The sequence below is a fragment of the Pantherophis guttatus genome, chromosome 6 (genome assembly GCF_059756535.1).
Source record: "Pantherophis guttatus breed Tessera chromosome 6, ASM5975653v1, whole genome shotgun sequence".
In the NCBI taxonomy this organism is placed as follows: domain Eukaryota; kingdom Metazoa; phylum Chordata; class Lepidosauria; order Squamata; family Colubridae; genus Pantherophis; species Pantherophis guttatus.
The window spans coordinates 59,566,164-59,710,342 of record NC_142068.1 but is presented as its reverse complement, the minus strand read 5'-3'; the positions used below and the strand labels follow the sequence as shown (position 1 = coordinate 59,710,342).

General features: G+C 37.2%; 1 protein-coding gene across 1 annotated transcript; it reads left to right on the top strand.

Annotated features, from left to right (window-relative positions):
- The first annotated feature begins 24,839 nt into the window (after positions 1-24,839).
- On the top strand, positions 24,840-97,863 carry CHST15 (carbohydrate sulfotransferase 15). The gene is made up of 8 exons (XM_034436402.3): positions 24,840-26,356; positions 79,285-80,323; positions 81,271-81,610; positions 87,002-87,148; positions 91,019-91,175; positions 94,907-95,063; positions 95,735-95,882; positions 97,193-97,863. Exons 2-8 carry the CDS (start codon positions 79,784-79,786, stop codon positions 97,381-97,383), a joined length of 1,680 nt encoding a protein of 559 aa, XP_034292293.1. The 5' UTR covers positions 24,840-26,356; positions 79,285-79,783; the 3' UTR covers positions 97,384-97,863.
- Positions 97,864-144,179: the final 46,316 nt, after the last annotated feature.

The following is a 144,179-nucleotide window of genomic DNA, read 5'->3' as shown; positions in this document are numbered from 1 at the left end:
CCTTACTATAAGTAAAAAACAAAACAAAACAAAACTGGGGACTTTGGTTTTATGGAATCATGTTTACTGCTTATGCATATCTGTGGGGGATGGGAGTTATGTGAGAAAGCAGAAACCTTAGTGCTTCCATACCTCCTTAGAAATAATCTTAATAATTTAATCTAGGGCTGCAGTGGCTCACATGGTTAGAATGCTCAATTAGAAGACCATTGAGAGGTCAACCGCTTGGCAGTTTAAAACCTGAGAGCATGAGCTGCATGATGGAATGAGTTCCTATCAATTTGCCCTGGCTTTGCCCATTCACCAGTTCGAAAGCATGCAAATGCAAGTAGATAAATAGGTACCACTTCAGAGAGAAAATACCAAGAACATGAAAGAAGCCCCCTTGGGCATCTCCTGGGCAATGGTGATGTCTCCAGCTAAAAATTTCAACCCAGAAGGACCTTGAGGTACTTCTGACACAAATGTGATATGTGAATCTAAATAAATAAGCCTGAAATCCCTGCCATCTTTCTCCAACCAAGGTCAACTTTTTGGTATAATTTTCATCTTCAAGAACTTCAGCAATAGTAGACGCATCACAGAAATGTTGCATCATAAAAATGGGTGGAACGTGATCTGTCCTTACTTCTACTTCTTGTTGGGAGTGATTTATGTAACAAGTTAGCATCATAAGCATATTTTAAGGCTTACAAATTTGAGATAATCTTGAAATGGCAGAAAATTATATCACTGTTATTCAGCATTTTGCTACCAATTTTGGCAATATGATTGGGGAAGGATGATTGGCAATGAATGATTGGAGAACTAGTGAAATGATTGGAGATCTAGTGAAATTTGAGAACCTGGTTTGAAATGACAGAATGCAGATTGCTCTCCGTTATACAAACTTACGTGGGACAAGCTCCATAGCTTTTAATAAGTTTATAGTATTTATTTTTGTGCAGGCATGGATAGAATTGCACGATAACAGCCAAATAAAATAGGTCATCAGTTGGCTCATTGTATGAACTGGTTCATTGCATGAATGGAACCCCCCCCCCCCAAACCTCCTACATTACTTTCATTGAAGGGGGCATATATTGTTTCTTCTTAATACTCTACATTTCATATATATTTCTGCTGAAGTGAATGAATTAATCAATAGAAGAACAAACCTGAATGGATATGGCTCAAAAAGCCTGAGACCAATTTCAGTGAGATTTAGCATGCTTTGTCATCACACTCTAGTCTAGTTCCTCCATAAAAGTTAGAAAATACTATCAGTTACCTTTCTGTGTTTCTGCTCCCGGTCCCCACCATTTAGTCAATGGACAAATGAGTCCATTTTAAGGAATCTCTCTATCCAGGCCACAGATTTAATTCTAACTGTCTTAGAGGAAACAGCTGAATGTCTAATTTTCAGTTGAAACTTCAGTTGAAGTTCCATTTTAGATTCTTGAAATCTACTGGTGGGTTTTTACATTCCTAATATTTTGGGAAAGTTGCAAATAAGATGTACAAAAGATATTAGATCCCCAGCCACCACTAAATAGAATATGGCAACATTTCAAGTAATGACTAAATATATATGTGTTATTTATTGGCTACTGAGCTACTTGTACATTTATTTGGGGCAAGTGTCAAATAAAAGAAACTTAATTAAGTCCTTTTGGGTATCCTATCAATATCATAAATTGCATTAATTGACACATCCCCAAATACAGTTCTTGGAACATGAAGATTGCAACAAAAGCATCTTTTAATTTAGAATATATGACAGAAAATTTGTTCTCCAAAGGTACACATTATTTTTTAGGTTTTGTATTTCTGCCATCAGGTATATAAAAATAACTGATATGTTTTGAAAAAGATCTGCTGAATGCTTTTGTACCAGTAATGGAGAAGTTTCCCTCAATTTATTGTTAAACCATGCAGGTTTTGCAGTACAGGAGAACAGACTGAGCCATTACTGTTGGTTGTTTGTTCTTTCTCACTTCTCTTTAAAGTAAGACTGGAGTTTTGACAAGATTACTAGCTACACTGCCTGGAAACTACTTAAGAACATTCACAAATCCATCAGGTTCCATAAAACCTTTATGGGTTGGCCATCTACTCTTGCAGGATTCAGTGTTGTTTACTAATTTGTACTGGCAGATGAAAAGCAACAGTAATATTCCTTCTAAAACTAAAGACATCTTCAAATTGAATTTCACTCCTTGTAATTACTTGGATAGAGTCAGTTTTGTATAATGGTTCAGGCATCAGCCTAGAAACTGGGAGTCTCTGATTCGAGTCCCAACTTTAGGCACAAGAAAACTAGCCATATACTCTCAATCCTAGAAAAGAGGCAATGCAAACCACTTTCTGAAAAACCTTGCCAAGAAAACTGCAGGGATGTGTCCAGGCAGCCTCTGAAATTGAATGTAATAATAATAATATACATGGATAGTTCCACATATTTTTCTTGATAATAGTATGGACATGGTTTACAATTTTTTCCCCCTCTAGAGATTACTTTGACTCCTCAAATATACTTATAGTTCTGCAAATTCTTGATGGTCTTCTATCCAAGTACTAACTGATTGAGCAAGCTTAATTTCAAAACCGTGAGAAAAGCAGCCAGTGTCGTCATCTGCTAAGTTGAAACTACAAAAATATAAACACTGTAAATAAAAGAGACCTTGATTTTTTTAGCAAAAAAGCAGAAGAGACCTTTTTTATTTTATTTTTTTTAGCAGAAAAGCACTAGAAATTTTCTGGTTCTGCAAGAAAATTATTGAAATTATATATCTTTGGAACAGTCTTTTCAGGCTTTGGAACAGGCTTCAGTTTAACAATTGCTAAACAAATTACTTCTTGCAGAAGTAATGTCTCATCCAATGTTAGGAAAATAGTTTTGTGTCTTTGAAAGCTCCTTTATCTACCTGAGATGCACAATGTGTATGCTATATGAATAGTAGCATTTCACATATTGTAGTACTTTGTGGATATGTGGTTGCTATGGGCTCTGTTGCTTAGAAATTCAGTTGACTACGGTTCTTCAAATGCTAAATAGGGCTTCATCCACTTTTATTTAGCATGCTGTAGCTCTTCACAACATTTATTGCTCAAGCATAAATGAGATAAACTTGTTTTAAGAAAGCCTGGTGGTATAGGAATTCGACTTGGAAAATGAATCAAATCAGTTTGGAAGTCAGTTTCAGTGTAACACTAAATTACAACAACAACAATAACAACAGGTCAGCCATAACTGATCTCGAATTAAAAAAAAAACCACTCTGTAATTTCTTTGTAGAAGAAAGCTTAGGGTAGATATAAATATTTTTGAATCAAATAATGAACTATGAATTATTTTCATGTCTTGTATTCAGAATACATTCCTGGATTCACAACTTTTCATTGTAAGGGTATTTCTTAGCTAGTCAAACACGAAACAAATTCTGTAAATCTGAAATTTAGATAACTTTTTGAGCATGGAGGAGGCATATTAAGTATCCTATGTGTAAAGCACTCCCCTGTGTATGTGCCTGTGTGTGTGTATCCTTTCTGAGACAAGACAGCCACAAAAACAGGAAAGAAAAAATGTCATCCATTCCTAATATAATTGGGCTTTTAGTTCCGTACTGTACATATATCCTTTTTCTGTTTGCAGGATTTGTGATGATATGACCATTTGCCAAATTCAGACTAGCAGATAACTGTATTATGCTTTGAGTATAATTTGTAAGTCCATGCTGTAGTTTCCTAGCAACTACAGCATAGATTTTTTTCCTCCCAAGTATAACCAAAATGCAGTACTACTTTCCTGAAAGGTAGCAGGACAAGCCGGTAGTTTAATATCTACAATAAATACCACCTATCTCTTTGGCAGTGTATCTCTGCATTCAACTCCTCTTTAAGAATGGCTATTTCTGATGCAAGGTTGAGAATTTATAGAAATTGGATTGATTCCAGTAAAGTACCTGATTCAGCATGAAAGGAACAATGTGTGGTAGCCCTTCAATTTCTCTTTGTTCTTTTTGCACAAGGAGCCATATTCTCCTGAAACAGACCAGTGCCCCATCTATTTTTCAAAGGGAGTAGAAAATTATTGCAGTGACTTGTTAGGTCTTGATGCAGGAATCTTTCATATCCATTCGTTCTCTAGATGCTAGAGAATGAAATTATGTCTTCTATATGGATATGGATCTATCTATCTCTTTCAGTAATCCTATTGAATGTGAAGGAGGGGCTTTTATATTCTGCAGGAGAATATCTCCCAGTCTTGGATGGGTCACAAGGGATCCACAGACACATTTCCTAGAACTTCTTTATTATTTGTTTATTTTATGTCTCCCCTTACTTTCTATTCCACTGAGTACTGAAGGCAATTAACAAAAAGTAAACGTATGTAAAATATTTTTTTAAAAAGAATACATAAAGTTTAAACATATGTTGAAATTATCACTAAGATTGATTTCCAAAATCAAATATTTTTTGATCCCCTTCATCCCCTACCCTCCAGAAAAGAACTACAAAAGTCTGGTGGAAAAATTCTGAGGAGCAACTTTAACTTTTCCAGGAAAATAACATGGAAATAAGTGGTTGAGCTAACTGAGCCTCTGGCAACTCTAAACCATGAAACAATGGATCCTTTTTCAAAAGGAACATCTGACCATAGAAAAATTCCTACCCTTGCTTGAATAAATGCATGACTGCTATGTATTCCTGGTTTGTAATAGTAAATTCATGACTGAGTTCAGAGCTTGAGATAGATTCACATTCTGACTGACAGGATATTCCTCTTATCAGTCATGAGTTCATAAAAACTTTTGAGTAAAAGTCTTTCCCTTGTTATCCTGGAAAAGAAATTGGATTCTAAGTGAAAGCAACCCAGTTACTGACATACCGTAACCATTATCTACGCCTTTCAATAAGAATCTTGCTTTCCTTTGAGGTGTATTGGGTGTACACCTCCTTTGAGGTGTATTGGGCCAAGGGTAATAAGTGAGGATTGTATAAGATTTGAACTCAGACCTTTCGTTTCATGTGTAACATTAAATGATTTGATAGATGATAACCAGCACCTTGAACTGGGCTTGAAAGCACTGTCAACTGTGTAGCTCTTGCAATATATATGTTATTGTGCTGAACTAGTGAACTAGTCAATACTTACTGGCAGGCTGGAAGATGCATTTTGCACCAGCTCAACTTCTGGGTTATCTTCAAACATAATTTAAAACAAATTGTAATAGGTTAGGTGGAAGAAGTCAGGTCTAGAAAAAAATCGCCATAGTTTAATTCCTCTGTTCTCACTTCTCTTTCTCTTCTTCTTCATTTTACTTACATTTTTACACTGCTAATGGGATATGGAAAAACAAGCAAACAAAAAAAAAAAAAGCAATGCAACCATTTTGCTAAATAATTTGTAGACAAAAACCATTTGCTCAGATTTGTCTGCATGAATTAAACACATGAAATGATATAAAGAAAACTTAGCTAAAACTTGTTTTAACCAACACCATTCTCTGTGCCCTTCCATACCTTTCTACCTTCCCAAACCATCCTTATTTCCATCACATCCATTCATACCACATTTTGTTCTTTTATACTTCTTTTTTTTCTTTTCAGAACTCATCAACTTGATTTTTCTCTCCTCTTGATGAGTTTACTGTTCCATCATACATATATTTTGCAATTTGATCTTCATTAATTTCTCTCTCTGTGAACACACTATCTATACTTACTGTTATAAACTCATTTGAATACACATTTATTCATCTCTTATATTTTGGAAACCAGCATACACACTTCTTAAGTACTGTAATACATTTAAATGTTTCTCTTTCTATAACTAACCATACACTTAAGTACTGTAATACATTTCAATGTTTCTCTTTATATAACCAACTATAACTTCACACTCTTATACACATATATTTTCATTCAGTGCCTAGACTCTAAAATCTTTATGAGCCAAAAACTCATAAAGCCTGAATTAATTAATTTATACTATATTATTTGATTAATATAACTTTGTCTTCCCTCTTAGTGGTTCTTGTACTTGTTTGTTTTTAGTTACTTTTATATGTCTAAGTTGTTTTTGTTATATTTGTACATGCTATATCTAACTGTATGCTCAATAACTGTAAATTAATTTATAGTGCTACAGTACAATATTACTACTATTTCCACTTCCTCACTGTTCAATACTGAATGACTCACTGGGCATTCCATTTATTTTCATGCATACTTTATTTCAAGGATGCCACATTCTCTCTGTAGATGCTGTACAATTTGTAATTTTGTTCCTCATTTTTTTCAATTACCCTTCTCTTATATGAATTTTCTCACACATTGCCTCTTTCAGTTCATAATTTCACCATGTATCTTTTTTTCTTACTTCCCATTAGTGTGACCCCATGAACTTCTGAAGCACTTTGAAACACAATTCCTTTCACTTTCTTCCATACTACCCTTTCCTTACTTTTTTTTATACCCCAGGTCTACTATCTGTTCATTTTGTTGGAAAGTCAAACTGTCTTCTAATAGTATCACACAGAATTGTACCTTTTCTTCCAGTAATCATTCTACTTTTTGTCTAATTTCTTTCACTTACCTTTTTCATTTTTCTAAAAGATTGACTCAAGAATGATCTGCCCTACATTCAGAATCAGCTTTCTAATCAGCTTTCTACCTTCACTAATCCTTTCCATTTTTCATAATAATCTACTAAACCAATTATACTTTTAGTTGTATATTAATTTCTTTGCCATGTTTACATATGAACCTGTTTGTGCTTAAACCACGAATGCAAAGGAAACACTTTCATCTAAACAGATATTTACCAAATAGCAACAATTTTCAAAAAACAAAAAGACCCCTGCACTCTCCATCTAGTTCCCATCAATCTATTCATCCACTGAACAAATTATATTCTCCTGTCAATTAATTCATTTAAAATGTTGCACAATTAGCCTCCAAACTCATATCTGTTTCTTTTATATGATGACTGGAGCAAAAGATGCAATTATCGCCAACTTATGGATTTCTACTTTCATATGCAGTTACAACAATCTTAATAATATTATTTCATAATTTCTGACATGTATTTTAGATCTTTCATAATTAAACCTATTCAAAATTAAACTTTCATTTTCATTTTGCTGTATGTGTCCATTACTATAGGATCAGATTAACCTTATCCAGATCTATTACAATCTTTGTTCTTCTTTTTGTTTCAACTTTTCAACATATCTATTTTTATTTCATTTCATTTGTACATTTCATTCTCCTTATCATTTATTCCTCTCACATTCTCCTTCTATGATCATCACCAGTTGAGGAAATAACTATTGACCTATATTGCTCGCTGTAGATTTTGGTTGACTTCACATGACATTTTTAAAATAGAGAACGAACAAAGAAGGATATCCTGTTTTGTCATAATCCTGCCATATGCAACCATAAGCTACTATTATGCAAATATGTTCAGACTTTTTTATGCATTCCATCGATAAAAAGTTTTACGCTGTTTCTTGACACATACTGAGGATGCTAATTTGTGCCTGGGAAATTCAATACTCTTGGAAAAATGCATTTTTCTTGATTTATAATTATTATTTGTGGTATGATAACATTCAAAATTCTGGAACAACTGAAAAAATGTTCTCTTTCTTTTTATTTTCCACTCTGGAATGAACTTGTGTGAGATAAATTCTTCACAGAGTGGATGGAAGTAGAGAAAGAAAGACATCTTTCTGGTTTAAAATCCATGATCATAAAAATAATTTTGTTTTTCAGGACAACATTAGGGGTTCATATTCTGAGCTAAGGAATCATTGGTTTCAATAAAATATTTGACTTGAGTCAAAAGCTTCTTCGCTTAGGTGATAATGATTCCCCTGTTGTAAGATATAATCCAAAGAAGAAAACACATATTAGTGTGGTGATGCCATTATTTTCAGCATATTAATAGAAAGATAACAACACTCCTATCTGTATGCAAGAGAGAAATGGGCATTTATAATTTTAATTCATTTTCACATAATTAGCCAGACATTCCTAAAACCCTTTTAAGAAAATTTTGCAGTATTCTGTGAAAGAAGTGAATTTTATGGCACTTTCCAATCATTCTGTTAATATTCTTCAATGATATATTTTGTTGCAATAAACTGAGATCAGATTCAGCATGACTTGTAAGGCTGAAACTATGAGTTAAAATTCAAATTCATATTCAGTACATGTATCTTTGAAATTGTATTCAGGGAACTGTTGGAAACATATAATCAAAGCTGATTTGGTGACCCTGCTGTTTTGTGGGAGAAGAGGGCAAGGCTGAGTATGGAGGAGTTTGCTTTGCGTTTAATAAAACTTCAAGTGTGATCTGACAACATAGCTGGGATGATATTAAAGTGAGATGCAAAATATTATCTTTGGAGTTGGGCTAGTTATGTGGATATTTTGAACCATGTACCATATGGTCTTCAGATAGAAGTATAAATCTTTATCAGAGTCACTATGATTTTTTGATTTCCTTTTAATTATCTTTCAGAATTGGTCAGGGAGATCTGGACAAAGATCTGGTGAAAGAAATAGTTATGTTCTTTGCCACGAATGGTCCATAAATGAGGGATCATGCATTTGCATCTGTGTTTTATAAAATAAAAGTAACAAACATTCTAATGGCATCTGAGAAATATTCCTCTGGTAACTTTTTGTTTCTCTTGAAAAATGAATATGTATCATATATAATTAAGTAATATGATCTTCAGAAAATGTGCAGTTGATTTGTTATGTTATGCCATTATCAGGGACTGAAAAGGATGCTACTTCTTCTCTTGATATCTAAGAGATTTCTTACATCCTGTTCATCATAGAAATTGGTTGCACATCTTTGAACACATCACATCCTTATTCTTTTCCCTCATTATTACTATGAAGCAAAAAAAAAAGGGGGATGTCAGTCCAAGCTTACATTTTTTAAAGATTGTTTTAACCCACTTTACAGACTTATGACCATAATTGAGCCCAAAATTTCTGTTGTCAAGCAAGTAAGTCATCAGATGAGTCATGCTCCATTGTATGATCTTTTTGCCATGGTTGTTAAGAAAATCACTGCCATTGTTATATAAATCATGTAGTCATTAAGCGAATCTGGCTTTACCAATTGACTTTGCTTGTCAGAAGTTCCCTAGGAAGGTTTCAAATGACGATCCTAGAAACCTGGGATGTTGTAACCGTCATAAATATTTGCTGGTTGCCAAGCACCCAAAATTTGATGATGTAATTGTGGGGATGCTGCAATGGTCATAAGTGTGATAACTGGTCAAAGGTCACTTTTTCAGTGCCAATTTGTAAATTTGAATAGTTATTAAATGTATTGTTATAAGTCGAGAACTATCTATATTATTTTTGGGAATAACTCAAGGAGGTAAACATACCTAATACTCCTTTCTAATGCTATTTTCTCACAACAACCCTGTGAGGTAAGTTGAACTGATTGGCCCAAAGTCACCCAGCCAGCTTTTCTGCCTAAAGCAGGACTAGAACTCCCAGTCTTCTGGTTTCTAGCCTGATGCCTCAGTAGAACAAACTAGCTGCCCATATTTCTTATACATGGCAGCTGAGAATTGAAGTAAATGTAGGTAGTAGGTCTGTACAGCTGTACAGCTGCATCCAGTTGTGTTTTTGTGCTGGAAGAATGATAAAATTCATTCACATGCTAAATATTTTTTTAAAAGGTAAAGGATGCAGAAAAGAAGGGAATAGATTATTTTGCAAACTATTTCAGAAGGAAAAAGAGGAGAAACAAACAAAGAAAAGCTAAATTCTGGGTGTCACGGATGTCTTGTGGTAATGAAAAATGTTTTTACAACATAATACTGAAAATATGCCAATATTTCCAAATGATGAGCACCTTTCCATTTTACATAAGGGGTACAATGACATTAAAATTTTGCTTGGTCATTATAAAAAAGTAGCTTAACCAACTTTTTGTAAACCAATATAGGGAATTTCCAATGTATATATTTCTGACTGCTAAGGAACTGTGATTTTTGCATGTTGAAAGAAAAAATGGGTTTATTTAGGATGGGAATGAGTGACATTTTGAGAATATAAATTTCTAGGAAGGAAAATATTAAATAATAATTCTTATTCTTGTTATTTTTCCCTTAACTAACAGCTGCTATGTGATTTTTAAAAAAATAGTCCTTTGAAAGAAGAATTGGAAACTAAATGCTATCATGTCTCCTTTAGTCCTTCTTTTTATTAAACTGGCTATGTCTAGTTTAATAAAAAGAAGGACTAGGGGAGACATGATAACAGTGTTCCAATATCTCAGGGGATGCCACAAAGAAGAGGGAGTCAAGCTATTCTCCAAAGCACCTGAGGGTAGGACAAGAAGCAATGGGTGGAAACTAATCAAGGAGAGAAGTAATTTAGAACTAAAGAGAAATTTCCTGAGTTAGAACAATTAATCAGTGAAACAACTTGCCTCCGGAAGTTGTGAATGCTCCAACACTGGAAGTTTTTAGAAAAGGTTGGATAACCATTTGTCTCAAGTGGTGTAGGGTTTCCTGCCTAAGCAGGGGGTTGGACTAGAAGACCTCCAAGGTCCATTCCAACTCTGTTATTCTATTCTATTCTATTCTAAATGCACCTATTTGAAGAAAGTGATCATGTCTGAGATAAGGATAAGGATAAGGATAATTTTATTTCTAACCGTCCCTCTCCTGAGGGACTCAGGGCGGTGTACAGCCAGGTAAAACACAATACAAATATCACAATTTAAATTTAAAAATTCTTAAAAGTATTACATTTAAGGCCAAAATTAGCTAAAAAACCCAAAAAATTTAAGAACTCCGAATATAAAACTCAATTATGAAGCTAGCCCTGCCTGTTGGAAGAGCAGGGTCTTAAGAGCACAGCAGAAAACTCGGAGGTCAGAGATCTTGCGTATGTCTGGGGGCAGTTCATTCCAAAGGGCAGGGGCTCCCACAGAGAAGGCTCTCCCCCTGGGTGTCACCAGCCGACATAATTTGGCCGACGGCACCCTGAGGAGTCCCTCTCTGTGGGAGCGAACTGGTCGGTGGGAGGATATCGGTGGCAGAAGGCGGTCTTGTAAGTACCCAGGTCCTGAGCCATGGAGTGCTTTAAAGGTGGTAACCAACACCTTGAATCGCACCTGGAAGACCACTGGGAGCCAGTGCAGCTCGCGCAGGAGAGGTGTTACATGAGCTCAATGAGTTGCACCCATAATTACCTGCGCGGCCACATTCTGGATCAGTTGAAGCCTCCAAGTGCTCTTCAAGGGGAGCCCCATGTAGAGAGCATTACAGTAGTCCAGCCGGGAAGCAACAAGGGCATGAGTGACTGTGCGCAAGGTATCCCGGTCCAGAAAGGGACGCAACTGGCGAATCAGGTGAACCTGATAGAAAGTCCTCTGGCCACGGCCGTCATATGCTCTTCTAAAGACAGCCATGCATCCAGGAGCATGTCCAGATTGCGAGCCCTCTTTGTGGGGGGTAGAGAGTCACCCCCTATAGACAGCGATGGCATCAGCTGACTATACCGGGACGCCGGTAGCCACATAAGTCAAGGAACAGTAGTAAACTACTGCCATTGCTGCTGCCTGAGGAAAAGAGTAGGTGTGAGTAGACATCACAAATATGTGTTACAATAATGCACCAAAATAAAATAGCCTTCACCAATCTGTCATCTTTAAAAGATGTAGTATTGCAACTCCCACTCTCCTGTACCCATGTTATCTGAAAGTTTTGAGTTTGGTGTAGGCTGTGATAAAGCACTGAAGGGCAGCGACACAAACACAGAGAAATTACTAATTCAAGGAATTGTTTTGCTAAATTTCATTCCCAGTGGGATTTCTAAAAGCCAGCAAACTGCCTGAACTTAACAAAGGCATAGAAATAAGCTTCATACGTTTAAATCCATCACATGTCTTCCTGCTTTAAAGACGAAGGAAACACCTGCTTAGGAAATCATTCAAAAATGTCCCAAATAACATGTGAAAGCTAAGGACTATGTTGTTAGTCATACAGCATTTACAAGGGATCATTCTGTCAACATGTACTGAAAAACTGGCAGCTTAATTTTTTTGTGGCTATTTTTAAAAACCACATTCTTGGAGTCAACAAAGTTCCTTTGTGGTCAGTCTACAAAGAAGATAACTCCCAACTTTTACTCAGATTGTTCTTTTCTGACCATCAACTGTTTCTAAAACTGAATTTGTTTCAGAAACCACATTGAGAAATCACCTTGAGGCTAGGAGGAATTAATTATACAAACTAGTTTTTTTTTAATTCTCTTAGTTCATCCAGAGTTTCAGAGCAGCAGCTTAAAAAATGTCCAATCTATTCTCTTTCTTCTTCCTGTCCTTTGGAGAAAGAAGGTTTCCGATGTGCACATTGCTGGCCAGAATCCACAAATGACCCACAAGAATTTTGTTTAAAAAAGGACAGCAGCATCCAGTGGAGGAGAATGGCTACTTTTTACTGGTAAATAACTAGGCGTGTGCCCTGCATTCTTTTTTTTTCCCATAATACATTTTGCTCAATATTTCACTTCAGAAGCACTGAGTCATATTTGTCTTTCCAACCTGTTCCTGAGTCTCTGTACACATAACGGATAACATTTCTGGGCTATAAGCAAACAATGATGTCTGATGAATGCTTACAGCTAAGCAAGTTTTCAAATGATTTAAAATTTTGAGAGCTTGTGGTACCTATAGTCATAAAAAGTCTTTGGTCTGAATTGCCTGTTGAGAAAATGTCTGCCAGTTTTTCTTTACTATCCAAATGGGTTCAACAGCATTGCTGCAAATAAATACGCTGGCAGCTGACACTTTACCTATTTTAGTTATATTAAAAGAATATACTGTTGCAGATACCATGGGACATGTTGATATACTGACTTGCCTTTTTTTTTTTAGGATTTTGTATGCTCCAATGAAGCCATCTTGATTGAACTGATTTTCTGAAACAGACTTTGGCAAATGAGCATCTTCAGTTTTCCTTTCAGATGTTGGAGGTAACTTTTAAGCTAATTTATTTTGGAAGGCTGTAGTATTTATCAGATTTGACTTGATTTCTTTGGAATAGAATCAATGGAGTTTTTGGTGTGTTTTTAAATACTCAAGTTTATTCACAAATAGACAGATCAAACATGTTGAAAACATAGTTTAAATATTCAAAAGGTAGCCAATTTTCATACAACTATTTAAAGAAAATTCCAACTTGAAGACCAAACTTAGTGATTTAAGCAGATTTTTTCAAACCATAGCCTCAGACCATTTTTTTTCCATATGAAAAAAATGGAGATATATAAATCATATCCTTTTTGGATGGAGTTGAGGTACACATATCTCCTTTTCATATTTCATTGTAAAGCATCTTTCCAACTATGCAAGATCTATTTATACAAACCATACTTCTATTTACCTTTCAGTGCCAATAACTGTACCTAAACTGCCTTCCTTGATTAGAATAGTTAACTTTCAGTATTTTGTACACCTTGGGTTTAGACTACTTGCATAAAAATGAAAGTAATGATATAAATAATTCATGGATTGATAACATTCTATTGCTAGCATTTAATTTATGTATGTATTTATGTATGTATGTATGTATGTATGTATGTATGTATGTATGTATTTATCTAATTGTTTGTCAAGAAGTACAAGGAAACAAGTATCAGTGTAGATATAGACATGGACACGTGAAAAATATGGCACAAATAAATGGATATAAATAGGCAAAACATAGCTATAAACACATACAATGATTACATATAAATGGGGACAGTAGGACAGGGATGGTAGGCACACTGGTGCGCTTATGCACGCCCCCTCAGGGACCTCCTAAGAAACATGTAAGGTCCACAGTAGACAATTTAAGATAAAAGGTATGGGGGTTAGAGAAACTAACAACATGATCAGGTAGAGTGTTCCAGACATTTACTACTCTATTGCTGAAGTCATATTTTCTTTAATCAAGATTAAAGCGAATTACATTTAGTTTGTATCTATTGATAGCCCTTATTGCAATTGAAATCAAAGTAGTCATTAACAGGTAGGACATTAAGGTAGATAATCTTGTGTACTAAGCTTAGGTCGGAATGTAGATGGCGTAGTTCAAGATTATCCAGGCCTAAAATTTCAAGCTGGTGGTATAAGGAATTTTACTGTGAGCAGAGGAGTTGTGTACTCTTCTTGTAAAATACCTCTGGACCCTCTCTAATGTATTAATGTCCAAAATACAGTGTGGGTTCCAGGCAGGTAAGCAGTATTCAAGGATAGGTCTGGCAAATGTTTTGTATGCCCTAGTTAGAAGTATAGCGTTACCAGAGAGAAAACTTCATAAAATAAAGTTGATAATTCTTAATGCCTTTTTAGCAATGTTGTTACAGTGAACTCTGGGGCTTAGATCATTTGAAATGAGTACTTCTAGGTCCTTGACAAAGTGTGGGTCATCTTTTAGATCGTGTCCACCCAGCTTGTATTTGATGTTCTGATTTTTATTGCCAATATGCAGGATTGAGCATTTGTTAGCAGAGATATGGAGTTGCCAATTGTTTGACCATTCAGATACATAATCTAGGTCATTTGGTAGGATAGTAGAATTGTCTGTAGTGTTAAATAGTTTTACATCGTTGGCAAAGAGGATGCAGCTGCTTGTAATATGATCACAAAGATCGTTAATATAAAGTAGGAGTGTTGGTCCTAGAACGCTGCCTTGGGGAACACCACTGTTAACTGGTGCAGGATTTGATATAGCATTTCCAATTTTAACTACTTGATGCCTGTTTGATAGGTATCCACTTGTGCAAAGATCCAGAAATGCCATAAGAACTTAATTTTAACAGACATTTGTCATGTACCACTGAAGCAAAAGCTTTGCAGAAGTCTATGTAGATTGCATCTATTGCTTTACCCTGGTTGAGTTGAGAGGTCCAAATGTTTTTGAGGTGTATGAGTTGCAGATTACATGGCAAATTTTTCCTGAAACCAAATTGCTTATCAGAGAGTAGGTTATTTGACACTAAGCGGAGGATGATGGATTGATTTATGATGGATTCCATGACTTTACAGGTGACGCAGCAAAGGGACATAAGTCTATAATTCTCAACAAGGCCGGGGTCATCTTTTTTGAAAATAAGTATGACTGTTGCTAATGACCATATGTCAGGCAAGGAGCTCATTCTAAAAGATATTTCATAGATGGTGCTTGGAGGTTCAGCTATGGCGAAGGAGAGCTTTTTTAGAAAGTAGGCACATATTCCATCAGGACCAATAGATAGATATGGCTTTAGTTTGTGTAGTGCCCTTTTCAGTAAAATCAATGTGGATTAGATCATTGCAATTGGTTGTGGTATGACTAGGAAATGAGGGGGAGATGCCATTGCTGATGACAAAGACTGAACTGAAAAAAGTGTTGAAGAAATTAGTCTTAACAGCATCATTGTTACAATATTCACCATTTTGCCCTTTTAGAGGTGGGATGATTTTTGAGTCTTTCAGTTTATGAGTTTATGAAATTATAGAATGCACAATTGGATTTTGTGTGCAACAGCTCTTCCTCCTGTTTGTAGTGGTAATTGGTACATTCTGTTTTTATTTGGCAGCATAAGGTTGTATATCAGTTTTTGAAGTTAGCTACATAGCCAGTTCTAAAGTCTAAAGTCCTAAAGTAGTGACAACATTATACAGGGTCGTATGTATTGTTTCAGTTGAGCACTCATTTAGGGTCCAATTAATAACAGGTAAATTGAGGTCACCAAGAAAGATAATGGGATGTGGGCATGAGAATAGAATAGAATAGAATAGAATAGAATAGAATAGAATAGAATAGAATAGAATAGAATAGAATAGAATAGAATTCTGTATTGGCCAAGTGTGATTGGACACACAAGGAATCTGTCTTGGTACATACGCTCTCAGTGTACATAAAAGAAAAGATACATTTGTCAAGAATCATAAGGTACAACATTTAATGATAGTCATAGGGAACAAATAAGCGATCAAATCATATTAGGAAACAGTCAATATAAATCGTAACAATACCAACAACAAGGTTACAGTCATACAGTCAGAATGGGAGGAGATGAGTGATAGGAACGATGAGAAGATTAATAGTAATCCAGATTTAATAACTAGTTTGACAGGAATTATTTGTTTAGCAGAGTGACGGCATTTGGGAAAAAACTGTTCTTGTGTCTAGTTGTTCTGGTGTGCAGTGCTCTATAGCGTTGTTTTGAGGATAGGAGTTGAAACAGTTTATGTCCAGGATGTTAGGGGTCTGTAAATATTTTCACAACCCTCTTTTTGACTCGTTCAGTATACAGGTCCGCAATAGAAGCCAGGTTGGTAGTAATTGTTTTTTCTGCAGTTCTAATTATCCTTTGAAGTCTGTGTCTGTCTTGTTGGGTTGCAGAACCAAACCAGACAGTTATAGAGATGCAGATGACAGACTCAATAATTCGTCTGTAGAACTATATCAGCAGCTCCTTGGGCAGCTTTCTGATTTGGCACAGAAAGAACATTCTTTGCTGTGCTTTTTTGATGACGTTTTTGATGTTAGGTGTCAATTTTAGGTCTTGAGATATGGTAGAACATAGAAATTTGAAGGTCTCTACTGTTGATACTGTGTTGTCTAGTATTGTAAAAGATGGTAGTATGGGAGGGTTTCTCCTAAAGTCTACCAACATTTCTATGGTTTTGAGTATATTCGATTCCAGATTGTTCTGGTCGCACCACGAGGCTGCCCATGTTAGTAATGTAGATAGTTTGCTCGCATGATCAAGGTCATAACCAGGGGCTCTGTAACATAATAGGAAGTGAATTGTAGTATTTAGTGATAGATCACAGATAATGGTCTCAGGAAGAACAAGCTCTTGTGTTACTTGAATATTTTTCAGATCTAGGGACTTTTTAAAGAAGATAGCAACACCACCTCCATTTAGGATTTCACACCGGTGGACATGGTAGTAACTTGTAGTGGTAATGGAATCAGGAAAGGATTTGTTTAACCACGTTTTGCAGACAAATATAATGTCAAATCGAGCTGTATTTAATAAAAGAAGGAATTCCGGCGAGACTTCTTGCATTGAATAATGATGGTATAAACTTGTTTCTGTAGCACAGAAACTGTGCTGTAGTTCTATATCTCTTTGGGGGGGGGTTCTCCCCTTGAAATTGCTTTTATCTTGCCCTCAGTCTATAGGTTAGATAAGCCAAAGTACCACTACAGCTATTATTAGATGACTAATAGAGGGTAGATCAATCTGGTACTATTGATCATTTAAAGCAAATCTAAGATTATCTATCCCCTTTGCTTTGAGGCCTGGTCAGCTACTCTTCGTTTTTCTTTTGCCTCCTTCCCTGTAGCTTTGGGTGCTTTTTGATAGCTCCCTAGCCAGGGAGTTTAAGTATGCAGGCAGTTATCTTTCTGACTCAACCACATCCGCTCTGAAAAGCAATTGGCTAGAGCTTTGCTGGCTGAGGAATGATAGGAATTGAAGTCCACATTATCTTTAGTTTGCCAAAGTTGAGAAACACTGGGCTAGAAAAGAATTATCTCCAGAAGGCAGGCTTTGGCAGGCTTTGCATGTTGGTCAATTTCATGCCCCATTCTTGCATCCCTGGTGCAATTTTCCATCAGTTGTTGACATGTAGAGGAAAACAAAGCTAGTTGAATCAATAGTTATTTTGCTTAAAGCATCCAAAGGGGACATAATTAGGATATCTTCATTTGTTGTCCATATAAACAGAGAAATGGAGACAGATTAAAGATAGGCCAAAGGGATAGTAAATCTCAAACCAGTGGGTTTTAAGATAGTTTAAGTAGAGGTGGGTAGCACTTCAATTCAACAATGAAAAAAAATGCAGAGGTTGAGAGAAAAAGTAACATAATAGAATTACTTCTGAGTAATCTCTTATTATAACGTATTTACTAAAACAACTGGGACTTTCTAAGTAACTGCTCTTGGGCTCATATTGAATGGAATTTTGTGCATAATTCCTAAATCTGATGGCTTCCAGATGTTTTAAGCCTGTAATTTTCTGCAACCCTGTCCAATGACCACTCCAGGTTATGCACTTTTAGTATATCTGGAAGGCAGAACCTTAGGGAAATGCAAGACAGTCTTCACAACGTGCAACTGAATTGTTTTATGTTGTTGAGTATAAGAGTATACTACAATGATGGGTTTGAAGGATACCTTTCTTTCAAAAAACCAGTTCCAGGACCAATAAATAGGGGACAAGTTGTAGACTCCTCAAGTGCATGGAGGGCATAATTTGTTGCTATCATGGCATCATCTGCAAACTATGTGCCTCCCCCTTCCACCACCCAAACATCTAAGGAAAATAAACCAGATGGGACTTTTCCCTTCTTTTCTGGCATAGAGCCAGATTTCTGTAAGCAAACATGCCTGCTGTTAGGAAGCATTACATTTCATACTCAGGAAACCCTTTATAATCATAACTTCTGGTTCTTGAACTAACAGTTCATCCAGGGGCAGTGGAATCATTACCTCATGCCCTGCGGCTATTATTTTCTACTGGTGCCCATTTTGTGGCTGTCCACTGGCTAATATTATTAGCCAGTGTTACTTGCTAATATTATCCCCATATTTTAGTGGGGAGAATGTATTTATTTACGACAAATTACTGCTTTAAATCTTTGGGATAATACCTGAACTTTATGATTTTATCACAACCATACAACAAAATAGATGGGCTATAGGAGTTCTACTGTTTAGGTTTCCATATAAACAGATAATTGCATGTATAAAAACAAAAATACAGAGATCCCTAGCCATAGCTATTTTAAAGTTAACAAAGTTGTTTTGAAAAGAATGTGTTTATTCTTTCCTCCTGGACTGCTTTGTAATCCAATTCCAAAATTGCAATTTAGTAGTTTGGGAAAGAAAAGGAAAAGGAAGATCTTAGAAAACATTTTTTCAGTCATATCAGTTGTATTAAAATCTGTGATACAGCCTTATGCATGCCAGGACATCCATAGCTATTCTGGATGATGTCCAAAATGTCCATTTTGTCTCAGAATATATTTTAATCCCCCCTCCCAAAATATATATAGAAGATCTTCAAAGTCTTAGATTTAGTCACTTAAAAGTAGCCATTTTCCCTAATCATAATGTGTTTGGATACCTGAGGCTGAAGGAAATTGGACTCAACAATATCTAGTTTGTAGCAGGTTTGGGAAGACTTAGTTAAAATGTTGGACTTGGAAAATTGTATACATGTATCCACTCAGACTTTTTAAAAAATTATTATTCAATTTATATGCCTCCCTTCTCACCTAGAGGTGACTCTAGGCAGCTTACAAACATTAGAGACGTAATGATTACTAGCTGATTTTAAGCCAACCATTCTCTTCTTTATACAAACCTATTTAAATAATTGAAATAAAGATAACATCAATGAAGAAGAGCTATTGTATTACATTGCACTTGCATTTTGTAGTCAATTATCATAATGTGGTATTTTAAGGAACCTTGAGGAGATAATTTTTCCTAAACTAGACTAAAATAGCAATTGTGATTTTTCTGGATCACAGCCATCGCCTGAATAATATTGTGTACTTTCTATATACTAGAATACTTACAACTTACTTGCCATTGCTTTAAAACTGAGGTTTTAATAGACTGATTTGTCTGAGAATGAAGCAGTTAAGGCTCCTGTATCCACTTGTACATCAAAATATGGCTTTTAATGGAGAATTATAATACTGAAAACATTGTTTGAATTTACATGATCATGTTCCTCAAATCTCTGTAGTATTTATGCAGTATGTCATTCCAAAGTTTTGAAAAGTCTTGGATCAATTCTCATTACTCTATATAACTTAAAAATCACTGATTAAATAGGTGGAAATAATGACATATGCCTCTGAAGTAATGCTCTTGTCTGTGGTGATATGGTGAGATCATACCAGCAGGTCCTTGGTTATTCGGGTTTTCTCCCACGTAAAATTGGAAGTGTCTTGGCGACATTTCGACGAAGTCTCATTCGTCATCTTCAGGCTGGTGTTTTCGGCTTCATGCTTCTAGGAGCAATGTGTGTGATTACAGCTGTTTCTTCCTTTTAACTGCCAGTGGGGGTGGATGGGAGCTTGGCTGTGTCCTGATTGGGTGGAGGTGTGTTCTGATTGGTTGGGGGTTTGGCTGTGCTCTGATTGGCTCTCTGTTGTGAGATCCCATCACTTTTAAATGAAACAAGAGCCTGAAGATGACAGGGTTGTGAGCCTGTCAAAACGTTGCTATAAGAAAAACTTTTAAAGTCACTGGTAGGATTTTAGCTGAGGTTTTAAAGACCTTGCAGAGTGCTCTGTAAGGATTTTTAGAAGATTTTAAGATGGGATTTTAACCAGAATTTTAAATATTTTAACCAACTTATTTACAATGACGTGGGAAAACACCCGAGATTTTAATTTTTTGCATATATATATATATATATATTTTGCATATATATATATATATATATATATATATATATATATATATATATGCATATTCTTTCTAGCCAGGTTTTACCTACGTAAACTAAGTTGTTCTACAGCCCTGGTTCTGTGAAATCTCATTCACAAGTTTCTGGGCCTTTTTTCTGCTGACAAACTGCAACTCTGTGTTGCTCTCTGGGAGACTCAGATAGCTATTTCTGACTATTAAGGCATCATCAGTGAGCCACACCCACTTCTCAGATATCCTCCCTGTAAAGGTTTTACGTAGGTAAAACCTGGCTAGAAAGAATATGCACATAAAAGCCTACAAAAAAGGGGAAAAAAAAGACATACATATATATATATATATTCTTTTCTCTTACTTTTCGTAGGTTTTATGTGTGTTTTTCTTTATATATATATACATTGCAGAGAATTCATGGAGCAATAATACAAATAATTGATAATAGAAAGATTGGGATTTATGATGAAAAATTAAGATGAGTTAAATCATACAATCTGGCTCAGGAAGGATTATAAAAAAGTAATTTATTTGACAAGAAATAACACTGTATTTAAAAGTTCTTTAAAATTGGCAATTTTGATTGTTTTATCCACTATTTAGAACAAACTTCTTTGGACTGAGTACTTAGACACAATCTAGACTCAGGATTTACGTCAGAATTCCTGAGCCTGCAAATGTAATTTCTAAGGGCTACTATGCAAGCAAAAAAATTATTTCAAAGGATTTTAAAAACTTTTAACTTGTTGCCATTGAACAAAGGACAATAACCTACCTTGAGATTTGTTTTTACAGTGCTCTTTGAATGCTACAGGAGCAATAAACATCTTTCACCTTCATTACAAGAAAGTTTGATTGCAGTGAAAAATGGAGATACATCATTCTATTAATTTCAATTAATATGGCACTAAAACCTATCCAGGAACTGCTTGTTGAAATAGCAATATTAACTCACATTAAATAATTTATGCTAATAAATTAATAATATCATAATGCTGGATTTGAAAGAACCAAAACCAATTGTTCCTTATCTAAGAGTCACTTATTTGGGGATTACCAATGCCAGAACTCTCAGCCAAGATTCTGGGAATTTTGTTTCAGTATATACGGCATTTATATGCTTTGGCATATAAAAGAGACATGAATCATTCATGGGATTCTTCACACAGGGATCAAGGTAGAGTATTAGGAAAAAAATCTGAAAAAGAGGTTAGTGGATGTAATTTGGTAGATTCGAAAGTTGTTTCCTAGAAGAATTTCTGTTCATAGAGATATTACCTTATTTGGAAGAAACATTACAACTAAACCAGTGCAGCAACAGATCAGATATTTCAAATTAATTAGTAACCTGATAGAGTTGTTTTAAAATTCATTGTGGTATTTGGTGTGTGTCAATATATATGTATATAAATATATATGTGTGTGTTTGAGTGTATGTATATATATATATAATATATATGCACATACATATACATACAAGACAGGGGGGGGGGAGAGAGAGAGAGAGAGAGAGAGAGAGAGAGAAGCCTATTATTAATCTTTTTTTTAACCATGGAAGAAGGTAGCAGTCTCAATTCCAAGAAAAAAATCTTGACCTGCCCAAACTTATACATAATTAGAGAAATATAAAACCTAAACCTGTGGGAGTGGAGTTTTTTTCTGGAACAGTTTTTCCTCCAACTTAGTGCCTTGTAGAATGACAGCCTGGGTTACCCATAATCACAACCACCACCAAGAAAAAAATAAATTAAAGGATGAACCAGTTACCAGACATACAAGACAAATTGCTAATTTGTACAAACATGATCTGAGCTTAGATGTATGGTATAGTTTTATTTTACTTGAACCATCCCACCCATAGTTTGGGAATGGTCCTGGAAGCAAAATTAACTTGTTTGGTTTCTGTTTGTGAGTATCCCGCAGCCTTTCTTTTAATGAGCGTTACTTAATGTTGTATTCATTCATTTAATGCATACAAATGGGATTGTTGAAATTTGTAGTCAGACCTTGAAGAGAATGTTGTAGATTTCTGCTGTTTAAAAAAATAACAATAAAGTCTATTTCTGGTTTGTTTTTTACAATATGTCCTACCAGCATTTCTGATCATTTGTTCTGACTCCCACCTTATTTCTAGGCACAATCCAATGTGCTACTTATTATTATCTACAAGGTTTGGAATATAGTTGTTTATTCCATATACAACATTCTGCTCTATGTCCTATCATCTTTTATACTGCATTTTAGAAACACGTTTGAGTAAGATTTTTTTTTTTTTTTGGTGACATGATCATTATAGAGCAACCTCATGAAAATTCATGAGGCCCTTTTCTGTTAGGATGGAAGCAATAAAAAGTTACCAAAAGCTACTGTGCTCTTAATGTACTTTAAAATCTTGCTTTTTTAATAATTTAATTGATGCATTTATTTTTATTTATTTGTTTAAATAATCTGGGATTGGAAAATTGGATAGGTATTTTATTTTATAAAAATTAATAAATGAGAAGAATGTTAAAGCCAAGATTCTTAAATATATAAAATTTGAAATGCATGTATAATAATTTGGATATTTAAGTTTCCATGTTAATGGAATAACAAATAATAAACAAGCAAAAAAACAACAATAAAAATAGGAACATTTTTCCTAATTGCCCTTAGAGATCCAATATGTAAACCTATTTTTATAATGACATAAAATATGTACTAGATGAAATTAACCAATGCCAAGCAGTTACAAAGTGATTACTTCAGTCTTTTTCCAGTCATGTTTCTCAGTGGCTAATATTATAATATTACTGCTTCAAGATCAACAAGATCCTTTCAAAGTGCAGATAAAGAACTTCTAACTTCTAAAGTGACCCAAAGATAATTGATAAAATTGGGCCTTAAAACCAGGCCTTAACTGTATTCTAAATAAAAGGAATAAAATCACCACAGGTATACCACTCTTTCTAACTCATTCCTATTCAGATCTACCTAGAAATATATTCAATGGTGTTAAATGAGTTTTACTTGCCAGTTCAGTGGATAGACATGCAATTACAGTTCCTGCTATTAAAGAAAATGAATGACATTCAACCGGAAATTTAAGTTTCTTGCAGTTAAAATTAATAAATGAATAAACGCTATAAAGAAAGTGTTTAAAATAGATGCTGTGCAATACAACAGTCAACATATCTAGGACTGAGCACACTGAGGTGAATTATAATGGGTTCAAGTGCCTAGTTTTGTGAACTCAAAGAGGAGAAAAGAGAATTCTGAGGTAATTAGATTAGAAACGAATCTTTTACATCAGAATTAAGCAGTGTTTGGCCTTCCAGATGTTGTGGGATGTAATCCCATCAACCATAGTCTGCAGGATTATATTAGATACAATTGAGGAGCCTTGAAAATCTGAAATGCCACAATTACCCACCTATTTTACACTGTTATTATGATATATAATATGTGAAATGAACATAAATAATATTTTAATTACTTGTATTTATTGTGGCCAATTGTATAGAAATAATTTGATGACACTGATTATAGGCAAAATATACCATTGTGAATTCATTTGTGAATATTTCAGCATGACAATTTTCCAATAGTTTGTTCAGTCCTGGAAGTATCAAGACTTGCAATGCTTGGTTTATTATATGCAAATTTTCTGAGCTAAGATAGATAAAATAGATAAGAGAGATAAGATATGCTATGGGGCTCATTCTTTCTCCTGACCATCAAATGTGTATTATGGCAACTTAAATAAGAAATGAATTTGTAAGAAAATTTTGGTACGTAGAATAGACTTGATTCAGTGTGGGTTTCAAAATTTTTTACTACCGGTTCTGTAGGTGTGGCTTGGTGGACATGGCATGGCTTGGTGGGCATGGCTTGGTGGGCGTGGCAGGGGAAAGTTACTGCAAAATCCCCATTTCCTCCTGATTACCAGGGACTTGGGAGGCAGAGATAGATGGGGGCGGGGCCAGTCAGAATTTTTACTACCAGTTCTCCAAACTACTCAAAATTTCCACTACCGGTTGTCCAGAACTGGTCAGAACCTGCTGAAACCCACCTCTGACTTATCAAATATCAGCTAAATCTCTTATAAATTCCTGCCTTTTTTTTCTGGTTGGAAAACTAGAGGGAAAGGCTGGGTTGAAAATGAATTGGGAAGGCAGTTGTACAGAAGTTAGGTAATTATTAAGTGGCATTCTGCAGTATTACTGATGTGATGATCCATTTGTGTGTAATGTGAAGTAGTTACTAATTACTTAATAGTGCGCTAAAGGCAATACTGGAGGGCATTCTTTTTCTTTGACAGACTTTGAAACAATTATTGCTGGAAGCTGCTGCTTAAATTTAAAAGTTTATTGTTCCAGAGATTTTGTATGAGCTGCACATTTTTCAGAAGCTGCAAAAACAAGGAGGAACACAGGCGAGTAATCAGCACAATATGCCTTTGGGATAGGGTTTGCCATGAGTTTAATTAAACTGCTATAATTTATAAGTCCTCCCAGGGCCAAGCTTCAACTGAAGTGCTAGATATTCGGTACAGTACTTGATGCCTGTTCTGCCCAACTGATTGAAAGTTAGCACACTCAGATCTATTGTTGTTTCAATACAGTATCCAGAGAGTATGCACAATTGGGTCACTTTAATTTTAATATTGCAGCATATTAATTAATTTTCTCAAAAGGCTCTATGGAGTTTCTCAGTCATCCCAGCCATGGTTATCCCAAAGGTGCTTTTTCAAGAGGCAACCGGACTTTCTGGTCCTTCTTTGAAGACGCTTCGCTTCTCATCCAAAAAGCTTCCTCGGCTCTTTCTCAAACCGCGTCCTCGTCCTAACGGCACGTCTCCAAAAGCCAACTTTAGAATGCCACAGCCGAAGGGAAATGGACAACATATTTTCTTGCCCTGTTGTGGTCGTCTGACTCGTCCGAGCTTTTCGGAGTTCACGCCCATCTTTTCCGCCTTTCTTCGTCCAAAAGTTGTAGCAACGCAAGGGCAGCAAGAAAAACAACGCCAAACTGCCAAGGGACAGGATTTTTCTTGGCGGGGCTACGGCGAAGCTTCCAACCCTGGATTTAAGCCGTTGTAACGCGTGTTCGGGACACTCCAAGGGAAGTTGAATCCAACTTCTTCGTTTGTTTGTTTTTAGCCCGAGGCCTTGCGGCTGCTCATCATTTCATCCGCATCTAGGGGGGTTTTCTGCGCTGGGTTGCAACGCGCGCCGGAAACGCTACCAGCCCGCAGGTCTGGCTCGGCTCTCGGGTGATGCTCGTCTCGTGCCACCCTGCGAGGGACGGTCTGGCAGCGGAAATCAGGCTTCCTCCTCCTGTTAAGCAGGAAAGCCCCGAAGCAAAGCGAAGAAACGGATCCAGACGCCGCCGCCTTCGCCGCTCTGCCACCCTGAATATCAACCCGGCGGCTTGTGCAAGGGAAGGCGGCAGGTCAGGGGCACCACGCCCCCCTCCCTCCCTCCCGCTCTCCCTTGGCCCGCTCCGCCTTCCTTCGCCCGGTGTGTGGTGCAGCGCACGGCGGAGGCGCAAGCGAGCGCTTAGGAGACGCGGCGCCCACTCGAGCGAGCCCCCTCCGACCGTTCGCCCGGCTCTTCCCCAGCTCTTCCCCAGCTCTTGGGGAGTCTGCCTGAGGTGAGGGGGGGAGGGAGGCAAGGACAAGGGAGGGGCTCCACGAGCCAAGCAGGCGGGAGCCCGGAGTGGTGGGGTGGGGGGAGAGGAGAGGAGAGGAGAGGAAGGAGAAGAGAAGAAGAGCTCCGCTTGAGGTCTGGCGACGAGAGATGCTGGGAGGCTCGCCGGTCCGCCCGAGGGAAGAAGTTGCCTGGAGGAACGGAGAGGAGGCCGCGGCACGCACCCAGCGGTGGATTTTGCCGGACCTGCATCGCCTTAGCAAGGTCAGTGTGCTGAGAGGAGGGCGGAGGGAGGGCTCGCGCCCAGACTCCCCAAGACTCTCTCCGCCTGACTTTGGGGGAAGTTGTGTGGAGCGAGGAGGGGCGCGCGCCTTCAGCTCGCGGCGGGGGGTCCTTCAGACCCGGCCCGTCCCTCTTTGGTCGGCGGAGGAAGGAATAGGGGAAAAAAAAAAACGCTGCCGGAGGGGAAGGTTGCCCAAGCGCCGCTCTGTCTACAGAGCGAAGGGGATGCTGAGGAAAGGGTTTCTTTCCTTCGGGTGACCAGGGCAAAGGAATTTGAGAAACCAGCGGGCAGATGCTTAAAAAGTCCAGCCTTCCTCTCTTCCCTCCCGATGCGGCTTGGCTGGAAAAAGAAGCAGAACTTCGGGCTGAGTCAGTTGCCTGTATTCTGCTGGTTGTCCCATTGATGGGGTTGTCCCTCCCAGTCACTGGGATTAGGCAGCGGCGGTGCCTTGCCGACTATCCAGCCACGGGGATTTTTTTTTAAGACTGTAATTGCTTGCCACACCGTCTATCTACCATGCTGCTGTGCCTGAATTTGTCTCCCGAGGAATTTTTTTTTTTTAAAATGTTAACCGTATTTTAACAGTTTCCACAGGGGGAGCTATGCTAGCATGTTAAATGAAAATCAACAAAAACATCTTGTGGCATCTTTAGGACTCCCAAGCTTGACTTGGTAGAGGCGTCCATGGACATCACTTCTAATCGAAACGTTTCATGATACAGTAACTGTAATAGTCCATGGAATCTTAAGCTGTGAGAAATGTTTTGATCCTTAAGGGGCTGCAAGCATTTGCAGGATTGGGAATATCATACAAGGCACTGAACATGAGCAAGTTTTATTTCCAGAACTCTGCAGTAATGTCCTTGTTATTTCTACCTTTACTTTTCTTTGTTCACTATCATAACTGAAATCACCATGTCATCACTAACTGTTTAGCACCATCATAAGCACATAGTGCCACTGAAATGGTGCATTCATAATATAGATGGGATGTTCCTTCTTGCTGTTGTGAAACTAATTTAATGCTGATCCAAAGACAATGTATTTTAATGTCTAAGTGATTCACGGCATATACATTTGTGCTATGTACATCATTTAGAAACATGGTGCTATGTACATTTAGAAATGAGAGTTATTCTAGATCTTCATAGCTGTAGAATCAATAGGATTTGTGATAAAAAATAATACATTCTGTGGCTTGATAGTAAGAGCTTCCAAGGTACTTATGCAGCTGTAAGATGGGTATGAAGGTGTCAGGTAGGCTTAACTGGAAATGGATGCGGGCATTTTTCATTTTTCATTTGACTATTCAGAAGACCATGGATTGGTTTCTGGGAATATCAGTTAACATTTTTGTGGAAAACGCTATTTCTTAGGCAGTTTTAGATGGTAGATTGATTAAATGGCTTGCCACAACAACAAACTTTTCTGTTTCATTTCTTTTTAAACCATTCTCTAGAGAAGGTAATTTGTAGCATTAGTGTCATATTGGATATTGATTAATTAGTGATGTTCACTGTTCAGTGACAACTCCCTGGATGTTTTAAAAATCTTTTCTCTTGGTGAAATAAAAACCGAAAATGATTTCTGGATAGAAAGGGAGAAATAATATTTTGTATGGTGTGATTTTTAATGTCCTAATAGGGTTTTAAAATTACTTCTTGCACTATTTAATGTGTTAGGTAGTAATAATGAGAAATGTAGATTGTTCTGTCTGTTCCTTAATAGATAAAGGATATCATTAAACATCAAGGAATTCAGTAGAGACATGGTGTTTGCATGTTATAAACAGATAACGACACTTAGCTTATATAAAAAAAGAAACTTCATGTGTCCTTTCAAAACATTGTCAGTGTGAAGTGAGTCCTTGGAGGAATTGTGTAATAACTTGAGATAATGCAATTTTGCTGATTGGCCAGTTGGGAATCACTGATTGATTGATTAATTTAAACAATTGTATCACAATTTTCCAGGGATAAATATTGAAACAAAGTATAATTTAGGCAGGATATCTTTATGTTTAATACTTAGTTAAGTATTAGAAAGATCTATACTTATATCTTTGTGGTTAATAGGTATAAAAGTATGAATATTTGTCAGTAAGTTTCTTTAGATGAATGAAATGAATGAAATATTAATTTTATTTGCTGCAACTGCTTCAAAGTTTAAGTTATTATAAGGCCCAAACTTTAAGCAGGTAAATATTATCTTTCATTTTATTATCATAATGGTTATTTGATTTTCAGAATTTTTTTTTTAAGAATATATGATCACTGATAAACGTGAAAGACCAACATTGATATATTTACTCTGTTCATTACAAATTTCTTTTTACATTTTTAAATACAGAGTATTTTATTATTATGGTATATAAACCATGATTTCAAGACCATCAGATTTGATGCAAGTGAAATGCCATTTTGGATTTGTGAAGAAATAGCATATATCCATTATTTAAATAAAAATGTATCAAAGTAATTATTTTGTTTTGTTCTAATATTGCACACACTGCTTTACTATAATTTTTAATAGATCATATATATGACAAAAGCAGAAATGTTTGTTTATTTATTACTGTAGGATGGAGAAATGTTTTCATGAATGACATTCATTCATGTTTGTACTAATTGCTGATTTTGAAAGGGTACCCCTAAAATCAAAACCCGAAAAAAATCAAAGGCTTCATTATGCAAACTGAATATCATTATTAAAAACCAGCCTTTTCATGGTAGTGAACAATAATTCTGCATGATATCCTTATTGCTTCTGTCTTATCACTATTTGTACATTTAGAAGGCATTGAGTCAGAAGAGTCATTTGATTCATCACAAGCTAAGTGATGTAAATTAATTTACATGCCGAAAAGAACCCTTTCTGTATATAAGGGCTACATATATTATTGACACTAAAGGATTGCAGAAGAATATTCAAGGCAATATATACCCAAAGTATACGTACAGGTTCTCGATTTATGACTACAATTGAAACCCAAATTTCTGTTGTGAAGCAGGACAATCGTTGAATGAGTTTTGCTCCATTTTACGACCTTTCTTGCCATAGTTGTTCAGTGAATCACTGCTGTTGTTAAATTAGTAACATAGTTGTTAAGTGAATCTGGCTTCTCCATTGACTAGTCAGTAGGTCGCATAACCTCAGGACATTTTGTTGTTGTTGTTAGTTGTGAAGTCGTGTCCGACCCATCGTGACCCCATGGACAATGTTCCTCCAGACCTTCCTGTCCTCTACCATCCTCTGGAGTCCATTTAAGCTCACACCTACTGCTTCAGTGACTCCATCCAGCCACCTTGTTCTCTCGTCCCTTTCTTCTTTTGCCTTCAATCTTTCCCATCATTAGGCTCTTCTCCAGTGAGTCCTTCCTTTTCATTAGGTGGCCGAAGTATTTGAGTTTCAGCTTCAGGATCTGGCCTTCTAAAGAGCAGTCAGGGTTGATCTCCTCTAGGACTGACTGGTTTGATCACCTTGCAGTCCAAGGGACTCGCAAATCCAAGGAACCCAGGACACTATACCAAGGACACTATGAGCCAGTTGCAAGTGTTCAAATTTTGATGGGGAAGAGGCAACGGTTCTAAGTTTGAAGAATGATCATAAGTCACTTTTTTCATTGCTGTTTTAACTTCAGACGGTCACCAAACAAACAATTGCAAGTTGAGGACTATGTGTATTTAGCATGAAACTCAAACCTGTTTTGTAATTTTAAATTTAAATCAAGATTCAGAAAACAATGCTAAAATTTTGCATTATGACTTGTTATTGATCATAATATAAAGCTTTAAAATAGGTTCTATACTTTTGTTCAGGTATCATGATTAAATGCTTTAAAACTCAATACAGATATAAGATGAAAGTGATATATATTGATTTTTTAAAATTCAAAAATAGGTATGAAGTGGGGTGATCTGACAACATTATGAATGTCACTTACTTTTGAAATAAATGTGCTAGTAAACATGAAAGAATAATTATTTATTTTTATCCCACCTTTATTATTTTTAGAAATAACTCAAGATAGGGAATATATCTAAAATCCTTTCCTTTTCCTATTTGCCTCACCACAATCACTGTCTGAGGTGGCTTGGGCTGAAAGAGAGTATGATCGGCCCAGAGTCACCCAGCTGGCTTTCATGTTTAACGGTTAGAATTTACGGTTTCTCATTTTTAGCCTGATGCCTTAACCACTAGATCAAACTGACTCTTTTGTTTCAATAAAGGATTATTGACAGCTTTTAGTTCATCTGCTGTGCTGCCAATTGTTTTTTCTCCATGCCTGTTCTGTTTGTCTGACTTTGATATACTAATATATGTGTTTAGTTCTGAGTTTTAAAATACAGATAAATGTAGAAAAAATTTGTGTTGATGGTTACAGGCAGTCCTTGATTTATGGACCACAATTGACCCTGGAATTATGATAATAAATTGTTGACCTGACTGTATTTTATGACCCTTGGTACAACTGTCATTAAGTGAGTCACGATGGTTATTCGGCGAATCACATGGTTAAGTGAATATAAGCATATCTAATCGGTGTTTTTTGCCGTAATGACAAAATAGTTGCAAATCACAATCACATGACTGTGGGATGCTAGAATTGGTTATAAATGCAAGCCGGTTGCCAACAGCCTGAAATGTGATCACATGGCCCGGAATGTGTGTGTATGGCAATCATAACTTCGAGGATTGGTTGTAAGTAGTTTTGAAGTCCATTGTAACTTCAAATGCTCATTCAAATGGACTTGTCATTAAGCAAAGATTCCCTGTATTGTTGAAGAAAAATGAGGGTAGTTTTGTCCTTGTGTTACAGATTATCTATTAGATTCTCTATTATTTAGAGAATCTTAACTTCATCAGATAATATGCTGAGGGAGCAGTTGGCACAGTTAATCAAATTGTAAGAGACTGAAACAAGAATGAAGATCCTGAAGCAAAATATAAGGGTCGATTTTCAAGTTGACAGTTCAATTACATCCAAATGCTGCTGCATTCAAGTGGCAAGAGAGCTAACGCAATCACCACTAAATAAGATCCTGATATGCATATCTTGATAGGAGCCAGCATTTGGTAGGGCCACCCTAAAGAAGCATTTATCCAGTTTCTCAAAAAATTGGCTCTTTCATGGCAAGAGATTATACTGTGGAAACTTCTCCCATAGTTTTAAGTGGGCTTATTGTTGCAAGAAAAAATGGTGCTGTACAAGGTGCTATAGGGGTATAGTAAGCTGCTTCCATATTGTTGCCAAGAGACTGCAGCTGAGTATGATGCAAGAGAAATTACTTTGTAGCTGAATCAGATGAGGAGTAGAGCTAGATAGTGTGATGGAAAGTGTACCTGGAGAAGCAGTGAGGCCACGTTTTGGCAAGACAACTTTCTCAGAGACCAGATTAAGAGACAGTGCAGTTCTGAGCTGGAGGGTGGAAGGAGGAAGAAGTTCAGGGTAGTCAGACCCTAGGATCTCACAGGATATATCTAGTAGGTTAGAAGGTTATAGATTTAGTTTGGCAAGATTCTGTCTATTAGATATAAGTATATAAAGGACTGAAATTTTCTGTGTCGTTTCTTGGGTTTGGGTTTGACAGATAGTCTTAGAAAGTCACTATCTGAGGTTCAATCTCCCTTTTAAAAAGGAAAACATATTGGTCCAATTTAGAAGATTAAAGTTTATAGAAGTAATATATGATTTTCAAGTAATTTATGTATGAAAAATGCTAAATTATTGATAAATACTATATTTTAACGCAGCTCTGAAATGTCTTGCTGGGTTAAAACTTACTTATGTCAGGGATGTCATTAGCTATTAAAGCTTTAACAATCCATCTTTAGACAGCAGTTGTGAAATAGCAGCAGTGTTAGCTTTTTGAGGTCCAGTAAAAATAATTTGTTAATATCACATACAGTATTAACTAGATTGCAAAATGCTAAGAGTTTTAGAGAAACAATAATACTGTATTTTTCGAAGTATAAGACGTTCCGGACAATAAGACACACCTACCTTTTTTGGGGAGGAAAACAAAAAAAACCCTGCCTCTGCCTCCCAGCAATTTTCCTCCTTGCAGCAAATAGCCTGATTAGCATAAGAAAAAAAAATCTGCCTCTTGCAATTTGCCTCCTTGCAGCAAATAGTAGAGGCCCACGTAGCAATAGGCAATGGCAATCCCTGCAGCCTGAAACAGCTGAGGCTTGAGAGGTCGATCCAACCGACAATCAACTGCTTGTACTAATCAGGCTGTGCTGAAGCTGAATCAGGCTGTGCTGAAGTTTACTGTTTGCTGTAAGGAGGTAAATTGCTGGGAGGCAGAGGCCAAAGGGTAGGGGTCGGTGGGTGGGCGGGGCTACATTCGGTTTTTAAGAGACACCCAAATTTTCACCCTCTTTTAGGGGGGAAAAAGTGCATCTTCTGAAAAATACGGTAATTGTTCTGTCTTCACTGATGTTGTAAGATATTATTTATTTATTTTATTTTATAAAATTTGTATGTTATGTATTATGTATTATATTTGACCTGCTGATAGAGACTGTGTCCATCTTCTGCAATTTCAAGGCAATGTCATTAAGGCTATTCAAGTTGTGGTCTGCCAGCTGCCAGTGGAACTGGCAGCAGACTCGGGCAGTGAGGAGGTTGGGCAGGAATTTGGGTCAGTTCTGGAGTCTGAGGATGCTCTGCGTTGGATGCAGGGATAGAGCCAGGGCTGTCCAACATTTTCCAGCTACTGGAGAACAGCTGCCTTTGGAGGCTAATATGAGTGAGGAGGAAGAACAGATGGACCCTGTTCCAGATGTATGTATGCATAGAGCAGTTAGGAAAGGTGAACAACGGAGGACAATGAGTTGACTCGGGAAGCAAAACACACATGGACGTGAATGGTCCCTCCCTGGCTGGGGAATAAATAGAAGGAAAAGGGAGTGGTTGTCGTAGGAGACAACAGTTCGTATTTCTGAAAATTATGCTCATTGTGTTTCGTGCCACAAAGACTGCTTGCCAGAACTTAATTTGCAGCCTTTCAGCTGGAAGCTCACGGCCTTGTAATTATCGCAAGGAACTGATAAGATCTGTTATTGCAGTTAACTCCTTGAAGGGCTATTGCCTGTTCGGTGGGTGAATTCAATTAATTCACAAGAGGTAAATAAAGAGGTGTTTTTCGTGACAAGAAGTCTGTTTCTTGCTTCTGCTGGGTCAGGCTGGGTCAGAACAATTCATGGTTTTCTCTTACATGTACACCCACACTTTCTGTCCAACCATCAGCTACCTAATCCCCACTCTGCCTGCAGTGGCCAGTTAACTTTTTAATTACATTTTGCTAAAGTACAGCATGCCATTTTCACATGCTCTTAAATTATCAGTTTCCTTCTATTTAATCATCTCAGCATTCTTTAACATTATAATTAGACTTCCTTGTCAAACATTGGATTCAAATTGAGCATGCATCCAAAACTATCTTGGGGCCACATATGGTCCCATTTCCTAAAGTTTTATATTCCTTGTCTAGCTATTCTTCTAGTGTATCTGCTTGTTGTTCAACTTTAAGTCAACACCCAGTTGATTTAATAGACTATTGCTGTATTATAACTCTTTTTAAACTCTCGGTTAACAGTTGATTAAACTTTTTAAAAAATACTTAATATCTTTGCTTTGAAATAATTGTAGGACTAGCTTTTCTAAGTAGAACCAAATTGTTGAAAATATTCATCCTAGACAAGAATGTCTATGAAGAGTTAGCATAGAGATTGGGGAAACTTCCCCATTTTATGGACTATTCTCACCCCAGAGGTCAGATTGGTAAATTGACTTACATCTTTTTTGAAAGGCAGTAAAGTTTATTTTTACTGTGTTTATTTTGTTTTTGTAGTACTGTTTTGTATTTATGTGATTGTCAAGGATATTTAGATTCTACTGGAATATAAATATAATGAAATAAATAAAAGTTCTTTAGAAAAGAAGGCTAGGTCTTTAGGAGAAATATCTACCCTGCTCAGTTCAATAATTTAATATCTGTTACTTATCAAGGCTATATTTTTGTGATAAGAGATTACTACTTTATCAACAATTTATTTTTTGTAACTCTGTTGACTAGTTCAGGAAATAAAATTGACAATTGAACAAATTGCTTATCTATAAATGTAATACCAATCTTTAAAAAGTTGTCTTATCTTTTTTTTTACTTCATAATTTGTACTTTTAAAAGTGGGTAGTTAATAAATCTTTTCTGTACCAACCTTTGTGAAAGCCTTAGATCCAGCCCCAATCTATGTAGTCGAATATGATTTTAATGTTCATAAAATAGTACAGTATCTTAATATTTAAATTAAATGCCATCTCCAAAACTTAACATCAGTAGTTTTGTTTCTTTTGAGCAACCATTTTGCTTTGTTAATCATCTTGCCATAATGGGAAATTTAAAAGCCTGAAAAGTATTACTCGACCTTATGTGACTTAATAAATATATCATGTTAATATGGATTTTAGAATTAACCACTTGCTATTTACAATTTCGTTTTGCTTCTAGTTGATGTTCAGTTTCTACTACTACTTATATGCCTTTACTGAAGTAATTTAAGGAAAAATATCCCCATAAAAATTTTCTATGAAATTCACTGGAGGCTCTTGTTTCTGTGGCTGCTGATATCATGCATGGGCTTTTTTTAGCTGACCTCAGTTCCTAAACAATAAGAACAACTTCTGACTATGTTCTAACAAGCTTCAGCTCAGTTATAGAAGATGAAACTGGAGATGCGATCTTAAGCAATTTCATGCATGTTTCATTGCCTTAATTCTGCTTCTTTTAAATGCTACGCACCTTGCAAAACACAGGAAAACTATAAATTGTTTGTGACGCCTTCTCTCTTATCACAGCCAAATTGAGATAACAGTAACTCCTAACTTCTCTTTCCCTCCCCTCACTCTTGTAATTTCCTCCTTTCTGCAGCCCTTAACCTTTCCATACATTTATTATTCTTTCTGCAAAGTTAATATCCGGTCAGATGATCAGAGTTTCTCATCGAAATCTCTTGCTTTCCAAGCATGATTACTTCTTTGAAAGACAACTAGATTGTGTTAAAAAATGAAAACAAACACTCTGGCTTCATACAGTACTCCGGAACAGTCATGTTCTTCTGTATTCAGTGTATTTTGGCATGAAATGGGGAAATCAGTTTGAAAACCGTATGAAGAATGCATTATCTGGTAACCTTCCATTTGTCTTTTAATCCCTGGGGATTATGATTTACATTTAAGAAACACTTAGACTAGCTAACAAGATAAATCACTTTTACCAGCTTGATTCCTTCCAGATATGTTGGGATAATTACGACCACAATTTGTAGTTAACTATTTTAATCTCAGCACACCTGAAGAACAGCAGGCTTGGAAGATATATTTTATTTATTTATTTATTTATTTATTTATTTATTAATTAATTAATTAATTAATTAATTAAATTTTTATACCGCCCTTCTCCCGAGAGACTCAGGGTGGTGCACAGCCACAGTAAAACAACAAATCTCCATAAAATTTAAAAACAGTTTAAAACATATTAAACAATTTGGCCCTTATATTAAAAACTAAAAAAAACCCTAAAAACTAAAACACCCCTTAAAATTCGTTATTTTAAGCCAGCCCAGCCTGTTGAAACAGTAAAGTCTTAAGGACACGGCGAAGGTATGTAGGTCGGGGATCCTACGTATCTCTGGGGGCAGTTCATTCCAGAGGGCAGGTGCCCCCACAGAGAAGGCTCTCCCCCTGGGGGCCGCCAGTCGACATAGTTTGGCTGACGGCACCCTGAGGAGTCCCTCTCTGTGGGAGCGTATTGGCCGGTGGGAGGCTATCGGTGGCAGAAGGCGATCACGTAAGTACCCAGGTCCTAAGCCATGGAGCGCTTTAAAGATGGTAACCATCACCTTGAATCTCACCCGGAAGACCACTGGGGGCCAGTGCAGCTCGCGCAGGAGAGATGTTACATGGGTGCGCCGTGTCGCTCCCATAATCACCCGCGCGGCCGCATTCTGGATCAATTGGAGCCTCCGAGCTCTTCAAGGGGAGCCCCATGTAGAGAGCATTACAAATATTATTTGTTTGTTTGTAACCTTCCTTTATTACTTTTACAAATAACTCAAAGTAGTGAACATATTCAACATACTTTCTTCTTCGTATTTTTTCCACAACAACAACCCTGGGAGGTGGGTTGGCTTGAGACAGAGTGATTGGTTCAAAGTCATCTAGCTGACTTTAATGACTAAGATGGGACAAACTCATGATCTCCTGCTTTCTAGCCTGGTACCTTAACACTAGACCAAACTGACTCTCTATACTAATATGCAAAGATTTTTTTGCAAAAATCTTTTTTGCAAAAGGAAACCAAAGTCTAATCTGATTCGTCATCTGGTTTGAGGACTGTTGAAAAACTGCATGAAAAAGAAATATATATAAAAATAACTAAGTAGTTTTTAAAATTTGTTTTAAAATGTTTTTTTAATCCTAACTATATGTGCTATATAGAATTGTGTGCTCTATAAAACTATAGTGTTTTTACTACTCTAGAGTTATACTGTCATGTTAACTAACACCGGCCGATAGATTTTATTACTAGAAAATGAAGGACATGGATCCTTGATAAATCATGAGAAAAGAAGACCAATATTTACTTTTTTTGGTCTTCTGGTCTCTGAAGCCAGGAAACTGGGATAAGGGATGAGTATTGGCACTATATGTGTCAGACTTTCGAGAGCCTACTTGATGCATGCATGTGGGACAACTGGGCCTGGGGAGTGACCAGCCCTTTTATACTAATTGTGTCTCTAAGCAACTTGAATCATCCAGTTCCCTAGCACCCTTTGTGCATAGAAAGAATTTACCAACAGACTTGATTAGTATGTCATGTTATTGAGAAATGCAGACAAGATACAGTACTTGTATCAACATTACTCAAGTCTCTTACCCAATGACTGAGAGTACTTCATTCAACAAAACTGGTGCTAAAGGTTGTATTATTTTATTGTAATTGGCTAATGTAAAAATAAATATAAAACTCAGGCATTGACAAGAAGCACAATTCAATCCCAGTAGGTTTTGGTTCAAGATTGATAATTTAATTAAGTATACATCTGAAAATTTCTATGAGGTTCTTTAATTCTGGAAATATTATTTAAAAGAAGCAGTTGTCAGTTATAGTTGTAGGCTTTGGTTTCCTAGATTTTGAATGTGTGCTGTTATGCTTAATGTTCTGACAAGTACTAAATTTTGGATGGCTTAGGTAGTAAAAATTATCTTTACTTAATCCTTTATTGATATTAATAAGCATTAATTAATTGGCCTGTTTTGGAAGCAAAATATAATAGATATTATTTCCTGTCATAAATAATGCTTTAATTAAACCTGTTTTTGTGTTATAACTTGTAATATATGTATATGCACATGTAAGTATTCATTCATTCATTCATTCATTCATTCATTCATTCATTCTATTGAATTATATAATACATAGAAATGACATCCATATTAAAAAATAATTTTCTGTGTCTTATTGCTAAAGGACTACTCCTTCAACATTGGAAGGATACCTTCCGGATACCATTTACTCAGTGGTTTGAAGATCTAATGTTACTTGCAACATATGAACAAATTGTTTATGAATGTAGTTTATTTATTTATTTATTTTATTTATTTATTAGTTTGATTTATATGCTGCCCTTCTCCGGAGACTCAGGGCGGCTTACAATGAATTGAATTGAATTGAATTGAATTTATTAAATTTTTATACCGCCCTTCTCCCAGAGGGACTCAGGCAGTGAACAGCCAGGATTAAAATACATACAATATGAAAATTAAAATAATTTAAAACATAATTAAATCTATTTGGCTTCCCCAATTTAAAACCCCTTACCCATAAAACAATTCAAATTTTAAGCCAGCCCGGCTTGCTGAAAGAAGAAGGTCTTCAGAGCCCGGCGGAAAGTACAGAGGTCCGGGATCAATCGTATCCCTGGGGGTAGCTCGTTCCAGAGCGCGGGTGCCCTCATAGAGAAGGCTCTCCCCCTGGGGGTCGCCAGTCGACATTGCTTGACCGACGGCACTCTGAGGAGACCCTCTCTGTGGGAGCGTATTGGTCGGTGGAAGGTTGTCGGTGGTATGCATTAAGCAATAGCCTTCATACTTTTGTATACTTTTGTACACCCCCCTAAGCGGTGTTCTATTTTATACAAAATCAGTTTATTGCCCCCACAAACTGGGTCCTCATTTTACCTACCTCAAAAGGATGGAAGGCTGAGTCAACCTTGAGCCTGGTGAGAATTGAACTTGCAGTAATTGCAGGCAGCTGGCAACAAGGTACTACTTTAACAGCAACAGTTTAGTCTGCTGCGCCACCAGGCTCCTTAGTTTACCATGAAATTTGACTTTATTTGACTTATTACCCTGCCTATTTTTCCAATAACAACCTTGTCAGGTGGGTTGAGATGAGGGAAACTTAATTTTTTTTAATTTTTTAAAATTTGATTTATATGCTGCCCTTCTCCGGAGACTCAGAGCGGCTTACAATGCGTTAAGCAATAGCCTTCATACTTTTGTATATTTATACAAAGTCAGCTTATTGCCCCCACAAACTGGGTCCTCATTTTACCTACCTGTTCTGTCCCCGTCTCACACGCACACACACAAACAGACAGCAGGGGGTTAAATAAACTGTCAGACAACAAATTCTTTCGATAAGAGGATTGGCAGCAACCCAGTAGCTGCTTGCCAAGACTTTACTCATAAACAAGATACACACAGTTCAAGACCAGTCCGTAATTAAATCCAAGGCAGATAATGTTGTTTCCAAAGATGCAATGTGACTTGATAGTAGTTAGTTTTGTCCGTCACAGAGTCTGAATGGCCACCTCACCCCCTTTTATATCCCGTGGGTGTGGTCCAGTGACTCAGCTTAATCTCTGGCACGCCTCTTCTTCTGTTGCGCTCGCTTATCTCTGCGACACTGCCGAGGATCCAGCCAAGACTCATCTCCTCATTACTGTCCACCTGTGGCTGCGTGGACGTGCTTGGTCCCGGGCCTATCTCTTGATCTTCGGCGGACACCGAAGGCATTGCCAGAGAGGGAGGCCTTGCCAACTCCTCTCCTTCACTCTCGGAGTCCTCTCCTGCTGATGACACAGGCTCAGATAACGGAGCCACAACACTACCTTAGAAAGGATGGAAGGCTGAGTCAACCTTGAGCCTGGTGAGATTCGAACTTACAGTAATTGCAGACAGCTGGTGTTAATCGCAATGCTTTTAGTCTGCTAAGCCACCAGAGCTCATGACTTTGGACTTGAGCCCAAAGTCATCCTCCTGCCTTTCATGACTAATGGAAGACAAGAATTCACAGTCTACTGGTTTCTAGCCTGACTTGTTTACTACACCAAACTTGTTTCCTTCTCTTTCATTGAAATGGTTGTCTCTCTCTTTCCTCTATCACACACAGTATAGGTTTATATTATATATATGTGTGTGTGTGAAAATTCATAAACACACATACATATGCACAAAAAACCATAAGAAGCCCATATATCCTTCCTTCCTTCCTTCCTTCCTTCCTTCCCTCCCTCCCTCAGGAAAAAAAAGTTCAACAGGTTAAAAATCAGTGTACCATTATAATACTGTTTAATTGAATGGTAGTATGTAATTGTCTTCAAAAGCTCACTTTTGTAATGGTTACTCGGCAGGAATCCATTAAGTTTCGATTCACAAATAATCAATCTACTCAAAACAAATCTTATTAAATAAATTTAGATGACTGGAATTCAATATATGCTCACCTAAGAGTTTCTTTAAACTGATTATTAATTAGTTTTGCATAACATATCTTAATAGGAATGCAGTAAGCAAATCTTGGTTGAAAATGTGAGACTGACTGAATAAGTCAGCATAATATAAAAGTTAAGATTAATGAAGTCATAGTTATACTAGGCATTGCATTTGTTTTGCAAAACTGTATTTCCTGGTGAAATAGGTGTATAGTAAGAGATCTAAAGTCTAACATAAGGTTCATGGGTTTTAGAGATTTATAGAAAAGGTAAAAAACTCAAGTGCAGTTTGTTAGGCTATTTTATGTACATGTGTCAACTGAAATCTCCAGAGAAAATTTCATTCTTTACTTTGAGTAGCAATAATAAACATTCTGGCATCACCTGCTTCTATATTAATTCTTTGTATCTGTTATAAATCTTCAGAAACAGTGACATTTGTCTTCATAAAGAATCATAATGATAGCATATTTTTTCTGAAACCTTTGTATGAGACTTTGCATGTGTCTAAAAATAATGCACTGAAGTCTTTTGCATTCTAGGCTGCCACTTCCTGTGTCCATCAGTTCAATTACTCCCTGCCCTTCCTAGTTGATGAAAAGAAAGGATGGTTGGGAGCTGGGTCCTAGCAGTATCCTTTGGCAAGGTGATATTACTGCTCTTTCTGAAACAGACATTCACGTGGCCTCTTCTCAGCAAACCCTATCACTTGATTTTCTTTATTGATATGTCTTCAACTTCCTGTTTTTAAATGGTTGAATGCAGCTGTAATGAACGATATGGATTATCTGATCAGGCCCAGGTTTAGCACAGAGACATCACTGAATACATATATAAATCATATTGGATAAAACAAAGTTAGAGATAGTATAATTTTTCTGCTTCTGCTTGATATCTCAACAGCTTTTGAAGATATAGATCATGGCAACTGCTGTGTCATTTCCTAGGATTGGCAGTAAGGGATACTCTACTGGGAACAGTCAGTGTGTGTTTGTGTGTGCACATGTGTGTCTGTATAATGATTCTTATGTTTCTCAGCTGTGGAATTCACAGAGCTTGGAGCTTACCCTATTCCTACTTTTTGTGTATTGCTCTTCTTTTAAATTTTTTTTTGCAATAGTAAACTTCCCAGAGTCACTGGGAATCAGGGATCATATACATTTAATAAAGTATTAGTATCCTTATGAAGTTGTATTAATACTGTTCTTCAAAATAGGTCATCTGTTTTTTGCTATTTGATTTTTCGATGTATACTTTTGTTTTAAAATTTAGTTTGTATAATTTTTAATCCCAGTTATGTATTGGAGAGTTTTACATTGTTCAAAGCCAATTATATACAGTAAAAATAAAGAGTAAAGAAAGACGGCAACTGCAGGCATTCTTAGGTATTCCAGAGTATCTCTTTCTCACTATGAGGTATTGGTACCCCATCCTTAGCTTGGAATTACAATTATATTATTTTCTGACTAAGGGATGGGTGTGAATGATTGAGGCAACTCTTGAAAAATCTGTTACCAGATTGATTACAAGTCAGTTCAAGTCAATTTTGATTAATTTAAAGATGGCTGTAAATATTGTTTCAAATTTCTCCACAAAATTTGTGAATAGAGGGTAAAGAAGAGTAGGGAAGAACAGGCAGAAGTTGTGGGTAGAGATGTTGGGTGAAAATTTCCCCCCAAATTCCTCAGAATAAATTCTTTAACACTCTTTCAAACAAGGGTGGAACCATTTCTGGGGAAAAATGGAGTTGTTTCCCCCTGATGTTGTCTTTTCAGCTTTGGGAAGCTGCTATAACTGCAGAATATGTAGAGGTGATATTACAATGACAGATGGAATTTGTGTAAGCAACTGTTATCTGTGTTTTCAATTAATAAATACAAGAATTACATATTCTACCCATGAGAATTTCTTATCTGTTTTGAAATAATTTTGAAGCAAATTGAATGTAAGGAAAAAAGTAAATTTTCTCTGATTGGCACCAGTTTTAATAAGTGCTTTATATCAGGATAATTGCCTCTGGAGCTTTAGTGTGCCATTAGGAACAACAGGAACAATTTAAATTATTAGATCTTTTTAAATCCCACCTTTATTATTTTTTAGAAATAACTCAAGGAGGCAAATGTACCTAATATCTTTCATCCTCCTCTATTCCTACAATAACTGTATTGTTGGGCTAAGAAAGAGCAGCTAGCCCAAAGTTACCGAGCTAGCTTTCATTCTCTAAAGCAGGACTAGAATTCACAATCTCTTGGTTTCTAGCCAGCAAATAGTATTTATTAAATGTTGAAGGAAAAATAAATTTAGAATCTCTGAAAATGCTAATCTTCAGCAAACTCTTACAGGTAGTCCTCAACTGATGTATACAGGGGATTACATGACTCCAGGACATTGCAACAGTCATAAATGTGAAGCAGTTGTCAAGCATCCAAATGTAAATCACATGACAGATGGGATGCTGCAACGCTCATAAGTATGAAAAATTGTCATAAGTCACTTATTTCAGTGCTGTTCTAACTTCGAACAATTGCTAAAGGAACTATTGTACCTGTACTTCTTGAAATGAAATTCCTTTCTCTTGGGAAGAAGAGAAGAAGAATTGGAATAATTGGCAATGGATTTATACAAATCTTTTAGTCAAATTAGAAGTGTAATTCATAATCTTGAACATTATAGATGCAGCTTACTTGAGGAATTACACATTTTTTCATAGTTTCCCCAATTTACAATCCATTTGATCATTATTCACTTTTACATGTCTTTATATATTTTATCGTTCTATTAATGAATTTTCCAAAGAGATTTTCCAGCTGTTGTTTCCAGTCATCACTGTAGATCTATGTCTATTTATGTAAATTATTTTGGTACGGGGGTTCATGCAAAACAATTTATCTTTGCTTGTAGCTCATCATGTTGGCTTAAGATGTGTTTTTTTTCCAGGTTCTGTTTATATTAACTGCAGGCAACTTGGGCTGGTTGGTATTCTATTTCAAGGTTGCTGGCATGGACATGCAAACTCAGTACACAGAAGCAGAAATATTTACTACACTCTGTGGATATGCGAGCCGTTGCCCCAGTTCAGCTCTGCCGCATATATGTGCACACCTCCCACTGGCTAGCTGGTCATTGGGTCTCTGCCACACATGCGCTGGGGAGGGGGGTGGAGCATCTGCGGGGGGGGCACTCATTCCAGAAAAAGTTAGCCATCACTGGTCTATATAATTAAATGTATAAAAAACTTCAAAAGGAATTTAACAATAACATTCAAGTGAATATAATATTATCCCATTCTTTTGGGTTTTATCTTTTAGCATTGATCCATTCATTATATAAGTTCCAATGACAAAATAAGTTCCCAGATAATATATGTTTAAATTTTACATTCTCTTCTTTGAAGCAATTTTGCTACATTAATTTTATTACTTTTAAGTTATTGGGAAAGGGGACTTAAATTTTAAGATACTCCTTTGTAGTCAGTCAGTTGAATTATATTTCATTCAGTGACTAGCATAAAACAGAAGTCAAACAACAACAAAAAAAGGAAGAGAAAATTGTCAGAAAACACCAGCTCAGATGACAATCTGGATACAAATAAAAAACATAATAAAAGAATAATACCAAATTATTGCTAAGTTAAATGTCATTGAAAAAAATGGACTATGACTCTAACAAAAACCTAAACATTGAAAATACATTATATTAACGACACTAACATTTTGAATTAAAACTGCTGCATATGGGGAGAGAAGCATAAATCCCATTGACGGTACATTATACAACAATCCTTTATTCTATCTCTTTTGGTCAGCATGTAACAATAGTCAAAGGGGTGTAAGCTCCCAGATAATACTGGAAGTGTCCACAGGGATCCAACTGGAAGAATTTGCATGTTGAAAGAATTATGATGCCTGCATGAGGGTTAGATAAATCAAGTTCTAAATTCTCTATAAAGCCCTCAGTATGGTAATATATGGGCAATGGATTGTGGTATCTATGAACATGGACATTGTCTCGTGTTTTCCTTCATCTGCTGTCTAGTATCGTCAACAACACGACATTAATCCAAACTAATGTTAGAAACCTCAGTTTGGAAACAGGGATAGAATTTAAATATCTTTCAGGTCCACTAAATATTTAAAAATATATATGTTTGAACAGATGAAATTGGTATAATTGTATATCCATGTAAAATACATACATAATCTATCCAAAACAATATTAATATATTGATATATTCTATCAATATAGCAATAACACTTAGACTTATATACCGCTTTACAGTGCTTAACAGCCCTCTCTAAGCGGTTTACAGAGTCAGCATATATTGCCCCCAATATATCCTCATTTTACCCACCTCGGAAGGATGGAAGACTGAGTCAACCTTGAGCCTGGTGAGATTTGAACTGCCAAATTGCAGGCAGCCGGCAGGCAGCAGAAGTAGCCTGAAGTTCTGCAGTCTAACCACTGCACCACTGTAGCCCCTATCCCCATGATGGCAAACCTATGGCACGGGTGCCACAGGTGGCACGCAGAGCTGTATCTGTTCCAGATACAGCGAGCGTTGCCCTACTCAGCTCCAGCACGCATATGCATGCTGGCGAGCTAGTTTTCGGGCTTTCCGGGCCCACCTGAAGTTGGGAAATGGGCTGTTTCTGGCCTCCAGAGGGTCTCCCGGGTGGGGGAGGGAAGGCCATTTTTGCCCTCCCCAGGTTCCAAGAAAGCCTCTGGAGCCTGGAGGGGGGGGGAAACGGACCTACCGGGCCCCACTGTGCCATCACGTGCCAAAAGTGGGGGTAGCGCAGGGGGGTTACACGCGCATGTGTGGGAGGTGAGGCACATTGAATTATGGGTATGGGCACATGCATGCATGACCCCCCTGCATGATCCCCACTTTTGGCACGCGACAGCAAAAAGGTTAGCCATCACTTCTCTATCCAATCCTATCCAAAATATTCTTTTGGACTGCTCATAACCTGGAGATACAACGTCTTCCTAGGATAATCCATAAAAATACAGTGTAGACAAAGCTTCCATCTGGCACTGAATCTGTCTGCCAGTGACAGGATTTAGACTACATAATTTTCAGATAGTTATAGGATTCTAGCTTTGCATCATATAGGATCTTGGAGCAGATTTCTGCACAGAATAGTTTAGTGTAGCTGGGATAAATAAGGTAGCCCTTGATTAATAGAAAGTTCAAATTCCCAAAGTTGGTTTATATAGCATTCTGGGCTATATATTCCAGATGAATATTTCTTCCCTATAATTAATTGCCACTTCTTTATCCATAGCCCCCTCAAAATTTGAGAGGTAGAAGAAAATTGAGGATTGTTCTGATGTGCTACACAAGAATCTGTATCAAACAGTAGTGCTGCATACACAATAAACAATCCTGTCTAACTCACTGAAGCAATTGCATTATTTAAGTGACCTTGTGGGATAAATTGGATCTTTAAGTGGGAGTTTTCATGAAGCTTATATACAACAGTAATAGCCATCTGTCATAGAATTGATAAGTTTATCCTATAGCCTAGCTCTTGATGTTGAACAAAGAAAAAACTAAAATCAATAAAAGCAGCACATACAGTGAATTGTGCTTTGCCATGTACTTAGCCATGTACTTTTCTGCCAGATGCTGTAAGATAAAAGCATGATTAAGGGAAAGTGATCAGTTTCCAGATTGTTTCTCTGTGAGGATTTATTTTGTTTCTAAGCCACTCTAATAATTTTGCATTTAAATGTTTTCCATACAATTTGCTGATAATACATAGTAAAGTAATTGGGTAGTAATTAGCTTGTAAGTTCCTTTTCATTTGTTTTATTGGTGGGAACTATATCTCAGTCCTTGGGACCATTGTAGAGCAATCAGTAAAAAAGAGAACAGAGAGCTAAGACCAGACATTTTTAATGATGTCTGCTGTTAAATGTATTTATTTATATCCCAGCTTTGTTATTATTTTTACAATTAACTCAAGGTAGTGAACATCCAGTATATATCCCTTTTCCTCCTATTTTTCCCACAACAACAACTCTATGAGTTGTATTGGACTGTGAGAGAGTAACTGGCCCAGTAACACTAGTTGAGTAAGGTGGGACTTGAACTCATGATCTCCAAGTTCTAACCAAACTGCCTCTCTAATCAGTATTTTAAATAATTTTGGCTTATATTGGGTTCATTTCTAAGCATATTAGGGAAACTCTAATAGGAATTTGTATGCGTCATATAAATGATGAATGTTATTTATATATCTCCATATTTTGCTTCAATAGTTGAAATTAAAACAATATACTTTAAAATAAGAGATTTTCATACATGTTCAGAAGGAACATATATTAATATTTACATATCTAGAATGACAGAAAAATAGTGCAGGTTTTTTTCTCAAAAAAACCCCAAAACCTTTCTTGTATTAGAAGTATAAATTGTTTTGTACCGAGTTAGAGTCTTTGTCAATTTATCAGTAGCTCTACAAAGTCTTAGAGAGGAATAAAGCCATCATATATGTCTTGGTCATTTACACTTGATTTCAAAAAAGTGTTCCTCAATTAAATTAAGGTTCCTTTCCTCAGTTTTATACAGAATCAAAAATAACCACTATGTCCATGGTAACTGGATATGTAGTAATATTTCAAATATAAAAAGTATCAAAAAGTGGGAAACATAATGTTTTGACTTTGAGTCATAGTTTTCTTTCATCGTTAGCTACTGAGAATATGATCTCTTGTGTAAAGAATCATAAATCAAGTCTGAAATCCACAGGTTGTCCCTTTGGAAAATTAAATTCTTCAGCTGTACCAATATTTCTTAATCAGTTTATTGCTTTATATTTTTCAGAATCTAAAGTATTTATTTTCTTTTTAGGATGTATTGTGTACTTTCGTGGAAGTTATAGGAAAAGACTAAGCCCAGTTTCCATTGCATGCTATATTTCATTTTGTGCCAAAATGTTCTTTTGTTGTGGAGACATTTAGATATGAAACTTTTAACTGCAATCATGAATTGTTCAGGACAGGAAACGGTTTTTCTTTTGATCAGCAGTTATTTTTACAGTAGTCTAGGATAGTCTTTGCAGTGGCTCTACAAAGTAAGTTAATATTATCGTAACAGGTTGGGCAGATAGATAGCAAATTACTGTAGTGAGTGACTATTTCATAAATCTGATAAGATTTGAAATAATAAATATCTTGCTCATACCTTAGTGCTGTTACCATTTGACTGTTTAAGTTTTTAGGGTTTTTTTCTGCACTATTACTTAAAGAGTTAAGAAACCTGGTATCCTCCAGATGTTCAGACTGTTTGTAATCCTTGAATATTAGACATTGTTCTAATGCTTACAAAAGTCATTGTCCAATCTAGAATTGCCATATTTTGCTCTATTAGTTTTTGTTGAAACTATTTAAATAATATTTTCATTAATGTTGTTAAATCTAAACTGTACATGGAGTACATGTTGCATATTGTTTTCACTCAACCCAAAAATGTGAAAAACCTGTATCAGATCTTGCAAGACCATAATTGGGATTTTATAGTACAATTGTTTTCAAACTTTTAAAAATGTCTGATTTTAAATCATTGTTTCCTATTGTATTTTAAAATCTAATTTTATAATTAGCGTTGCTGCCTAACAACTGAGCCTCAATTCAAGAAAGACAAATCTTTCATTAATCAGAAGACAACTTATTTTCTCCTAAGATCAGATCCTCAGCTGGAGAGCACCTGTTCTTGGTACTGTTTGAAAATCGTTGGGTAGTAAGATAGCATTCTTGCTTGGAATCTTTATCTGGTATATGATGTGGCTTTATATAATGCACTTGCAGAAATAAGTGGTCTAGCCACAGTGGTTCATCTTTAATTTTGTCTTTATTGTGCAGAGAGTAAATCAAATATATATTTTCACTCATACTGTTTGATGCTTGAAAATGATAATTGAATTAAAGCTTGATGAATTCTCATGTGTGGTGAACTGCATTAACATTAAACTTTTTGTTGAATGCTGTAGTTCAAAATTTTGTAAATCGAGTTTTAGATTATCCCATGTTACTATCCCAAAACTGTGATTTTCTGTGTTTAATATAATTCATTGAAGTGTTGTGCAAGCAGAACAGGTTTATGAAATAGCAGTGTGAAACTGGAAAAAGATTTTGCTTTTAATGCATAGCAAAACACTGCAATAAACATGAAATTTTATATTGTCAACTATTTCTGGTAATAAATTAATTATTTGTTTTAAGTAGTTCTGGGAGCTTTCTTCAATGATTATTCTTTCTGTGAAGTTTTTCCTTAATAAATCAGATCTCAAAATCTGTATTTTAGTTTTCTTCTAGTTTTCTTCCTTTAATAATTCTCTTGTCCGTATTTACTTTTTGTATCCTGGCAACTATACTTTTTGTTTGTGGCAACTATATTCAGTGGAAAATGTATCATAATTTACAGCTGTCTGTCATAACATGAAGGAATGACATGTTCATTTACATTTTCCCATTGACTTTGTTTGTTGGAAGCCAACTCGGAGATCACAAATGATGATCACATGTCCTAGGATGCTACAACCATCATAAATAAATGCCAATCACCAAGAGACTATTGAGCACATGATCATGGGGATGCTGCAATGGTTGTAAATGCAAGGATCAGTTGTATGTAACTTTTTTCAGTGGGACAGTCTTTGCCTTGATTTTTTGACATTTATGTATAACTTGCATTCATTTTTCTATTTCCCTGTTCATTACAATTGCCTTGGTTTTGATACGTTAATTTTCAGAACAATACTCATGTCCCATGTTTTTTTTGTTAGATCTGTATCCAGCTTTTCCTCTGTGATTTTAAAATATATTACACTATATCCCTTAGTTGTTGGGGTTTTTTTTTTTTTACACAAAAACAATACAGGGAGTAGGTTGGATTGAGAGATAAGTAATTTGCCTAAACCATGGGTGTCAAACTCACATCATCACATTGTCACGATTTTTTCCCCTTTCTCTAAACCGGGGATGGGCGTGGCCAGCGTGTGATGCATCCAGCCCATGGACCATGAGTTTGATACCCCTGGCTTAAACTAACTCAGTAAATTACTGTAGAACTATAGAACTAAAAGGAAAGGGGTTGTGGTGGTAACACTGCCTAATATATATATATAGTCAGTTGGTGCCATCACTGACTATTGGGGGTGAATCATTGGCCCCCACGGAGAGGGCACGCAACTTGGGCGTCCTCCTAGATTCATGGCTGTCTTTAGAGGAGCACTTGACGGCTGTGACCGGGAGGATTTTTCGTCAGGTTCGCCTGATTTGCCAGTTGCGTCACTTTCTGGATCGGGACTCCTTACGCACGGTCACTCATGCCCTCGCCACCTCCCGCCTGGACTATTGTAACGCTCTCTACATGGGGCTCCCCTTGAGGAGCACCCGGAAGCTCCAACTAGTGCAGAGTGTGGCCACGCGGGTGGTAATGGGAACACCCCTCCTGCGCGAGCTGCACTGGCTCCCAGTGGTCTTCCGGGTGCGCTTCAAGGTTTTGGTTACCACCTTTAAAGCGCTCCATGGCTCAGGACCTGGGTACTTGTGGGACTGCCTATTACCACCAATAGCCTCCCACCGGCCGGTACGCTCTCATAGAGAGGGGCTCCTCCGGGTGCCGTCGGCCAAACAATGTTGACTGGCGGCCCCCAGGGGGAGAGCCTTCTCTGTGGGGGCACCTACTATCTGGAACGAGCTCCCCCCGGAGATACGGAGGATCCCGGATCTGCGTACCTTCCGCCGCGTTCTAAAGACCTTTTTATTTCACCAGGCGGGCCTGGCCTAACTTTCTCCCTCTTTTTAAATAATTTTAATATTTTAATATTTTAATATTTTTAATCCTCAAAGTTTAAATTTGTTTTAAATTGATTGGGATTTTAATCTGTCTGGGCCAAACTATTTAATTTGATTATTTCTGCTTTTTAAATTTTGTATGTATGTATTTTATTGTTGGCTGTTCACTGCCCTGAGTCCTTCGGGAGTAGGGCGGTATACAAATCAAATAAAAGTAAAAGTAAAAAGTAAAATATACTAATTACACACTTACATGCAGAGACACTTTTGAACATTACAGCAAGATAATCTGGTAGATGGCTAAATGAGTGAAGGAGGATTAAATAAAGCCACAACTGAAAACATATTGTTTTAAAGAAAATTAAAAGTCTGAAATATCTATGTTTGTAAGAGAAAGGAAGAAAGGAATATAAATGGAGTGGAAAGTTAATGAAGGATAATCAAATGAGAATAGACCAAATATAAGAAAGAACCAGGATGAAGGAAAGAAAAATCAGAAGGTGTACAAGGCAGAATTCTGTCATACAAAAGTATTCAAGAGAAGAGCAATTGGATAGCAATTACAGCAAAAAGGGACTATAGAATCTAAAGAGGTATGCAACCACTAATGGTCTGATTTAGGATAATTCTGTTGATCATGTGTCATTACAATGTATTACATAGGCAAATGGCAAAATGTTTTAAACTTTATTGACACACTATACCTATAGTATATCCAGCGTTTTTAGATAAGCGTTTTTAGAGGTGCTGTAGCTCACTGTCTTAAAGATACTGGACATGGTCTCTGCTCTGGCAGTTCAAGTTCCAGCCCCATGTGATAGATTGAGCTCACATCCCTTGCCTCAGCTTCTGCCCACCTAGCAGTTCAAAAGCATGCTATATGTGAGTAGATAAATAGGTACCACTTTCCTACCACTTTGGTAGGAAATGTGGTGGCATTTCATGTGGATGGTTAGACTCCTGCCAATATTGGACCTGCTTGGATGCAACGCCCAACAGCGAGGTGACATCAATGATGAGAGAAAAGGCACTGGCTGATAATAACATCCTAATATCATTCATTTGAACTAATAACTGAAGCTAATAGAGTAATTACAATGCTTCTTTTTATTATTGATATCTATATTTGTACTCATTTTAAGTTTATCAGTATGAAATATATAGAACTAATTTTTTTAAAGTATTCTGTATGATTCAATGTAATCAGTCATTTGAGTCTTAACAGCGAACTGTAAATTGCCATATGAGACTTCTATATGATCTGTAATTTATATAGGTGAATTTGTAACACTGTTTCAATTCAGCATCCTAATTAGGCAAATCTATAGATATAGAAATATTTTAAGAATTAACAATCTTATGCTAGATATCAGTGAGTTGTGAGAACTTAATGATGTTTTAACAAATTGTAAGGAGAGATGCTTGAACTGTCACCAGAGATGTTACTCAGGATCCAAAATGTTACTGATTTCTAATCCAGAAAACTGCATTAATTCATTTGTTTCATTTTTTCTTTGTTAACAGAAGCTTTTTAATATAATAATTCCTGAGAATATTATTTAGGTATACTCTATCAAATGTAAAAAAGGTTAGTAGTGGTAATAATAATGGATGCTTTAAATAGTTTGCTCTAAAATACTTTTTTTTCTAAAAGAAATTTAAGGCTGATGATATCTCTTATACATGTTTGCAGTTAGTATTCTACAGCAATTTCAAGTTGACAGAAAGCATTAGTTTTTGGTCTAAAATGTTCTTGAGTGCTGCTGCTAAGAAATCTTGAAGTGACAGAAAAGCAATACAGGAATCTTAAAAGAATAATGCTATTTTTAACATCTGATGTCTTACAAAATGTCAAAGCTGATAGAAATTTGGTGGGACTTTTGAAAGAAGATTTCTGAAAAACTCTGTTAAAAGAATAGTAATTGGTAGTAAACAAACTCTTGATGAAATACTCTGAATTTTCATCTATATTTTACTGGGAGTCCTCGACTTATAATCATTCATTTAGAAACTCTTCAAATGGCATTGAAAAAAGTGACTATTGGTCTTCTTAAGACCTCTTAATGCACTTAAGACTTATGTGTCACATGATCAGAATTTGGACACTTGGCAATCAGCATATGATGCTTTCAGTGTCGTGAGATCAGGTGATTGCCATTTGTGTCCTTCATAGCTGGCTTTTGAAAAGCAAAGTCAATGGGGGAAACCAGATTCACTTAACAAGTGTGGTGATTTGCTTAACAACAATAGCAAAAAGGTTTTAAAATGTGAGTCACTTAACAACTGCCTTGCTTAGCAATGAAAATTCTGGTCCCGGTTGTGGTCATAATTGGATGACTATCTATGTAACATTTTTTTTTAGCTTCTGGAAACAAAAGAAGAACAAGAACAGTAAAACAAGTAGAAAGTATTTATGACCTGGAAGCTTTATTCTAATTTCAAAGGATTCAGAGAAAGCCTGGTACACAAAAACTATATTTAGAATTTAAGAATTCTAAGTTGTGGTATTTGTTTTAAATACCAGAACTGAACAAATCCTCCCACACAAAAATCAACTTCTGGCTATCCCAAGCTTTGTTTATGTCTGCATTATAATTTAGCCTTCCTTGTGTGGGAAACATTTTGTTACTGCTACTGTAAAACAGTTGGAAATCGGAAATATGCAACAGAACACCCAGAGATTTCTGTGTTTCAGTTCAGAACTATTTTGTGCCATTATTGCACGTAAAATATGTGATGAAGGAGAATAAGATTCTCTAAAGTGTCTTGATTTAAATAATATACAAAGGATTAGGAAATAAAACAACTAAATGCAAATTTATCAACAATTTTCTATTTACTATATATTGTTAAGAAAAGTCCAAATGCTATTAAATTAATTATTTAAATTTAAACTTTCCTTAAGTTTGTAGTTACAGGGTGAATTAATGGCAAATATTTAATTATCTAAGTTATTTCATTCTAAAAGATTAAAATCTATGCAGATTTGTAGATTTAATACATAATCAGTGCCAAATAGTATTTGCCACCTAATATAATTACAGAACTGGAAACAAAGCATCTTCCAAATAACCACCAGACAAAAAGAAAACTTGACTTAGAATCGAATTACAGACCTAGTCATTTATTTTTTATAGATGTTCTTATTTTTTCTTTCTTTCAAGTCTATGAACTTTTTCTCAAGCTCGTGATTTATATAATTCTCTCTACCAGAAGGCAACTAATTAATGATAGTTTTAAATCTGGATTTGGGGCTGACTTAGATTCTTCAAGTATTTGGTATTGTGAATCCTTACATACATGATTTTCCTAATACTTCTCAAACTGCTTTGTTTGGCCTGTTAAAGAAAAAAAAGTTGACATGACAGCATGTTTGTAGGGTTATCTGCTGAGTCTACAACTGTCCCAATCACATTTCAATTTTCAATAAAATAAATATGTTTTTAAAAGGTTGGAATGGAGGAAGATCTTTTATTAAGTGCACCTAATTTGCCAGGTTCTAGTAAGTTCTTTACTCAAATGGGTTTGATTTTTGTTCTGTGATGGTATCTGATTTTATCACTTTAAAAATGTGTTTCATTGTTTTGTAAAAATAAATTCTCCATAAATGTACAGATGAAGTTTTAATTAAATTCAACTCCTGATTTTTCTGCAGTAAGAAGGTAAGAAAGTTCACGTTCACTCCCACTTTCTATAAAATAGCTTTGTTAAGTATGTTTTTGAAATTTATGCAGAAATGTAGCTGTGCCAGAATATGAGCACATCATGGTCTGGAAAACTGCCGGGGGGGGGGGAAGGTGGAGGACTGGTAGGACATGTTTCTCTCTTGCTCGTTTCAACTTTTATTTTATTTTAATTTTGTTTTTCACTCCCCCAACACATCTACAGGAGTTCTAAATGTTTGATGTTTATTATTTAATGTCCTCAGCCTCCTATCCTTGCAATCAGCCAGCTACTTTTGCCTTTGCTAGCAACTTTGTTTAGCTATCCTCAGATAACATTGTTTGTTGCTGATTGCTTTCCACTGCCTTACTCCTCCGGCAAATAATTCAGCACTTTGATCTGCCTCGAGCTGATTTGAAGTATTGTTCAAGGTCTTGCCTGTATTTGGGGTGCCCTTTTATTGTGACCTCAAATGCTCAATTTTAATTCACAAACTGACTGTTTAGTTGCCTTTAAGGACCTTATTGTATAGTTACAATTCCTTTACGAGGGAGTACCTGAGTGTTATCTTTTTTGATATGAGCAAACACAAACGCTGCCGTTCCTTGTCTCCTGTGGCCTCCAGTTTGGAGGTTATTTCCGACCATGCAGTTGGCCCTTTGCCCAAGGTTAAAAAGACAGACGTTCCGAAATTGCCGGATAAGGATTTGAATTCCTCAATCACTTCCTTGGAGGAATTATTTCGCAACTTACCACCTTCAGAGTTTGCGCCACATGCCCTGTCGGATGAGCCGGAGTGTGCAGCTGCCCGCCCTTGAGATGTGCCTTTCCCATCGGACTGCACTTTATGAACAGATGCAGACTCTACTTCACCTTGTTCTCTTCCCTCCTTGTCTTTTCTGCGGGGACAGTCGCCTTTTGCTGATACCGTCCAGCCGTCTGATGTCCACTTTCTGCAACAGTTTTGTCTCCGCCTGGCTGAATCCATCACGCCCTTGACGACCTCTATTAGTGTGTTGAAGGGGAAAGTGGGCTCCCTTGAAAAGGCAGTTTTCGTGTCACAGTCTGTCAGAAAACTTGGTCATGCATCGGACCGGCCACCAGCGGATAGCACACTCCACTGCGATGGATGCATCCAGTTAATCTTCAATTGTTTCCAGACAATTTATACTTGAACCTGGCTCACTCCCATTTTAATAAGTATGACTGGAATACCCTAAATCCATCTTATCCACAGTGAAGTCCCTGTCCAACCTTAACATTTCAAATAAAGAACTGCTTTTCGTGGAATGGATTCCCAGTACATCTAAATATAAATGTCTGATCCTCAAGTTCGGTTCATCTAAGATCCCCTCGCACTTTTGTGGTCTCTGCAACCACCTAAACTACCTCAGAATTTTCCCTCAAAGATGTTTTATAAATACACAACTAACGCTGTTTAGGATGAATTCAGCTATCGGGGCCAGCCGACCCTGGATAGGGCCAAAGTGTGAGGACTTTTACATGGAAGCTGAAAGCCCTGCACCGGCTACAATTACTGGAGCTACTAACCTCCCGGGGACCCAGCACTAACAGGAAGATAACCTTGGGACAAGAGGTTCTCCCCCCAGACAACAAACTCTTGACATCCCCGCTTCTGAGGGTGCTTCAGGGCTTGCTCCCATCTCCTTGAGCACCGGTCCTTCCCCTCCTTCGAGGAACATTCTTAATGATGCGCCACTATCTCATCCCATTCAAATGGTTAGTTTGCCAACCCAGGACCCTTGGACTCTCCCTCTCTCTCTGTCAGTTACTATTATTAAACCACGTAACGGCTGTATCTCCACTGATGATAACAACAACATACAGTACTCCCCCTGACAGATTCACCTGCACAACACCCAAATCATCATCAATGTCAGGATGACTGTCCCAATCTAAATGTGACTGGGTACTCGAATCTGCCAAGATCTAATAATAGCACTAAAATCAATCAAGACTTAACTAGAATGGACAAACAAGGCAAGATTACAGACTTTTTCAGCCGAAACTTTACCCCGCCTCTCCACCAACCCTCTGCAATTTCCAAATGACAGCCAAAGACTTACCCTCCTAATACTCCCTGGTCTATCTTGAACTGGAATATTGCAGGGTGGGCGTCAAAAAGAGCTGACCCAGACTTTTTGAATTATCTTAAAAAATTCCAGATCCTTTTATTCCAGGAAACGTGGGAGGTAAATGACATTCTCTTATGTGGTTATGAGGTGACATCCCTGCCCACCCTCTCTTCATCCCGTGGCGGCTGTCCTAGCGGTGGCCTTGCAATTGGTAGCTCCCTGGACTTGCATGCGGAAGTAGTTTATGTGGATTCCCATCAACCCTATGTCCTCGCAAGTGTGATCTCTGTCGGGAAGGTCTCCCTCCTGATGTTTAATGTCTACCTCCTGGGGGTTCCTATAAGGACCTGGACACGCGTTGGGAGGGATTGGAAGAATATCTCACAACTATTATATTTAGATTTCCTCACTTCTTAGTTCTCTTGGCGGAGGATTTAAATGCCCACACAGCAGGGAACTGGGAAACCTTGGTAGTTTCCCGTTGGTGGGCAGGACCGAATAGGGATGATCACCCCTTGGAGATCATAAAAGGGAGAGTCTCCAAAGACCTGAAAGTTGATAGAGCAGGGACCAACTTGGTCCTTCTCACTGTCAGGTTGGACCTTTTTCCCCTCAACAGCAGATGCGCCCCGGACGTTCCCGGGGAATTTACCCACCTGGCCAAAAGCAATAACACTATAGACTATGTCTTGGTCTCAAGAGCTTTTCTGCCCTATGTCATCTCCTTTAAAGTGGATGACATGATACTTAATGACCACCTTCCCCTTACCTTGGACGCACACTGAACAGACCACAAAATTGTCCGACCCATGCCACCCAATCGCTGCCAACACTAGAGGATCCCTGATGGTATCGAAATGGTCGAATACTTTGGCCTTATCCCACGCGTGCTTTCATGACCAAGAGTCAGCTAAAAACCTGCTAGCTTTAATTAGTTCTAAGGCCACTCCCAGTGCGCCCTTGACCGCCTTTACGGATTGCTCGAGCGACTTAATTGCCTCCTTTAAGCCCCCTACTCTTATCCTTGGCAGAGCTTCTCGGAGGAAGGGGGCTCCCTGGTTTAATATACAGTGCAAAGAAGCCAGGAATCGATTGAGATCTATATATATCCTCTGTAAAAATTCTGATTCGTCGAGAGCCCCTCCCATTTATTTTATGGCTAAGAAGGCATATAAGTATGCTCTTTTAAGAGCCAAACAAAATTGGCAACAACTAAGGTGAAACACCTTATTAGATGCCGCGCAATCCCGTAATCCTCGTGATTTTTGGAGTTTGCTGAATAGAAGGCCAATTAGTAGGTTTATTTACTCTATATCTGCCCCTATATGGGAACTCTTCCTACACTAAGTCTTTTATGACACAGACTTGCCTTCCTTTACGGCGTTAGATTTCTTCCCTAAACAGCTCCCTAGATGGTCTCCTGTGAACCACTCCACCATCTCAAAGCTAATTGGACAACTTAAATCGGGAAAAGCCCCTGGCCCTGACCTTATCCCCGCTGAGGCCATTCAAACCCATAAGGACTGGTGGACTACTGTCCTTACTGAGGTATTTAATGTGATTAATCAAACGGGCATTATCCCCAAGGTCTGGAAGGATGCCATCATCGTGCCAATTCATAAGAAAGGCTCCCCTTCCAATCCAGGCAATTTTCGAAATATCAGTTTATTGTCAGTTTTGGGGAAACTCTATGCCCGGTTCCTCCTGTCCAAGCTGGAGTGCTGGGTTGAGGAGGTTGGTCTGCTCGGTCACGAGCAGGCGGGGTTCAGAGCAGATCATTCTACTATTGACCATGCTCTGATCCTATACCATCTAGCCTTAAAATACTCTACCCCTAGGAAAGGCCGTCTCTGTGTTGCCTTTATAGACTTAAAGGCTGCTTTTGACAGCATTCCCAGATATAAACTGTGGGGTAAACTCCTTTCCTGGGGCATCGATAAAAGACTTCTCTGGCTCATCTCCCAACTGCATGAGGGAATGGAGGCAAAAGTGCACCTTACCCCACAAGGGGACCTTTCCAATGCTATCCCTGTTAATAAGGGGGTCAGACAGGGATGTATATTGGCATCCCTCCTTTTTAACTTATATATTAGCGATTGGAGAAGGGCATTAATGGTCCAACTGGATTATATCCATGCCCCCAGATTAGCTGACTACAGGTGCCCGCTCCTGCTCTATGCGGACGATGCTGCGATTCTTTCATTCTCTTGGGTGGGTCTGCTTAGAGCCCTTAAAATTCTTTCCAATTATTGTTGCACCAACCAACTGTTTATCAACTATTTTAAGTCTAAGATTATGATTTTCTCAAGAAGCAGGAAAATCTATCAATGGAAGCTCGATGGCATACCAGTGGAACAGGTCCATAGATTCCAATATTTAGGCATTCTCTTTCAATCTAATGCCATGTGGCTTGCGCAGGTCAAGTCCTTCCGCACCAAGGCCAAGGTCACTACGCATGCCCTTCTGCAATTCTTTTACACAGAGGGAGCCCAACGTATTCCCTCACTATTAAAAGTATATGGGGCAAAGGTGATAGCTGCCATTACATACGGCGTCCCCCCCCCTTTGGGTCCAAACAAATATTTCCCTCCTCAAGTCCGTTCAAAGCCAGTTCTTATGTCGCCTAATGGGAGTCCCCCCCTGTGTGAGCAATGCTGCAATCCGCCTGGAACTGGGCACACCATCACTCACTACTGTTCTGTGGAAGTGTGCTATTGGCTACTGGCTGACCCTGTGGGTCAGACTTCCAGATTACTATTTAGGCCAGTGCTTATGGCGGGACGACTTCCACAGTCTTTGGGTCAGCAATATTCACACCAAACTTATGAAGATAGGTATTCCCCCTATTGAAGCCCTTATGCTTAGCCCAGATGCAGCCAAATCACTGATATTCCAGTGATTGAACAGAATCTGGCATTTGGTGCAGGAGTATGTTCTCCGTTTTCTCTTGGTATTACTCCCCGAACGCACCCCCCTAAATATTTCTCTGCGCTATCCTTTGTCAAATACAGGTTGGCCTTTCTAAAGTCACTTTTTAATGTGATCCCCTCGAATGTCCTAGAAAGCAGGTGCTCGGGGTGTGTGAAATCCACCCACTGTTCATGTGACGGCCGATCTCCGGAATTGTTGGCTCACATCGTATTTATATGCCCCCATTATCGGGAGGTAAGGTCAGAACTTATTTCTCCCATTTGCCAAAGATTTCCTGGAACATCTGAAAATCTTAGCCTTCGCTTCTTACTCCAAGATACTGATTCTAAGATTACATTAAAGGTAGCAAAATTTTTAGCTGTAGTATTGGTATGTAAGAGTCGGGGGAAGGGACGGGCTGGACCCATTGACTGAGGTCAGCCTCACTGATCGTCAGCAGTTGAGCTAGCTGGTGGTTGTATAAAGTGCTGATGGGTGGATTTTATGCAAACTGCAATATAGTATTTTCTACCTATGTATAATTTTAATCGACCATAGTCCATATAGATTGGAGCTAAAATTTTTTATAACACATGAACTATGAGCTTGACGGTTTTCTACCACTGATCTTGTTGTCGTTTTGCACTTCAGTCTGGTCGTGTGCCAGCTACGTGCCTTAGATGTTTTGGTTTTTTGGTCTATGCTGCAATAAAGTATACAATGAGCACACATGATGGAGATGGAAGTGAGATTGTTATGACAGGGCATAGGTGAGAAAAGGTAATGATGAACAGAGGAATATATCCATTGGATGAACTATTCCAAGGGTTAGGGAAACCAGAATTTACTCTTGGCTTCTACATCTGGCCCCAAAGCCTTGATCTTGGGTCCAGCATGTTGATGATGATTAGCCTTAAACTGCTAATGGTAAATGTCCATTTATAGTAAGACCATGTTTATTTATGATCTGGTAAATGAATAAAGTTAGATTAACCCCTGACAAGAGAGAATTACTATTTGCCAATAAAACCGCTGGCCCTTGGAAAACAGTGGCTCTGGAATTAGGTCTAAAGGGGTTGTGTTCCTTCAAGAATAAAGTCTGCATCTTGGCCATTCCCCCTGGATGTATGGTTCCTATTGAGTAGTACAGGGCTGTCAAACTCTCAACCCATGGGCCGGTTGCGTCACGCACTGGCCACACACACCCAGTTTAGCGAAGGGGAAAAAAGTCCCGATTGATCACATGACCGCGCCATGACGATGTGAGTTTGACACCCCTGGAGTAGCAGATATAAAGTATGACCAGGGAGAATCTTTTCTCAGCTTCAGCTGATGAGTCAGTTTTGGAGCAGGAGGCCTTGATGATAGCAGCTTATGCTCTTGACACCACACAACTGAACTATTGCATTGTGCTTTACAATAGGCTGCCTTTAAAAAAATACTGGACAATAGAAGTTAGTGCCCATTTCTTGGCAGATAACAATCACAATAGTCATGTAACCTTGCTTTTTCTGCTAGTAGGTTGTTGGACTCTATGTAGCTTGGTTCCTAGATATCTATGGGATTAAGCAGTAGAATTGACTGATCCAATGAGTGCTTCCTGACTGAATTATTAATTGTTCTCAGTTTTTGAGAGGTTTTATCCCAGATGGATAACAGGGTGAGCTCCCGTTACTTGTCCCAGCTTCTGCCAACCTAGCAGTTCGAAAGCACGTAAAAATGCAAGTAGAAAAATAGGGACCACCTTTGGTGGGAAGGTAACAGCGTTCTATGCAGCTTTGGTGTTTAGTCATGCTAGCCACAAGACTATGGAGACATCTTCGGACGCTGGCTCTTCAGCCAGCGCTGGCTCTTCAGCTTTGAAATGGAGATGAGCACCACCCCCTAGAGTCGGGAACGACTAGCACATATGTGCGAGGGAAATATTTACCTTATCTACAGCTTTATGGAACAGTTCTTTTTTACCATGCCATATAGGAATTCTTATTACATGGTGCAAGAAGATATTATATATGATTATAATGGTTTTTCATTGGCCAAAGACAAAGACATATATACAAAAACTTACAGTATATTACTGTTTCATATAGAAACAGTTTAAAATTACATTTGGGAATAACACAATTTATTACAAGTTAGTTTCAGTAATATCTTCATGGACACATTGCTAAATTAGATGTGGAATATTATTGTTGCTTCCTATAAAAAGGAATATCAGGATGGATGTGTGCTCATATATATACATTATCAAACCTTGCAACATATTCTCTATGTATAATCATATGGTGCTGCATATGATTCAGTGGAATCTAACTCCCATATAAGGAATAAAGCAAGGTAAATAGAACTAGGATAATGCTTAGGTAACTGGTTTTGGATTATGAAATCTGGATTCAAGCCACAAATCTTGCTGGTTATGTTGGACTACTTGACGATTATAAGTCTAAATTCTGTGATGAGGTTACTATGAGACGAAAGCAGTATTTTCCTGTTTATATCTCTTAACCTATAAACCAGGATGCATAGAATTATCAGAGAAGATAATCTGTATTAAAGAAAATTTTAATGACTTTTAAAAAAGTTTTAATTTCATTTGTTGATGCAATCAATTATTTTTTCATTTCCATGTTTTATTTTAATATGACTTGATAGATTCATGTTATGGTCCAACCCCACCCCCCCAAAAGATAAGCTTACCTTTTTTAAAAAGAAAAACTTCGAAAGTAATATTTTCAACTTCATTATCTGTGCCACAATTGTTTCCTGTTTTTTGTGTTTTTAGCTGTCATTATGAGTCAACAAGGTTAAAAAAAAGAACAATGAAGATGGATTATTGTAAATAGTATACCATATCTTTAAACAGTTGATTTAGTTCACATAAATTAGGATTTGGGGAAATTACATACTGTTGGAATTATTTATTCAAAATTTGTGTGTTTCAGATATTCAGTATAAACTTATTGTAGCAATGATTTTGAATGGTCTTTTTGATATAGAGATGGAATGTATTTTTAGCCTCAGCTCTTTTTTTTTCCCTGAACTTGGTGTACAGTCTCAAGAGTACTGTGGGATGTTCAGGAAAATTGCTCATTGTGGTTACAATAGTGGGAAAATTATATATACATTTTCAAACACACAGAATGTATTTTTATTCACCCGTGCTATTTGTGTATACTTTATATATAGCTACTGCTATAGCTATGTAGATAGCTTTTTTTCAAAAAACAAAAACCCAATATCTTCGATAATACAGTAGATGATTTAGCTAGTTCTTTAACACTTGAATACGAAAGATAAAATCAGTTTTGGTTCATTATCTCTAGATTACTTGGTAGAAATGAGTCAGAGTTCCAATTAAACTGACTTTCTAAAACATCCAAATTGCCTTCCTTTAAAAGTCCAGGTAAGAAGTATAGTTTTATTTTGAAAGTAAGTTTTTTTTTTTTGAACTGTAGAAATACAGCTCAAAAATATTCAAACAACAAGTTTAATAATGGAAATGAGAATGTTGCAATTTCCTCTCAGGAATAGTAAGACCACACTTGGAATACTGCAGTTTTGGTCACCACAATATAAAAAAGATGTTGAGACTCTAGAAAGAGTGCAGAGAAAAGCAACAAAAATGATTAGCGGGCTGGAGGCTAAAACATATGAAGAATGGTTATTGGAATTGGGTATGTCTAATCTAATGAAAAGAAGTACTAGGGGTGATGTGATAGTACTGTTCCAATATTTGAGGGGCTCCTACAAAGTTAAAGGGGGTCAAACTATTTTCCAAAGCACCAAAAGGCAAGATAAGAAACAATGGTTGTAAGCTAACCAAGGAGAGAAGCAACTTAGAACTAAGGAAAAATTTCCTAACAGTGAAAGCAATCAACCAATGGAATAGCTTGCCTTCAGAAGTTGTAGATGCACCAGCACTGGAGGCTTTTTAAAAGTCTGAAATGGTATAGGACAGTGATGGCTAATCTTTTTGCCGTCACGTGCCAAAAGTGGGGGGAGCGTGGGGAACGCATGCGTGCATGCCCACACCCATAATTCAATGTGCCCTGCCCCCCCGCATGCATGCGTGACCCCCTGCTTTCCCCCTGCTTTTGGGCCGCAATGGCCCAGTGGGCCAAGTAGGCTCATTTTTCGCTTTCTCCAGGCTTCTTTGAGCCTGGGGAAGGCAAAAGCAGCCCCCTCCCCACCAGAGGCCCTCTGGAGGCTGGAAATGATCCATTTCCTGACTTCTGGTGGGACCGGAAGGCCTGTTTTTCACTCTCCACAGCCTTCAGAGGCTTTCTAGGAGCCTGGGGAGGGTTTAAAAGGGCTTCCCCCTCCCTCTGGAGATAGGAAATGGCCTGTTTCCCGACTTCTGGTAGGCCTGGAAGGCCCAAAAATCAGCTGGCCACTCGCGTTCCCATAGATATGGCTCCACGTGCCACCTGTGGCATGCATGCCATAGGTTTGCCATCACGGGTATAGGATCTCCTCTTGAGCAGGGAGTTGAACTAGAAATCCTCCAAGGTCTCTTCCAGCTCTATTCTGATCGATTGATTGAATTTCTCACTTTTGTGTTACAGTGTAGGTTAAGCCAACTCTTATTTTTCTATGTTGTATGAGAATAGATAACAATAACAAGGAACAACAAATGTAATAATTATATTTATTTTTACCATCAATGAATCTATTCTGATTTACAAATATGCTTTCTCTCTCTTTTTTTATATTTGTATGGTGAAAAATTTGAATATATTTTAATTGATTTTTTTAAGGATAAATATGACATTTGAACTATAACCCATACTTGAAAGCTTTACTAGAGAAGATTTAATTTTTCGGCAAATTATGGGACAGATAGTCACATTCTAATTTGGACCAATGAAAGATTTATCACCAAGGCTACATTTCAAAGAAAAATTATTATATTGGCTAAACTAACATAAGTTCTTTTGACTAAACTAACATAAGTTAGTTCTTTCTTTTGACTAAACTAATATAAATTAGCCTTGAAGAAGAGTAAGAACAATTTCTTTGTACTGAGGTTTGATATGTAGATTATTGAAGATATTTATATATTTTATATTGGAAATTTTTCCAATTCTTTATTATATATTTTAAAATAATGTAAAAAATAAAAGAGAGAGAGAAAAAAAACACCAAGAAATTCAGGTAGAGAGTCCAAAGTATGAGTGATTAACTCAGAAATCTGAAATATAATAAGATAATTGATATCAGTTTTCGAGTAAAAAATCACACATCTTGGTTGAATTTTATACTAAACTTTGCTTGATTAAAATGATAGAGAAAAGAAACTTTCCTCTTTATTAAGATCTAGTTGTCATCTTGGTCACTGTACCACAAATCCAATCTTGTGTTGTGAAATTTTGAACACTTTTCATTGGCACTTCTATACAATGCATACTGTGCAATTAAAATTCTGCTCTCCCAATTTCCAAAGGGGCAAGGCAAAATTATTAGTTCTTTAATTATTTTTCAAATAATTAATTTCAGTTAATTGGTATTTGCCGTATGTTAAAAAGAATGGAGGGAATTCTGAATATTTTTTGTATCAGGTTGTTTTTTACATATTCTTCAACCAGAGTTGTTCCCAAAGGCTTCCCAGGAACAGATGGTAGATTATTCAGGCAAACTGTTGTTAGGACACCTGAAAGTACAATCCTTGTTTAGAAAAGAAATATTTAGTTTTCTTCTTGTAAATTATAGTTTTGTTCTTTGGTTCTTTCATGCTACTTTGTTTTTCTTTATCTTTCACTCTAAGCAGGATACGAAAAATGAGACCTTTGTTTAATACAGAAATCAGTCCAGAGGTCTTCCAATTCCCCACCTCCCACTTCAGCATAAAAAAAGAATTCTCTGTAAATACAGTAATCTTTTGAGGAGCTTTCCATTTTTGGAAATGAGTGCACAGCCACACCTCATGGTAGAAAAACAGGCTTTATTTGCAAGCATCAAGTAGATGACTGCTGTGAAGTATTTTTCTCCTCTCCAAAATCATTGGTCTGTGAGAAAAGCTCTGCCTATGCTCTGAAACATGATCTAATTTCTTACCTGTCTGAAATAATTTAAAGACATTCAATCTGCCAAGACAATGTAAAGATATAGCTTGAATTTCAGAAAGCTTATCCTGGTTTCTTGCTATAATTATCCTACAGGTGCATTAATCAGCTCTTTTCTTGATGTTTTCCTGTTCCCCTCACAATTTCTAACACATATACACACACACCCAATCCATTCTTTAAATGACAATCAGAAGCTATTTCTTGGATCCATAGTTTCCAAGTGATGTTTCTTCAAAGGAAGAATATGATAAGTGAATATGAAATAAACTGAGTGAGTTTCATTTCTCATCCCATGCTGTTATATTACTATTACTATCAAAATCCCACTTAGTTTTAAAGACGAAATTCTAGTAGAATTCCATGAACAAATGATTACAATTCCGTCTCTCACTATTAATATCTTGTTGCTCTACCAAGATAGTCCTATAATCTGTGGATCCTATCCTTCCATTTTATTAATTGTCGCTCCATTCTTCTGTCTTCTCTTGCATAATCAGTGGTTTTACATCAAGCCTATAATAACTTTGGGTTCTCATTAAACACCATTCTGGGGTTAGCATTTTGTGTATTTATATTTGGTGCTTTTAAACGAGCAACAAAACCTCTTGATGGGAATAGTCAAATTTTGAATTGCAGTATAGCTTAATTAACAGCAGACTCTGCTGGCAGAAATGCTATTAACTACATTTCTGAGTGGTGCCATGAGATCATGCATATCACATGACTTTTAGCAATTAAATGTAATGTTGCTATTTACAACAGATTGCCCAAGCTACAATTTTACATTCTATTGCCTTTTGACAAGCTGTTTTAACACCTCAGTGCAACAATAAGAACCATTAAAAGGGTTTTTCAAATACTTGCATTCTGTTGAAGGTGGTGCTTTTGTTATAAAAGCAAACTGCCCTCAAACCAACAAGAAAATAAGTCCAGTTGCCATGGTTCAGCTTTCAAACATTTCTACCTGGATGAATGAGAGCCTTCATTGACATTTAGTACAAGTATGGTTTCACTTAGCAGCCATTTCAACAACCAAGTTGCCAGTTCCAACTGTGGTTGTTAAATGAGGACTAGATGCAAAATTTAATTTAATTTAATTTAATTTAATTTAATTTAATTTAATTTAATTTAATTTAATTTAATTTAATTTAATTTAATTTAATTTAATTTAATTTAATTTAATTTAATTTTTTAATTTAATTTAATTTAATTTAATTTAATTTAATTTAATTTAATTTTTTAATTTAATTTAATTTAATTTAATTTAATATTTAAATTTATATACAGCCATTCTCCTGAAGGACTCAGGGCGGTGAACAGCCATAGATAAAAAACATAGAATACAAAATTTAAAAACAATTTAAAACTATATTAAGCAATTTGGCCCGACAGTTAAAATCCCCCATTTAAAACTCAAATTAAAATTACACCATTGGAGAGTTAGGCCAGCCTGGCTTGATGAAATAAAAAAGTTTTAAGGGCCCGACAGAAAGTACGTAGATCTGGAATCATCTGTATCTCCGGGGGAGCTCGTTCCAGAGGGCACGTGCTCCCACAGAGAAAGCTCTCCCCCTGGGGGTCGCCAGTCGACATTGTTTGGCTGACGGCACCCGGAGGAGCCCCTCTCTGTGGGAGCGTTCTGGCCGGTGGGAGGCTCTCGGTGGCAGAAGGCAGTCTCGTAAGTATCCAGGTCCTAAGCCATGGAGCGCTCTAAAGATGGTCACCAACACCTTGAATCGCACCTGGAGGACCACCGGGAGCCAGTGCAGCTCACGCAAGACAGGTATTACTTGGGAGTGCCATGACGCTCCCATAATCACCCGCGCGGCCGCATTCTGGACCAGTTGGAGCTTACGCGTGCTCTTCAAGGGGAGCCCCATGTAGAGCGTGCTACAGTAGTCCAGGCGGGAAGTGACGAAAGCATGAGTGACCATGCGCAAGAAGTCCCAATCCAGAAAGGGACGCAACTGGCGAATCAGGTGAACCTGATAGAAAGCCCCCCTGGCCACGGCCGTCACATGTTCTTCTAAAGACAGTCATGTATCCAGGAGGACACCCAAGTTGCGAGCCCTCTGCATAGGGGCCAGTGACTCGCCCCCAATAGTCAGAGATGGCACCAACTGACTATATCGGGATGCCGGGAGCTACAGCCACTCGGTCTTCGATGGGTTGATCTTGAGCCTGTTTCTCCCCATCCAGATCGATATGGCCTCCAGAAACCGGGACATCACATCAAGGGCATCATTGGGGTGGTCCGGGGTGGAGATGTACAGCTGAGTGTCATCAGCGTACTGATGGTACTTCACCCTGAAACCATGGATGATCTCACCCAGCGGCTTCAATAAATGTTGAACAGAAGAGGCGAGAGGACCGACCCCTGTGGCACCCCACATACAAGGCGCCTCGGGATCAACCTCTGGCCCCTGTCAACACAAACTGCGACCGGTCAGAGAGGAAGGAAGAGAACCACCGCAACACGGTGCCCCCCACCCCTAACCCCTCCAACCGGCGCAGCATGATACCATGGTCGATGGTATCAAAAGCCGCTGAGAGATCTAATAGGACCAGGACAGAGGAACAACCCCTGTCCCAAGCCCTCCAGAAATCATCAACCAATGTGACCAATGCCATTTCCGTGCTATGCCTAGTCTGAGGCCCGACTGGAACAGATTGAGATAGACCCGCTTCATCCAGGTACTGGGGAAACTATCGCACTATCACACTCTCAACAACCTTCACCATGAAGCAGAGGTTGGAGACTGGACAATAATTTGCTAAAACAGCCAGGTCCAAGGAGGGCTTCTTGAGAAGGGGCCTCACCACCGCCTCTTTCAAGGTGGTGGGAAAGTAACCCTCTCTCAGAGAAGCATTGACAATCCTTTGGTGCCAGTCTCGTGTAACCTCCCGGGAAGCCAGCATCAACCAGGAGGGACACGGGTCCAATAAACATGTGGCCGCATTAAGTCTACCCAGAATCCTGTCCACGTCTTCAGGGGTCACTGAAAAATAATTAAACTTTGCCGTTTTTATCGCCACTAGGTAGGTCTTTATATGAGACCTTACCAGTGTTCGGTCGAATTCAGAAAGGCTAGCCTTCCAACTGCTCTCCAGGCATCTTTTCCAGCACTTCATCTCCCTCAGCTCCTCGGAGAACCAGGGGGCTAAGTGAGATCGGCGCCGGGTCAGAGGCTGCAAAGGCACAACACGGTCAAAAGCTCCAGCGGCCGCCCTATCCCAGGCGGCCACCAGGTCTTCAGCCGGGTCATGAGTCAGAACCTCAGGGAATGGCTCAAGCTCCATCCGGAACCTATCAGGATCCATCAGGCGCCTGGGGCGGAACCACCTGGTCGGTTCCGCCTCCTTGCGGCGGGGTGTTTTTTGTTTGTTTATTTTTGTTTATTTATTGAATTTATATACTGCCCTACTCCCGAAGGACTCAGGGCGGTGAACAGCCAAAAGATAAAATACATATAATACAAATGTTAAAAAATCATTAAAATACAATTAAATAATTTGGCCCAAAAAGCAAAATTTAAAAACCCCAATTATAAGGGTGTAGCGGTTTGAAGGTCAAGTTGAAGGAACGAATGGTCTGACCATGACAAGGGTTTAATCACTATATCCCCTATATCTAAACCAATATGCCCATATTCTGGGACACTGAAATAATGTGGCTTTGTTTCCCCAAATTGTGGCAAGTCTCCTATATAAAGTGGAAGGTCTGTTATAAATATTCAACCCCACAGAATCAGAATGCCTTATTTTGCGATTAGTGAGATTTCTTACCCACTGCCCAGAAGGAGTGCTGCCATCTATGGTGGTCACGCTACAGTATCTCTCTACAGAAGAGAAAGGAATCACTTTTTAAAGTCAACAGTATATCTTGTGATGGTTTCTCCTACATTGTGATTTCTGCCATAAAATCTAAAGTGCTCAGCAATAATAGTAGATTGGGGTTAGCAATGCAGTGACAGGGCCATTCTGATACGAGGGCTTTAAAGGAAGAGTGAGTTTTTAATGTTAATATATTGTATATTCTGGTGTAATTTACAGACAAAATGGCCTGCGGTAGTCAACAAGAGAAAACTGAAGCATAATTCTGTTGCTTTTTCAGTTAAATATTTCATTTATATTGTATTAGGTATAAGATCTCATATCATTCTGTCTATTTTGAGCCTGCTGTTCATTTTTCTTTCTATACGAAGCTGTATTTTTCTTGATATGATCTTAAGCAAAAATGTATTTATATAACAGTTTAAAGGTAGTCCTCTACACAATTGAGCCCACAAAATATATGTTGTTAAGTGAAACATTTGTTAAGTGAGTGTCTGGAGATTCTCAGTCATTCAGGTCATGATTGTCCCAAAGGTGTTTTTTCAAGAGGCAACTGGAATTTCTGGTTTTTCTTTGAAGATGTTTTTGTTTTTCATCCAGCTGAAGAGCTGAAGAAGCTTCTTGGATAAGAAGCAAAACGTCTTCAAAGAAAAACCAGAAATTCCAGTTGCCTCTTGAAAAAGCACCTTTGGAAAAACCTGGGACATTTGTTAAGTGATTTTTGCCACATTTTATGACCTTTCTTTCTACAGTTGTTAAATGAATCACTGCAGTTGATAAGTTAGTAACCCAGTTGTTAAGTGAATCTGGTTTTCCCTTTGACTTTGCTTGTCAAAAGGTTTGAAAAGATGATCACATGAGCTTGGGACACAGCAATGGTCATAAATATGCCAAGCATCTGAATTTTAATCACATGATCATGGGGATACTACAAAGGTCATAAGTGTGAAAAACAGTGATAAATTACTTTTTTCAGCGCTGTTGTAACTTTGAACGGTCACTAAATGAACTGTTGTAAGTCAAGGACTACTTGTACTTATTTGTACATTTTCTTGCATCTCCCTCCTTAGGTTTACACTTAAACTTAGGTCTTTTCCAATCTCTAAACCCAGTTTTACCCCATACTTGTCATATAAATGTTAGCAATCAAACTGTCTGTCTCTTGTAACTTTAAACCAACCAGGCATATTTCATCTCACCTGGTTCTTTTTTATTTCACACCTAATCTATTGCATGCTATATTTAACTTATTATTTTAAATATGGCTTCTTTTGTATCTTCTTTTAAATCTCTTTTGTGATTACTCTTCTTTGGGTATCTTTTCCTTCATTTCTATGGTTGTCTAGATAAGATTTTCCTTTCTTGTTATTTGCTTTCTTTTTGCTAACATCTAGATTGAGATGCTTGTCGTGACCTAGTCCTTTGTGGCTTGATATTGTAAATATGCATTCAGTCATTATTTGTTCTTGTCGCTGAAGATCTTTATTTTCTATCTTTCTTTAATTATTTTGATGGTTTATTTTGAAAGTCACTTGGGTTTTTTCCTCTTTGAAACATTGGGGATATTTTTTTCATCATGTCTCTTAATTCTTTCTATAGTGCTCAAGTTACCATAAATTTGACACCAACAATTTCACATACTGTGCCTGAAGTGATTAATCAACTGGATTGAATTTCTCCTGTTTCCTGTTTTATAGCTACACTGTTTCTGATGTTGTACATCTGATCATGTTGATGTGTAGAGTTTGCATTTACATAGCTTGAGGCAGTACTTATTCTGTAATTCCTATTGCCATATTCTCCATTTCTCCCACTTTTGCATTCCAATCATGCACTACTAGTACCTTCATTTTGCTGTGGTCAGTTCATCATTAAATGTTGAATATAGTAATACTTATATACATTGAGCTGATTCACATTCAAGAAGAAAGATGGAAAACTGTGCAGTGTGAGTTGTATTGTTTTTAGTTTATTGAATCAGAAAAGTGCATTGCTAGAATAAAGAGGATGTTAGTGCAGCATTAGCTAAACTATGTTTCATATACAGTACTAGAGTAACTAAAATATGAATGTGTGTGTGTGTGTGTTTTCTCAAAAGTAAGATCCTGTCTTATATTTTTTGGCCACCAATAAAGGCGTCTTCTTTTCGGGGGGCGGGGATATCCTCACTTGCGTGCATTGCCCCCGGCTTCCTTTTTGCTGTCAGAGGCCTTCAGAAACTTCTTTGGCCAGCAAGGCTTTCCTGTAGGCCTCCGCAGCTAATAACAGCTCTGTTATCGGCTGTAGATGCCTTCAGGAAAGCCTTGCCGACTGTAGAAGAAATAGGCTGAGATGTGAAAGGCCTGGCTGCAACTGTCTGAAGGTAAGTAGTAGGGCAGCTCCACCTCCTACCCTAGCTTAATTTTTACCTGTGCACCCTGGAGTGGGTGGGGTCTTAATTAGGACTTATTTTGGTGGTAGGGCTTATATTGGGCACACATGTAAAAATCAAACTAGGAGTTACTTTCTGAGTAGGTCGTATTTTCGAGGAAAAACGGTGCAGGGTGGATTTGAAATCAAACTGATTTAAATCACGATTTAAATCACTAGTCAGTAAGGCTTGATTTAAATCATAGTTTTCTACATAAAGACTAATTCTTGCTGATATAACTTTAATATGCAAGTAGATAAAGATTTTTAGAATAACAACTTTTCATATTAGTTTTTTTATCCCCAGTTTAATAGGTTAATCATTCATATTTGGACAACTTTTCTGTTGTACTTAGGAAGGAGAAAAATAATTATTACCTTAATAATAACAATTTAAATAGATTTATTCAACTGAAACAATAACATTACAGCATATGTTATTTGCTTAAACAAACATCCATGTTTGTTAACTAATTTGGCTAAACAAAATATATATATTTTAAGAAACTTAGACTGTCAGCCCAGCCTACACATGAAAAATTTAAATATTGTCCTCTGTAGCTCACTCGTCATCTTCATCTTCTTCTTTGTTCATAATCTAGAAAAGAAAAACAAGCTTTCCGGCTGTATCGGGTCCCAAACAATTTCTCAATTTAGAATGAATGAGTCCAAAGGAAGAGAATATTCTTTCAACTCCTGCAGAAGAAGCTACTGCTGTTAAAAGTGAAATCATTACTTGAACAGTCTCTAAATCCAAGTGCTTAAGTGACTTCCACCAGTTCACTGGTGTGACTTTCTTTAAAATATCTTTAACAAACATATATTTCTTGAATGGTTCCCCTTAGCTTTGAAGTTTATTATAGTTGGCATTACAGATGGATGATTGCTGGATACCCATGTCACAGCTAACTCCTCTTCCTCAGCACTTAAGTTTTGACCCTGATACTGGATATTGACAATATTTGCCAAAAAATGAGCTGGAGACAGTACTTGTACCATTCGTTTTTTTAATGCTTGTAATTTAATTCTGTCCATGTGTAGTTCTGTTTTTAATTGTTCACTCAGTTCCTTCCAAATTTTAACACCATCAGCAATAAAACAGCTATTTTTCTGTATTTTGTTTAAAACTTCAGAGATGGGTTTCAGGATGCTCAGCATATGTTCAACATTTCTCTTAAGCCCAATGTTGACGATTTTGGCCATGACAGTGCCATCTATTTTATCTCGATTTTCTTCACAAACTGTCATCAGAATAGGCCAGTTCTTGATATACTGCTCAAAACAGTCCACCACAGAGTTCCATCTAACATCTTGTGGGAGCGTTAGCTTGATTCCACCCATCCTTTTCAGAGCTGCTGCAGTAAAATGATTGTCACAGAAGTATTTAGCAATTTCAGCATTAGTCTTTATTTCTGGAACACTTAAGTCTTTGGCTAAGAGGTGCAGCAAATGAGCACTGCAACCATATGTTATTAGCTTTGTATTCCTTTCCTGCTCTTCTAAATTTCTTCTCAACTTGGATACATTTGCAGCATTGTCTATGACCAAACTGCGTACTAGACATTTGAATTTTTGTTCACATGTTATTATAGCTTTTACTGCCACTTCTTGTAAGTATTCTGCTGTGTGTGCATTTCCTGACGTATCAATTGTTTGTGCAAGGAAGACTTTCCCTTCTTCTGTTGTTATACAAGCACATACAATAGGATCATTGTGGACATTACTCCACCCATCAATATTTAGGTTTACAATTCTACCCTCCAGAGCTGTTGCTCCATTTCTCTGTCATACACTTTATCTAGCAGTTTCCCTGCAACATCTGCTCTGCTGGGTGGACTGTATCCTGGTCTCAGTGACTGAACCATATTAATGAAATGTGGGTTCTCAGTTAGACGGAAAGAAGAGTTCATTGCATAAACAAACTGGGCAATGTTTTCATCAATTAACTCTTTTTCTAATCTGCTAGTTTTTATCACAAATTTATCTATGGTGGTTCCAGGAAGGAAGGGTTTTTTCTTTCTCTTAGGTGATAGTGATATGTGGCTGTGGATGTCTGATGATGATGATGATGATGATGCTAATGAAGCACTATCCTGGATGGATAACTCTGAAACTGTAGAACAGGAGGATGGGATCTTAAAGGTGGATAGTTTCCAGAATCCATGAATTCTCCTAAACAAAAAAGTCAATGCTGTTATTTTATTGTTTATACAATTTCTGCTTATTGTACACAGCACTGTCCCAAAAGGAATATTTGCTTTTCTTCATAACTGTACCAAATGACAGTAACATGCAGTAATAATAAGAAATATAATTTTGCTCAAACATGACAGTTCAAGGCAGTCTTTAGAAATATGATTCAATAAAAATGTTTACCAACCTGAAGATCCTGCCTGTTCAAATGTGTTTCTTTGGTCATCTTCATCACAGCACTTCTCATGATGTTGCTTCATTCGGGCCACCAGGCCTTGCATTTCTTTGTTGCAGTGTTTGCAGTTTGCACGCATGCCTGCCTTACCGATAGGTAAAGGAACTTCATTAAAATATTGCCAAACTGGGTCTCTTTTACAGCCTGCTGCCATAGGTTTTTTCCTCCAAAGAAAGAATGTGATAAACCTCAGGACATACACACAAAAAGATCCAAAGACTTGTCTGTCTGTGGCTGTGCAGTATTGTGCTCAGAAAGTTTCACTTTCATTTTGTACTGCTTGTCTGCTTGCTCCTTCCTCCTCACATTTAGTTTCACTTTCTTCTTGTGCAGATCTATTCCACTCCAAACAATCAGAAAAATATTGTTTCTATTCTATTCACTGAACTTCTTGAAACTTAGCACTGAAGGGGTTGATTCTGTATTCATAGGTTTGTAGAACAATAGGATTAAGATCTTTTTCTCAACTCTGTTCATGTTATAACATTTTTGCTGTGAAGAAGAGGCATGTGATCTTTGCTGAGTCAAATTCAGTTTTGAGAACTGCAAAAGTAAACCAAGCATCTGTGATAATATCTTGTAGGCAGAGAAACTGCCCAATAATCTTACAAAAACCTCTGGAAGAGCATGACATTGTGAATGGATTAATGGAATTTATTTACCCAAAAAATTAAACATAATCAGCCTTATTCTACATAATTAAAAAAAATAATCTTTATTTCATGATGGAATAACCTTTGGATGGTAATATATTTTCCTCAAAAAGCATTTTATTTAAAAAAATCTGATTTAAATAAAAAAAATCTGTTTTTTTATTTTTTATATGTATATGTGTGTGTGTGTGTACACACACACACACAGAGTATGTATGTATACATATATATACATATATATGTATGTCTGTATATATATATAAAAAGAGAGGGAGAGAGGGAGGGAGATATTTTAAGGTCTAATCAGTTAATAGACTATAGCTGACAAACAGACACATAAAACAATATTTCTCTTTCTATTCCCAGCTTTTTGATACAGTTCTAATATTAGAAAGCTCAAGATTCAGAAGGATCTTGATAGACTTGAACACTGGGCCCTATTTAACAAAATGAAATTGAATGATGACAAAAGTAAAGTTCTACATTTAGGCAAGAGAAACCAAAGGCACAGGCATAGAATAGGTGGTACCTGGCTCAATAGTACCAGTAACTGTGACAGGGATCTTGGAATCCTCAGAAAATCACTTAAATATGAGCCATCAGTGTGCTGCAGTTGCCAGAAAAGCTGACACAATCCTAGGCTGCATTAATAGAGGGATAGAAACAAGATCACACAAAGTGTTAATTTAACTTTCTAATGCCTTGAGAATTTTGGAAGACCACACTTGGAATATCCAGTTTTGGTTGCCACAATATAAAAAAGATGTTGAGACTCTAGAAAGAGTGAGAGAAAAGCAACAAAGACGATTAGGGGACTGGAGGCTAAACATATGAAGAATGGTTGCAGGAATTGGGTCTAGTTTAATGAAATGAAGGACTAGGGTGATATGATAGCAGTGTTCCAATATTTGAGGGGCTGCCACAAAGAACCTATTTTCCAAAGCACTTGAAGGCAGAAAAAGAAGCAATGGATGGAAACCAAGCAAGGAGGAAACTAACCTAGAACTAAGGAGACATTTCTTGACAGAACAATTAATCAGTGGAACGACCTGCGTCCAGAAGTTGTGGGTGCTTCAACACTCTGAGGTTTTTAAGAAGAGATTGGACAACCATTCGTTTGAAATGGTGTAGGGTTTCTTATCTGAGCAGGGGTTTGGAATAGAAGACCTTCAGATTCCCTTCCAACTCTTCATTCTGTTCATTCATTCTGTTTTTCTAAAGATTACATTGGGACTTTAGTGGTATAAATATTCCAATAAAGCTTCTTCTGGTAAAATCTCTGACCTTTTGCTCTTTCCCATATTATGATTATATTTTACATGTGGTTACCTGCCAAACCACCCTTTTGCCTTTTTCTTTAAAAAAAAAAATGCTGCCACTTTTTACTGAAAGTTCATGGACTCTTCCTTTGCTGTTTATGTTTAGAAAGTTATTGCTACTTCCCACCACAGCAGGGAAGGGTTGTGGAATAGCCTGTTACTTCATTTTCCAGTATAGTCCTCAGTTTAATTTATGACATGATTGAATGGATTGTGAGGAGACAATTTCTTAGCTAAAACATGTATTAATTTATGTTAGAGGAAGAGATGAATGGAGCTGATCAATTGCAATTAATAATCAATTTATTGCAGTTGGACAAGTTTGAACTACATTTCCAGGAGCACAATTGTAATTCCCTGCCTTGGTATGTATAAACAGTTACACTTAACTGAATAATTAAGTATATATGATACACCGAATTAAAAGCAATTAACTGAATGAAAACATTCAAGAAAGGAGAAATTTATTTTATTTGAATTTGGAATGGTGTATGATATGGTCAGTGGTGGGATTCAAGTAATTTAACAACCGGTTCTCTGCCCTTATGATTTCTTCCAACAACCAGCTTGCCAAACTGCTCAGAAAGTTAACAACCGGTTCTCCCGAAGTGGTGCGAACTGGCTGAATCCCACCACTGGATATGGTCCCATCTACTTTTTAGAAGTCAGCCCCCTAGAATAGTAGTCCAAACTTTTGTGTACAAAAAGGTCAAAATGTTCTCTTGGGTAACATTAAGTAACATACAGAAAACAGTGTTACACAAGCCCCATCCCACCCCCCAAAAAAGGGCTTAGAACTTACTAAAATCATTCAAACTTAATTTACTATCTTTTCTTTAAGGACAGAATAGAAACTTATTTAATATTTTGTATTTCTTAGAACTTAATTTCCTCTCCCTCCCACCTTTCAGCATTAGGCTTTCCACCTGAATTTTGGAAATGCATAAAAATTGTGCTTCCGCAAAAACATAATTAATTTTTTCCCCTCTCCAGCATATTAAGTAAGGTAGTCAGTACTGCCTAATGAAATTCATAATCAAATCACAGATAGAAATAACTTGGCAAACTTCAAGCTTCTATTACAAGATCTTTTTCATCAACTTTTAACCTTTTCAGGGATTTGGGGATATATTCTTTCTCTATTTACATTGTTTTCTGCAGATACTACTGCAGCAGTTGCCCAAAACTTCATGCATCAATTGGATCATATCCAAACAAGCATCCAACTGTTGATGCTATTTATTATCACAGTATTGCTTGTACATCGGGGTAAATCATTCTTAATTGTTTTTAGACAGTGGAGTATCAACTAGTGAGTTTTATTACATTTCCCCTCATTTTATTCCCACTTGAAAATACAAATATGTCTGGTTTTGGAAAGATGTGAATGGGCTGGACTTGAAAGCCATACTCTGTATTCTATAATGTTATTATGACAGTTTATTTTGTTGGATAAATGAGATTTAATGTCCTATAAGGCCTTTCCTACTCCAGCAATGGCATTTCAAGCAATTGTTTCACTTAATAGCCTTAAAATAAAATTCCAAGTCTTGTTTCAATCATTTTTCTTAATAGCATGAAGCGTAGCAGTCTTCTCCTATTTCTGGGATAGGAAAAGAGTGAGAAACATTAAGCAAAATAAATTACAAGCATAAGTCAAGTATAAAATCTAGTTTTATACAACACAATTTGCTGTACTTCTCCATGTTTTCTATCTTTGCACACTATCATTGCTTTCACAGTCTCTCTTCTGTGATTCCTACATTGCCTTTTGTTTGCTGAAGTCCTTACCACTTTGTTTTTGAGAATCTTAAAATTACTTTTGTATACTTCTTTGCACTGGTTCAAATCTGTTTTAAATCTCAATCAGCTTTCATTCATTTTTAACTTACATTAGTTAATGTAGTTTCATGATCCATACTTCTGAAGTAATTTATTCCCACTATATTCAACTTACTTCTGTGCTTTTACTGATAAACCCACACCATAAAGTGCAGATTCTTCTACATGGCTGTTTTTTAGTCTTTTGGCAACACTTACTCCTTGTAACAGATCACATACAGTCCATTATCTTAACATTTCATTTGCTACCCCTTAAAATATCCAGTTCCATCTTCTAAGTGTCCACTGTAGTATGCAATACCCGAGATTTGCCTGAGACTGAGAAGGAATAACTCTTCTTGACAGCAATTGTTGGGATATCTGACATTTTTACTGTAGAGATTTCTTCGGGAGACATCATCCACTCCAGCAGTGCTGAGAGCATATTTACTGGAGATCAAATTGGCTGCAAGAGCACTATGGCTTCTATTGCCACAGGATAAAACTTGATTATTTGTAGGCTCATTGCTTATTAGAGTAATTCTTGGGGCTCAAAAAGAATGGGTAGTACAGGCTGGGAATGTAGCATGATAAACATTATGAAGTGAAACTTAGTAGCCAGGATTGACCAGTACCAGTTATAGGCAAATCGAATTCTTCCTATTTGTACATTTATGTACCTGAAATCCTGAACTCTGACGTGACTAGGGAGAGGTATGGGGATGATGAATTTGTACGTGGTTTCTAGTCACTAGTGGGTTCCACTTATCTTCGCTACCAGTTTGGAACTGTGAGTGCGTGTGAACGCATGCTTGCTTTGCTCATGCGCAGCGCTTCTGTGCATGCACAGAACCCTCTGCGCATGTACAGAGTGTCCGTGATGATGTCTGGGCAGGTGGGCAGAACCTCCTGCCGCCACCACTACTGGTTCACCTGAACCAGGGCGAACCGGTAGAACCCCACCACTGTTTCTAGTACATTTTTTAAAAAAGATAGTCTGCTGTGAAGTATCTAACCTGGAGAATAGGGTTCCTCCTGGATTTTTATCACTCTCTTAAGGTGTGTATTTCCAGTTTATGTCTGGGAAGATTCCCTATCCCAAAGGGTTCCCAGATGATCCTCTTTTGGAATCAACAGTGCCTTCTTTATTTTGAAAGGGTGCTTAGCATTCATTGAGGGTGCTTAGCATTCATTGAGTAAAAGAGTCAGTGATTTGTACTTGAGTTGTTAAGTGCATAAGGAGAACTTGTCTTACGTTGCTGGTCAGTTGCATGTAGTCTGATAGAATGACTGTCTGGTTTCCTACATTCTTGGTGTTGGTTGTTATGTTTCCTTCTCTTACATAGTGGAGAGCTTAATTTATGAATTCGATGTGATGATAACATTGTTTTGCCTCAGTTATTAATTGTAACTGACCAACTCCAGTCAATTAATGTTTTTGATGAATTATCCCCAGCTGGAGAAATTAGTTGTAAAATAAAAGAAAAACTGATAATGTACTTATCAAAACTGATAAGGTATAAAATAAGCAACTTGGAGGAGCTCCTTGTAACAATTGCTGTCTCACCACTCGCCCCTCCTCCTTCTCCAAGCAAAATGTATTTTAAGACTGAAGATGCATTTGATAATGAAGCATATGTTAATATATCAAGTTTCATAACTTACATCTGTCATCTTTTATATTGAAATGTATAAAAGTATTTTTCAAAGCCAATTATAAATCTTATTTACATGCAATGCTTTCTATTATTTTTGCCAAATTTTCTGTGTGCATTTTTGGGCAGTCATAAACACGGTGTAAATATTTTGTAAATGAATTGTAAGTTTTTAAAAAAATTCTTCTGAAACTAGTTTTACAAAGTATCTTTCAGTTGTTAAGAATGTAATCTGAACAAAGGCATACAGAGATTTTACCTAAGCATTTAACTGCTCTTGACATACAACCATGAAGACCCTATGGCTCCTTTGATAGTAGAATTAAAATCTTGTGTTAACTTTTACCTATTGAATCTATTGAAAATTCATTGCCTACTAAATTAGCTGACACATTGGTTAATGTCTGGTAGATTATTCTGGATATTTACTTCTGAATATTCACATTATCTCTGTTCTCTTTTAGGCCGTGTAACCACATTCTGAAGTGTTGTTACAAAGATGGAGCTCTCTAAAATTTCAGTCATCTTTCAGTGTACATTTTAAAGATTTTTTTTTGAAATCTAAAAATATTATTCTTTTTCATATAACTGACTGTGTTAACTTTTGATGAAATCCAAGGACAATGAACTCATTTTCATTTTGGGATCTTTTCCTTCGGTACAGTGAAATCCCATTCTCACTGTGTTCTTTGGGGAAAACCTGAACTAATCTACGGTGTTTTTTTTTTTCAATCTTACCAACTTGCTCTCAACATTGATCCAAATTATTCATGTTAAAGTTCCGTGTAGTATGCCTTGATTTTCAAGATCTGTGAAGTATTTTCTTTAGCCTCAGTTTAAAAAACACAACAACTATCGCACAAGGATTTTTTAATTGTTTGTGGAAGATTACTTTTATGTACTTGATTTTCCTCCCTGACTACTGTAAATGGATCCTCACTTCAATGCTTTAATGGTACTAATATGAGGCATTGCATTCATTGTTGCATAGCATTGTTATCAAATGACTTTCATAAACAGTGTTTCAAGTGCCGAGGCCCAAGTCATAATATTCAAAAGTGTCCTCTATGCAGAGGAGAAAATCAAGTTTTGCTTGTGGATAGCAAGCAGATGAACTTACTTGCAGTTTTGGAAGTGAGGACTGATCATAATGATAGCTGGGCTGGACTGTTTTGTTTGAAGAAGGGGAAGATATGCAGCTTATTCTTTGGATTATTAATAATGATGTTGGTGACCGCATCTTATATTCTGACCGGAACTAAAGATGGTCTTTTGCTTATGCAACCAACACTCCATTATGGAGTTTTTACCAGCAATTCAAACTCACTGGACAATGGCAATTTCTGTGATAAGAAAGAACATTACCAAAAATCTAAAATGAATATTTCATATGCAAAGGATTATTCCAGCATTAAAGTAATTATTGACACTATAGCTTCACACATTGAGTTCATACCAAGGTATCCTCCTGACTTGGAAGATCTGAAGAAACAAGAGACACATGTAGGTATAAAAGTGGCCTATTTTGTATTATAAAAATATTTATTGTATTGGAATAGCAATAGCACTTAGATTTATATACCGATCCATACTGCTTTATAAGTCTGCTCTAAGTGGTTTACAGAGTCAGCATATTTACTGCAACAATCTGGCTCCTCATTTTACCCACCTTGGAAGGATGGAAGGCTGAGTCAGTTGAGCCAGTCAGGATCAAACTGCTGGCAGTTGGCAGATTTAGCCTGTAATATTGCATTCTAACCATTGTGGCAGCATGGCTCTTAATAAGGAATATTTTCTTATTGGAAGAGGTTATGCTATTTTAAATAAATAGGCTACTATTTATCCGAGTAGAGATCATATAGTTATATTTAATTTTATCATATCAGATATTTAAATATATCTTTCCATACGCTTTCTTATAATTTATGTTATGCTCATTATGTTCCACACGTTTTCTTATAACTTAATACATAAAGGAGATAAAGAAATTGTTGCTACTTATATTGACAGATAGCCAAATAAGCAAATGCAGAGTTCCTTATTTAGTGAAGTGTCAAGAGGAAGTTTTCGATGCTAGAAAATGTGGATAGTGCTTGGATGCACCGAGAATGTAGAAGCTGGTTAGAGTTGCAGTTGTGAAGCTCAACCTTCACCAAGGAAAGGATAAAAGGATAAAAATGATAAAAGCTAGGTTTTTTATATGGAAGAGTGTATAGTTGCCTGATTCATGCTAGATAATTATATTATCTAGAATTATATCCTTCCTGATTTTAAAAGATTGTTGAAATATATTCTTCTTTATAGCCATCACTCTGTGTCCCCTTGGTTCTGTGTTTCTGTAGTATAGGACAGCTAAACATCAAACTAGTAGAATATGCAAACAACTAAACTATCATAACAAGAAATATAGCCATAATACTTCAACAAAGCTTGTATTGTTTCTTTTGCAGATGTTCTCAGTAATTCCCAACAAATTTCTCCCAAACAGCAAGAATCCTTGCTGGTATGAAGAATACAAAGGAAACAATACCAGAAACCCTTATGCCACAAACTCCTATGCCTTGTATTCCAAACGTTTTCGTACAACATTTGACTATCTTCGAAAAGTATTTTGGAATCATTTATATCATTATGATGACAAATATTACCGGCTGCGCTGTCTTCCTCATTTTTATATCATTGGCCAACCGAAATGTGGAACAACAGATCTTTATGATAGGCTCAGACTACACCCTGAAGTGAAATTTTCAGCAATTAAGGAGCCTCACTGGTGGACCAGAAAACGTTTTGGTGAGTAAACATGGTGATCAGCAGTTTGGAGTTGTATTAACTTAAATGAATGTTTAACAATCCTAGGAAGAAGTATTCAGTGATTTTGAAGTTTCACAAGTAGTAAATGATGCAGGAAAAATAATCAAGAGATCTAACTTCATGTTTCAAGTTGCCTTAAAATCCTACCAGCTGGCATGATACACTTATCTTCATGGATAAGTATATCACTTCATGATACACTTATCTTCATGGATAAGTGTATGGCACCAACAATATCATTACCTTGAATTATTTGCCAAGTGCAAAATGTGTTGATGTAAGCAAGAGTCTTTGTCTTAGTTTAATAAAGCTTAGAATGATTTGTACAAGTTGTGTATAGAATAGCTTAATAAAACATCTTAAAATATCATTTAAAACAGAACTTTTGCTGTAAATTGCCATAATCTAGATAAAAAAAGGTTAAAATGGATAGCACTTAATGTTTATTTGATGGTCATTATTTCAGACATTTATTTCAGTTTAGGATAAGGTTGATAACAAAATGTGGTTCTTGTTATTCTTTCAGACAATACCCTTTCACTAACTTCTGTTGAATATGCATTGTACTCCAGAGTTTTAATTATGCTTACACCTTACAGTCCTCTAAGGAGCTCACATTCAGATACTCTTTTATTTTATACATGCAACAATGCTGTGGGGTAGATTAAGCTGCAGGATAATGACTGCTCCAAGTTCACCAAATAAGCTTCATGGCCGAGTAGGGATTTTATCTCAGGTCTTGTCAATTGTCTTCCAGCACAAGTGAATAAACAGCTCTTTTAGCTCTCTAGCTATTGAAATAAATGATTTGGCAGTAGCACTGAACAATGAGATGGCCAAGTTTGCTAATGGCCCAATTATTCAAAGTAGTAAAAAACATAAATGGGATTAATGCTTCTCTGAGGGAATCTTTCCAAACAGAAGAAAATAGACAATGCAGTGGCAAATGTGGTTCAGTGCAAGTAAGACAGAGTGCATTCTAAGTTTGCATAACCACTACTCTAGCTTTCGAAATATTGTGTGCAGTTGCAATCTGCATATTTCTAAAAAGGGATATCACAAAAAAAGGGCAATCAAAATAATTATAGTGTTGAGGTGATCCCTAAAGAAAAGCATTTTAAAAGGAAGAGTGAGAGGGACATGATAGGAGTAGATAAAAATGTTGCATGGTATGGAGAAAGTAAATAACTTCTTCTAATGGTATTAGATTTATGAAGGTAAGAAGCTGGAATTTAGGAAATAACAATATTTTTGCCTAAAGGAAGTGATGTAGTTATCATCATTTCCTCTGACTGGGGAAAAGGATGTTTGAGAAGCCAATTGGTAAAGATAAAGGTTCCCCACGCACATATGTGCTAGTCATTCCCGACTTTAGGGAGCGGTGGTCATCTCTATTCCAAAGCCAAAGAGCCAGCGCTGTCCGAAGACGTCTCTATGGTCATGTGGCCGGCATGACTAAATGCCGAAGGCGCATGGAGCGCTGTTATCTTCCCACCAAAGGTAGTCCCTATTTTTGTATTTGCATTTTTTACATACTTTCGAACTGTTAGGTTGGCAGAAGCTGGGACAAGTAACGGGAGCTTACCCCATTACCTGGCACTAGGGATTCGACCCACTGAACTGCCGACTTTCGATTGACAAGCTCAGCGTCTTAGCCAGTGAGCCATTGCATCCCTTGTTTCAGAAGCCAAAAGATAACTTCTTTTAATGTTTTTTTGATGTTCTATAAGCACAATAGAGGAATTTATATTGTGGGTGTTTTTCTACTGCTGCCTGAATTGATGGTTTATGCTGTGATCTGTGGCCTGCATTCTTAAAATGATTAGTTGCTGCCCAGCTGCAGAATTATCTTGCCAGAACAATATAAACAGATAGATTGGTCATATAGCATGTGCTTTTTCTGGGGATGTGGGGTGTTTTGGAATGAGAACAATCACATTTGATCAGTTTCCTTCAACAGCCTTTCTTTTTAACCTTTATGCCTTGGAAGAACCCTTGAAGTAATTTTCAAGTCTCAGGAAATCCCTGTATAAAACCTGCAAAAAATAAGAAAACTTCATGATACAATTTATTTCTGACTTACATTATCCACATTTTTACCATATTTACAGCAACAGCAAACTGGCAGGCTGGCAGCTGAAACATGTTTCATAAAAATTCTATCAGTCACAATTTTTTATGAACCCCTAGCAAGCTCTCAAGGAAACCCAGTTGAGAATGGCTGACCTCAGTGGTTTAGCTGTAGAGTATTGTTTTATGAAATCTGGCTCTTCCCAATCTCGGCAACTAACACTTGGTGTTAGTTATCATCTGATGATGAGCTATTTCAGAGACAATGACAAGATGATTTTATATCTTCTTGTTTCGATGGAAATTTGGCAGAGTGCATACACTGAAAGCAATTACAATTCTTGTATATAGAATAAAGTTTATGACTCACAAAAATATTTTGCAATAGTCATAGATAATTGGATGTGTCCCAATATCCAGATTCAACTCAATTTTGGAATTACAGTTGCCTTCAAGCTGGTGTTGATTTTTAGTAACTACATAGACTTTCTTCAGGATGGTCTGTGCCCAACTTGCTCTTCAGATCTTCCACTGATTATCATATTAAAAGTCCAACCACTTTGTGGCTGATCTTTTCTTTTTCCTTTCACCTTTTCGACTATTATAGACTTTTGAAGAGCTGGATATTTGCATAATGTGACCAAGTACGATAATTTCAGCCTGGTTGTTTATACCTTCAGTCAGAACTTTGCATTGACTTAATTGTCTCTTTTGTATGTTAAAATTATCTGCTTTTCCCTTCCTGCTGTCCCCATTCCCACAGCAATTTAACTTAAATGTGATTATATCTTTTTTTAAACAAAAAAGATAACAACTACTGTGTTTCCCCCAAATACGACCTACTCAAAAAGTAAGACCTAGCTTGATTTTTACACATGCGCCCAATATAAGCCCTACCCCCCCCCAAAATAAACCCTAATTAAGATCCTGCCCACTCCAGGGTGCACGGGTAAAAATTAAGCTAGGATGGGAATGTGGGAATGGAGCTGGCCTACTGCTTACCTTTGGATAGTTGCAGCCAGGCCTCGCACACCTTGGCCCATTTCTTTCAAGATTCCAGATTGATCTGGAGCTCTGTTATCGGCTAGAGAGGCCTTTCTTAAAGGCCTTTCCTGAAGGCCTCTCTAGTCGATAACAGAGCTCCGGATCGATCCATTCTGTTATCAATCCGAGCTCTGTTATCGGCTAGAGAGACCTTCAGGAAAGACAGCTGGCTGCAGAAGAAATGGGCCAAGGTGTGCGAGGGTTGGCTGCAACTGTCCGAAGCCGAAAAAAATTCCTGAAGGCCTCTGACAGCAAAAAGGAGGCCAGGGGCGAAGCAGGCAAGTTAGGTGAGTCAATGGATGACATCCCCCCTGAAAATAAGACCTTGTGCCTTTTTTGGTGACAAAAAAATTATAAGACAGTGTCTTATTTTTGGGTACAGTAATAGAAACACGGTAATAGAAACTATGGGGGGCTGCTGTTTCAGTAATTAAAAATGCTGAGCTTGTCAGCTAGAAAGCTGACAGCCTGATTCAAGATCCAAATGCTATGTGATAGGATGAATTCCTTTTACCTGCCCCAGCTCCTGCCCACCCAGCAATTCGAAAGCATGCAAATGTGAGTAGATAAATAGGAACCACTACGGTGGCAAATTAATAGCGTTCTTTGCGCCTTGGTATATAGTCATGCTGGCCACATGACCATGGAAATTTCTTTGGACAATGCTGGCTTCTTGGCTAAGGAACAGAGATCAGCCTTGTCCCTTAGAGTTGGACATGACTGGATATGGGAAACCTTTACCTTTAAGTTTTTATCTTAAAACATAAGCTCATGGAATACTTTAGTAGCATAGTATCTTGGTGTATAGTAAGTTTTATAACATCAGATTAAAAAAAATCAGAACCTTTATTTGCATCTCTATATATTGGCATACAGGAATTGTCAGATGTTTTTTATAATCATGTTAAAGATTAAATTGCATTAATTTCTTATGTGGATTTGAAATTTGAAACTTCTGTATCAGGCAGGCTGGTTTCCAATTTTCTGTATCTAGATATGCAATTTTATAGATGCTGCAAAAAAAATTATCTAGAATTTGGCTAGTGATGAAATATGGAAAGAAGTAAATACATTCCACCATACACTTTGACTTTTTATTACTTATTTCTATTATTTTACCACTTTATTTGCTATAGACAAAGACATGGCACTTGTAGACTAAAAATTAAATTATCTGGGTTATTTGAGTCTAACAATTGGCAATAAAATTCAGGGGCACCAGATGACATCATTTTGGCAATCAATATCCCTGCTTCTTTCTTTTATTATTGATTTGGCCTTCTACAAGGTCAATTAGCCCAAATAGTCAGGAGAAAGGCCAAGACTGCAAAATTCCAGCTATGCAGGTGCAGTATCGATGGGATTGACAATTGTCTGACAGCAGCAGTGACACCAGCCAATAGGATCGAACATGATTCTGAGATTAGACTTTCTAGACTTGAGCATCAATACTTGGGACCATTAACTTCAAGCCTCAATACTGCAATCATCATATGTGCAAATATAAGTTGTAAGTGTCTGAGGCCAATGTGACTTAGAACTGTTGTTAATTGTTGAACTGTTGTTAACTTTGTCGAGGACTATCATAATACAATCCATAGTCTACAGAGATATTCGGATTAGATTTCCAGGCACCTAGAATTTAAGATGTCTGCATAGCATGGCACCTGGACACGATTAAAGCCTGACCATTTCAGATAAATAATTCACTTTTAGCCAAAATTCACTGGGCCTCCTGGACGTTCTAAAATATTTGTCTTGGATGGATTCTCTTGCTTTTTCCTCAGAAGTCTTTCATTTCTTTGTTTTCTATTTATAATTCTGTAGTCATTTTTTTTTTACAGTGACTCATCTGGACCTCTATAGCTAGGAATTACTTTTTTGTTGTTGTTGTTGTTCATGACTTTCTTACATATCCTGCCTAATAAAACTATTGTTCTGAAAAAAGGCATATTTTTACTGGATTATAGTAATATAATACAGTATTTTGTCAAATCTTTTTTGTAATCTGCTTTGGGCTTACTGGTTTGCTTTTATAATATAATTCCACTCTATTCCTATTAATAAGAAATATTTTGATATAATCTCAGTAAAATTATAACATAATGGTAGGATTCTAATTAAACACATAACTAAATTATTAACCCATAAAACTTTTCTTGCATTCTTTGAACAATGTCTTCTCTATAATTCAATGTCTGAATTATATAATTGCTGATTTTTTAAAAATTACTTCTTTCTGCCTTTTATTTTCAGGGATAATTCGTTTGAGAGATGGATTTCATGATCGTTACCCTGTGAATGATTACCTAGATCTGTTTGATTTGGCTGCCCATCAGATTCAAAATGTGCTGCAGAGAGATTCTGAAAACAGCTATGAAAAGAGGAGCAACATTATTATTGGTACAGAAACTGTTGCTTAGGATGGCTTTTCTCAATCTGGTGTCATCTAGATGTTTTAGAATCTCACATTTGAAGAATTTAACTTTGAAAAAGGCTGATTTATAGAAATTGTATTCCCGGTACTGGTATTGGTATACCATCATTGGTATGATTTACGGTTTCTGTTGTTAAAATGGGAAGTCAGACTTTTTAAATATATTTTAGCAATATATATCTGAAATACATACTAGATAACAAAATGTGACGATAGCATTTTATTTCAACAAATTCTGTTAGCGGAGAAAGGAATAGAGGTTTTTTACAACAACCTAGAAGTAGCTTTAAACACCAGTGAAAAGATAAAATATTTCCTCCATTACAAATCTCTAAATTCTTTACTGTGATGCTGTTTAAATATTTGCAATATTTATTTAAAGTAATTATTTATAAACATACAGAATATATATATTTTTGAGAAGTAAATGTATTCACTTTCAGTAGACCATTCTCACTAATTATGTTACGATTGCTGCCTTGATTGTCCTTGCAATAATAAAACTTGGTGAAATGTATAATCTATTTAAACTATTCAAATAACATCATAAGATAGCTACCAATAAACATGATAATAAAAAGCATGTATAATTAGAAGTAGTTTGCATAAGTTTTCATATCTGTGTGTCTTCACTTCCCAGTAGATTCTACATGGGCTTTTTTCAGTCTATGCCCTATTCTAATATTCCAGCACAGAATGCTAAGGAAAATGTCTCCTGATTATCTTAATTGAGTCACCTGAATCTATATAAAAGGTTTTACCTCTGTTTCAGCATTGTTGTTTTGAGACTGGCCCTAATTAGTTGCAACTGTGGAGTCAGCATGACAAAAACAAAGTTTAAGCAGACTCTATGTATAGATAGGAAGTAGCAATTAGAAGTCTTTCTAATTTGGAGATTAGAAATGTATTGAAGGAAGAAAGCATCCTTTACTGCAGTGGTCACCAACTGATAGACTGTGGACCACTGGTGGTCCACGAGAAAACTTTGGTAGTCCATAGAAAAAATTTTTATATTGCACTAAATCAGGGGTCCTCAAACTATGGCCCTTTGGCCAGATACATGCAATGAATGTTTTTGTTGCTGCAGAGAGTCTTCCCGTTTGGGGTCTTTTTGTGCGGTTGGAGGGGGGCAGAAATTCCGATTTGGGGTCCTGGTGCAGGGCTTTGGGCAAAGGTTGGAGGAAAGTGCCCCTGGTGGCAAAGAGCCAAAGGGCCTTGTTCCAGTGGGACTGCATCATGTCCTGGAACTGGCTGACCATCTCAGCCCACTGAGCCTCCAGGCTTTGCACTCCTGCAGGTTTTCCTTCTGTTTGGAAAGCCTATGCTCGTAGTCCTCAGTGAAGTGCTTCTGCTGAGCCTCCTTCTCAGTCAGATCCAATTTGAACTGAGCCAGATGTTTTGCCAACTCTTTCTCATGGTGGCTGCTTAGCTCCAACAACTGCTTCCTGTTGGATGCCTAAGGAGCCCAGGCAGGCAGGCAAGGAGTGCTGGGAGAAGAGGGGTGACTAGAGGCCGACGAGACACCCCTCGACATGAATGACATCAAGTTGGTCACACCCACCTAGTTACCTGACCATTTAGCCATGCCCACCCAGCCGGTCATTAGGCAGATCACGTTAATGGTCTGCGGGATTTAAAAGTATGAAGTTAGTGGACCCTGAGGTCTGAAAGGTTGGTGACCCCTGCTTTACTGAATGTCTTGTTCCTATGGTATTGGAGACAAAGTCCTGTATTTCTATATAATTTTTGTTACATTTATAGATAGATAAATACATATAGATCTTTGAATGAATTAACATTCTGAGATAGAAAGATGTCTTAAGATACCCTAATGTAAAACAGCATTTAACATGATCTAATACAGGTTTCCCAACCTTGACAACTTTAAGACACATGGACTTCAGCTATGTTGGCTGGGAAATTCTGGGAATTGAAATCCACACATTACCAAGGCTGGGAAACCCTGATATAGTATGTCTTGACTTCCTCACAAAAGCTGTTAAACCTAGCTATACTGATCTGGAATCTGTTGCTTTTATAAACAAACGTTAAAGACTCTTTCTAGGGTTCGCATCTCAAAGACAAGGACAGGCAAAATAATTTGTATTATCATTAGAGATGTCTCTTACATGAATATATTGATTCATATTAATTATTAACATTATTATGAAACAGTTGGACCTGTGCTGCAGTTTTATAGAAATGAGCTTTTCTAAAAATGTTTACTTCAGCTCTTCATCAGCATGCATAGTATCTTAAACTTTTTATTAACTTGTTAAACATAATTTATTTTGTAATATATCCATAGGATATGAAAATCTTAAGGTCACTTAGGGAACAATGTCATTAAACTTTATATAATTAAATCTGTAAACGTTCCTCTAACTTTTAACAGGTAGTGTAATTTTCCATTCAAAAATGCCTCTGAATCAAATGATTGCTGAGTTATAATTATACTGCCGGATGAAACAATGGCTATTGCCTCAGTGCTACACAACACACAAAGCTCCAAGCATTCTAGACAGGATTTAGTAATTTAAGATCATTATAGCAATGAATTCACCAGAATGTTTATAATTTTATATAGACAACCTAGAACTATTCTGTAATAAAAGGAAATAGTTTAATCATATATACTTTTAGCTTCTATGAAAAATTTGTATCATTTTTTACTGTGCAATTGTGACTTGATAGATCAGTGCAACAGCAATTAATTTATCTTATGTTGAATATGAATTGCTTTTCATCAATATTAATTCAAGTTCATAAAAGATTCTAAAACTTGTAGGAAATGTGCTTTTGAGTTGCCATTGCCAAGTTAATACGTTTTGAAGAGCTGATTGTCAAATATAAATTATGACAAAATAAACAATGGAAATCTACATCTCAGCAATTATGGCAATTAAAGGGACACAATAAATGAATACATATGTGCCATCGTATACATCTCATAGCGGACCTGCTATAATCTATATTATAGTAGTGCAAATTCTATAAAAAGATTGGACATGTACAATAGATTGGTAAATTTCATTTCATTCATTCATTCAACCTTAGTTAGCAGAAGTCCTAATCAATATGTCTGGGAAACTTGACATGTCCCAGAATAATATTTTTTGGATAGTGTATCTACTAAGAATTTGAGCTCATAGCAAATAAGTTCATTGGAATTTACAGGAATCATATAAGTAATACATATCAATAATTATACTATTGTTTTTCAGGATGAGCAGTGTTATAGAGTGTAGAAAAAACAAACAGTAATCCATAGAAAATAGAAACTTGAGAGAAGAGAATGAAAACTACCGAATCTAGTTTACAAATATACTTTTTGAAACCTTTCTGTATTTGCCAATCATTCTTTTTCTGCATTCATACATCACTTTATATATTGAGTTTCATTATTTATTTGTATAAATGTTCTTTAAAGTGTAAACATATTTGAACTATACCCAAATGTTGGGACTTATAAAATATAAATTTAACAATATCAAAAGAAAGTAGATTCAATATTTCAGAATGTTTTCTATGTAAAAGAAAATGAAATACATGGCTCATTCACATCAATATACATCATAGATACCAAAGTCTTTATGCTATCTTGTGTATATTTGTAAATATATTTAAGCTCATAGCCTTCATAATTTTTTTTGCTGAACCTGTTGCTTTCTACATGTTGAATTTTAGTACCAGTTAGTTCTATTCAGTTTCTGTGATAGAAATCGATGTACAACAAACACATGGATAATGGCAGATTTGAGAAATATGAATTATAGCAAATTCTGTTTATATCTCTAAAATTAAGGATAACCATCTATGGATTTTGTCATTTCTAGGAGAGGCGAGTGCTTCAACAATGTGGGACAACAATGCTTGGATTTTCTTTTATGACAACAGTACAGAGGGGGAACCTCCATTCTTAATACCAGATTTTATTCATGCCTTCCAGCCAAATGCAAAGCTTATTGTTATGCTTAGAGATCCTGTTGAAAGGTGAGCATCCAATATTTCCAAGATTTCAAATGTGCATCACATCTGCAATACATGGAAAAGAAGTGGTCGAACTTCATGCTGTATTTGTAGCAGCCATCTGACTTTTTCAAACTCTTGTCTAAAAACGTCCCTGCACTTGAACGAAGAAGTTGGTATTAGCTATTGCTTTGTACTAATATTACTTACGTTAGGCATCTGTATTACTTTTTCTAGATCTCTTTTAAAGTTGGAAGTGGAATATTTGATATAATTCTTCATTTACTATCATTCTGGCTACGAGTTGTCTTTCCAGTTGTAAATCATAATGTGTAAACTTTCCGATATTCTAAATTGCCATATGGGAGCACATTAATAAATAAGCAACTTGTTCAACTTCTGTATGGTTTACCTCTTTGTTACAACATCTGAAAAAAAAATGCTATTAGAAATAACAAGTAGTTCAGAATATTAAATTTATTTTAATGAAAGCTGTCACAATAAAATTCCAACATGCAATGATTTCATTTTTAAAGTTTATAGTCATTGCTTTAAAATTAATTATTTTAAATAACATTTGTGTAAATGTTATTTTAGTGATTCCTGGTAGACAAATAGTCTGCACATATATTTCTTAGTGTAATAGTTTGCATCCAACTTTTTGTATATGAAAAATAAATGTTAATGCCAATCTAAAATTGAGGAACAGGCTCAGGCTCAACCCATCCAAGACCGAGTGGCTGTGGTTTCTGACGTCCCGATATAGTCAGCTAGTGCCATCGCTGACTATTGGGGGCGAATCATTGGCCCCCACGGATAGGGCCCGCAACCTGGGTGTCCTCCTGGATTCACGGCTGTCGTTAGAAGAGCATGTGACGGCCGTGTCCGGGAGGATTTTTCATCAGGTTCGCCTGATCCGCCAGTTGCGTCCCTATCTAGATCGGGACTCCCTACACACAGTCACTCATGCCCTCGTTACTTCTCGTCTGGACTACTGCAACGCTCTCTACATGGGGCTCCCCTTGAGGTGCACTCGGAGGCTCCAACTGGCGCAGAGTGCGGCCGCGCGGGTGGTGATGGGAGCGACATGGAGTTCCCATGTGACACCTCTCCTGCGCGAGCTGCACTGGCTCCCGGTGGTCTTCCGAGTGCGCTTCAAGGTTCTGGTTATCACCTTTAAAGCGCTCCATGGCTTAGGACCTGGTTATTTACGGGACCGCCTGCTACCACCAATAGCCTCCCACCGGCCAGTATGCTCCCATAGAGAGGGGCTCCTCCGGGTGCCGTCGGCCAAACAATGTCGGCTGTCGGCCCCTAGGGGGAGAGCCTTCTCTGTGGGGGCACCTACGATTTGGAACGATCTCCCCCCGGAGATACGTAGGATCCCGGATCTGCGCACCTTCCGCCGCGCGCTTAAGACTTTTCTATTTTATCAAGCTGGCCTGGCCTAAATCTTCCCCCTTTTTAAATGTGGAAATTTTAAATTTTTAAATTTTAAATTCGTCTTATTTATAGGGGTATGGGTAAGGCGTTTTAAATTGGGGAGCCATTTTAGATTTAATTCTGTTTTAAACGTATTTTAATTGTTTATATTGTATGTTTTTTAATTTTGGCTGTTCACCGCCCCGAGTCCTTCGGGAGAGGGGGCGGTATAAAAATCTAATAAATAATAAATAAATAATAAATAATAAATAATAAATAATAAATAATAAATAATAAATAATAAATAATAAATAATAAATAATAAATAATAAATAATAAATAATAAATAATAAATAATAAATAATAAATAATAAAAAATAAAAAATAAAAAATAAATAAATAAAAAATAAATAAAAAAATAGGATCAGGGATGGGTTCTACTTACCTTTACTACCGGTTCGCAATGGGGCCGTGCACCGTTTTATGATTCAGTGAAGTATATAATATGAACATGTTTATTCAGTCACTGGAGGAAACATAGCTTTTTAAATTCTCTCCAAAATTATCTAGCTATGGAGAATCAAAGAAAGTTATAAATGAAGGTAATATTAAATGGGTCATCACTAGGTTAACAGAAGTTGGAGCTCCAAGAAAACTCTGCACAGTTTCATTGTAGACAAAGCAATTTAGAATCAAGAACTGGGCACTTGGAGTATTATATAGATCAGGGGTCCCCAGCCCACTGGGCTGTGTCCTACTATTGGCTGTGTCCTATTCAGAATTGGGCTGCACGAGTGGGTGGCTGGAGCACGTGCAGCTCAACTTGCATAAGTGGCAGGCTACCAAGCACTCGCGCAGGTGTGCACCGCCTGCTGCTTGTGCAAGTTGAGCTGCATGTGCACTGGCCCGTAGCTCACATGGCCCGGTTCCCCTCTCCCCACACAACCAGGCTGCCAAGCTGCAAAGGTTGGGACCACTGATATATGTCAGGATGGGGTAGAGGGTTGTCCCCGAACCGTGAACCAGGTCACGAGTAAACACACTAGGACTGAAATAAAATTAGCAGAGGAGTCTTGTATAAAAATATACTTTACTTCAAAATGTTTAAAAAACACTGTATCTTTAAAAAGGCACATTAATAACAAAATCTTATCTTGGTTAAATGAAGCCAGGCCATCTCCCTAAATTCCTCTCCACAATACCGAAACAGTCCATGAGAAAAAAAACTAACATGACATTAAACAGCTTCGGTATCGATACATCATCGAGGTGGTAGAAGGGCAGCAGCGTAGGTCACCTGTGAAAAACAATTCAATCAGCAAACGTGGCTTGAAGCTCCTGGGAGGGAAACTGTCCAGCACTCCCTCCGATCGTAGCTCCAGCAGCAGCAACAGTTCAGATGTTGGCTTGCGTGCTTCAACTCAGCAAAAGGCAAGCTGAAATTGGAGATTTCAAAAGGTTCTCAGCTATCTCAACTCACAGTTGCAGCTAGCTCCATGGGAGTATCTTTACACAGCTCGGCTCCTCTTCTGTTGCTATCTCTGCTGCAGCCATCAGAACTCCTTATCTGAGTTCTCCTCCCTTCTGCAGCTCTGCTCAGGGCTCTGCGTCCAGGTGCTTCAGCACTGGCTCTGCATCTAGGCTTAAACAGCATCTAGGCCCAAGTAGCAAGCAGAAAGGTCCCTGCTTATATGGGGAGTTAACCTGCAATTAACTAGGGCGGGGAAGCTTTCAGTTAATTGCAAACAGGAGATGGCTTGATTGGATCCATACTGTTTGTAACTGATCAAGTAGCTACAGCAATCCTGAAAACACTCGTGACAATATAGATCTTTAAAAAAGAATGATAAGATAAAAGATGAAGTGGAACAACTAAAATTATTACACAGCAGCAATATAATGATTAACTTTCAAAGACCATTTTATTCATCTGCCATAAAAAACTGGAATAGGAATACATTTGGAATGACTATTATGGTCATTCTAATATTGATATTATAATATCAAATCCATATTAAGGATTTGATTTGATGTTTTGAAAATAAATTCCACTATGGGCGAATTACAGTAGCTTGACAGTTTGTGTTAGTTTTGTCTAAAATAAGGATTACCTGATACTCTCAAACAGCAAGTAAATCAGAAAGAAACTCTTTCCTTAGGATATCTGAGGATATATTGCAAACGAAGTTCTACTGCAAAAAACAAAATTTATGATATAAATAATATCATTTGTTTCTTTCCTGGACACCAGCTGTTGATTTATTATTTCTACTAAGTAGATGGCATGGTTTCTAATTACAGTTCAATTGTTTATGTTTTTTTTCCATTCATAGATTATATTCTGATTATCTCTACTTTGCAAGTGCTAATAAATCTGTAGAAGACTTCCATGAAAAAGTGGCTGAGTCATTACAACTCTTTGAGAATTGCTTGACAGATTTCTCTTTGCGAGCCTGTGTATACAACAACACCCTTAATAATGCCATGCCAGTATGTATATTTCATTTTAGATTTTATATACTACTCTGAAGCCAAGTATTACCAGTTTCAGAATATATAAGAACCAAGTACTTTATAAAATCCAGTAACTGAAATTGCATATGATTGTTCTTAAATAAAAATAACTGCCCAAGAGCAGCTAGGCTAGAGATCTTTTCTCCAACATCTGGTTGTTGAGAGTAGTTTCTAAGGAGACACGTTTTGCAAGAACGAAATGTTGATTTAATTTGAGCATTATTAATTTCTTTTCCTTTTTTAAGTCCCCTCAAGAAGTTGGACATAAAAAAAATGACACTAATTAGAGTGAGAGGGAAGATCCTTGGAAGCTCATCTAAGATAGAAATAAAATCATCTGTTCTATGTCAGTTTGTGCTGTAAATAATTTTAATCTTTTTTTTTGTATAGCTTAATTAATTAAACAAATGATTTTTTTTAAATTATATAACATGAATTCATGTCTTTTCTGTTTTTATTCCCATTCCCCAAACTGACCCTTTTCCACATCCACCTGCCAGTTTATCCTCTGCTAACCACATCCTAATCAACCATTTCATTTCCCCTTGCATCTCCCACTCAGAATCTTCCTACTATGTGAATATAATTGTATCTGGAATAATTTACTACAGCTCTTTCCTCCCTCTCTCCCCCCACTTCTCTCTCAGGTAAGACTTCAGGTTGGTCTGTATGTTGTTTTCCTCCTTGACTGGCTGGCGGTTTTCAATAAAGATCAAATATTAGTTCTCCGGTTGGAGGATCATGCATCCAATGTAAAATTAACTATGCACATAGTGTTCCAGTTTCTTGATTTAGGTATGAATTTTAATTAAGCATATCCATCATTGATATATTGTGATTGTCTTGTATTTTCTAAGGCTTCCTTTCCTCTATGCTATCTGTCTTCAGCACAGCTGTAGATAGAGTTAGCACCAAATACATTCATTTTGGGAAGGTATTGGAAGCTGTCATATTTCTACAGCTCAAAGCTTAAATATAATATTTTAATTAGTTCATTTTCTAGCTACTACTCTATTCAATTCATGCATTCTGACTCTTATTTTGAACTGAGCAGCGTTATCAGCTTTACTTTAACTTAGTCTTTAAATTTCCTTGAATTTTATATATGCACTAATTTTTATTTCAATATAAATCATTTCCAATAACTTTCAGATATATTTTTCTTTGAAAGAAAAATTTGTAGGTAGATTTAAGAGAACTAGATATAAAACAGAGGCAATGTCTAAATAAAAATGGTCTTCTGTGACTCAACCCTTTGTGGATGGGAACAATATGAGTTTTTCTCATAAAAGTTCATTTTGAGCCATGGTGGTGCAGTATTGCAGGCTAACTCTGCTGACTGCCAGCTGATTGCCAGCAGTTGAACCTTCCATCCTTCTGAGGTTGGTAAAATGAGGACCCAGATTGTTGGGGGCAACATGCTGACTCTGTAAACCTCTTAGAGAGGGCTGTAAAACACTGTGAAGCAGTATTACAAAAAAATTGTAAGTCTTTGAGGACAGAATGCATGAATAATCCTGAGCCACTGAATTGTAATGTATAATGTTACAGATTGAAAGAAACATGTTAACTTGCCAAGCGCAAAAGATCAGATCCACATGTAAAGGTCCAGTTAAGCTGATTTATTGCTGATCATGCCTCTGCACAGGAATCTTCTCAATTAATGGTTAACATCTGCTTGGGGTTAGATAAGGGTCAATGGAATCTAAAGGGAGTTTGCTTAGGGCTATGTAGGGGTTCTAGGCTGATCCTTCTTTTAACTCTATCCCCATTCCTTCTCTTACAAAATTGTATTTAAGTAATTTTAATTACATTTAATTTGGCTCATTTCTTTACCCTGGCCTCAGCCCTTTTTAGAGTGTAGCCTTTGCCATATCACTTATGCCTGCCTATATTTAACATCAATTATCTTTTTACATAATTTAAAGAGAAAAGTTACACCAAACAATACAAAAAAGGCAAATGTCATTTACTGTTTCTCATTAAGCCACCACGTGTAGCATTCAAAAGCTTACCTGTTTATTGAATGTTGTATAACTTGGAAAATGCTTACGAAAATGAATAAGCAAAAGTAGACATGATTATATAAATATTTTTTATCATAGGTGGTCTAAGCGAAAAACAAGAAGCTCTAATTACTAAAAGTCCTGCATCGAACACTAGAAGACCTGAAGATCGGAATCTAGGTCCTATGTTGCCTATCACAAAAGAAATTCTGTGTGATTTCTATCAGCCTTTCAACAAAAAACTTGCTGAAGTTCTTTCTGATGAAGCTTTTTTATGGAAAAAGTCCTGATTTGACCATTTCAGAGCCACCACTGCAGTGCTTGGAGAGAAAAAGATATATTTTTAAAAATTTTGTTTTCAGATGTAAATAATTGCCATTGTGAAGTCAGTAAATCTGCATTTTCATGTTTCTCTCACTTGCTATTATGAAAAATTCTTTTCCACACTGGAGCCCTTCAAGTGTGTTAGGGCTATGATACGCAGAACTTTCGTCAGCATGGGAACTCCCTATTAAGGAATGCTGGAATATGGAAGTGGATTTCCAAAGAGGAATATAATGATTTTTGCCATTTTTTCTCAACAAAAGAGCAGTGTACAGATAAGTTTGGTTGAAGCAATCTTAAGTCTTCTTTAAAATAACTGTAATATAATACAGAAATTAGCACTAGGTACCTAAAATGCACATTTGTTTTCACTTTTAAGTATATCTTGCAATATTTGGGAACTGTTTAAAATGGCTTTTTAACCATTAAAAGTTGATTAATTTTAACCTAGTGGTTTGATTTTTACTCTCTGACACACAATATTTACTTTAAATGAGGATGACTCCAAAATTAAAGAACTCCTCCCCAAGAATATTAGACAACAATAAAAACAATAATAACTAAATTGCCTTCATTACAATGTTCCCATGGTATCTAGGACAACCATCTCATTTCATAGGCAAAATATTAGAAATAAATTGTAAATTTATAAATAAATACAGTATTTATTATATACAGTATGTATTTATTATAAATAAATACAGTATTCCTCAGCAGGCTGACTGTGCACCCACACTAAGCCCATGAAATCTACTGGAAGCAGTTAACTGGAAATATAATGAAGCAACTTGTTTAATGGAACATTTTATTTAAGTGGGCTCCAGTAATAGTAATATTACTATTAGCAGCATAAGTCGTTTTCTGAAGAATGTCTATTTTCAATGATTAAATGAAATAGTTTTGATGTGAATTTACACAAAATCAAACCCAAAAGGACCCAGTTGTGGGGGCAATAAGCTGACTTTGTATAAAATATACAAAAGGATGAAAGCTATTATATACAAAAGGATGAAGGCTATTGCTGAGCACATTGTAAGCCGCCCTGAGTCTTCGGAGAAGGGCGGCATATAAATCAAAAAAAAAAAGAAAAAAAAAGAAAAGAAAGAAAACATTGCCAGAACAGATCAATTTAAAGTAGGGGTGAAATCCAACAGGTTCTAACAGGTTCTGGAGAACCGGTAGCGGAAATTTTGAGTAGTTCGGAGAACTGGCAAATACCACCTCTGGCTGGCCCCAGAGTGGGGTGGGAATGGAGATTTTGCAATATCCTTTCCCCAGCAGTGGGACGGGAATGGAGATTTTGCAGTATCCTTCCCCTGCTATGTCCACCAAGCCACACCATGCCCACCAAGCCACGCCCACAGAACCGGTAGTAAAAAAATGTGGATTTTCATCACTGATTTAAAGCAAAATAGAATAAAAATATGTGAGTGTTTGTGTGGGGGAAGTGATAAAATGATGTCTATCAGTTGCTTTACTTAAGTGTTATTTCACTTTGTATTCAACATGGTATAAATCCAAAACCTACGGAAAAAAGTGGGAGTTTATTTTGAAAAGCCTTCAATTTTGTCTCTGAGGAAATAGCTAAAATAATTAAAAATACAAACAGAATTAAATGTAGCAAGCCAAATTTTACCTGGTTAAGAAATATTGACTAAATTAATTTTATGTTTGGGCCAAGAAGAGCTTTGCTTGATTGACTTTTGATCAGTTTAATTATTTGAAATCCTTTCCCCTTGCAACAGGAAAGCACAATAATAGTAATAAAATAGAGAAAGAAGCAAAAAAATAACTGAGTCTGGTAATTTAAATATATTGATTTATATTGATGTTAGGGTATCTCCATTATATAGAAGGTGGAAGAGGCCCACAATATTTTTATAATATTGTGAAGAATCACATTATTTTTAATGTGTTTTATTACCTTTTTATTTTTTCTTACTCCAGTAGAATATAAATAGAAGAAATGTCATTAGGCCCGTGTCCATCATTTTATCCAATAGTAGAGTTATTCTCCAAAACTTGAATAGAGTGGAACCAAAGTTGATGTGACAGGAAAAACTTTAAAAGAAAAATCAGGATTGAAAATGGAGTCTCAGATGGCTTGGGATCCAAGAGAACACTGTTTGTGTGGCAATTATTTATTTATTCAGTTAATACAAAGCATCTAGTATAATCTTGGTGTTTTATTATTCCTTGATCTTCACACAACCACTAAATCAAGAGAGAATAGTACAGAAATTATCTTCCTCAGCTAAACACAATTTTCTTTCCTTCTGGTATCCTTTGTTCTATTCCCCTTTTCTGACCCTTTTTAGTTATCTTTTCCACTTTCAAGTCTAGTAGTTCAAATATATATGTAACAATATAGACAGCTTGGGGTGAATCTCATGGGAGCTGATTAGAACATTTCTCTGCTATAAACAGTTCTGAGATGCAAAGAGTTCCTTGTTTGATTCAGGACATAGAGAAATCAGCTGAAAGCAGCTGATCTGGGCCTTGCTGTACAGTTACTTAAATGAGACATGAAAATCTTGACAAATTGCCCAGTCTGAGAAAATCTAGGGGGAAAAACAAATCTCTGAAAAAGAGCATAAACCTAAAGGACAGTGTGGACCATGAAATTACTAGAATAGAGAAGGGAACAATACTATCCTTTGTATCTATCTCACCCGAAGTAAGTTCATTTCACTTTTTTCAATTGCCATTTCTTTCCAGCCTGTTCGACCCTATCCTTGGTATTTGTAGCCTGTTTTTTGTAGGTCTTGGAAGCTCTGGCTGATGATTACACTATTTGATTTATAGTTAGGCTCTGTATTTTCATTTTAGCTTGAACTTTGATTTGAATTTGTGCTCTGCTACTAATTGCCTGCTACAAATACCCTGATCAAGGCTGCAGTTCCAAGGAAAAATATCTTACTGCCATTTCAGTGAACAGATTATAAAGAAAAGGTAGACTCATGCTGATGAGCTGGAGACCTGTTATTACAATCTCCTGAATGTGGCATACCATAATAGCAGCATATATCCACTTCATTGTTGTCTCTTTCTGTTCTACTGGTATAAAATTTCTTGATATCTATTTCTTTTTTCTGGTGTAGCATATGAGAGCAAACAGTATTTCTGTCTCTTACCCTGTTTCCCCGAAAATAAGATCCAACCGGAAAATAAGTCCTAGCATGACTTTTCAGGATGCCTGTAATATAAGCCCTACCCCCAAAAGAAGCCCCAGTTAAGATTGTCAGCCAGATGGGTTCATTTAGTACTGTATTTCCCCAAAAATAAGACTTAACCAGAAAATAAACCCTAATGTGTCTTGTGGAGCAAAAATTAATATAAGACTCGGTCTTATTTTTGAGGAAACATGGTACATATGTCAATTTATCCTTTTGATTTGCTGATAAGAATTATCCATCCTCTACCATTTTAACTATATCAGGTACATAGTTCTGAGTGCTCGTTACGTTCTTTGTTTGAGTTGTTGCTTTGCTGGAATCAAAAGACTGAAACAAAGCCTGATTTCTGATTTCAGTACCAGTAGCCCTTGACTTTCGACCACAATTGAGCCCAAAATTTCTGTTGCTAGGTGAGACTGTTGCCCCATTTTACTGTGACCTTACTCGCCACAGTTGTTAAGTGAATCACTGAAGTTGTTAAAGTTGATAACATGGTTGTTAAGTGAATCTGGATTCCCCATTGGCTTTGATTGTAAGAAGGTTACAAATGGTGTTCATATGATCCCGGGACTCTGCAACTGTCATAAATACGAGTAAGTTCCCAAGCATCTGAATTTTGATCACATGATCATGGGGATGCTGCAACAGTCATAACGGTGAAAAACGGTCATTTGTCACTTTTTTCAGTGCCATTGTAACTTCGAATGGTCACTAAACAAACATTTCTAACTTGAGGACTACCTGAAAAATGATTTCCCTCCCCTTTTGGTCAATTTGGGAGTAGTTGTTCTGCTTTCCATATAGCAATATGAGTTGCTAGGCAAATTTTTTCCAGTATGAGTACACTGCCATTATTATTAGACTGATAAAACCAAATCCAATTACACATGATGATACAACTTAAGCATACTGTTCTAACTGAACCAATTTTATCACATAACATTTGCTCACTGATTTCTGGGCTCTAAAAACACAGGAGGCCCCAAAGAGAGACGTTACTGGTTGTAGCTTGGAATAAAAGGGATTTTCTTTGGGGAAGTTATTTTATTAAAATATTGCTCTGCTTAATAATTGATTGAGGAGGTGGCAATGTAGCATATCTGCTAGTATTTTAGTACATTTAAATGGAACACAGTAAAGAGGTCTTTTCTTGAGCTGTTTTTTTGCAGAATACATATTTAGTTCTCAGTGCAATGGAGAATGTATCAAAGTAAAAAGGATGCCCAGTTATACCAGGTCTTTCTGCAACAATTCATACTGCCAAAATATTCACAAATTCCACATATGTCAACAGCAAGGCAACTGAGAACATGTGAATACTTAAACATATGTATGCATGTGTACAAACTCACACTCAGCAGAATCCTCTATATTAGGAGTCAAATTTGTGTTGCCTTGGTGTTGTCACATGACGTATCGTGACTTTCCCCCCTTCACTAAACCAGGCGTGGGCATGGCCATGGCCATGGCCAGCATGTGATGCATCTGGCCCACAGGCGTGGGTTTGACACCCCTGCTCTACAGTCACTCATGCGCTCGTGACCTCCCTGATAGACTACTGCAATGCTCTCTACATGGGGCTGCCCGTGAAGACCACTCGGAGGCTTCAGCTGGTGCAGAATGCGGCCGCGCGGGTAGTGATGGGAGTGTCCCGACACTCTCATGTTACACCCTTCCTGCGCGACCTGCATTGGCTACCGGTTGCCCTCTGGGTGAGATTCAAGGTGCTGGTTATCACCAATAAAGCACTACATGGCTTAGGCCCAGGGTACCTGACAGACCATCTGCGGCCAGCAACAGCTCCCCATCGCCCAGTGCGTTCCCACAGAGAGGGCTTCCTTGGAGTGCTGTCGGCCAGGCAGTGTTGTCTGGCGACTCCTAGGGAATGAGCCTTCTCTGTGGGCGCACCTATCTTATGGAATCAACTCCCCCTGGACCTCCGGGTGGCCCCTGACCTGCGCTCTTTCCGCCGTGACCTTAAGACATGGTTATTTCATCAGGCTGGTTTGGACTGAAGGGGTTTTTAAGGGGAGTTTTAATGGTTTTTAACATCTAATATTGATTTGTCTATTTTATTGCTGTGAGCCGCCCTGAGTCCTTTTCGGAGAGAGGGCGGCATATTAGCTTAATAAATAAATAAATAAATAATAAATATGCTTTTCTTAAACATGTATTTTACTTAAATGACTAAATTCTGCTTATTTTATTCCCAGAAATAATGATAAAGCCCATGTTCCATAGAGGAACGGTATTCTGGAAGGGATGAGTTGTTCTGTACCTACTTGGGAAGAAGAATCTCATGGTTACAATTCTCAGGAGGAGCAGCTGGAGGGTTGGGTCTCCATCTTTTCCTTTCAACTGTTTTTTTTAAAAAGTGCACTTGGTTGTAAATACACATTTTGAGGTTTACTTTTTCCTTTTGACTTTCATCTTTAACTGTTAATTGACTGGTTGAATGCAGTTTATTCTAACCCCTTGCTGGATATTAATGCAAATATTTTGTCTATTTTTACTGCTTTATTTTGGACTTACGAATCCCTTTTGCCATATGGAAGTCAATGACGAAAGGACTGGGGAGTGAAAGTTATCTGATTTGATGTACATCTACATTGGATTCTTACTACAGAGATTTTGTATTCTATTAGTTTTTAAAAGCTCTAGTCTTATATCTTTTATCCTCTGACGGATACTTCCCCCTTTTCACTTTTTATTGTGGGAAATACTATCTCAGTTTTTTCTGCAATCATTCTGTTATGATACCTATGCTTCTCCTGTCCTTGAGAGGAACTATTTATGTATTGTAATTCAGCCAGAAGAGAGTTTTGGATTATATTAAAAATGTAAACAACAATAACTTAAGGATTTTGAATATTATACATAGTTTTTCCTTATAATGTCCATAAAAAGAGATATAAAAGAAAGGCAAGAGCCAGATCAACTTAATATTAAAGCCCTTTGGGAAGCCTTTGGGAAAAACAATTGTTTTAAACGTACAAGTTCAAATTGAAACTCTAATGAAAAAGTTTGACAAATGGATAACTATTTTAAATCAACCAAAGGTGGCATTCAGATACAAGTAACAGCAGCTAAACTAGTCCTTACAATTGGATGGATTGGAACCTAATTTGTTGCTGGCAGAGCCTGGTTTGAGAAATTCAGACTCATTGGAAAAGGCTGAAAAGGACCTGAATTCAAAAGTCTTAGAGATGACAGAACCAATGTGTGATGAACTGGACTTTCTTAAGAAGATAGATGGAGATTAGAAAATAATTAGAACAACATTAGAAAACAGAAAATAATTGTCAAAATAAACTGCATTTAACTTGAAGGGAGATTCGTTGAACAACAAATGCTGCAGAGATATTTAGAGATTTATGACTTTGAGGAATGAGACGTAATTGTTGCTAAAGATCTCAGTAAAAACTTTTAAGGAATCAATTGAAGATATTTGATCCAGATCAGAGATAATGATTGAGGTGATTTATGGTAGATCAAAAGCCATTGTGGACTTTCTATGAGTTAAATGCAAATAATAGATTGTTAACAGAGCTTTGAAGTTTACCTTTGCTGCTGGCTTTACCTGTTAACTATTTTTTATATAAATTGTAGATAGATGCCATGTCAAATTGGTTAGGTAAATAGAGTTGTGAAAGTTCATGAACTCAGCTGCTTTGCAAGGGGAGAAAACTATTATTCTTGAAATATATTTATCAGTGTTTATCTGGGGAAGGAAGAGACAATCTATGTTTTTAATGCACATTTTAATATCTGCTTCATTCAGCTTTGCTTTGTTCTTGTATTTATCTTTCTCTTTGGGGGGTTTGTATTTTAACTTTGTAAATAAAATAAAAAAAATAATGAGAAAAAATAAAATGACTAAAGATCATCTGATTTCCATAAATGATGTACTTCTTTAATTCAAAGGTTATCTTATTCCCACATCCCTAAGAATTTTCTCCCTGTTATTCTCAAGGCTAAGGAGAGGGTGAAAACCTCCAGGGCATTGCAATCTAGTTTGGCAGCAGTAACCAGTACTAGCTACATTATCTCCTCAAATGCAACCATTTTGCAATAACCCTTTGCGTCAAAATGATTTATTTTGTCAAGTTGTTGCCAGATCAAGCATTACTCTCTCAGTATACAACATAATTATGACTTGCCTTTAAGTTCCACTCATTCCTTTCAATTACAGGAATCAAGGGGCATAAAAAGTCCAAAGTAACTAAGAAAAGATGGATGAAAAAAACCCCAATCCATTAATTTCTGTTTAGTCATAAGAATAAAATAAGAAACACAGTTTCAACAAAGCCCTATATCATAGTTGGAAGAAAACGTATGCTAGCCTTGTTCCAAGACAAAAATACTTTTACATTTGGGAAGGAAACAAAACATTATTGCCTGTTGATTCCAGTACTCGGGCATGTCTTTCTTCAACCTAAAAATCTTAATTTAAACAAAGAAGTTGCTTCAACTTTGCATCTGTCATCTTGACAAGAATTAATAAGATTTTCCTAGTATGCTAAAGACATTTTGTATATAAAAGGCATTAAACTTTTTGCAAAAAACTAGAAAGTAATCTTCTTTAGATACCTCATGCAGATTGTCCATGGACATATGTTTAATGTTACCCTGATCCTTGTCCTCAAACAGGGCTTTCAGCCAGACCTTTGAAAATATCAGACTCCAGAGTGAGAGAGAAAAAGCTTGTGCTGTGCTGCCATCTTCTGTCTACTATGGATAATGTTGTTCTTGGTGATAAATGTACTTCTGATAATAAAAACCACTGATACATGCATTTTCCCCTTAAATTTTATACAGCATGAAACAGTATGGTAGAAAGAATATCATATACATTTTGTACAAATGTTTTAAGTTACAGAAATCTGAACATTTTATTTCTATTTATCACTAAATAACATGTATTTTATATTGCTACACGAAGAGTGAGAGAGTTAGGAGAGAACAAGAATGAAAGAGGCAGCGTGACCAAAGAAACTAGTCTTAAGTGCCAAGAGTACTGAAAATTGCCATACAATAAATAGTATGTGATTTCTTGTAGTCTACAAAGGATGTTCTCATAGATTCTAAGATATTTATGTACAATACAGCTGAAATTTCTCAAAGCACATTTTTAAGGAAGGGTGGGAAGTGGGAAGAATGGATGTAGCTTTTCCTTATCCTTCATAAAAATATAAATACTATGGATAATACTACAAAGATGGCAAGTTTCTTAAACACATCCCATAAGATCTCTGCATTTTGTCTCTTCACTTGGTCCTGGCAATCCTTTCAACCTCTTAATTGGAGTCAAAGGTATTCTTTCAATGTTGGAGAAGGGGGGAAGTTGTATGGTGCCAATTCTGAATCATGGGGAAAGCCAATAAGATCCAAATTCATAATTGCTTCTTGAGTGTCTCACTGTGATGTATGAGGCCCAGTCAAATTTCTCCTTGCAATTCTAAACTCTGCTTAATCATTGTTTCAAAGTGTTGAGTGTTCTGAGTTGATAGTGGTACCAGATTTAAGGAAATCTCTGTGAAAAGCATTCTCAAAAACTGTAATTAGGGTTTCCTGGCAAAAAAAGAAGTTTTGTGATAATGCAGTACTGTAGGCTATTTCTGCTGACTACTGGCTACCAGCAGTTCGCAGTTCGAGTCTCAATGGCTCAAGGTTGACTCAGTCTTCCATCCTTCCGAGGTTGTAAAATGAGGATCCAGATTGTTGGCAGCAATATACTGATTCTGTAAAACCACTTAGAGAGGGCTATAAAGCACTGTGAAACGGTATATAAGTCTTAAGTGCTGTTGTTATTTCAGGGAACAATGATTTGTTTCTGGGTCTAAATGATGAGCCATATTTTCTTAGATGCATGATGACAATTGCTGGCAACTTTCAGTACAATTAGCACAGGGCCCCCCCAGGGCTATGTGCTCTCTCCACTTCTCTTCTCTCTATATAACAATGACTGCATCTCAAAAGATTTCTCTGTTAAAGTACTGAAGTTTGCAGATGATACAACAGTGATTGGTCTCATTCGAGACAATGATGAATCTGCATACAGATGGGAAGTTGAACAACTAGCCTTGTGCTGCAACCAGAATAGTCTTGAACTAAACACACTCAAAATGGTGGTAGATTTTAGGAGAAACCCTCCTATACTACCGCTTCTTACAATACTAGACAACACAGTATCAACAGTAGAGATCTTCAAGTTTCTAGGTTCTATCAGATCTCAAGACTTAAAATGGACACCTAACATCAAAAACGTCATCAAAAAAACACAACAAAGAATGTTCTTTCTGCACCAATTCAGAAAGCTCAAACTGCCAAAGGAGCTGCTGAGTCAGTTCTACAGAGGAATTATTGAGTCTGTCATCTGCACCTCCATAACTGTCTGTTTTGGCTCTGCAACCCAACAAGACAGACACAGACTTCAGAGGATAATTAGAACTGCAGAAAAAACAATTGCCACTATCCTGCCTTCCACTGAAGACCTGTATCGGGTGAAATCCAGCAGGTTCTGACAGGTTCCGGAGAACTGGTAATGGAAACTTTGAGCAGTTCGAAGAACCGGTAGCGGAAATTTTGAGCAGTTTGGAGAACCGGCAAATACCACCTCTGGATGGCCCCAGAGTGGGGTGGGAATGGAGATTTTGCAGTATCCTTTCCCTGCCATGCCCACCAAGCCACGCCCACCAAGCCACACCATGCCCAGCAAGCCACGCCCACAGAACTGGTAGTAAAAAAATTTGGATTTCACTACTGATCTGTATACTGCACGAGTCAAAAAGAGGGCTATTAAAATATCTACAGACCCCTCACATCCTGGACATAAATTGTTTCAACTTCTACCCTCATAACAACGCTAGGGCACTGCACACCAGAACAACTAGACACAAGGACAGTTTTTCCCTGAATGCCATCACTCTGCTAAACAACTAATTCCCACAACACTGTCAAACTATTTACTGTATTACTATTCTTCTTCTCATCCTTCCTATCTCCTCCCACTTATGACTATAACCTTATTGCTTGTATCGCTATGATTTATATTGTTTTGTTTCCTAGTATGATTTGATTGCTTATTTAGTAACATATGACTATCACTAAGTGTTGTATCTTATGATTCTTGATGAATGTTTTTTTTTGTTCTTTTCTTTTTATATTCACTGAGAGCAAATGCACCAAAGACAAATTCCTTGTGTGTCAAATCACATTTGGCCAATAAAGAATTCTATTCTATTCTATTCTATTCTATTCTATTCTATTCTATTCTATTCTATTCTATTCTATTCTATTCTATTCTATTCTATTCTATTCTATTCCATTCCATTCCATTCCATTCCATTCCATTCTATTCTATTCTATTCTATTCTTTTACTTTTGCTGTCAGCGTGTACGAAATTCATCTTGCACAAACCCTTCCAATTTTAAAGAACATCAATAACATGATCCACGTTTCCAGTGAAATACCAAGCTTGTCACCTTTGAGTGATCTGCCAATTGTCTTTAATCATACCATCAATCTTTCTTGTCTGAAATTCAACAGGTAAAATTGTCCACTTCATTCTTGATCACACATATCTTTTCTCTAGTTTATCATTTTTACATCTTTTAACCCAGTTATGCATAGTCGTCATGCCAAAATAGTAAATAAACCTGCAGTTGGTAAATTTCAACTTGAAAGAACTTGTTCAGCAGTCAAAATTCAATTAATTAAATATCCTGCTTAAAGGACACTGAAAAGTACTCACTGTACATTTCCATTTCATGAACAACAGCAACCAAAGTTTGGTGTACTGGTTAAATTGCTGGCCTAGAACCTAGAAATTGTGAATTCTAGTCTTGTCTTGGGTATGAAAGCAGACTGGATGACTTAGGAGTAATCACTCTCTTGACTCAACGCCACTTCACAGGGCTGTTGTTATATCTGTTGAACATAGAAGAGATGAAAGAATATTAAGTAAGTCTACTGCCTTGAATTATCTACATAGTAATAAAGGCAGGATAAAATATAAACAAAAATATAATAAATAATCAAACATAACATTTTCTCTTAACAAGTTCCAACTTGTGATAGAGCATAGTGGGCCAGATTCTCAGGAAGTGCATTCCTGAAACAATGAGACAACACACAGTTCATATACGCTCCCACAGAGAGGATCTCCTCAGGGTGCCGTTGGTCAAGTAATGTCGACTGGCGACCCCCAGGGGGAGAGCCTTCTCTGTGGCGACACCCGCCTTCTAGAACGAGCTACCCCCAAGGATATGACTGATTCCGGACCTCCGTACTTTCCGTCGGGCTCTGAAAATTTTTCTATTTCAGCAAGCCGGGCTGGCTTAAAATTTTTTAATTGGTTAATTTTATTGGTAAGGGGTTTTAAATTGGGGAAGCCAAATTGATTTAATTATTTTTAAATTATTTTAATTTTTATATTGTATGTATTTTAATCTCAGCTGTTCACCGCCCTGGGTCCTTTGGGAGAAGGGCGGTATAAAAATTTAATAAATGAAATGAAATGAATGAAATATAGTTTGTGTGACAGAAAGAGAATGAAGACAGTCCCTCCCCAATAGTTCTTTAAGTAAAGATTTATGTATATAGCAGACTACTTTAGTTTGGCAAGATCCTGTCTGTAAACATGGAGCAATAAAGAAATCTGCTTAGAAGAGTCACTAGATGTCCTTACTGTTTTTTGTGCCTGACTTTGCTAACTGAAATGAAAAAAACAAAAACAAAAACCAGATGCTGAACAACTAATCAAAGGATCTAATGGATCAGTACTGCCGTTCAGCCCTTATATTTATTTATTTATTTATTAGTTCAATTTATATGCCTCCTTTCTCCGGAGACTCAAGGCCCTATACTGCTGGCCCTTTTCTTTTTCTTAATTCAAGGTGTTAGATTTACTGCAGATACCAAATGGAACATTCTATGGAAAACAAGAGGAGAAAAAAATGTATCTATTGGATCTGGTGTTGATATAAAATAGCTACAAACAAATACAACTGACTCAAAGATTACTTGATTCTACATTTTAATTTTTAGAAGTGGTATATTTCTGGGTTTTAAGGTGTGAAAAAAGCTATTTGGTCTAAAGATAGAAAAACTATATACAGTGTAAAGTTGCTGGTACTGCAGCCACCACTACAAGTAATAGTCACATTTAAGGACTGTAAATGGCAGGTTAGAGAGGAGGTTAATTTGAAATCTTCTGTGACAGAAGATATCTGTGTAATATTCGCTTCTGTTTGGAATAGAATTTGCATTCTTAGATTTGGGGCCAACTGTGTTGTGAGCTCAGATACTGCGTTCAAGTTTTCACATTATATTGGTTTTAAAGATATTTTTAATTCAGTTACTTTAAATTTAACTCAGTACACAATTGAACAGCTGATTTTATTTATTTTATTTCTACAATTTATATTCTGGTTTTTGCCTCATAAATTATTGAAGGAAGTTATCACATTTTATATTAAGAGATCTGCAACAGCTGCTTAAAATTAATTGTGATTAAGGACATAGACAACATATCATTGAATAATAAATATTTAACCCTATCTTTAGAAGAGAATATTTATAGATCAGGGCTATGCTGACTCTAGTGTTCTCTGAGCTTGGTTGTTTTCTTGCAGATGTTTCATTATCAAACAAGATAACCTCATCAGTGCTAGAAGGGAGTGAACCTCCCAGGGGTGGGTACTACTTACCTTTACTACCGGTTCGCAATGGGCCATGCACATGCGCTTGCTTCACTTGTGCGCACGCACGCTCTTCTGTGCATGCGCAGAAGCATTTTCATGACATCAGGGTCAGTGGGCGGAACCTCCCGCCGGTTTTACTACCAGTTCTATAGAACCGATGTGAACCGGGGGCAACCCACCACTGGAACTTCCCTTCCCCTCCCTTCTCCTCTCCTCTCATAAAATTACAGATTGAAATATTAAAATATTGTTTAAAATCCTAAGTGGCCTCAAAACAAAGCTGTCATATCAAACCTGAAGCTAGGGGACTGGAGGCTAAAACATATAAACAATGGTTGCTGGAATTTGGTATGTCTAGTTTAATGAAAAGAAGGACTAGGGGTGACATGATAATAGTGTTCCAATATCTCAGGAGTTGCCACAAAGAAGAAGGAGTCAAGTTATTCTCCAAAGCACCTGAAAACAATGGATGGAAACTAATCAAGGAGAGAAGCAATCTAGAACTAAGGAGAATTTACTGACAGTTTGAACAATTAACCAGTGGAAAAACTTGCCTCTAGAAGTTGTGAATGCTCCAACACTGGAAATTTTTAAGAAGAGATTGTCTGATAGTGTTGTACTTCTTAGAGTTTATGAAGCATAGGTGTCAAAGCCAGAAAGCTTCTGTACTTTAACAAACTATAAATATCAAGCCCTTTCTGCCAATCTACTTTTTTTTTTATTTCTGGCCTGGTCTTTTTGATTCTTTATGAACTTTGAACTGCCTCATTTTTCTGAGGTCAAGGGTTACAAAATAATATATATTCAACGCAATTCCAACAATAATACAGAAAGCTAAAAAAATTATTTTCACGGAACTATACCCTGCCATGTTAAAATGGATGAAAAGCAGAAATGATATTGCTTAATTAAGATTTTCTAGAAGCTTGGAAAATCAAATTTAAGTCTTTGTCAAGTAGCAATTACATAAGGAGTAGGCATCCACTAGATCAAATCCTCAGAGAAAGCTTTTCCTTGTAACGTTTTTGTTATAACCTTCGCCAGAAATCTAGGACCCATGAATGATTTTATTTGATAGCCTCAGATTTTGTACAGTAACAGAAAGCATAAATTATCTTTGATAAGTACAAGCCCTTTTCTGCTCAATGTACTGGTGCGGTCGTTTTGCTAACAATTATTTATGATATTTTTTTATTCTTATTTTTATCCCACCTTTATTATTATTTTATAAATAACTCAAAGTGGTGAATATACTTAGTATCTTTCCTCTCCATATTTACCTCACTACAAAGGCCTGTGAAGTGTGTTGAGCTGAGAGAGAATGACATAGAAGTTCAAAAATTATGTGCAGGGGAGGAGGGAGTGAGAAAGAAAGAAAGAGAAACTTTAATGAACTAATGATCTTGGATTATTTTGGGAAATAGGGCATGTTGTTATTTTTGATAGAACTGTGGCATGACAGCTGACTTAATTCTCATGAAACTGCAAAATTTAACTGCAAAAGTAAAAAACGACAACAGTGCTTTTTTATAGCTTATTCAGCTTCAATATTTGCTATTTAGACTTTTACCTGATGTTTGTTTGTTAGACTTAAAGCTGCTCAACTCAGGACAACATTGTAGATAGCTTACATCAAAAGAATAGAAAACAATATTAAACAATAGACTATATATATATACTGCTCAAAAAAAATAAAGGGAACACAAGCAGAAGACATCCGAGATCTGAATGAATGAAATAGCCTTATTAAATACTTTGTTCTTTACATACAGTAATTTATACACTGCTCAAATAACTAAAGAGAACACAAAACTACTGTATGTAATGAACAAAGTATTTAATAAGGCTATTTCATTTATTCATTCTCGGATGTCTTCTGCTTGTGTTCCCTTTATTTTTTTGAGCAGTGTATATATATCCAGGCACAAATTTATTGAATTACAGATATCACACCCAGCAGAAGTTCAATATCTACCTTATTCAAGAGCCTGGAAGAGGAGTCAGAATTTAAGAACTCCTGCAATACCATTAGTGTAGGAGCCACACAAATTGTTTCCATTGTTTCATGCTTAGCACACCAAGTCAAGCAGAGAAGGCAATGCTTTTAGTATCTTCTTTCAGACTGTGTCATCTTCTTGATCCCAAAAGATCTCAGTGTCTGCCTATGGAATAGCATCTCTCTGGAAATCCAACTCCAGTGGGTTTCACAAGACTCTGAAAACTTGGTTTCCTCAGTCATTTTGGACACAAGGAATGTGTTGGCCCTATGGAGTAAACTACATAGGAATCATAAATAAATGAGTAATTTTACTTTATTGAAATGCTATAATGTCAGAATCTTCTAAGTCTGAAAGTATAATTCTTTCTCCCATCTTCTTTACCCCTGAGAAACTAGAGAGGATCTCTTCTGAGTCTCTTGCCTTTCCCGCTATCCAGCTTTGAGATATGCTGTCTCTTATCTAACCATTTTCTGAGTGATTCATTTCCTGCATGGCTCTGATAAATAAAAATCCGCAGTTGTTTGTCCCAAAGGTGCTTTTTCAAGACGTAACTGGACTTTCTGGTTTTTCTTCAAAGAAATTTTGCTTCTCATCTGATAAGTTTCTTCAGCTCTGACTAGATGGTGGGGAATGGAAGGATTTATACTCCTTTCAGACAGCTGGTCATTTGTATTCTTTAAGAGAGTTGTTGAGGCCACACAGAGGTTCATCTATGTCATCAGGGTCACCTGAGTAGTGCAAATGGGTGTGGAGCCTTTTTGGAACTGTCAAAAGGATTGCGTTGTAGACTGGAGATAGATGATGTCATGACTGGGAATCTCCATTACATTCTGCAATTGTTTAGATATTGTCCACCCATGCACAAAATTTCTCTCTAAATATCTCTTTTTTAGGATTTGTTCAATAAAATTGAAAGAGTTTCCCTCCCGATTCTATAACAAAAAATAACAATGTTATTTGGATTGCAGAGCCTTGCTATTTTTGGTTGAACCAACTTATGTTTCAAAGACAAAAATATCCAAAGGTGTTTGCTGAATCCAACTTCATTATACAACACTAGAGGGCGTTCATACTACATCTTGTATCAATATCACCCAACCTAATCACTGTTTTTTAAATCCAGAGGAGTTGGAGTTTTAACTGAATTAATTTAATTTAGTTGACGAATTAACGGAAGGAAGTACATTTCAAGTACAAAAGCATTCAGATACAATGTGTTAGATGCTCTCCACTAGATGTTCTCCATTTTAGGTTTATATGTGTGAGTGACAAATGGAGAGACTGTAACTGCAGTTATATTGCTGGCATATTTTGCCCTTAAATTTAAATTTCCTAAACTGTTGTCCTATTCCACCCTTTCTCTGGGCATTGCACACAATTGCCCTTGGCTACGTATTGGCTTCAGAAGGAAATTCATGGAAATCCAGACAGACCTCAGTGTGTCCCTTGTTGCCAAAGTAGCAGTTGCCATGGTAAATGTTAAACACATGCTAGCGATGGTATCACAAAGATCTGTGGCATTACAGAGTCTCATAAAGCAAGTGAAACCAGGGCTTTTCATATGCACCAACATTGCTACAATTTTCTCAGATTCAGAGAGCAGCTGCTAGGATTTACTTAAAGGAGCTTAAATGCTGCAGGTACAATGTGCCTTTGAAAGGTCTTTGAAAGGCAGGGGATGAGTATTTATTTTCCACGAGATTAATTATGCACATAGATTGTTGCTGTGAGGGCAACAAACAAGCAGGGATCCTCAGTGGGTTGGGATGCTGTTGGATTGCTGTTTTTATTATAAAGGCAATTTCAAAGCCTGTGAATAAGTCACTGGGATGTGTTGTAAATACAAACTTGCTTCAGTCTTCCAGAATACCTTTTTCTTTGCACTGTGGCTTAAAGTAAGATTCATCATAGGAAAGATTTGGCTGAGTTCCTCTTGTGGTGTTACTGCTGTTAGTCCTGTCACAGTTGAGAATAAGCAAGGATTGGTTATTTGCTTACATTTTCTTGGAAAAAGGAACCTCAGAATGGATCTCTTGCTTAGTGCCTATCTTTCATGTCCTGTTGTTGAAAGATTCAATTTTCCTGGATTCTAGTAGTTCCCAGATACTACTGTACAATGGTGAAAAGCAAGAGAACAAAATAGTTTGTATGTTACAGAGGCTTTGACATTAGATTCATATGGGGAGTGTCCACTTTGGAAGAAAAGAATACATATAGTGCATATTGCAACACAAATTGTAGGTGCAACAGGCTAGACCTATGTAGAAATAGTGGAGAAATGATTAAACGTCTAGGCACTTCTCTCATGATTTAGATTGCCAGTCATACCTAAAACTCTGCATTAAAGGCAACCTACATAAAAAGCATCATCTATAGTTTAAAGCCCTCCTTAAGAACCATACGGATTCTAGACATTTATTATTAAACTATGACTATGATATTATATTAACTTTTACAATGAACATTTAGCTAATTATCGAGTGCTATTACTACTTGGTTCAAATCAAATCCAACTTTATTACAGCCTTTGGGCCAGAAAGCACAATAATAGAATACCTAGGCCTGCAATTATTAATCAAACTTTTAAAAAGCAATAAAATTACATAAAATACATTATTATACCAGTAGTAACTGTAGTACAAATCAGTTCAACTGTAGGTAGGAAGACTAGAACAAATGTTAGCACAAAATCTAAAAAGATATGTCAGAGTGCTGATGAAATAGAAGCAGGGAATATTTATCCCATTTTAAAGGACATGATAGATAGATTCTGTTTTCTACCAGGGTAGTTCTTTAAAACAGGATAAATATATACAGTATCTTCTTTGATCTTCTATATAGAAAACAATAAAGGAGAAGTTCAATATAATACTGTGCACTTGCCCATACAATAGGTGAAACGTCTGAAGGAAAAATATTTCAAAGAGTGTTTATATTAAACTCTTGTGTTAAAATACAATAAGCTGACTAAATTACTTAGGTAAATTGAACTATTAAGTTGTTCTCACATAAGGCCAACAGCAATTCAGGAAAATATCCATGCCACACCAGTTTCACATACTGTTAATATGTCCATGTTGACCACTGATGCTTAGAGTCTGATCATATATGAAAATCTTACTCCTGGTAATGCATAGTTATTTGATATTATCAGTAAGGAAGAGTCTGTTATCTCGGAACAGAAATGGAGCAAAAGTGATAGCAAATCTGTTTTGAGATTCATATACTATAGGTCAATGTTTCTTACATTGTGGTGCTAGGACTCTTGGTGTCCACAAAATCATCACCTCTGTTGAAGAACAATGCAATGTTAAAATTGCACCAAACAACCATGACGAATGATAATGGCAACAAATGTGTCAATTTCAATTTTGTAATTAAATGTAAAGGTCGATAAATATAAACCAAAGAAACAAAAGCTCTATTGGGGACTTCCATAATTTTTAAATGTGGGTCCTGAGATAAAAAAGGTCAAAGAAACACCAATGTAGGACACTATAAACTGGATATTAGTGTTGGAGTAATATTCAGACATAATTTTAGCCATTGTATTTGTAAGTGCTTTGTTTTATGCATTGCTTTTATCTACCATTCTATTTTTTTTTTTGTTAACAGCTAATGGTAAAAACAAAACAATTATTTCTTACAAGATAAAAAGTGAAATGTAATTACAGAAAAGGAGGTTAATTGTTAATTGCTTTCGGCATGTACAAGAAGAGCTTAGCTATTATTAATAGAAATGAAATTTGTTTAAGCATGGACCACAGGCAGATGTGCATAAGTTGAATAATTGATTCTAGTGAGAAATCACCCTGATAAACATTTTGTACAAACCTATGAGCTCCCTTCAGATTAATGACTACCAGAGTGGGTTCCTCTCCTGCTTTCCCTGAACTCGTAAAACAGGGGGTTGTGCATCATCTGTTTTCTGGAGCATTTCCAAAGGGTGCTATAGTAGAATAGGAAAAACATTACATGAATAGGAAAGCAATCATCTTCACTATATTGAATCAAAATATAATTAAATTTAAGTCTAAATTTCACACACACACACACACACACACACACACACACACACACACACACACAGAGTTTATATAAAATTAAATAAAAAATATATTTGGCTTTCAGGACACACTTTTTGGCCTGACCTCTGCCAGTTTTCGGGTTATGTCCTTAATATCCTTAGTGTCTACGTAAAGCCAAGTACCACTTCTATAAATGAGATAAAGTAGATTGCATATTTTTTTTAAAAAAATACCTAGTATGGATGGCTGCATACACAACTAAGTGACTTTAAAATAAACTAGAGAACCCATGCCCTGTTGGGTGATTGTTTCAGAGACATATCCTTACTAAACAAAGAAACAGAATGACCACATGTACCCAAAAAAGAATGGAAGTGGCAGTGGTTTCCAACTTCCTGCAGGCTTCCCCAGTGACTTTCTTGTAGGAAGCTGACAGGTAGCAACGGAAACTGACCCTCCTTCCTTCCTTCCTTCCTTCCTTCCTTCCTTCCTTCCTTCCTTCCTTCCTTCCCTTCCCTTCCCTTCCCTTCCCTTCCCTTCCCTTCCCTCCCTCCCTCCCTCCCTCTGTTTCTTTCTTTCTTTTTTTTTTGCTTTAATTTATATGCCGCCCTTCTCCGGAGACTCAGGGCGGCTTACAATGCGTTGAGCAATAGCCTTCATTCTTCATCTCTCCTCTTCCTTCTGCATCCTAACAGCATTTGGTGTCATCTCTTGACTATGGTAAGCCTTTTCTCTTTCCATTGGCATAATTACTCTGACAATATTTTATTTTTTAATTTTATTCTTTCTTTTTTTACCACACTCCTCTATGTTACATTTCTCACCTCAGAACTCTTTAAAACCCCCAGAGGTTTTAAATTACAGGAAGCTATCAGAGATAATTTTAAAATAGCATCATGTGACTATCTGGAGTCTAGGACAAAACTGGCCTACCTGATCTCTGGTGGCCAAAGGAGGGGCCAGTCGACAGAGGCAGGTATGACTCTGAAGGGAAACTTCTTTCAGGTGTTTGAGTATCTTCAGGGTAGAAAGTGGTTGAAAAATAAAATGGGATGGGCAAGAACTAAAATATAGTGGTTAATGTATTTGACTTACACCAGAGAGAGTCAGTTTTTACTGGATCTGCAGACATAGCAACTCACTTGGTAACTTGTAGCCCAGTCTACCGCACAGGGTTACTGTGAAGAAATGTAGGAGGATGGAACACTTGAATTCATGAGCAAAGATGTGATATGAATACATGCATATTTATATATCAGAAAAAAGTCATACAAAGCAATAAAAAATATCCAGGCCTTTCTCCATGCACCTTCAAGTTGTTGCATCTTTAAGAGCCAGTGAGAAGTCAGTTTCTTGCTGCTAGGAAAGGAAGGGACTGAGGAATTTTCACCAAATATTCAAAATGATCACCAAGTGACCACAGCAGCAGGCCAACCATAGCAGCAACCTAAAGTTGCCACAACTTTTACAAATTTTGTTTCCTCATGAGTTATAGGTCCTGGATTTTGGCTGTATTCTGTACATTAGCTCATTTGATGTTCAAAAATTGATATACCAGTCTGATATACCACTTTTTCCAGTTAATGCTAATGACAATGAGAGTTCAGTGACATTTTTACTCACCCGTGCAGAGCTCTTGCTACATGTATTAAGTTTTGTGGGTAGGGATGGAGTCTGCATTCATTTTGACATTTATTGATATCCATTCAGGATAAACACCTGAACAGTTCACCTAAAATGGGCGTTTCCTTTCAGGTTTCCTTTCAGAATCATACCTGCCTCCCGTGCTGTAGAAGATCCCAGATGTGTAAGGCTTCATTGACTATGGTCTTTGGCTCCTCCAAGGAGACCTCAGTCCTGCATAAATCAGTAGATCAACAAAATGGATTGTGAAAAAGGAAATCTATGTCATGTCTCTTGGAAGGGGAAAAAAGTAGCCCTTCCCCATTTAAGCAGTTTGTTTAGGAAATACTATGTGTTATAAAGAGAATTGTTTACCACAAGAGGGCATGAAACATTCAGGAATGTAATTTGAAAAAGGAAGAGTGTAGGAGAAAAATGTGTGTGTTCTTGCAACAAATTGGCTTTAATTTAGCATGAGATTTCACACCATCAGCCTACATTAACAGTTTTTCTTCAAAGCACAGAAACAGTGGAGTTATCCTTATTCTTGTCTGGGTGATCTTTGTCTTAGTTTAAGAAGTTTCATAATAAATGGCATTATGCTTATAACATGGCCAAGGAATGAAATTTATAAATCATAGATACAGAAACCTAAGGTTTCAGGAAAAATAATTACTGATTATACCTAAGAGAGATTCACTGACTTCTTAGACTTATTTTGTCCTGATATGTTCCTTTATTTTCCCCCCAAGGCTTGGCAGATTAACCATATTCATTTTCTCATTTCATTATCCCCTAAGCCTGCAGTTTCCCTTTTCCTTCTTATAAGAAACATTCTGCACACCAATCTGTAACTAATAAGCAAAATCCACCCACGCTTTAAAATTGCTGGCTTATAAAATCGGACTCCCAAGTAGTCTGAAACACAGGTATTCATAAACTCTTTGAACCCGGGAATTGCAGAATTAAAAAATCCAAGGATCTTTTCCTGAGCCAGAACTTTTTCATACTGTATAGGTCCATTCCCTCTCCCTTCTTTTCATGCAGACAAAAGTCATATAGGACCTTCCCCATTACCGGGTGAAAGAATTATTCATTAAAGCTTTGCAAAACTTTGAAGGGATGCTTTGCTTTGAAACATCTGCTTTGTAAAAGATCAGGCCCCCTCCTTGCATTTTGAGTAGCTTCAGCATTCTTCTCATGTTCGTTCACAGAGTGGTCCTTCATCTATAGCAGAATATTTATTTGGAAAATGTTATAGAGCATGGTAGAGGAGGTTTGACTATTGGTCTCCCAGACCAAGTATCTGCAACATGCTAACAAAGCAGAGGCAATACTACTCTAGCTACCACCTGCCAAGGCTTACAGGCTGGTTCAATTTCATCCAGACAGAGTGAGCTCGGCAGGTGGTTTGGTAGAGGGATCACTAATGATCAAGTCACAAGAAGGATCTTGGATCATTCCTCTCTCCAGGCATTCTCAGGGTTAAACTGGGTAGATGTTAAGTAAAAGTAGCTGTTTTCCATGCTGCCCTGGGAATTACAATCTTGTGGTGGATTGTGCATTGTCCTTCCCTCCAATAGGGAGGGCCTTGTTATCTAGATCTTTGACCTTGATCATTGAACAAATGAGAGCTTGTTGTCTTCTAATGTGGGAGCTGTATGATATTGCTTAGTACTGGTAATCAATGCACAGGAGTGGGATGCAATGTGCCAGAGATGATATGCATGTCTGGCAGAATTGGCCATTGGCCATTTGGGTAGAGAGGCTGTTAAGCTGCACGCTGGTATAATATTCAGCTGTGCAATAAACCAAAGCCAAGGCTTTCATTCGTAGAGTATTAGCATCAGCACCCCAAGATGTTCCAGCCAGTCTGTTCAGTAAATTGGTGCCGTTTTTCAATTTTGCAGTTGAGGCGATTTGCTTGGATAGCTGAATTGGGCACCCAGTTATGAGGACACTACCATATTCCTGTAGAAGTTGCATATAATTATATGGATCAAGTGTATGTTTACTTCTCTTCTGTCATGTTCTGATCATACACTAAATAAATAATAAACAGGATGGTCAGTGTCTATACCCATAATTGACTCATCATTTGGCAACTAACTGTGGAGCTATGGTGGTGCAGTGGTTAGAATGCAGTACTGCAGGCTACTTCTGCTGACTGCCGGCTGCCACAAGTTTAGCAGTTTGAATCTCACCAGGCTCAAGGTTGACTCAGCTTTCCATCCTTCTGAGGTGGGTAAAATGAGGACCCAGATTGTTGGGAGCAATATGCTGATTCTCTAACCACTTAGACAGGGTTGTAAAGCACTGTGAAGTGGTAGATAAGTCTAAATGCTATTGCTAACTGGGGAGCTTAGGGTATGAAAGGACACTTACCAAAGGTTGGGAGAAAGATAGCAGCACAGAAAGACTGCCCACACTTTGTAAACTTTTATCCCCGAGAGTTGGCGTAGGTTGTCAGGTATATGTGGTGATGATGCAGCACCCTGTCCTTTCAGTAGTATCTGCTTAGTAACAAAAGAGGAGGGGCATGCCTGAATCTTTCCAAAACGTGCTGCTAGTTGGGTGGCAAAGGAGAAGATATATTATAAATCTTGAGTCTTTTGTTGGATGGTGTCAGAATAAGAGTGAAAAACATTACACCAGTATGGCTAATAAAGTCTTAAGGCTGTCTCATTCATGTCCTGCAATCTATCAGCCCTGGAGGCCATCTTTTTCTTTGGATCTTTAAGGCTGCCACACTTAGTGGATGGGCATGCTGTGAGAACTGGGAAGGGGGTTGGATGGCGATGGGGTGAGATGTATAGCCATAACAACAACAACATTCTTTCACTGGGAGTCAAGGACGTTCAACCTGCACCTGGAGAATCGTGACTGGGAAGCTACTCCTGTTAGGATGGTGGCCTGATTGGACCATGTGATAGACATGTGGGTGCAGGGGAAGGGACTTGGATTTTCTTTGGGGTGGGGAAAACCCAGGAGACTTCAGATTCAGGTTTTCCTAGATGTGCCAATATGACATCTCTAATAAAATTGAACTTTGAGGAAATGCCTGCTTCAGAGTCTTACTTGGAACCCTGACACAATCAAGATGATGGTAACATCATAGAAATGAGGGAAGAAATCTGAGTTGTCAAAATCAGCTGGGTTTCCATTAGGTTGGAAGGAATGCAGTAAATTTACTGTTTAATTGACCAGGATAGGCATGCTTCACACTGAGGCAGCAACCGGATTTCTCCTAAAGTTTATGGAGAGGAACTTCAGAGCAATCTGATGTCGATCTTATTGCAATGTAGTTGGACTGACATTTTCTAGCACAATTTGAATTGTAGTGATTTCTTAAATCACTAGTTAAAATATAATCCATTGGAACTACATAATGAATGACAGGACAAAGAGCTAAAAGAAAATTAAAATTGATTGCCAAAAAAGAAAAAAACCTTTTCCCTAGTAGACAGACCTATGAAAACTAAAGATAAATATATACTGTATGTACATTTTTGGAATGAAAAACGTCTAGATAAGGTGACAGCTAAAGAGGACAACATATTGGCAGGGTCATTCGTTTATTTTATTTAAATAAAAAAGATTTATAAAAACTATCATACTCTGCACAGATTGTAGGGGCATACAATACAAATTTAGAAATAAATTGATAAATGAATCACACAACATGACTTATAGCTAAACATTAAAGAGGAAAAAACTACATACTAAATGGACACAATAACCATCTATTCCAGAGTTTGGAAGGAAAAAAAACTCCCAAGTTTAAAAAGATTGTCTAAAAATTTGTAGGGTCATTAAGAGGAAAGGAAATCCTTCAGCTATTTGCTTTCTAGCTGTAATACTGTTATGTTTGGAAGGACATCTCTGGACGCTGTGGGAGATTTCACCTCAAAAACATCCCACCCCTCATAAAATTTCTTTCTGCCTTCTCATTTTTTGTCAGGCAAAACCCTCTACTGATTTAAAGAATTTCAGTAGATACCAAACTAGCAGTTCCGCCACAACATGAACACAATCTGCTTTACTGACATAAGCCCAGTTCATAATTTACACAGCCACCATCATAAGAGCTGATACACTTGTAATATTGTAAGTGTTGTGGTCCGCCAGCACCCTGCGGAGCTGGCAGCAGGGTTGGACAATGAGGAGGCTGGGAAGGAACATGGGCCAGTCCTGGAGTCTGGGAAAGGCTGGGATGAGGGCTCTGCGTCGTAGGCAGAGATGGGGCCAGGGCCATCTGGGAGTTATGTGCGGACTCCGGAGCCTCCAGAGTCGGACATCAGAGAGGCAGAGGAACAGGGGGAGCCTGTTCCTAGTGCACACATGCGCAGGGCTGCCAGAAGGCAAGAACAGTTAAAACAAAAGGGATCACTCGGGAGTAAGGCTTGGAGATGATTGGCCCCTCCCATAAGACATAAAGGAAGAGCAAAGGCACGTGGGCTTTTGCAGGACACAACATTGTTGATGGTGTCGGTTTGTACTTTGAAGCTCCGTTTTTGAGTCTGTATTTCCGTGTGGCCTTGCCAAGATAATTGTCAATTAGGTCTTTGACAGCGTGTCAAAGAAGATAAAAGTGGGTGTTTACCAGCCTTATCTGAAGGACTATGGCAGACTTCTGTTGGACTATTTATAAATTCTTAGTGATTCAGCATGTGCTGTGAATTCACAACCATTAAAACGGATTTTTGGGACTAATTGTGTGCTTTTTACTATATCAGGAAGCCTAGGTCAGAACAGTAAGTCCAAGAATAATAGTTGGAATTCTCACTGTAACCAGGTTCCAGGAAATATGTGGTCACCTGTATCATTAACCTGGCAACCTTTTTTTCACCCCTATAACCTGGAACTGGAAAGGAAACCTCGACTTACAACCACAATTGAGTCAAAAAATTCTGTTACTGAGCACGTTAATTGTTAAATGACCATATGACCCCAGGACACTGCAACTGTCATAAATATGAGTCAGTTGTCAAGTCTTGAATTTTGATCACGTGACCATGGGGATGCTGCAATGGTTGCAAGTGTGAAAAATGGTCATAAGCAGTGGTGGGTTGCCCCTGGTTTGGACCGGTTCGCAAGAACCGGTAATAAAACCGGTCGGAGACCCCACCCACTGCCCCGGATGTCATCATCAGCGATCTGTGCATGCACAGAAGCAAGGCGTGCGCACAAGCGAAGCGAACGCACGCACATGATCCCATTACGAACTGGTGGTAAAGGTAATTAGAACCCACCCCTTGTCATAAGTAACTTTTTTCAGTGCCATTGTAACTTCAAACGGTCACTAAAGCAACTATTGTAGAGTTATAAAAGTTATTATGTGCACCAAAGGCTGCATGTTACCACCATGTTTTAAAGCAAATGGTACTTCCTGGGCAATCCAGTTAAATTGCATTGAAGTAGTCTAATGCCATTTATTACGTCTACATTTTACTATGATTTTAAGAAACTTGCTTTAAAGAATTCTGTTTTAGCCCAAATTGGATCAGACTGCTCCCTGATCAAAGGTACACAAATATTACACTTTATATATTTTCCTATTTAAAATAAAAATTGAGAAGGGCCATAGATTTTGAGGGACTCCTGCTTTGATGTTTTAACAAAGGCCTAGACACAGGCTTAGAAGAAAGATGGGAACAGCAACAGCAAGCAGCAAAAAAAGAGAGAAATCTCTCAGTTTTCAATCCTGAAATAACACTTATCCAATGAGTCATGCGTTATTTTAAGAAAAATAATATAGTTCATCTGGTCCGCATGTGAGAGCTGTAAAAAGCAGTGAAGCACTCAATATATATATATTTTTCTGAGAAGAGTTACCTTTCTGGTTTATAGAAGTATATGTATGTGTCTGTGTGTTTGTATTCATCCTATGAGCATTACTATAGAAAAACAGATACCAAAATGGAACTCATTTTTTCTCCAGCAGTACATCACTAAATAATTCAAACTGTATCTTCATTCCAATCAAGGTGTGGAATTCTGTTGATCTCCCAAAGTTATATATATATATCTCCTCTTTCATCCTCTTCAGCTTCACTCTTTCTTGACTCAGTCAAACTCAAGTTTTGCCAAAATCCGTTTTTCAGTTTCTAAAAAATGTACTTCCCATGCAAAAGTGATATTTATTTTCTTGCTTTCTTCTCTGGATAGTTGAGAAATTCTTTTGGAGTCAGTGGTTTTGAGCTAATTTGATGGTTATGATATAGTGAAGGGAGCATATTTTATCTATTCCCCCCGCCCCCCATCACTCTGGAACTGTCTCACTTTCTAATCTGAGAACACTCCAGTGGGAGGAGTTGCTTTTAATGAAACTGTTGGAAGCCAGGGAGGAGGAAAGCACTAGAGAGATGATCCTAGGACAAAAGACAAGACATCAACATTCCCTTCTTTGCAGGAGGATGAGAAACTTTCTGAAACTCCCCTCTTGTTCATGAGAAATTCTGAAGTAATTGTCAGGTGAAAAGAATTGGGACCATACATTACCATATTTTTCAGAGTATAAATGCATCTTCCCCCCTCCAAAAAGGAGGTGAAAATGTAGGTGCATCTTATACACTGAATTTAGCCCCGCCCACCCACTGGCCCCCACCCTTTGGCCTCTGCCTCCTAGCAGTTTACCTCCTTGCAGCAAGCAGCAAGAAGAAACAGCTCCTTTCAGCTTCAGCACAGCTTAATTAGCACAAGTTGATTGGACTGGCCTCCCCAACTCTCAGCTGTTTTGCTCTCAGCTGTTTTGCGGGGGCCTCTGCTGCTTGCTGCAAGGAGGTAAATTGCTGGAACAGATTTTTTTTCCCCCTTGTGCTAATCAAGCTATGCTGAAAACGAAAATGAAAGTAAAGCAGGCTGTTTGCTGTTTGCTACAATGAGGCAAAATTGCTGGGAGGCAGAGGCAGATTTCTTTTTCTTGTTTTCCTCACCAAAAAAAGTAGGTGCGTCTTATAGTCCGGTGCGTCTTATACTCTGAAAAATACGGTAAATTGCAGTTCAAGTCTATACATAAGAATCTAGTCAACTAAAATTCAATACTAAATTGGTGCCAAATTATAGTGAATGAAATTCAAGAGGGATTGGATTTAGACCCACTAGGGATTCCCTAGTGGGAATGTAATGCCTCTAGGCTGGCGACTCATTTAATTCCACCATGCTTGCTCTTCTCCTACAGTAAATTCTTTTTCATCAAATTAAATGACAACTGATACAAATAAACTATATATTTATTATTTCTTGGCTAGAAGCAGTTTTCACGTCAAACAATTTGGAGTGAAATCTTAACAGCTGACCAAAAACCTGGAATGGAAGTTTTGCTTTCTGGATGTAAATGTAATGCAAACTGTTTCATGTACAGCAATGGAAACACATGAAAGCATAATGTAGCTTTGGGAATCTGTCACTTTTGGGAGTGACAAAGCTCTGACTGGTGCAGTTATATAAATGGTATTACAAAGAGGGGGTAATATATGAGGAGAAGTAAGGAATAATCAACCAAGATGGAAAAATAAAGCAAACATTCCCTCAAAGAAAACTAGAAGTACTGATTGCTGGTATACTATCTGTTCTGCAACTTTTCCTTTCCAGGTCTTTGTTGATGTTTCTTTCAGAAATGTTAAATTGTCTTGCAATTTTTATTAATCCATAAAAATAAGATTCTTACATACTTAATGTGTATCATTAATTTTTGTAATGAATCTGTGTGCACACTATCAACAGTGTGGAATCTCATCTGGATTTTGGACTGTTTTCTGAAGAGAAATGATCAAAACACCATCTTCTTTCTTCCTTTCTTCTTTCTTGTTAAAATTATCACCTGCCTGGTTCATGGTTAGATGGCTACTGGAAAAAAGAAGATGGTACTGGCAGCTGTGACACATGCTTACAAGAAAATATTTGTTTTTGGAACCAAGAAAGGCAAAATGTGATTGGAAAAAAAATAAGAGGAATCCTTCCTTCTCTTTTTAGGTAGTACTCTGTCAAACAAGGTAAGTAACTTCTTTTAGAACTAATGTGTCCTTCTCCACCATCTCCTGTCCCAGTTTAGCATAATAATTCTCATATGGGAAGAACAGGGGTATGTGCACATCCCTTTTCTCTCTGTGCAAGAGCACTTGCACAGCACTTAGTCAGGTGAATTTGATCTTGCAAATGGAGTAGGAAATGTAGGTAGTTCTCAACCGAAGGCTGAGATGTAGCCGGCTCACTAGAGCCACAAGGGATGACCCTGCAGCTGCCGTAAGTATGAAACAGGTTCAGTTTGTAGCTTTTGGATCGTCTGTCATACTACGAATGTCCGTTAAGTGACCTATGATATCTTGAGGACTATGTGTGTGGTTGGACAGTCTGTAGGACTAAAAAGAAGATTGAGAAATAATGAAGGGCCAGCTTGAAGGAGGCTGTTCCTTCCATTGGTTTGAACAAAGATTAAAATTAAGGAACAAAAAGTAAGACTAGAAAACATTACATATAATCATAATCATAAGTTTATTTGTCAAGCATATATAAGATAACAGGTAAAAGTATAAACATAATTTGAATACATGAAAAGAGTAAGTAAAAAGAAATATTAGGACAGGGACGTTAGGTACGCTGGTGCACTTATGCATGCCCCTTACAGACCTCTTAGGAATGGGGTGAGGTCAAGAGTAGACAGTTTAAGGTTAAAGTTTTGGGGGTTTGGGGAAGAAACTACAGAGTCAGGTAGTGCATTCCAGGCATTGACCACTCTGTTACTGAAGTCATATTTTCTGCAATCAAGTTTGGAGCGGTTTACCTTGAGTTTGTATCTATTATTTGCTTGTGTATTGTTGTGGTTGAAGCTGAAGTAGTCATTGACCAGAAGGACATTGTGGCAGATAATTTTATGTACTATGCTTAGATCAGACTGAAGTTGGCGTAGTAACAAAGTATAAACAAAGTATAACAAAGGGATTAAGGGCAGAGCCTGAAAGACTAAACCTATTATAGTTTGAAGTTTGTAATTTCATAAATCGGGTGGACTTACATATAATCTAGCAGGGAATTTAGTGGGGCTTAGTTCTAAGTAGATATGTATAGAATTATGCTACAATGTCCCTAAGGAGTGGCTTTATAATGAAGGCCATTCAAAACGAAGATGTGGCAAATCTAGGCCTGCCAACTTGGCAATATGCTGCAGAATTCCAAAGACTTCTTTCTATTGTTTAGTTTCTTGGCTAGAACCCTGAATTTGCTCCCAATAGCTATAGGTAAGCATTACTGAGCAGAGAATGCTGATATAACACTCCTACTGATTGGCCACATGCCTCCTGAAAAGTTTTGAGAGATACTTTGGCTCATGAACCAACATTTGAACTCTGCAGAGTATAGGAAATGAGAGTCAGCTGGCAGAACCAATGAAGGCATTGTGGACAAAAATGCACTTTAAATCCCTGCCCAAACAATTAATTTCTCTTCCCCTTCCACATTTTCCTCTCTTTGAACTCTTCACCCCTCCTCCTCTTCTGCACTGTGTCTGTTGCTTTTTGTCTTCCCAGCTGTAGCCATATGAAACATCTTTTTTCTTTGTAAGTTTTCTGCTCTAAAACAGAGCTGCAATTATTCCTGACATTTTTTCCCCCTTCAGAGTATATCTAGGGGACGGGCTCATGGAAGTGGAAAAGGGATTATTTTCTTTTTCTAATACATGAGTGGTGCTAAAATATGAAGTGCTGTGGAGTTCAGCTTTGTAGTCTTCTTGAGAACATCACTGAATAGAGTCCGTTGCAAAACCCGGGCCTTGGCTGGGAAAGAAGATAGCTTTTCTGTTCCCAGGAACCTAGTTAGGATTTCTCAGTTGCCTATTTTTTGGAATTTAGGGGAACAGTCTATTTATGGGAAGAAATATTTTACAGAAAGAATCGGAACTGTCCCTAAGATTATGGATTAAAGCATATTGGTTCTAGAGTCAGTACCCAGTTTATTTAAATACTATTTATATTTTAAACTGGAGTCAGCATACTATTTGGATTTTTTTCCTCCTGTGATAAAATTACTAACTCATAATTGGTCTATAATTCTTGACAGTGCATCTATCAGAATGTTTCTATTGGCAGTTTGTCAGCTCTTTCATACAGTATATTTACTCCGGTGTATTTGAAGGGTGAGTCGTTGCAACTAGACTAATTTTTGTTGCTGGTTTGAGACATTGCAAGGACTCAACCTTCAAACAACTCTGCCTGGATTACTGAGAATCTTCATCAACATAATTACTCCACTGTATATTTTTCATGTCTAAAACCTGTCACAAATACCCTCTCAAAATTCTCCACTAAACTTTGGGGCCAGGGCAATTGGGTGGGTGATTTCTATGAACTTCTCCAGGGGAAGGAGAACTTCTCTAACAACTTGTGTGAATTTCTTGGGAAGAAAAACTTCCAAAAAACAGGATTTCTTTTTAACAGTAAGAGTACAGTTGTGTCGTTAGTGAAAACCCTCAAAGGGAAGAGTTCTCCTTTGAATGTCCCTGAGCTACGGGAAGCTAGGAATGATTCATACTTCCAAAAAGTTGAAAAAAAAGGAGTGTATTATTTATGCACAACCCTTGGCTGCTTTCAAGGAAAGAAGAGAACACCACTCTTAATGTATGTGAATTTCTCCAAAGTTGTCTTCAAGATTTTCCACCTCAAATTTTCTATCAACCAATAGAATAAGATTTGATAAAAATAAAATACAGAAGAGTCCCTGATGGCTTTATCTAACATATGTATCCCTTCATAAATGTTGCTATTTAAGAAAGTGCCTGAAGTGTTGGCTGTGCCAGTTTTCAAAGGTAAAAACAAAAGGTTTTTTTTGTTTGTTTATTTTTAAAGTTTGTAATATGTTCATCTATGTTCTCAGAAAGGATAAATTCCATAGGATTTTAGTTTTTAGGGGCAGGCAGGCAGGCAGGCAACTGTTGTGATGTTGTCACCGTCATCTTCCAACACATATTATTTAGCATATGATAGGGCACATTGCTAACCATGGATGTTTAACCTCTAGTCTAGACAGAATCCTAGAAATATTCCATCTGGCCAATTCCATTGGATCAGAACCCAAAAGTTGTCAAAACTGTCTTTTCTGGAAAAACAACAGACCCTTTTGCAAGTGGTTCATTTTGTCCAAGGCCAAAATAAGTTCAAATATCCCAGTTGCTTTTATAGTACGGTATATATTTTTCATAGTGGAGGATAAACATTTTCTGAAGCCCTCATATAATAGAAATTTAGTCCAGAATCATTTATCTGTGCTCCCTTTCTGTAATTTGTTTAAAATAAACAGTTGTGATTAAACCAGCCTTTCTCCAAATACTTTTATGTGGTATTATGTTATTGGAGCACTTTTCTATACAACAACAACAGCAACAATTTAAAAACATCTGTCAGTGGTAATTCTTTGACTCTTTCATTCACCAAATAGTCAGGAACTAGGGAAGTATTTATGTATGTGAGAGATTTACTTTGATAATAAATATGCAAAAGAAATCAGAAATACTAAGTACAATAAATACTAATGTGATAACAGAGGGCTGCTATTTCTCTAATAATCAAATATGGGCATGAGATAATAAATGGTTGGTGCCTGTGGGAATTTTCTATGGTTTGATGTGTAGGAAAGTGACTACTATTTTCTGCTCCATGTAAGTTTTATTTTAATGAATAAGTCTCCATGTGATCAGTGGGATTTCTGGGTGGATCATTAAATTATTCCTTGAAATAATACAAAATCAATAGAATGCTTCCACAACATTTGAAATAAGAATGTTACTAATAAATATGTATTATTCATTACACATCCATGCACCAACTATAATTTAGTGACAATATGTTCTGTAGAGTTCTTGTTGCCTTCTATTATAGGTTTTATAGTACAATAGAGGACAACAATAAATTATTTAAAAAAAACACCTGACCATTTCACCATGTGAAGCCACTTAGTGTAATGCAGTCTTTCTTCAGTGAATGAACAACATTTCATGAAATGGAAACCACATTTTTCCATTTAGTGAGATACAAAATGTCTCTTCAGGGCATCTGTGTGAGTTTGATAATATTCAGTTCTTCCCTCAGAATAAAATTCATAAAATAAAATTAGGAATTCTAACTAGCCAAAATGAAAATATCTGGCATAATACTATGCATTTCTATTTAAAAGTAATTCCCGATAGAGCTTACTCACAGGAAATTTGCAACAGAATATTAAGTTGCAGTCATTATCAATTCCCACTGACTAATGAAAGAAGACAAGGCACTAGAAATACACAAGAAGCAGCATTTTTCAGTTATGTCCATGTCTTTAAGGCAATGAATCTGGTTGATCCACTGAAAACCACAGCAAGCTTTCCATATTTTGACAGTCTAACTTATGGTGCAAAGTCTCCAACAAGTGTCATTTTTAAAAATGACTAATTTTTATAATTCTGGTTCATTTATTCCAAAAAAATTGTTAGCATCCATCAAGTGCTACTCTCTAATTCTGGAGAAGGAGATGCAGTTCCAATTTGTTTTTCAGTAAAAGTCTTTTTAACAGGTATGTTCCTCCTGCAGATGACACTTTCCATATCGCACCAACATGCTGAGGCCTGATTGCTACCCAGCCTGATTATCTTCAAATGATAGAAAATAGTAGTAGAATTTTAAAGAGCTGAAAAGCAAATCTGAGTGCATTATGCTGATTCTGAAGTGCACAGAAAGAAGCATCTTTGGAATGTCTGGGTGATTACCATATAAAGTTTCTCAAATAGTGATTTCAAGTCTAATTTTCTAGCTCTGTCTACAAACTTTGTATATAAATCCAGCCAAGGTTAAATATCTTTGGGGTCCTTTTAAAAAAAAATCCAGCAGATGATATGGAGATATATTTAGCTTTTAATTCTGCTTAGGGTTAGAAAGAAGCCTAAAGGCAGCAACTATATGAGCACAGCAAGATTTCTATTTTCCTAGACCAGGGGTGTCAAATTCGATTTCATTGACGAATACATCAGGGTTGTGTTTGACCTTGGGGGGCTCGGTTGGGTGTGGCCAGGATGGGTGTGGCCAGCTCAATGTCATTTGTGTCGGGGGCGCCTGTGATGGCTTGAGGGCTCCACCAGTGAAAACAGGCTCCCGAACTCAGCTGTGATGGCCTCCTGTAACCGTCTGCCAGCGAAAACGGAGTTCTGGAGGGCCACATGCAGCCCACCCAAGCTCCGTTTTCACTGGCAGAGGCACTGCAGGCCAGTCTTTCACTATTTCCATGGTGGCTCTGCGAGCCAGGTTTAAGCATCCCATGGGCCGGATCCAGCCCCTAGGCCTTGAATTTGAAACCCCTGTCTTCTAGACTATGGTCAATGCCTTTCAGGTGCTAGAACTGAAAAGAAAGAAAGGCTGATATCTCCCAGGATTATTAATCTTATGAGGTGTTGATGCTCTTTACTCCTCCTTATTCATCTAAGATATTTTCCTACCCTAGGCAAAGGATAAAACATAAACAAATGTGAATATATGTGTCCCAGGATAATGTTGCAGGATCCAATCTGGGTCAGCCACTGGGACCAGAGGTTTTGTCTTCCGAACTTGGATTTGTGCTGGAGCCCATCTTCAGGGAACTGAAGACTCGGCTCCAGCATGAGTCCAAAAGCTTGGAAGACAAAACCTCTGGTCCCAAGGACCGACTCAGATTGGATCCTGCAAAGGGTATTTTTTTTTCTTATTTCATCTACAGAATCCATCCAGTTGCTTTATCTTAGCTTTATCTGTGCCATTTGAGGATAATAACCAATAGTTTACAAGATGGAGGACAGGTCAAGTTCTCTACTAAAGTCTTCCATCAAGGCTTTGCTGCTACCTGTTACAATATGCTGTCTCAACCAGGGGTGAAATGTAAAATTTGTTATTACCGGTTCTGTGGGCGTGGCTTGGTGGGGGAGATAATGTGACTGGGTGGGCATTTTTTCTAATGCTTTGAAAAGCCTCTGCAGATCAGGCAGTTGCCGATCAGGCAACTCAGCTGGGATCGTCAGAGAGGCTTTTTGAAAAATGCCTCTCTGCTGATCAGGCAACTCAGCTGGGATCATCAGAGAGGCTTTTAAAAAAATGCCTCTCTGCTGATCAGGCAACTCAGCTGGGATCATCAGAGAGGCTTTTTAAAAAATGCTTTGAAAAGCCTCTCTGGCGATCAGGCAACTCAGCTGGGATTGTCAGAGACTTTTCAAAGCATTTTTTTTACCACCTCTTCAGCCAAGAGGTTGCAGAAAAAAATGCTTTGAAAAGCCTCTGACGATCCCAGCTGAGCCGCGCGCTCATCAGAGGCTTTTTTTTTAACTTTTAAAAGCATTTTTTGTCAGAAGAGGTTGTAGAAAAAATGCTTTTAAAAATTAAAAAAAAAAAAGCCTCTGATGATCATGCGGCTCAGCTGGGCATGGGGTGGTGGTGGTGCAGGGACTTTTGCTACCAGTTCTCTGAACCGCCCACCCGCCATCGCTACCAGATCGGGTGATCCGGTCCAGACTGGGAGCATTTCACCCCGATCTCAACCTTTTATTTCACTCCATGTTTACCCTTTCTCATTCTTGTTGAACCAGCAGTTTCCAGTCCACTTAAACAATTTATGAAAATGACAAACTCTAGCAGAAACCACACAGAAATCTCTATTCTCACCCACTGCATTATGGCATAGATTAAAATTCCTCAGTCCTGTTGCTAAGGCTGTAGCTCAAGTCATTTGGGCATACAATTAAGATTGATTGCTTCCCATAGACCTACTTCAAAGCCTAACAGAAAAATAATTAGTGCAGACAGTCTTTGTGTAGAAATACTACATCAACAATTGGTGAAGGGGGTTAAGTTGGGGTATAAGAATGGGAGAAGGTGGCAAAAGTAGGCAAATAACAAAATGACAGTAATGACATGGTACAAATAAGAGGACTTGCATACAAGCATCAGATGGACACGCATAATAGACACACACATGGTTTTCTTTATGGTATCATCATGGTGTATTGTTGACACAATTATAAATAGGTACACATATTGTAAGGAGGGACAACATTCTTAATAGTAAGCATCATACATCCTGTTGCTATTCAGTTCATTTTCAGTGAAGAATACCTGGCTACCTCAGGGGAAAAACAAACTGGATTCCAGTTATTCAAATGATAATTGACTTTGTCTCAAAATCATAAAAATATTCCGTACAAATATTTTCTCAGCATGAGCCCAATATTTGTACCACTACTCTATCCTATAAAACCCACACTTCTATACAGAATAGGGTGCATTGCTGAAAGTATCAATAATGGGGGGGGGGGGAATAGAGATTTCTGCTTCCATATTAGAAAATATGGTTAAAATTCATGAATATATTCACATGAAGTTTATAAGAATATCTCTTCTATATCAGTGTTAAATTGAAAAAAAAAACCTTGTTGCCAATATATTATTTTTCCTTTCTTTGTTGCATTAAGAACGGGGTTTTATTAATGCACCTTTAACTGTTTTAATGCCATTTTATGTTCATTCAATTCCAAATCCACATCAGTACCTTCATTTTTGTGTGAATTGAGGTTCAGTTTATTTATCCAACACAGAACTCTGCTCAGGTACCATCTTGAAAACCTCTGTTCCACTTGGATTAATATAGCAAGGTATTATTCATACCATTGTAGAATTTTTGTCAAAGAAAAGAGCACAATACTGAAGCAATATTGCCAAACTTTATTCAGCTATCCTTGAATGCCTGCTTTGCAAGAAACAGGGACCTGAACAATAGAAAGACAGTTTTCTGATACACTTCAGAAAAGTGGGGGTTGACAGGTGGGAAATCCAAGAGATCTGTTTCGCAGGCAAGTTTTTTTTAGGAAGTGAGATAGGTATTAGAAAGATAAAGAGGTTAGATAAAGAGGTTTTTTATTGTAAAACAAAAGTCACGTCTCTGTGACAAGTGGAATTTTGAAACAGTCAGGTGCTGATACATGATTATGAGGGCTCTCCTCCCTCCCCCTTAGATGAGCCTTTCCAGACAGGTGAGAGTTTTGTTTTCATATGCAAGTGGAGGAAACAGGAACATGAGAGAAAGATCAAATTACAACAGGAGAGGCCTAGGGGATGGCAGGCAGAAAGAAGAAGCAAGGGGAAAAAAAGTGGGGAGTAAAGCGGGTGTCTGCAACCTGCGGCTCCGGAGCCGCATGCGGCTTTTTCATCTCCCTGCTGTGGTTCCCTGTCTGCTGAACCCACCACGGGCTGGCCCCGCTCCTTGCCCTTCCCTCCCAGTCACTCCTCACCTGACCTGAGAAGGTAAGGGTGATGGCAGGGGATGGAGACTCAATCCATACTCCAGAGCGGGAACGAAGCACCCCTATACTTGCCATATCTCGCAGGCGCTTCTTCTGGCCCTTGGTGCTACACACATCTTGGTTGCTCGAGAGATGTGCAACTTGCTCTCTGCCCTGAGACACTGGCCTAGCCCAGTTGCAGCCGATGCTCTACATCGTAATGGGTTCCAAGAGGAGGAGGGAACACTGTGTCCTCCATTGTGAAGCATGCTAAATTTAACTGTGCTGCGCAAGATGCTGTGAGAGCAGCGGGCAAGCTATGGAGGTGGCAACAGCAGCGGCATTGGCTGCAGCCAGGCCGAACCACTGTCTCAGGGCGGAGAGCAAGTCGTGCATCTCCCCGAGCGACCAAGTGTGCACAGCACCAACAAGGGCCAGAAGAAGCGCCTGCAAGATATGGCAAGTACAGGGGTGCTTCACTCCCACTCTAGAATATGGAGTGAGTCTTCATCACCCGCCGTTGCCCTTATCTTCTCAGATCAGGTGACCTGGGAGGGGAGGGCAAGGGGCGGGGCCAGCCAGTGGTGGGTTCATCTGACAGGGAGGACGAAAGAGCTTCATTTATCTGGGAACCTGAAATGACTCTTGATTTAAATATGGTAAAAAGCACCCAAAGAAAAAGAAAGAACAACATCAGCAAAAAATAAAAACAAAACCCAACCCTCGCCTGTTTTTGGAAATGGTTCAAGAGGAACATACACACACACACATACGAGACACAGAGAAAGAGATGAGAGAGGGAGAGACAGAGAGAGACAGAGAGGGAGGGAAAAAAAAAGAGAGAGATACCTGTTTCACACAGAAAACACCAGAAGCCACAAAAGTTGGGTAAACTTGGCTGTGTGTGTGTGTGTGTATCATGTGACTGGGTGGGAGTGAGTGATGTCGAGTTGGCCACGCCCACCCAACTTTTGTGGCTCCTGGTGATTTCTTTTCTGTGGGAAACAGGTCCAAATGGTTCTTTGAGTGTTTAAGGTTGCAGACCCCTGGAGTAAAGTCTGCTGAATTATTTTCAGCTTTATTTTATTATTTTTCCATCACAATACTTTAAGGGTTTATTAGTCTCAATCTGGAATCTCCACTCCAGCTGTGTTATATAGATGTTGAATAGCAGGACAACTAAACAAAAAAGTCTATGATGCAAACCACAACACACTAATCATTCCCAGCCTCAGCTAGAAGTGAGATGTGGGATACTATGGAAAATGTCTTTAAGCAGCCCACAATTTAGCCATTCTTGAATGGTGAAATGCTAATCAATTAAGCCACCCATCTAAAAAACTAAAAAATCAATGCATTTGGAACAGCCTAACATAGTATGTTTGGTCTCTTAGACTCCCGCTTTGAGAAATATATCTTATCCTGGAAGTCTGCGTGGTCAGGAAATGCTTTAAAATTTACAGCAGTTCTGAGTCTCAGTGGCACCCTTGTGAGAATATCGGAACTTGCAGCTGTGTTTTCATTTCTTTTTTATCTCTTTCCAGTTACTCAGCAAGGAGCAGTGCGAAATATGTCAGCCGCTGCTAACAGCTTTGACCACAAGAAAAGTATAAGCAGAAACAACTCTTCCAACAAACTCATAGAGGAGACTTCTAAGAAGGTCTTCTCTAGTGCAGTGAAATTATTTTCTGTGTTGATATAGAGGGATCTCGTGACCATGGCAAGTAGGATTAGACCTGAGGAGATTTTACTTGTTATAAACAAAGTTTTTCTCTCATCTTTATTACACGAAAATTGTTCAGGGAAACGAACACTAGATTCTCCTGGTCTCTTGGAGTAGAAACCACAAGGCATGAAACAGGTGACTGAGGTCAAAAACTGAGTTGTAGCTTTTGTAGTGGAAATGTCACACTCTATCTATATTGAATTGCTGTTACCAAAATAACCTTTCTGTGGTACATTCAACTTGATGACCAAATCACCTCAGCAGCTTCTGTTGAAGATGGTGTAATTATTTCTTCCTCCATTTTTTGTTCAGTATTATTTTGTTTTTAAAGTACTTTGTACACTTGGAGAGATTGTGAAATGCCATGAATACCTTGTGGAACCAAGATATAAATTCTCAAGCTAGTAATCATTGTTGAATAAAAAAAAGTGCCTTTGGAAAGCTGACAAGAGTTTTTCTCCTTTTCTCCTTAATTTCTGAATTAATGTTTGAATTTGGTCATGAACTGCTGAATTGAATTTGATGATGTTCAACCTTAATAAAATCTAATCATATTAGATGATCAGACTGAGATTCACCTAATGCAATAGATTTGATTTAATAATCCTTATGTATTTCATCAAAATAGCACAAAGATGAATGAAACCTATTGTTTCTAAAAACATTTGTTCTTTCTAATATCCCGTAAGACTTTTAAAGTCATGGTCAGCCAAATGTTAGGCTTACTTCTAGATTAGCTTTGTTTGGCAAGAGATTATTCCAGACAAATCTTTTTAGATAATATTTTGCTTTATGTATATGTCTCTTGCTATGTTATTCATGCTTGTCTTGGTTACATAACATCACATTAATGTACAGTAATGAGGTTATGAAAAATATTTGCCAAGCCAAAAAAAAGGGGTGTGTGTGCCAAATTTCTCTCTTGTGTACAATTGGTCAATTACAAAAGCATTCTAGCTTGTAAAAAAAAAAAAAAAGCAAACCTTTTCTATATTCTTGCAAAAAAGAAGACGAATATACCCATATAGTCACTGGGAGTTCAATTTTCAATTGAGGTACATTTAAGTTATTGAGGCTAGATCAATCTGCAAGTAATTTGAGAACTCAGTCCAAAAGCTTTACTCGATTACTAATTGCTAATCATGATGGTGAGATGAAATGAAATGAAGCAAGCATTAGAAAAAAAGTATTTATTTTTAGAATCTCTATTTAATCAGCATGTCTATGTTGTAAACCATAAAATTTCTTAGCTGACTTTATTTGCATTATAAATGGTTTTTATAACCTCATTTATCATAATTATTGCCCAATCAAATAGATCAGTGAAAAATCATCGAAGGATTTCTTGAAAAACCACAGTTCCCAAGTTTTTCTGCATGATGTCTATAGTAGGGTTTGCACAAAATCAGCAAATCTAAAAATAAAAACAAAACCAAAATTAATTGGATGTGAAAGCCACTAAAGTTAGTATTAGGCTTTTTTTTAGAGCAATAGCTTTGAGCAGACATATGAGAACCTAGAAAGAATACAAAGAAGAGCAACAAATATGATAAGGGATCTTGAGGATAATCTGCATGATGAATGGTTGATAGAACTACTTATGTCAAGCATAAGAAAGAGAAGGGCTTGGGGTGACATGATAGCAGTCTTCTAGTACTTGAGGGACTTTCACAGAGAAGAGGACATCAGCCTATACTCTAATGCACCAGACAGCAGGACAAGAAATAATGGATAGAAGTTCATCAAAGACAGATCCAACTAGAAGTAAAGAGAAATTTCAAGACAGTGAGAACAATTAATCAGTGGAACAGCTTTCTTCTAGAAATCTTGGATACTCCACCATTGGAGGTTTTAAAGAAAAGAAAAGAAGATATTGGACAACCTTTTCTCTGGAATGATATAAGATCTCCTGCTTGAGCAGGTGCTTGGACCAGAAGACCTCCAAGATCCCTTCCAACCTCGTTATTCTATGTTCTATTCTATGTTTTACGTTACAGTAATAACAATATCTCCTAGATACTAGGATGTAAATAGTGAGTATCTCTATTTATAGATTGAGTAGAAATTGATCCCTATATTCTGTATTGGAAATTATGTACTGCATTAGGACTGAGAACATACATATCTCCATTTGTATTCCTGCTTTTATCATGGCAGTTTGTTTTGTTGCGGATACAGTTAATAGCTCCATAGACTTACTTTGTGCAAAAATATAACTGTACAGTACTGAAGAAATCTGTAGGAACAATCATTCTTCTTGTTTGTTCTAATAATTACCATGTTATGGATGTGGTAATTGCTTTTTAAGTAAGATAAATTTCCTGCTTTTGACACTGAAACAGCTATAAATTTCTATAGCCTGTTCACACTGAATAATCTGGAAAGAAAATAATTTTATTATGGTTTCAGGAATATAAATTTTGAGATCCTATTTAACCAACTAAAACCAATGAAGTATAATGCTTAATTTTTAATGGATCATGCTTTTTATTTTATCCTGACATGAAATTTTATAGCCCAAGGTGTTGTAGAGTAGCTGTTTGAGGAATATATTCAATATAATATTGCATCAGTTACGTGTGTGTGTGCACATGCACGTGTGTGTGTACACACATACAGGGAGAAAGAGAGTTGCCATAGGATAATAAAAAACATTAGTATCATGAAGATTGTGCAATTCAATAGGTACTTATAAAAGTGATCAGAGTAGCCAGGGATGGGCTTCAAAAATTTTAGCAAGGGGTTCTCTGTCCGGTTGCTGGTCGGGCGTGGCCATGGTAGGTGTGGCCTAGTTGGCCTCCTGCACCATGGCGGGGGAGATGTTTTTGCCTTCCCCGGGCTCTGGAGGCTTTTGTTGAGCCTCCGGGAGGCAAAAACGACCTCCCCAGACTCTGGAGGCCCTCTGGAGGCTTTCCTGAACTTCCGGTAGGCTTGTTTTTCGCCCTCCCTGAGCCTCCGTACATGCCCTGCACTTACCTGCATCCAAAATGGGCTGTGTGGGGACTCCTGAGAGGGGCGGGGTGAGGTGGGAGGGGCCAGCCAGGAGTGGGATTTGAGGATTCTCCGAACTGCACAGAATCTTAACTAGAGGTTCTTCTGAACCCTGCGAACCCCTAGCAGCCCACCACTGAGAATAGCCTTCCCTGAGCTAGCAAAGGGGTGTGAGCTTTTGGAAACACTGCAAAGTACAGAACATCTGGAGATCCCTCCCTTATTTCCTAGGTTCTTGATTACATCTCCTATTTCATCCAAGGGTGTTTGCAAAGCTAATAAAAAAAGGTCCACCCTAGCTGCAGTCTTTGCTGACATTTGTGGAACATGCCTTTTTTTCTTTGAAGAGCTCTGCAAAAACCTATGTATAGCTGGCTGTCAAGAGTTTGACATGAATATTGATTCTGGAACTAAGTATGTGTATTGTTACAATATGCAGAACTCTAGAGCACATAACTCAGATGCCCTTCTGGTTCCTGGCCAAGGAAGAGGCCAAGGAGCCAACTTCTCCATCATCTGAGAGGCTTAGCAAAATTGCGAGCATCTTTCTAATAAATGGCAGCTTATTCTAAGGTTGAGAGATAAGAGAAGATTTCTTAAAAACATGGTGAAGATTTAAAATAATGAATTTCTCCTAAAGAGTTGTAATAAAATCTTTAAAAATGCATGTATTTAATAAAATAAAAACCCCCCAACAATTATATATAGAAGGGCTTTTCAGAAATTTTCAATGAAGAATACCTACAATTCATTGTAATGCTCTGAATAATCTACATCTGAAAGCAATCTTTTCATAAATCACAAACTACATGAAGTTCTCAATTCAGAGTAACCAGGGCCATAAATTTATCTTTCTCACATTGAATGGTTAGTTCCTTAACAAAAAGAAGAGCATAGACAATCCATTTCCATTGCCCAGCTGTCAATTTCCATGTACTAAGTAATTCAAAATAATATGGGGATCCAAAAATATTAAACTTTTTCTCAAAGTGAAATAAATGTAAATTATGACTTATTCCCAGAATGGGACTTAGCAAAAACATGTGTTAAGTGTTATTCTTGCTGCATCTCCAGGAACACAAAGATTTGCTCACTGCTATTCTGTACAAATGTGAAAGGGTCTAATGAATCCAAATGCGATTGTTGTTGATTAAACTGTAATCTAAGGACCATCCAAATTATAATGCAATCTTTTCCTTAATAAAATTAGCAAATTTTATTAATTGGATAAAATGTTATCTAGTTTGAATAATTTTGATAAAAAATGTAAAAGCTCAAGCCAATGGAGACTGGAATGGGATTAGTAAAATTGAAATTTTGAAGTTGGCACCAAAGCACAACTAAGATACATGGGCATTATCATGACATTTATATATCTTTCTTAAGAGGCAAAGAAAAATAATACTTTTATAGAAATAGCACTTAGATTTATATGCTGCTTCACAGCCCTCTCTAAGCAGTTTACAGAGTCACCTTATTGCCCCCAACAATCTGGGTCCTCATTTTACCAGTCTTTGAACGATGGAAGGCTGAGTCAACCTTGAGCTGAATCAGAATTGAACACCTGGAGTGAGTAGTGAGTTAGCCTGCAGTACTGCATTCTAACCACTGCACCACCACATCTCTTTATAGATATTTAGATCTAAATCAGAGCTATTTTCTTGTAAGAGTTAATGCACCAGACTAGAAACTGGAAGACTGTGAATTCTAATTTTGCCTTCACAATGAAGCCAACTTGGTGACCTTAGGCCAGTAATTTTTTCTTAGCCCTAGAAAAGAGGCAGTGACAAATCAAAATCTTGCCAAGAAAACTTCATAGACTTTTCCAGGCAATCTTCAGGAATCAAGTCCGAATCAAGGGCAGAAATTATCATTAATTCTAAACCAAAGTACCCCAATGAAACAAAGAAAACCAGTAACTGATGAACATGGGGGAAAAGGTGAAAGAGGCATCTAACAGAAATAGCAGATCATTACATGATAATAGGAGCAAAATACAAAGCCATCGTAGACTTGTATCAATCTGACTTCCAACAAGGTTATCAGAAGTAGGCATGGATTTATAAGAAGAGGTCAAGGTCAAAGAAAGCAAATGAACATAGTTAGGCTCATTAAAAATGATTAATAAATCAGCACCCGAAGACCAAATCAACATATAACAAAACTATTGGAGGCTACTAGTGATTATGGCAAAGTGTTTGTTCCAGAATGGAAGACATTATATTACTTATATAGTTTCTGAGAACGTGAGTGGGAGCATGGTTTTTTCGTATTTGTATCCTGGAATTTTTACTGGCATCTGTTTAACTATTGTGAGAATAGAAAGCCTGACTAAATGGGCCTTTGGCCTGATCCTTCTCAATGCTTCTTACTTTTTTATCTGATGCAGACTGCTACAAAATTCCATCTTGCTTAATATTAGAAAAAAGAAAAAAGAAAAAAAAGGGGAATTCTTGAAATGAACCTAGGAGACTATAATAAATGGGTAGCTTCACATTCTACAAAGAAAGAATAATAATACCTGAATGCAGACTATAATGTTCAGCTCATACTATATCTCTGTGTGAAGTAATAACTCCAGATTTTCTAGTCCTCAAGCACTATCATCATCTTCTCCACAAACAAAGAGATGATAAATCTGAAGAATATTTCCAGAATTCTTCCCTAATTATAGGGAAATATAAAAGTTTATAGGTTTCCAATAATATCATAAATTAAGTTTCTAATATATATAAGTTTCTAATTACATTTAACTCATGGTGAATAAAAGACCCAACATTTTCTAGCAATCTGCTGAATCAGGAGACAACCTCAACACGGCATCAGTAGTTAGGTTAAACTTCACCTTCTCTTATTTCTGACCAGCTTATGGTATAAACAAACCTGGAAAGCACTAAGTTGGAGAAGATTGGTATAGGACAAAGAAGGGAATAATATTACAATGCAGTTTATTGGTAACATTTATTTATTTATTGGTTCGATTTATATGCCGCCCTTCTCCGGAGACTCAGGGCGGCTTACAATGCGTTAAGCAATAGCCTTCATACTTTTGTATAAACCTGCTTAATAGGGCTTTCGGCCACCCTTAAGCGGTGTTCTTTTTTATACAAAGTCAGCTTATTGCCCCCACAATCCGGGTCCTCATTTTACCTACCTCGAAAGGATGGAAGGCTGAGTCAACCTTGAGCCTGGTGAGATTTGAACTTGCAGTAATTGCAGGCAGCTGGTACTATTTAACAGCACTTTAACATGATCATTGTGTTAGGAAAAAATACGATACTGAGTTGAGAGTCAGCTGCTTTTTTGCCAACCCGTCCAGTCAAAACAAATGTTTTATAAAAATTGGATTCAGCTGCTATTAGTATTACACATTTTGTTTTTCCCTTTAGAAAGCAAATATTTCGGTCATCTAAGGGAAACATCACACAATTCCCCCCTCCCCCCATGATTTCTCTTTCCAGTTTTTAAAGGTGAATAGGGAAATAATCTTTGGAATAGAAAAAACAAACAAAAGTTTTCTGTTTCCTTGGTTCCATTATATTTTGAGATTTAAATTGCTTTCTTTACTTCTATCCACCATCCCATAGCCTGTTGTTCTTGGTGGATTGTTTATGATAATTTCTTAACATCGAATTATATATATAATATATATATATATATATGCATGTTGAAACGTGTGCTCATTTTAAACAGAATGACTGGAAGGTTTTTACAGACTTTCCTCCCTCTCCCTCTCCCCCTAGTTTCTATTCTAGCCAAAATCAAATTGCTTTTTCTTTTGGGGTATTTTTGTTTAGTTCTTAGAATTGAGTGAAAAGAATAAGGAATGTTTGGCATTTGTGGGAAGAAAACTATCTCAGCAGCTCAAATGTCTGGATTCCATAACTTCAGTAAACGTGATGGTTCGCCCAGTGCCTACATAACCATAAAAGGACTTTGAAGAATTGCTTTCCTCCAAATAAAAACCACTGCTATAAGGAGCTGCTTTAAATTCCTCAAAACATTTGGTTTGAAATAGTACAGATATATTTTCAGGGCTAGCACCTGGCATCTTTGTAGCTCAGAGCTCAAGTAGCAACCATTTCTGATACCTGTTCAGGTTCTTCTATTAAAAAACAAATGATGGACTCTATTGCTCCAAGTACAAAAAGTAATTACAATCCTCGTGAATTGGGCCAGAGATGCATAACCCAGGATCCCTAGGCCATCTGTACTATGTCTGTAGGGGATCCCCAAGACTATACTGTTAGAGATAACTGTCATATGTTTTTATACTTGGGAAAAAGAGAAGTAAAATAGATGTGACCAAGTTCACTTATTTACTTTTATAAATGTGCAAGAAAATATTTTAAAAATATACACCTCCTGACACTGTGTAAGAACAAAGTCCTTCTAGTGCAATCTTCTGTTCTTAGAGTGACCAGTTAGAAAATCCTGAGACAAAACGTAAGTTCAAACATGTGATCAAGTTTTCTGAAAAATAGCATTTTGTGGGCTGCAATTTTAATTGATGACGTTGTCTACTAGCTAGGTGCCTGAGTTGGATATCATATTCATTTGCCACAATGCCCTTGACGTAGCATCACTCTGGGTAATTATGGGAAATATTACTGCAGCTGAACTGACCAACCCAGTACAGACTGATTGCTGAGACTGGGCCTGCCATTAAGGACTGAGGGTGCTCACTGACAAAAGATAGGAGTCCCATTATATTGCCCAGAACAACTGGAGCCAGTTCTAAATTTATGAGAACAATATTTTGCTTTTGTTAATCTCCTATTGCAGACAGATAAAACTCCACAGATGGATTACTTGATTATTTTATTGTCTTATTCCTTTGTGTGTTTCAATCTTTCCTGAATTTTGTTGCAGAGAATTTTTAAAATTAATTTAATTAATGAAATTAATTATCGAATAGAAGTGTAATGTACCAAAGCTTTTAGTTCATGTATATTTTTATTGCCTCCTAAATGTATCCAAAGGAATACAGGTCTGCATTGGTAAAATCTTGATCCCTCCCTACTTTGCAGGTGTGACTGAATCAAGATTTGTTTCTGTGGTGTGCTTTATTCACATGTGCATGTGTTTTTGATTGTTGGTGAATTAATATAATACCAAATGAAACACAATATAATTATATGCACCTTTTAAAAACAGACTTGTCCTATTGATGAACTTATACACATTGATAGTGTTGGATGGAAATGAATAGGAATAAACTGAATGTTGTGTCTAAGTCATAGTCCTATGACAGT

Coding starts and splice junctions, on each gene's coding strand:
- CHST15 (XM_034436402.3), top strand. CDS start 79,784: ATGAGGCATTGCATTCATTGTTGCATAGCATTGTTATCAAATGACTTT. Junction 81,611..87,001: donor GTGGACCAGAAAACGTTTTG/GTGAGTAAACAT, acceptor TTTTATTTTCAG/GGATAATTCGTTTGAGAGAT. Junction 95,064..95,734: donor CCCTTAATAATGCCATGCCA/GTATGTATATTT, acceptor CTTCTCTCTCAG/GTAAGACTTCAGGTTGGTCT.